At 34.0% G+C, this 119,964-nt stretch overlaps 2 protein-coding genes, 2 long non-coding RNA genes and 1 other non-coding gene across 5 annotated transcripts in view; 2 read left to right on the forward strand and 3 right to left on the reverse strand.

Moving 5' to 3' along the window:
• Nucleotides 1-10,548: 10,548 nt before the first annotated feature.
• On the forward strand, nt 10,549-12,300 carry LOC127860894 (uncharacterized). Its single transcript, XR_008039962.1, has 2 exons — nt 10,549-10,607; nt 11,174-12,300. It is a non-coding gene; the product is annotated as an uncharacterized LOC127860894 (long non-coding RNA).
• Nucleotides 12,301-17,823: 5,523 nt separating this feature from the next.
• On the reverse strand, nt 17,824-86,390 carry LOC127860254 (nephrin-like). Its single transcript, XM_052398190.1, has 12 exons — nt 86,243-86,390; nt 57,477-57,848; nt 56,968-57,285; nt 56,559-56,837; nt 55,687-55,968; nt 51,751-52,074; nt 51,103-51,414; nt 50,702-50,833; nt 50,544-50,597; nt 50,362-50,398; nt 18,029-18,087; nt 17,824-17,902 (listed from the first exon to the last, which is right to left on the reverse strand). The coding sequence occupies exons 1-12, from the start codon at nt 86,316-86,318 to the stop codon at nt 17,886-17,888; spliced, it is 2,262 nt and encodes a 753-aa protein (XP_052254150.1). The 5' UTR covers nt 86,319-86,390; the 3' UTR covers nt 17,824-17,885.
• Nucleotides 35,639-48,024, reverse strand: LOC127860255 (uncharacterized). The gene is made up of 2 exons (XR_008039650.1): nt 47,744-48,024; nt 35,639-36,054 (listed from the first exon to the last, which is right to left on the reverse strand). It is a non-coding gene; the product is annotated as an uncharacterized LOC127860255 (long non-coding RNA).
• Nucleotides 81,994-82,075, reverse strand: Trnas-aga (transfer RNA serine (anticodon AGA)). The gene has a single exon. It is a non-coding gene; the product is annotated as a tRNA-Ser (tRNA).
• Nucleotides 86,391-89,249: 2,859 nt separating the features above from the next.
• Nucleotides 89,250-119,964, forward strand: part of LOC127859628 (uncharacterized) — a 90,879-nt gene continuing 60,164 nt past the window's right edge. Inside the window, exons 1-3 of the mRNA XM_052397132.1 lie at nt 89,250-89,368; nt 97,839-97,900; nt 102,591-102,887. Coding sequence (XP_052253092.1) covers nt 89,334-89,368; nt 97,839-97,900; nt 102,591-102,887 — 394 coding nt within the window. The 5' untranslated portion in view covers nt 89,250-89,333. The remainder of the gene's footprint in view (nt 89,369-97,838; nt 97,901-102,590; nt 102,888-119,964) is intronic.

A 119,964-nucleotide genomic window follows, 5' to 3' on the forward strand; every position in this document is an offset into this window, starting at 1 on the left:
TGCGGCAGGTTCTTTGGGTTTTGGAGCAATTTGCAGCATTGGTTTTACGGCTCATGGCCATTTAACTTGCAATCAGAGGGAATTACTTTTAAAGAGTTATTTCCAATTGTCTTGGCCTTAGAAATATGGGGTCCCATCCTTCGAAACAAGTGCATCATACTTCATACAGACAATTCAGCTGTCAAACATATAATCAATAAACAAACATCGCGTGTCCCAACAGTAATGTCTCTTGTTAGAAGATTAGTACTTTCTTGTATGAAGAATAATATTTTGTTTAAATCTGAACACGTCCCAGGGGTAAATAATGTTTTACCGGACTTGCTTACTCGTCTACAGGTAGCCAAGTTCCTCACGCTAGCGCCCGAAATGGACAGAGAGCCAACACTCATACCGGAAGATCTGATTTCAATCCACTAAACTGTAGTGTGCTCTCATAACTAAATAAGTCCTTAGCACCATCAACTTTTACTTCCTATAAGAATGCGTGGAGGCACTATCAGTCATTCCACCAGCTTCATTATAACAGCCATGTCTTGCTGCCAGTCCCAACCGAAAGGCTGGCCCAATTTATTTCATCCTTGAATCTTAGGAATCTTAAAGCTTCATCTATCACATCTATTGTGTCGGGTATAGCCTATGTCCACAAAATACGCAACCTCCCTGACCCAGCTGACTCTTTCCTAATTAAAAAGCTACTATATGGCCTTCATAGAGGCTCCTGTGAAGATAAACGCTGTCCGTTTAATCTAAATGAACTTCAGCTGGTGATTTCCTGTTTACCCGAAATTTGCGAAAGCCGCTACTATATAGTCCTTTACTTTGCTTTGATTTTAGTTTCATTTTTTGGTTTGTTTCGCGCAGGAGAAGTTTCGCTGTCTAACACTGGTTTGAACAACGTCTTACATAAAGAGGGTTTACAGTTAAACCATGATGGGGGAAAAGTATCTTCTGTAACAATCAAAACAAGGGCCTTTAAACATTCCGCAGGACGTGCGGTAACAATTCCCCTGTGCAGGCAACAACCTCAAGTTATTTGTCCCGTTAGAGCTTTAGTAAAGTATCTAAGCAAGTCAACAGGTCATCAAGGTCCTCTATTCCACCACCCTGACGGTACTCCAGTCACGACAGTAGAATTCCGTTCCATTTTAAGGAAATCAGTTAAAGCAGCACACTTGGACTGCAACAAGTACACCTGTCATTCACTCAGGATAGGAGGCGCCACGCACGCTCATCTTTCAAATATGCCGCACTCTCAAATTCGTCAACTAGGTCGTTGGCGCTCCAACGCGTACAAAAAATACATAAGAGTTAAACCTTTGGCCGTCTAAGGCATTGCTCCTTGCTCCCAGACATTCTGTCCAAGACATATGGTGTGCCGATACTTGTAAATAGTTTTTCATTAATGCCATACTGTGATGAAGCAGATGGCAAATTCATTTGTTTATGTTCATGTTCTTGTTGGACAAAAGCCCCACTGTGATTGAGCAGGGGTCTACTTTTGTCCCAACAGAAGATTCCTATGCTGTTTATGTTCATGTCCCTGTTGGACAAAAGCCCCACTGTGTTTAAGCAGGGGTCTATTTATGTTCCAACAGGAGTTTCATATATGTTGTTTATGTTCATGTCTTTGTTAGACAAAATCCCCATTGTGATTAAGCAGGGGTCTACTTTTGTTCCTGCAAGAATTTCATATATGCTGTTCATGTTCAAGCCCTCGTTGGACAAAGGTCCCACTGTGTTTAAGCAGGGGTCTACTTTTGTTCCAGTGGGAGTTTCATATGCTGTTATGTTCATGTCCCTGTTGGACAAAAGCCCCACTGTGATTAAGCAGGGGTCTACTTTTGTTCCAACAGGACTTTCATATGCTGTTTATGTTCATTTCCTTGTTGGTCAAAAGCCCCACTGTGATTAAGCAGGGGTCTTATTTTGCTCCAACAAGGATTTAATTTTCTTTCCCTAAACACCGGGTTTTGCACATTGTTGTTAAAGTTGTATAACAGCATTTTAATTATGTTCTATTCACTAAAATCTGCGGTTACTTGCAGCGATTTCAATTTTATATTGTTTTCTGCCGGCTATGTCGCCTCTGTAGCCTCACTGTGTCTAAGCAGAAGTCTGCGACGATTTAGTTGTAATAGCCATGTAAATATCCTTGAAATGTTAATTCCACTGTTTATTTAGTTTTTCACTGTAAGTCATTTCTTATCCGGTAAAAAATGAACGTAAACAATTACGTTATTCTGATAGCCTTTTAGCCATGTATATTTTGTATATAATTATTCATTCTCGTTAAGCACCGTAGTCAATTTAGTCAATTGGTTCTATCAGAGTTTTGATCTGTTTTATCATGCTCTTAAGCTGAATACTTAATGCCACTATGGGTTCCAGCTGGGCGGGCGTGAAACGTCGTTTCACGTTTGGCGGGTTTCTTGCTTGCCCAGCAGGGTAGAAGGGATCTAGTCATAAATCTAATAGATTAATTTAGATGTTTTGTTTAATTTATGACATTTTGCAATAAATGTCTTTTTCACTCAGACTGGTTTTCTGTACTTTCTTCGTTACTCCAACCTTATCCCTTGGTGGTGATAAGTCGCTATTTAAGTGGAAAGGCGATTCATAAATGAAATTTTATGCACACATAAAAGGTTTTATGAATCGAGCTTGGTTATAAGTTATGTAAAGACGCGGGGCGGATTGGAATTGTGCCAATAGGTTGCCACATGTTGCATAGCGCTCAGCCAATCGGGCGCCGGGGTCCGAGTCACGTGACCACGCGCTTAGCGTCCTTTCGCAGACAAAGCAAAGCGCCCTTCTCTCAGTCTTAGAGAACGCTGTAAGCAGAAAGTTGCTAGAGAAAATTATCGTACCTCCATTCCACCCCCGCTTAATACATTTATATATATATATATATAAAAACATTTTTTTTTTTTGCTCATTTATAATACCTTCTATGTGTGTTTTTGACTAATGCCTTTTTACATTGTCATGCATATTGATGCAGTTGTAAATATGCCTTTTATTATGAACCTTCAGGTATGCTCTGTCTTTATATGTAATAAGGCGGGTTTCTTGCTTGCCCAGCAGGGTAGAAGGGATCTAGTCATAAATCTAATAGATTAATTTAGATGTTTTGTTTAATTTATGACATTTTGCAATAAATGTCCTTTTCACTCAGACTGGTTTTCTGTACTTTCTTCGTTACTCCAACCTTATCCCTTGGTGGTGATAAGTCGCTATTTAAGTGGAAAGGCGATTCATAAAAGGTTTATAATTTGTATGTTCAACATAAGTCTAGATAACTTTCATATTGTTAGGAAAATATTGCCACAAATTTAGAAATATTGGCAAATGAAGTTCCTAAGTGTAACAATACTCATTGCGTGTAATAAATGTGTGTCACTTCATTCTAGTGACGTGTGTGTGCTGTCATGATTTCGAGTAATGGTGGTAAAATAATATATGCCTTTGCATTACAATATGTACTTAGTTATTTTTCAATTAACCAAACCGAATGACGTCATATGTGTTTAGCCCGGAGTACGTGTCAAGTATAGGAAATATAATGCATGAAAAGACTCAACGTCGATTTATCAACACAGCTGATGTTTTTTTTTAAAAAAGCAACTGCTGCTTACGCAAATACAGTTGAACCTCATTAACGACACAATACAAGTTCGTTATCCGCTTTGAGATGTTTATGGTAAATTAATGTAAACATTTCGTGCAGTTTTTATTGACAGTAATACAGCGAATCCATGACAGAAAAAACAATGCTAAACTGATGAAAGAGATAGAATACCAGGTCAGTACCACATTTAACAACCTGAACCATTCGCCAATATTGTTGCTCGAAATGTTTCTAAAAAAATAAGTTTTTTTTTTCCTCATAATGCGACACCCATGTCTTTGATATACACTAATTCGATACAAAATGAAAACAATAAAATGAAAAAAAATTAAATGAACACAAAACTATTCCTATTCCAATTATTGAATTATATTTTTATTTTCAATAAGGCATACTACATATTCTTATTTTATGAATTTGTTAAATCTTGGTTAAACCTATTGTAAGTAGTTCTATTGTCCATTTGTTTGCAAATTTTAAGGTCGTATAATGTGTATAGCATTTTTATGTGATTTTAATGACACACACTGTTTTACACTTGAATCACCTATACTTATATACCAGTTTAGTTTTAAACACAAGATGGTGTTGAGGTTATGTATGTATATATACGATATAAACAAATTAATATTTATACCACATGCTTGTTGACTTAAAAGCGAAAGTGGTTTTGATTATTACAATAACAAGTGCACATCTGCCTGTTTATATTATGTTCAACTTATTACAATTAACGTTGTAACACATTCAACATTATTTGAATTTCAAAAACATGTTAGTGATCGAATTATTAACAACACTGTTCATTACCTTAGTACTACAACTTGATCATAAGCACCTTGTCTCGCATTTGAACGTTTTGGCGGGAAGACGAGAGTAAAACATAACAGTACGTGTGACTCGAAATAAACTTTCATAAATTTTCATAACGATTGTGAACAAATAAACAACAGCTCCATGTTCTGATTTCTGGATATGTCAATGCTGCGATAAACGCAATTTGGTTTTGGGCAAGGTTGCGCTATAAATACAAACCGTGATATGCTATCACATAAACAATTCGTCTGCGAAAAAAATAAAATTATTTCATTATATATTTCAAAAGCGATGCTGAGATAATAAGTCTGCAATATAACTGACAAAACGCCTTTATGAGACAAAAGCGTGTACAACCGATTTAACTCTTCTACGTAAGTGATTTTCAAACCTCGGAACTGTCCATTTTCTCGCAAAACTCTCTTTTTTATGTCATAAAGACGATGTCAAGGTACTGTCATAATAAATACGCAGCAACAAAAACGGACTGTGTCCTACCACTTTTGTATTATTTGGTTCGATATGAAAACAAGTGAGTTATCAATAACGTAAGTACATTTCTTGGACGCGACAGGCACATGGCTTTTTTGTCATTTTGCTGCTACTGCATTTACAACTACATGTAACCCGATCATATCAAATAAAGTCCCGTAATTTACCACATAACGAAGCTATACACCAGTCCATATTGGCACGTTAACATTTGACATTTCAATGTAATTCAATAGAAAATCGAACAGAAATGGTCCAAGGATATATTTGTGATCTATCTCCTAATGTGAAGGCATTCATGTTTCCATGAAACGTGCAAAATACAGACAATATTTAAAATATATTCGTTTTTACGTTTCATTGGCTTCATTGTACACATAAGTCGCTGGAATTTACTATCAAAAGGGCAGGTCACTGGTGGAACTGCAACTTTTGAATTGCTTAGAGTTGTTTCCCTTAGTATGCCACGAAGTTTAAAATGAGGTGCGCAACTCAAATGTAGTATTAGTCCCCTTTATGTGTTGATACAAGATGATGCACGAATTGTTGAATCCTGTAATATTGTGATCACTCAACGTCCGTCATCGAAACTTACCAGTGTATGCGCATTTCCAGTTTATTTGTTTCTTCTGCGCATGAGTTTGCATTATGTGATGACCCGGAGTGTGTCCCAGCACTCCTACATAATTTGCTTAGTCGACTCACTAAAGTTCGGACGAACATTGAATTATAACTGCAATAATCTCCTATTAAGTTTTTGATACTATATAATCACTTTTGGTGTAGTCTTGTGGTGTGTGCGCGCGTGTGTGTGTGAGGGGGAGGGGGTGGGTGGTTTGCGGGGGCGGAAAACATTTGTCCGGATATTTCCTAATTCGCCTTCATTGTCACTTCGATGTGGCCACAATTTCTCGCACCGTGCAAGTGCCTTTGTGTCCTTTTTATTCGGTTCTTTGTCTATGCGGAAAAGTTGTTCGATATATCCCTAAAAGCAATCGTGGATATTGAACTTTTGTTTCAATACTCCGTGTATGATTTAAACGTTTATCACAGGTTTAGTTTAATTGTATATATATACACCTGCGGCATTGATGTTAATTGGTTTGCGTGGATTAACAAAGATCGCTACTTAAATCAAAAAGAGTTATGCCTAATGTCTGTGCTTTTTCCCCCAAAGAATTGTAACCGTATGATAAAGTTATACATTGAAATGAGGATGAATGTAGTTTACAATCTTATCGGAGACCCTACTCAGAGAATGTCAACGCCCCACGAAGGCTAGTATTTGTAAAAATACGCTTGGAGATATGTGACGTGTCACTTAATTTATCAAACGCCGTGTCAATCACAAAGCTTGAACCCTCCAGACACCCGTGTAAATCGAAGTTAGCCGTTCGATCAACATCGGTATATGGTCGTTATGCACGCCATGTTTCAACTATTGACTTTACTTTGCACATGCATATTTTACATTATATACGTTTCTAAGAAGGCCTGAATAAATAATTGAAAACTGGAACTAAAACCAAATTAAGCTCCTATATTGATATTTCGCTAATAGTAACGTAATTTAACCTAAATTTTAAACGGATGTCGACAAGTATACTCGTGTTAATTGCAGACACAAAATACGTCTATGTGTCGTATGAGCAGATCTACAAAACATATCAACCCCGGTTTTCCCCTAGTGTGGATTAAATGTTGTATAAAAACATGACATTATTTTCTATGTGAAGCATGGGCTCACGAATCAAGTAATCTTTTAACTTCTATAGAAACTTCCAACATCGTAATGCTTAACATTCAGGTGGTGACATTGTAATTGTGTTGATATTATTTGAAACTATGGAAACCGTTCTTTAGGCCAAACAACGAAAAAAAAGTGTATTTCATTTTGACAAGTTGCGAATAATTATTTTGCCAAGAGTCTTGAAGGTCCGGATACTATATGCTATATATACTTAAAGCAAATGATTAAACATTATCGGAGAAATGTATCAGACTGGCAAAATCATTTGTACAAATCGTGTACTAGTTAATAAGATTTTTTTCCCCGAAAATTCAGATGGGTTAAGGCAGGGAGAGGTAATATTTGTACTTATGTCGGTCTGTCCGCGGGTGGGTCGGTATCAGTTCGTCAGCCGCCGTTTCGCTGATGATGGGCAGACCGAAAAGTTATAAAAAAGCTCCTATTTCAACTAGCGCGTATTATTTTACAATGTAGCGTATAATTTACATACCATCGCTGAATGATTAACAGTAACACGAATTAAGTGGAGTAAATCGGTAGTCAAGTGGTTTTCGATTGCTTGAAAGTAGATGTATGAAGCAATGTGGTCCTAAAGGTAATACTGTGTACTCTTACAGTTAAACAGTTTTCCTCTGGGCCATAACGAAGTATTTGCGTTTGCGTTCATGTGATGAATAGCTTGAATAAGTTTTCAATATTTTTGTGTACACCAATAACTAAAAAGGACGTTAAATATTCGCATTTACTTCTTTTGGATTGACGACATATTCAGTTTCACAACATTTAAAGTCATGCATCGTTTCCGATAAAAGTGTTGTAGAGTTGAAAATAAGCAATTTTGTTCACTTGCTAGTTTTATTATAAAAACAGAAAAAGTTTGTTATTGGACCATTCACCATCCGACACGTTTGTTTACGCGACACTGTGTGAAGTTGTGCGATAGTGTTCAGGAAATTCTGAACGGTCGCTGAACCTTTTTGTAACCGCTTTTATAACTATGAATTTAAACGGATTTAAAATGATCACAACGCTTGGAATTCAAGTGAGTTTATATTCGAATTTTCAACTATCAAAAGATGTTTTAAATGTTGAAACACAGTCGAGTCGGCAATACTGGAAATTCCCTGATAGCGGAACAAAGTAATTTTTAATAATTTATACTATTCGTATCGCTTTCTTCTTAAAAATGGTAATAGCATCGTTTCATACTGTTATCAGAGATTAACAAAGAGTTAACGAGCTATTATTCTGCAACATTACATTAACAATAAATGCTTTAAGGACAGAATCAAGCTTCCAATCGTAAACCTCGATTTGCATTCGCCTAACATGCGTTCTAGACGGCAATAAGATAATTACAACAACAGCAACTTTAAATCGAAAATGATCGGTAAATATAATCAATCTAGATTCAGTAAACTCATTTTTTTCAGTAGAAATGTAGTTGTATATACAAGAAATCGCTTCGAAAACCGCATAATGCCACAGCAGAGCGTTTCAAAATACAAAATAATTGATAAAATACCATTATTATGTTCATGTGTCAACGGTAAAATATTAACAATAATGGGTCATTATTACAACATTTATAATGTTATTTGGAGTTCAACTCTGAACAAATGGCATGCAGTGTACATCACTAGATCTAAATGTACAGTCTTTAACTGAATTGGATTATATCTAATTTCATGAATACATACTTCTGTTCAAGCTAGTTCTTGTTGACAACAATATCGATTCTTTGTTGGAACTAGCCCCTGACGAAGATGGTTGTTCGTGTGAGTCTGTGAAAATACATGTTTATAGCGAACCAACCACTGCGTAACCGGACATCCCATCTATATCACTAAATATTGTGATGATAAATATATGATGGAGTGTTGGTCAACAGTTTCAGCCTAAAGCTAAAATGTTTTGTAGAATGAAACTCTTGTGTAGGATAAACTTGTGCTATTCATTCCTACAAGCTGTAATCCTCAGTTCCTAGTGGACTACTTGTTCGGCTTTTCATTTTCGGTTAATGGTCAAATGCAGGCGATTTATTCGTTAAATGTATCAACATCCTCATTCAGTTGTTCTTGAATTTGAATATATACATGAATTGAATGTTGATATTTCAAATCAATGTATCGTATTAGAATAATAGCCGTAAGTTATCAATCCAATACAGCGTTAAATGAATGCAGGACAAATCGCCGCTCGGTTGTCTTCTGACCTAATCACTTGATTGCATCATATACTAGTGATTCAGTTACGCGAGTGTCTGGGCATTTTTAGACGTACTCGCATTTAATTACAACGTGCTTGCGTGTTGATGATGGATTATTATAATAAAATATGAATACCAGTTTTGGGATATATGGTTCGAATGTAACCGGCGAGACTGCATTTTATATTTCTTTAAACTATCGAATGTACCCGAATAAAGCGATGTTTTAAATTAAGTACATTATTGAATACTTGTCGGATTGAGATCAGTGCCAGTGAATTATTTTTAATATTATATCTTATATTTTTCGAAAGCAATTGACGTAAAATTAAAAGGGAAATTTATTTCATAAATATAGAGAATATTAGGTTAGTGTCTTTGGGTACTTAAATTTATCCGAAGAGTTGAATTCCTCGCCGCGTGAACCTTTTTTTCAACTCGTCGGGAAAAGCACAACAATACACTTGCCTACTTTTATTCACTTCATTTCATTTGGTGTCTATGAGTCGCGCGTATTGGTAAACAGATAGACCATTTATATTACAACTCAAATGAAATTAAAAGCATGCCTGGATCTATTCAAAGAGTTCGATAAATCGTATGTATTAAATTAAGTTAATTCTGAACACTTGAAACTAGGTGCGAATGGCCACAATGTTCGCTGAAATTCTGTAAGCATCTCTTCTATGGTGAATTCATCTCGATATATGCTATTCTGCTTAGATATTAAATTCCAACAAACATCAAAAGAGATTGAGAAACTTGCAGACATTCAACATTGATTGGCGTACGTGTAAAAAATGATCTCAGCTAATGGCCGCACATTTACGTCTTTAAACGAAATAAACATTTTTTTTAAATACATAGGATGTAAACTTTAATCATGATTAAATTGAAATGTTTGATGGCAGGCTCAATATGATTTTACAACTAATGATGCTTATCAAGAAAGCTTTACGCTGTTTGTGTAACGAAATCGGACTGTTTAAACAAGCATGTATGATCCATAAAATGTACTTTAGATAAAAACCTAAAAGCCTTACATCTAGATTACGTCCATGAAAGATAAAGGTACACGTGGTCTTCACACAAAATCAAGCCACTTAGAGGACACATGACATTAATAACGTTTGTGTTCGCGATAGTTTAAGCATGTTTTGCATCCAAAACGAATTGTTAACATACTTAAATACGATGAAAATGAAGACAATTATAGTAATGATTGCTGTGTGTGTCATGTGTTTTGTTTATGATGAGAAGGAAAATGAAGAGCTCATAGATCCAGCTGAGTTGTATTTCCGCCAGAAACTGGAATTTGTGAACGCCCTGGGGTATGAGTCGTACAGCCTTGTAAAGGTGGTGGAGGAGGAGGAGCAAAGTAAACCGGTCCCAGGTCCCAGGTAAAATTCCTACTGGTCTGAACATCATCGAATACTGTTGCTGTGTATATATTACTAATACCTAGAAGACAAAAACATTTCATACTGTTGCTGTTTCTATATTTGTAAAACAGAAAGCAAAACCCGCCCGTTTTATTACACGAAAGTATGTTTAAAAATCGTATTGGAACGATTTTTTTAATTGAACGTTTTTACATGTGCACATGAATTGAATTCTCTCTTTTTATAAATTATCTTTGTTACAGAGATAATCTACGTTAGCAGTTCTATCACTTCATGGATGTCGACATGTAACGAGACTGCGCCATAGTAAGTGTCAATATTTCCGGAGCCTTATTCAATTTTATTGTTTATGGCAGCTATATTGAGGATTTTAATAGTTTATCGTTATGTCAAACGATTGTTATAATCGGATAAACTGTCTCTCAAATATACGCATGCCGAACTGTTTAAGGTAACAACATACTTAGTCCCTATGTAATATAATGTTAAACATTCAATTTAAGTAAAAACAATAAAGTCAATATTTTGCTTGTTGAGACCACCATAACCATACAATGTTCTTAAATAATATTCTAAGCTTAATACATTAAAGAAACAAAAAGGAAATGTCATGCGATATGTAAGAAATAACTTTACACCTATAAAAGTTCACTGTTTTTCTTCACGTTATATGTCCAGCTATTTTTAATTTTATTGTAACATGCCAGTTTCCCATAATAATTTCTAAATGAACATAAATACTCGAGTAAAGAATCAAATAAAAGTTTAATAAACTAAAAACATCATTTCCACTTAACAAAGATGAATTTGTTTATAAAGTGTAGGACTGCACACCTCAATTATTTAGTTAAGTGTAACCTTTACACCCACAGGTTGAGGTGGATGAACTACGCCAACAACGTGATTAGAAAATGATACTTGCCACGTGATTTAAACGGTTTGTTTGGAAACATCCCTGGTCGTTATAAAGCGTAAAAAGGATTGGGAAAAAATGGTTTTACAGTAAACACAGTCGTTAGTACACGCGTTCACACCTAGGCGACCCGGGTTCAATTCCCGTTCCCGAAAGCATGTGGGTTTGGCTGTTGGCAACCATACTGGACTGATGGGGTTTCCTCCGGATACCCCGGCTTCTTCCCAAAGCACAAGGACCAAACCAAAATTGAATAAAAAACAGCTGGAAATTGCAGCTATGATTCGAAATTCGTCCCAAATTTAGTAAGTCAAATTCGTTAATTACGCAGGAGTGTTGGGACAAACGTTTGAGTTTCACATACTGCAGCCTCGGGTACGAAAGGTTCCATGAAACTCCGAAATATACATATAGACACATGAAAACATGTAATTGCGTCTGCGTAACGAGTAACTGATATATTATTATTAGAGACATTTTTAAGTGTCCTTAATAATAAGTTAAGGAATATGTAGATATTTGGAATATGTGGAACTCGCCTCAAGACTTATTGTTTGGTTCACGGGGAAAGATTCGAGATCCAGAAGACATTCCGTTTCAGAGACTACACTAAGTCTTGTATAGCCCGTTATGAAGCACATTGTACACTGCAACTCGGTTTAACGTCTAATTCGAAATGCGAGCAAGTAGCTTTGGGGGATCGGGGGCTCGAACCTGTGAATCCCTGAGTAATGGCGCCAGTTTGTCACTACGCCACAAATCCGCTCTTAAAGAATGTGGTTGACCACGTCGCTACTACGTGAAGCGTAACGCCTGTCAAGGCGACTTGAATCGACTGATCGGCGTGATGCGTGTGACGCTTAAGTCAACTTTGAGTGAAATCATTCAAAACAGCACGGTCGTCATTTTGCATCACAGAAGCGTGTTTTCAAACTTGTATCCAAGCAACCGTTCGAGTCTAGATAATGGGCATTGTTTTAACAATTGATACTGGTAATTAATTGATGAACTTTACATGTATCCGTTCTACTTGACATATACATGCAGAAATATTAAGATGTTAATACACTTCATTTACATGTTTAAGTAGATTGTATATTGCGTATGTATACAAGCCTATCAAATCATCTACAACGAGAGTGACATTGGCACAAAAACAGGCTAGTCAATACAGTTGTTTTTCAGGTAAAAAATGGACATAGTTTCCTTTGACCCTGAATTATGACCTTGACCTTTTATCTAGTAGGCTGATGTTCGTGCTCCCTTTCCGCTGTTAAGGTATATTTCTTATAAAGAACGTCTCTTCTAAAAGATTTTCCAGTTTAGGCGGAAAGTGTCGTCCCAGATGACTGCACATTCTTAAGATATATAAGATTACACTTTACGAACATGCATTACGCGCTGTTTTTACAGAGCGAGGCCCCAATTTATATTTACACCTTATACGAGCACAATATATTTCTTTGCATGAATCGTTTAATGCTGGGGCGTTTTAACGTTGTTGATGAAATATTATAAGCAAGTGAACGTGCACAAATATACGAATTTACAGTGTACGAATTTACAGTGTGCAACATTTCTATTCAATGTTGAAATTAGCATAAATAAATCAAAGCGCTGAAGGCACTGTAGTTGTTCGCTAATGCTTAATCTTAGACGCAACTAATTTGGCAATATTATCTGATAGCTTTTTAAATCGCAAGTTTTAAATGAATCAAATTTATAAAGAGGGTGCCTTGACGCACAGGTCGAGATGTGTATGCACTGTTTATCATAATATTTATGTTATAGAGATAACTTAAACAAAATTACAACACAATGTATTTTTAGACATTCTGAAAGCATTAAAACTATGATGAAAATAGTATAATAAGAACCAGTTAATATGAAATACAATTTGCAATCACCATCATATTAAATGAATAGTGTGGGAATATCGAATACCTATCACACTATGAATATAATTTCATGATGGAAATTCCCTTTTCAAAACTTTTTTGACACCATATACAATTCAAAATAAACAATGAGATCCTTGATAAAAATAAAACATAAATAAATCTGCGAGCAGTACTTTTTACTCACGAATAAGGTAGTCATAAAGACAGCGCTGTTGACCCGTACTGTTGTTTATGCATTACTTGTCATCCTAGTAAAACACACGGTGTCAACCAGTCTCGGACCTTAAAATCGGTATACATGTAAAAACACTAATGTGCTTTTTTGGCGTAGCTGTCTACCCAATTTTTCACCTTAAATGACCTCTACATAAAGTCAGCAGGCAAGAAGTAACACATTCGAATATTTTATAGGCTGATTCGAGAGAAATCCCCCGGAATTTATCTGCATCACTGTGTCTGTGCACATCGTTAAGGTGGGAACACTGTTCAATGTACGCAATTCCGGACTACTCCTGCATGTTAAAACGACACATAGACACAACTTGTGGCCCAGTTACAATTACGCGTTCAAATCCATCTCGCAGAATTTAGAGTCTGCACTCGGTCACTAAATCGTCAGTGGAAGTCACAATTGACTATCGATAAACATAGTTTGCTTTCAAGATGAGAAAAAAACAACACACTTTCGAAATAGTATAGTGTCACATTAAGTGGAAAATCGTTTAATTATCTCACCACAAATGTTTACCGTACTCGGTCAGCAAGTCTGGAAATCGTTTCCTGAACGTCTGGAAAGGATACCATAATTTGCCAGATATCTGTATTAGCTTTTTTGAAGTCAATTTTATATCAAAATGAATTGTGCTAAAATATACCATTTGCAACTCGCAATTAGTTTAAGACCCGCGTCATGCTAAAATGAATCCTATGCCATATTCGCCCATCATAGCTAAAGCCCACCCAGCTTGCGCATGTCTCAATCTGGTCAGGAGATACATAATGAGACCATAAAAAATTGAGCGATTTTATAGCGGACATCATCGCCTCTGACTAGACTATGCAAATGCACAGGCTGGGCTTGAGCTACGCTGGCCGAAACGCCATACGACCCATTTTTATGACGCGATTTTGAAATTGTGATTTGAATATTTCGAAAGAAAACTGCGTGTTATATATTAACACACTATATTTCGATGGTGGAGAAATAAACATATAACAAGCAAATTCGTTGAATTGATATCCCCCGCTAATTTCAAAATTATGACAGACGGACGTACTGACGGACAACGCTAATTCTATATCCTTCCGCCCTTAGCGTGGGGGGGGGGGGGATGTAATGTGTCTAAATGTACAAGAAATTAAGAATGTTTGGTGAACATGGGCCCAACATGTGTGTATCATTAGTATTTTGGAAAAATCAAAAACTTAAAACATAACATTTTATGCATATATTTATTGCTAAATGAAATGCATTTATGTACTAACAAGTTTCATTGAAATGCACGAAAGCAGTTCCACAATATTTTTCTGGACACACAAGTTTTCTGGACAGATGCACAACGCCCAAACAATCTCATCTGCACAGGCAAATTTGAGACGACAATTTACGCACATACATTTAGTACCGTTTTCTCAGAGAAAGGCTAATTTGGATCAACATCCTTAAAGCGAGCATATAGGATTTCGAGGCCAAATCTTAAACTTACATATGAATATAACTTAGGAATGTTAGATAAAATTTGTAAACAATATTTATTACTTTTTAGCAATCAGATATTGCTTACATCAGTAAAATGTGCGAAAAGCAATTTCATTCCGATACAAAAACGTTGTAAAAATTATGGAGTTTTGATCATTTTAAGCCAAATAAATCTTTGCTGAATTACCATTTTGTTTAACTAATAAAATATTAAAAACCAAGAACAACATATTACACATACTACTCCTAAAGAATAAACGGACTGCATGTGAACACCATTCAGTGTAACACGGATATTACATAATATTAGACAGTTAAAAGTACACGTAGATGTGCTTTACCGCTTCTTTTTCATGACACAATTAATGAAATCGTACATACGATGTATGATTAAGACAAATTAAGACTAATGCCACAAAGCAAGTAAATGATAACGGATATAAAGATTCAATGTCTATCGTTCTTTTTGTGTTCATTACTATTACTACTACTACTATTACTACTACTACCACTACCACTACCACTTCTACTACTACTACTACTACTACTACTACTACTACTACTACTACTACTACTACTACTACTACTACTACTACTACTACTACTACTACTACTACTACTACGACTACGACTTCTACTACTACTACTACTACTACTACTACTACTACTACTACTACTACTACTATTACTACTACTACTACTACTACTACTACTACTACTACTACTTCTACTACTACTACTACTACTACTACTACTACTACTACTACTACTACTACTACTACTACTATTACTACTATTACTACTACTACTACTACTACTACTACTACTACTGCTGCTACTACTACTACTACTACTACTACTACTACTTCTACTACTACTACTTCTACTACTACTACTACTGCTACTACTACTACTAATACTTCTATAATATACACACGAGTTATTTGAGTTTTTTGTACTTTGTAATAAGCAATGATTGTTACACCACACATAATATTTAAGCCATGTTGATGAATAAATAACATTAAGTACACTCAAATATTTTTGTTAACAATTTTATAGACAGGATACTGCACTGGATCACACATGATTTAATACGAAAATTGAAGTTCGACTGCATTGCGTGTTTTGGCGTATTGCCCGTCTTAACATAATCGTCACATATTTTGCTTACACATGGTAGACTTATTAATTTCCAATGGTCGTATTTACATACACAGCTTTTCCTGTAAGAAGAAATGCAGTAAATGTAAATAACATGCTGACAACATGTCGATCAAATGCTATTTGTATTCACGCGTGTTCTTTACAATTATCCGAATATAAATACCTGGTATTTCAGTGATGTTGTCATCATCAAGTTTGTTGTGTTGATTGCGGGTTAATACGGAATATTCCGAAGTATGGCTATTAAGAAATACACATATGTTAATTTTCAGACAATACCTAAACAAGATGAAGTAATTACCCAAAAGCGCTCACTTGAGTTCAGGTACCCAGATTGCCACAGACCTGACCTCGTAGGTTTATCCCACTTAAACCATATTAAAAACTGGCTAAATATTGTTGTGAAGACAGTAATATCACATTATTTCACAAAGAATGAGTCATAATGATGCTTCTAGTGCTTATAATGTGTCCGTAGATATGACCTTATTACGTAGAAACACATGACACAGATTAAAACCAGGCTTAAAATTGTTAAGATAAACATTCAGACCGAGTTTAATCAATATTGCATTTACAAATGTTGTCTCGAGGTTGGAAGTATTTTTGACTTTGTGACCCTGTTTGTGTACACATAATTCAAACAAAATTTAGATATTGTAAGGATGAACATCCCGTCCAAATTTTATCAAGATTAATGCAGCTTCTTGAAAAGAAAAAAAGGGTTGGCCTTTTCAATTATTTTATGGAACATATGATCTAGTTTAACTTTAGGCCTAGTTTGTTTGCAACATTCTGATCAATTGTTATAAAGATTGCTTGTAAAGTGGTTATACAGGTTTTCTAAGATTAAACCTAGTTGTTTGACACATGTTATCTAGATGCGAAAATAAATCTTTCATATTACCCAGATAAATATTCTAATAAATATCTCACAGTGCTTTTCCCTAGAACACGTAATACCAATTTCTAGTGGCTTTAAATGTAATAATACATAGAATCTAAGGTACAGAGTCCTTTCTCATTAAAATGGTTTACGTCACTACAGGCAACTGCACCTTTAGTGAAACTGAATGCTTAACTATTCAACATATATTTTGGTATTGTAAATATATCAATCAGTGTAACCACTTTTTGAACTTTCTTGATACGCATTCCTTTATATTTGGTCATGCAAATAAAAGTGGACCTTTAAATTTATTATTTGTTCTTAGAAAAATATTCATTTCTAATTGTAAAATGAACAAAACTAAGCCCACTCTTACAGCAGCAAAATCGTCCATAAAGTGTCATGTACTAATTGAAACTAATGAATTAAATGATTTGCGTAAAAGTAAAGAATAGGATCTGTTGTTACCCGTTTGTCATTGGTTGTGATAAGGGACTTAAGTCAATTCTTATTAATAACATTATTTGTTTATATTGTTATGTAAAAGTTGTTGATTGTATTACGTATGAGATGTATTTCCCTCGAACCACACACATCGATGGACGAGGATATAATATATATTGAACGGAAAAAACAACAACAAAACGTTCTGACTAAGCTTCATTAACATTGGGTCGTAAATATGACTGATATTGTGGCAACAAGGTTTTTCCAAGATTTGACCTTGTGACATAATGTTTGGGTACATGCGAACTTGGTCTCGATAGTATCAAGACAATTATTCTGACCACGTTGCATTACATTAGAACAAAATATGTGGCATATAAAGCAATAACGAGCTAAATTAGCTAAATGCTCGCCGAATAACGCATGACGCAAGACGACGGACGCAATACGTATGGTGATGACAATAGCTTTTCTTTAGCGCTCATGCTCTATTAAGCACTTGAATTTCACTTTAAATAGTTACACTATACGTTACTTAACCATTGAAAGAAGAAAAACAACCATATATTTACCTCAGACTGCAGTCTGAAATTATGAAAGAAGTTATTAAAAGCCTCATAATAATACATTTATACTTAATTATCAACATGATAATGTCCGTCAAATCTAGCAACACATTTGATAATTAAAGACAATATGCAACCCGTGTACCTAAACTTTCATAAGCTTTTCCCAGTTCGTTATAAAAGCTCACGCTGCACTCACTCAGTCTGAAAAATGAAAATAAATTCATCATTATATACGGAATACGTTAGGCGTTGTTTAACGGCCATTTATATATAGCTTCATTATTTGGACATCCGATTTAAAACATGAACTTTTCTTAGAAAAAAAATAAAAAGCCGGACCCTAATCGGTATTCTTTGTTTTATGTATAATGTTCTTACATTTTACGTAGGATAAGTAACGGTGTTTTTACAATACCATATTCCACACCATCCACTCACCATCTATTTTACTTCTTTGATTCATGCTTAAATATTTGGTTTATATACATTTTCAACGTCATCTAATTCTGTATTGTACATATATATGCTACATTTTTATAAGTGGGACAACGGTTAGTTTAAGTTTATGACTCCAGTTCGGGTGCATTTAATTTGAATTGAACACTTGTTTTGATTTACGGATTTAAGTATTTATGAATTCAAATTTGATATTTTTATACGTGTAAATGTCGTGGTATGTTCTAAGTCTTTATACTGCGTGTACCATACTATAGTGGGTTGTACAAGCTTTCAAAACCATTTCTAGAATGTCTATGAGATAACATCCAATTCACGTGTATATGCATATAATATGAATGTTCTTGTGTTATTTTCAACATGTTTCGGAACAAGACCACAATTTCCTATATTTTCAAGAATGGAGGTGCGTGAAGTTGGCTCGCCGTTCGACGTTCGACATTAGCTCAATATTCAAATTACCGAATGTCGAGCTGGCTCGGCATTCCAGCTCGACATTCAGTTCAACATTCGGATATAGTGTTGTACAATAATTTTTGAATGTCGAGCTGACTCGGCATTCCATCTCGACATTCAGTTCGACATTTTGATATAGAGTTGTATGCATATTTTCGAATGCTGAGCTGGCTCGGCATTCCAGCTCGGCATTCAGTTCGACATTCGGAAATAATATTGTACACTTATTTTTGAATGTCGAGCTAGCTCGGCATTCCAGCTCGATATTCAGTTCGACATTTGAATATAGTGTTGTATGCATATTTTCGAATGTTGAGCTGGCTCGGCATTCCAGCTTGAGATTCAGTTCGACATTCGGATATAGTGTTGCATGCTTATTTTTGAATGTTTTGCTGGCTCGGCATTCCAGCTTGACAATCAGTTCGAAATTCGGATATAGTGTTGAATGCATATTTTCGAATGTTGACTTGCCTCGGCATTCCAGCTCGACATTCAGATCGACATTCGGAGATAGTGTTGTATGCTTATTTTCGAATGTTGAGCTGGCTCGGCATTCCAGTTCGTTATTCAGATCGACATTTGGAGATAGTGTTGTATGCTTATTTTCGAATGTTGAGCTGGCTCGGCATTCCAGCTTGTCATTCAGTTCGACATTCGGAGATAGTGTTGTATGCTTATTTTCGAATGTTGAGCTGGCTCGGCATTCCGGCTCGTCATTCAGTTCGACATTTGGAGATAGTGTTGTATGCTTATTTTCGAATGTTGAGCTGGCTCGGCATTCAAGCTTGACATTCAGTTCGACATTCGGATATAGTGTTGTACAATAATTTTGGAATGTCGAGCAGGCTCGGCATTCCAGCTCGAGATTCAGTTCGAAATTCGCATATAGTGTTGTACAATAATTTTTGAATGTCGAGCTGGCTCGGTATTACAGCTCAACATTCTGTTCGACATTCGGATATAGTGTTGTAAAATAATTTTTGAATGTCGAGCTGGCTCGGCATTATAGCTCGACCTTCAGTTCGACATTCGGATATAGTGTTGTACAATAATTTTTCAATGTCGAGCTGGTTTGGAATTCCAGCCCGACATTCAGTTCGACATTCGGATATAGTGTTGTACACATTTTTTTTAAATGTCGAGCTGGCTCGGCATTCCAGCTCAACATTTAGTTCGACATTCGGATATGGTGTTGTACAATAATTTTTGAATGTCGAGCGGGCTCGGCATTCCAGCTCGACATTCAGTTCGTTATTCGGATATAGTGTTGTATGCATATTTTCGAATGTTGAGCTGGCTCGGCATTCCAGCTCGACATTCAGTTCGACATTCGGAAATAATGTTGTACAATTATTTTTGAATGTGGAGCTGGATCGGCATTCCAGCTCGACATTCAGTTCGACATTCGGATATAGTGTTGCATGCATATTTTCGAATATTGAGCTGGCTCGGTATTCCAACTCGACATTCAGTTCGACATTCGGATAAAGTGTTTTATGGTTATTTTCGAATATTTAGCTGGCTCGGTATTTCAGCTCGACATTCAGTTCGACATTCGGATATAGTGTTGTATGCTTATTTTTGAATGTCGAGCTGGCTCGACATTCCAGCTCGTCATTCAGTTCGACATTCGGAGATAATGTTGTACAATTATTTTTGAATGTCGAGCTGGCTCGGCATTCAAGCTCGACTTTCAGTTCGACATTCGGAAATAGTGTTGTATGCTTATAATCGAATGTTGAGCTGGCTCGGCATTTCAGCTTGACATTCACTTCGACATTCATGATAGTGTTTACGCTTATTTTTGAATGTTGAGCTGGCTCGGAATTGCAGCTCGACATTCAGTTCGACATTCGGATAAAGTGTTGTATGTTTATTTTCGAATGTTGAGCTGGCTTGGCATTCCAGCTCGTCATTCAGTTCGATATTCGGAGATTATGTTGTAAATTATTTTTGAATGTCGAGCTGGCTCGGCATTCCAGCTCGACAAACAGTTCGACATTCGGATATAGTGTTGTATGCATATTTTCGAATGTTGAGCTGGGTCGGCATTCCAGCTCGACATTCAGATCGACATTCGGAGATAGTGTTGTATGCTTATTATCGAATGTTGAGCTGACTCGGCATTCCAGCTCGACATTCAGTTCGACATTCGGATATAGTGTTGTATGCTTATTTTCGAATGCTGAGCTGCCTCGGCATTCCAGCTCGACATTCAGTTCGACATTCGGAAAAACATAGTACAATTATTTTGGAATGACGAGCTGGCTCGGCATTCCAGATCGACATTCAGTTCAACATTCGGATATAGTTTTGTATGCATATTTTCGAATGTTGAGCTGGCTTGGAATTTCAGCTCGACATTCAGTTCGACATTCGGATATAGTGTTGTATGCTTATTTTCGAGTGTTGAGCTGGCTCGGAATTCCAGCTCGACATTTAGTTCGACATTCGGATAAAGTGTTGTATGGTTATTTCCGAATGTCTAGCTGGCTCGGCATTCCAGCTCGACATTCATTTCGACAACCGGATATAGTGTTGTATGCTTATTTTCGAATGTTGAGCTGGCTCGGAATTCCAGCTCGTCATTCAGTTCGACATTCGAAGATAATGTTGTACAATTATTTTGTAATGTCGAGCTGGCTCGGCATTCCAGCTCGATATTCAGTTCGACATTCGGATATAGTGTTGTATGCATATTTTCGAATGTGTAGCTGCGTCGGCATTCAAGCTCGACATTCAGATCGACATTCGGAGATATTGTTGTATGCTTATTTTCGAATGTTGAGCTGGCTCGGCATTCCAGCACGACATTCAGTTCGACATTCGGATATAGTGTTGCATGCTTATTTTCGAATGCTGAAATGGCTCGGCATTCCAGCTCGACATTCAGTTCGACATTCGAAAATATATTGTACAGTTATTTTTGAATGACGAGCTGGCTCGGCATTCCAGCTCGACATTCAGTTCGACATTCGGATATAGTGTTGTATGCATATTTTCCAATGTTTAGCTGCACGGAATTACAGCTCGATATTCAGTTCGACATTCGGATATAGTGTTGCATGCTTATTTTCGAATGTTGAGCTGGCTCGGCATTCCAGCTCGAGATTCAGTTCGACATTCGGATATAGTTTGTATGGTTATTTTCGAATGTTTAGCTGGCTCGGTATTCCAGCTCGACATTCAGTTCGACATTCGGAGATTATGTTTTACAATTATTTTTCAATGTGGAGCTGGCTTGGCATTCCAGTTCGGCATTCAGTTCGACATTCGGAGACAGTGTTGTATGCTTATTTTCGAATGTTTAGCTAGCTCGGCATTCCATCTCGACATTCAGTTCGACGTTCGGATATAGTGTTGTATGATTATTTTCGAATGTCGAGCTGGCTCGGCATTCCAGCTCGACAATCAGCTCGATATTCGTAGATAATGTTGTGCAATTATTTTAAATGTCGAGCTAACCGGTGGACGACCGACAGACGGGAGAGGGACAACCGATGGACGACCGACGGACGGACAAGGGACGACCAATTGACTACTGCCAGGCGGACGATGGACGACCAACGGTTGGACAAGGAAAGACCGATGGTCAGACGAGGGACGACCGATGGACGACTGACGGTTGGACGAGTGATGGCCAATAAAAAACGGACGGACGGTCGATGGACGACCTACGGACGACCGACGACGAGGTTCGAACGATGGACAAGGGACGACCGATGAAAGACTGACGGACGGAAAATGGACGCCCGATGGACGACCAACTGTTGAATGAGAGACGATCGATGGAGGGACTAAGGACGACCAAGCCTTTGACGAGGGAGGACCAATGGACGAATGAGGGACGACCAGTGGACGACTGCCGGTTGGACAAGGGACGACCTTTCGACAACGGACCGACGGACGAGGGACGACTGATGGACAAGGGATGAACTATGGACGACCAACGGATGGACGAGAGACGACCGTTGGACGACCGATGCCCGCTCGACATTCAAAAATTATTGTACAACATTATATCCGAATGTCGAACTGAAAGTCGAGCTGGAATGCCGAGCTAGCTCGACATTCGAAAATAAGCATACAACACTATATCCGAATGTAGAACTGAATATCGAGCTGGAATACCGAGCCAGCTAAACATTCGAAAATAACCATACAACACTATATCCGAATATCGAACTGAATGTCGAGCTGGAATGTCGAGCCTGCTCAACATTCGAAAATATGCATACAACACTATATCCGAATGTCGAACTGAATGTCGAGCTGGAATGCCGAGCCAGCTCGACATCAAAAAAATAATTGTACAACATTATTTCCGAATGTCGAACTGAATGTTGAGCTGGAATGCCGAGCCAGCTTAACATTCGAAAATATGCATACAACACCATATCCGAATGTCGAACTGATTGTCGAGCTGGAAAGCCGAGACAGCTCGACATTGAAAAATTATTGTACAACACTATATCCGGATGTTGAACTGAATGTCGAGCTAGAATGACGAGCCAGCTCGACATTCAAAAATTATTGTACAACACTATATCCGAATGTCGAACTGAATGTCGAGCTGGAATGCCGAGCCAGCTCGACATTCAAAAATTATTGTACAACACTACATCCGAATGTCGAACTGAATGTCGAGCTTGAATGCCGAGCCAGCTCGACATTCAAAAATTATTATACAACAGCATATCCGAATGTCGAACTGAATGTCGAGCTGGAATACCGAGCCAGCTAGACATTAAAAAATTATTGTACAATACTATATCCGAATGTCGAACTGAATGTCGAGCTAGAATGCCGAGCCAGCTCGACATTTAAAAATTATTGTAGAACACTATATCCGAATGTCGAACTGAATGTCGAGCTGGAATGCCGAGCCAGCTCGACATTCAAAAATTATTGTACAACACTATATCCGAATGTCGAACTATTATTGTACAACACTATATCCGAATGTCGAACTTAATGTCGAGTTGGAATGTCGAGCTGGCTCGGTAATTTGAATTTTTAGCTAATGTCGAACGTCGAACGGCGAGCCAACTTCACGCACCTAATTGCACCTTAAGAATGGATACAAATTCAGTTCTACGGGTCTTACTGGGGTAATCCAGAAGGGATCGTTGTTCGTGGTCGAACGCCAATCATAAACAAAATATATTGTTAACTATTGTAATATCTGTACAAGCAAACTTTCTCGGAAAAGAAAAATCTGCATACGATTCGGCTTTTGCGTTAAATGAGTCGCCCTCATTACATTGTAAACGATGTTGCAAATAGGCAACATCAAGAACATAACAATCTGTTTCAGGAATAAAAAATGATATCGTCCCCGACCGCCTCGAATGCATAAACATTCACATCTCATCCAGCCAATATAACGTTGATAATGTTTTTCGGAGTTGCGTTAACTATGTTAGGTGAGCAGGTTGCATTTTTTCTCTGCATTTTCTCAATTATCAGAAGCATCTCTTGTGATACGCGCTACATTTGGGTCTTTGTGTTGTTGACTTGTAGTAAAGGTCGGGTCTGTGAAATTCTGTATCGCAATGTTGTAGTCCGATGTTTAAGGTTCAGATAGGGTCTAACTGATTTGCATTTCCTCGATCATCACACTTCCGCGAGTTAGACCACCTGTGCTCTTTTGAGACCTCATCAATGGCCTCATCAATGTTAAGTCAATGACAAAATCACTGCTTAGCCGAGCCCAGCACTGGTTGCTCCTACGAACAACGTAAAAACCATCCTCGATAAACGTCTGGTTGCGTGAGGGATCCTAAGTTAATACGTGTATGAAAAAAACCCAACATAGGAACAATGAACAGTGTTTTTGAGGAAACTATATTTATGGCGCATCCCTGATGATTTTGACAGCCTTCCAATAAGGGTTGATACAACGTTAAAATGGTGGGAAGGTTGTGCTTGATGGCAAGATTGCAAACAAAGTATTAAATTGTCAGAATGCACGATTTTTCCCCAGCAAACATATTGATCAAAGGCAAGAATTTGACTGCCGACTGCCCAGGGTGCACGCTTCCCTGATGCAAAATATGCATAATTCCCTGTCAATTCGGTGTTCCCGACCTGAAGCTGAAGGAGATCTCCCATAAAATATCGATCCTCTTGTCATAATCAAGAAATCTCGGCGAGCCAAACTTTGGCGTTTGACATTACAATCACAACATTTTTAGGCAAACGTAATGAACTTGTGGTCCTTCGTATTGTGTAGGTGGCCATTTTGGAAAACAACAAAAACACACACAAAACAACAACAACCTGGTGTATGCAAACCAAATTCATCAACTGTGAGTGGATAGTTTGATAGTAATGATCAGTAATAGGTTTTGGCGGCCATCTTGAAAAAAACAAACTGCCTGGATGTCCGTTTTCCGATTTCGGTAAACGTTTGATCTGTTATAATGGACCGGCTATCCTGCCAGGATCAGTTAAAGTACCATTTGTAGCAAATTGTTTGGTGATTGTTAGGGTATTTTTTATATAATGACCCGACTAAAAAATAAAAGTTGTGAATATAATATTGTAAAGCTTATCGAATTGTTTCCTGATGTTTATTACACCAACTTTATGACTGCATTGCATATGCGGTTTGAGTTCTTATTCACTTTGGTAGTCGATCTATGTCACTCTATTTCAGGAGAACCTTTTTTTTAATTAATAGTCATTTTGTGGTCAACAGGCACCTCCAACCACATTCTATATGATCACATGTACAGTTTTAAATCAAAACATTTACTCATAACTGAGCTATTTAAGTTTGAAAAATGTTGTGTAAGAAAAGTCACCAAGTTTAGTACAACGCTTTACAATTCCAATTTTATTTCAGTTTCATCATTCAATGTGGTAGGGTTTTACATCAGCAAACATATCATTAATTAAAAAAAACTATATGGCTCGTTTGAATATTCAGGAGTGCAATGTTGCAAGGCTGTTGGTCATTAAGACGTGTAAATTAATGCGTTTTACTTTTCACATTATTATTTTACATTGTACGATTTTGAGAATTTTATTTTTGCAGTGATTTTTTAAAATTGTTATGTTTGATAATTTATTTTGATAATTTCAAATTATATTAATTATTTTATGCTTTCCGGTGGTTTATAGAGAAATATCAGTGAAATAAAAGTGGTATTTCACTGTTTCAAACAGTGAAACATAACAGTGAAAAATATCGTTATTTTTCACTGTTTCAGTTAGATACTGGAACTACTTCCCCAATAACCCCATGGTGAGCCTCAATTGCAATTTTCATTCAAGGGAGACTAGTCTTCTTGAACCTGAAACACACATTTACCTCCCTTAAACATAATTATTTCGTCTGCTGCTTAACTCTTTAACAACAATGGATGAATTGGAAAACAATGAAATAAATCTTCTTTTCTCAAATATCTTTGACTTTGATGACTTTTTTAATGAAATGAATGAACAAGATGATGACAGCGCTTCAAAATCACAAGAAATAATATCAGCAGCACCAACAGCAGAAGCAGCAACATCAGCCCCACATCCACTGGTAACAGCATCAACACAGGAAGAAAAAGAACAAAACCCAACATCAACACCAACAAGGAATTTCAGATCTGTAAGTGTGGATAGCTTTCTGCTTGAAAACGAAAATTTAAATACAAAAAAGAAAACCGACAATGACATCAGACTTTTCAAAACTTTCCTAAAAAGTCACAAAAATGAGGCAAGAAATATTGAAAATATACCTCCTCATGAATTGAACCCTCTGGTCTGCGAGTTTTTGTTGGGTGTGACTAAAAAAGATGGATCAGAGTATGAACCCACATCTTTGAGGGCATTTTTAAGCTCAATCGACAGGCATTTAAGGCACATGAACTACAAGCACTCTTTGATAAATGACCCTGAATTTGCCAAAGTGAGGGAAGTATTAAAAAGTAAACAAAAAGCTCTGAAAAAAGAAGGTTATGGAAATAAACCGCATCAAGCCCAGGCATTAACAAATGAACATATTGAAGCTATGTACGCAGCTAAAACTCTGGGAGAATCAAGCCCAAGAGCTCTATTACACTCACTGTGGCTTATATGTACAACCCATTTTGGGATGAGAACCGGCAAGGAAATTCACACCCTATGCTGGGGTGATGTCAGCCTTGGAATCGATTTTGAAACTGGTGAAGAATTCATCACCTTCGACACTGAGCGTCAGACAAAAACCCGTACTGGTGAAAATCCTAGGGATATAAGGTGATTTTCCTACTTTAATATATTTGTACACAAATCTGAATTGATAATTTTTTATTTATATAAAAACTGGTACTGTTTATAAAATATTTAAATGGAATTTTTCTTTAGTAAAAATAATACAAACATGGAGGATATTTGTTGGTTAAGGTAGAATATCGATTTTATTTCACGAGTGATCATAGAAATTATTATTTTTACGAGTGGCGAAGCCACAATTGAAAATATATATTTTCTATTATCACAAGTGAATTTATAGACCTTTTTTTACAATATAATTCTTATTTGTATTATTAATATACAGTAGACTTCACTTTTGGTGGAATAGTATTTAATTTAAACAAAACATTTAATGCAACACACATTTTAACTATTCATAGGAAAGTCAAGCCACGGGCATATGCAGTTCCCGAACAACCTGACAGAGATCCGGTGCATCTCTACAAGCTATATGCCGACAAACGCCCTGTTGACATGATGACAGAAGACAGCCCCTTCTTCTTAACTCCTGGCAACAAGACACAGCAATGCTGGTTCAGGAAGTCTGCCATGGGAATAAACAAGCTATACAGCATAATGACCGAGATGAAAACAGATGCTGGTATTCAAGAGCCAAGAATCACCCCATACAGGTCAAAACCCCATATTATATACACTACTTTCATAACAAGACGAAAATATATAATAAAAATTACTTACCTCCCATTTATTAAATAGGTGTTGTTTGTCCAATTTACATGCTACAACACTCAAAATTTTAATTCATAAAATCTCCTGTACTCGACTAGTACTATTCCTCTACTTTCCGGTTCCATTACATCCAGTACTTGACAGACCACCATGTATTTATTGAAGTGTTTCAAGAGCACACAAAACAATTACAACTTATATCTTATGTAATATGTCATGTGTACCGTTGAATATTGATTTTGTTTTTACCATAGAAATAAACTTTTTTCAGTGCAAGAAAGCACTTGATTCAGAAGCTGAATGACGAGAATGTTCCTGCTCATCAAATAATACAGATTTCAGGGCACAGAAATATTAACAGCTTAAATAATTACAGCAGTTTGAACAAGAAACAGTCAAAAAATATTTCAAAAATACTTTCTCATTCAAAACAGTCAGTTGAAAAGCACAACCGCACAGCCACTGCCACTGCGTCAGCCACACCTGCATCAAGTGATTTTCCGATGGCCCGAGGATTTTTTGTCAACTCACATTTCCAGGGCAATGTAACATTTAATTTTCACAACTCTGAGTCTTACATGGGCCTTTCCCAGACACAGAACGTAGTCAATCACCAGAGGCAATCTCCATCCCGTACACCGGCGGTAACCGCAGATTCCCCTGTACAGCGACACTACAAGCGAATCCGTCTTATTGCAGAGAGTGACAGTGATTGATATCGAAACCATTTAGCACAAAAACACTGTTGAAATATGTTTGCGTTCCTAGTTTAATCCAGTTATGTGTTATTAATCCAGCAAGTCGTAAAAGTGTTGTTCAACATGGCGAGCACTTTCGTTACTTTGAGATCAGTTGAATACACAAATTACTACGCCAGTATATGCAACACTATTAATTTCATAATAATTTAAATTAAACTATTGTTTGTAATAATATTGAATGTATAAAGTATGAAAAAGATATATGTTAAATAAAACATTGATTTTAATAGTAATACACTTTTTACAGATGTGAACTATTTTCTTGTGTAGTAAGTTCTTTGTGCGTTCTAAAAATTGAGGCACCCCACGGGGAAACCTAATGAGGCAAATTCGGAAAATTAACAAAACTACAAAAATAAGCATAAAATAAAAAGAAAATTTGTTGGTTTCGGTAGCATATCGAATTTAATTCACTCGTGATCATAGAAAAAAATATTTTCACTCGTGGCTACGCCACTCGTGAAAATATAAATTTCTATGATCACTCGTGAATTAAATTCGATATGCTACCGAAACCAACAAATATCCTCTATTTATTAGTTATGTGTTGAATTAGTCTGAGTCCAAATTTCAACAAAATCCATTATTTAATTAGGTAGCTATATAGATTTGAATACTTGATGCGTCAGAAAAGTCTCCAAGTGTAAAAATGTAAAAACTATGAACACATACTAATATCTGGTATAATTGTAATATTGAATTTTAAGCTTCATTAATACCCTGTAAGAGGAAAATATATTATTGTGTGGACATCCTTAAGTAAAACTTTATATTTACTATCCTCGTTTATTTACTGTTGATGGTCACAACTCCCCGCTATTCATGACAACTTCTACTCACAATTGACATAAACTGGAAAATACATTTTGACGGCCGTATATGTAAAGTATGTTTGCTTATAAATATATCATTACGTTTTTTATTTAAAACAGTTTAATGACAGAACAATTAGACAGTTTGCGTAGAACATGAGGTAATTTTCTTTTCAATGTTTTGCAGCATGTTCGTAATCATGTGATTTACATAGAGGGTAATAGGACGACTTCCGCATTTTTTAAACGTTTTATTTACTATTAAAACGGGTTATCTAAATGCAAACGCCATGTGTGTAATTAACATTGTCAGTTCGAGCCCCGGTATTTTAATTATATTACGTACTACGTGTTAGAATAAAATGAAATGGATCTCAGCCGAATTCGTTAGTGCGTTGTGGCTGTGGTAACTCTTACAACGCACACCTATGTTTGGTTTATAAAGGAGTACGACACAGGCTGCAAATCTAAAAAAACGTTATAATTTTCACCTGTTCAAAGTGGTAAAGAACAAAAGTCGCGATCTGCGAATGCATCAAATGCATAACAGTAATTATAGTCTTACTCTGCTAAGTCAGATAGCTCGTCAAAAGTGAATCCTACACATACAACCATGCATGATATTTTGAAAATTGTGGGTTATTTAAATTTAATTCTTAATGCTTAAAATAAACAGATTGAAAGGTATACTGAAAGGTGTACAAAACGTCTCAGTGATTTGATGCGTGGTATAGAAAATGTACACATGGTAGAAGATGGTAGTTACGAGGACCATAACAGTGACGTTAAGAATGACACATCGTTGTTCGGGCCAGCAACAAATTCCATTCAAAAATAGTTTTCTGACACCTTTTAGCAAATAAAGCAGGTTGATTCAGAAATTTAAAGTGGAAAATCTCATTTGCATTTGTTTAATATAGAATGTTTATATACAAATTGAAGTAGTTTTATGTTGACACGTTAAGATATTGGCCTCATGTATTTCATCACATATAGCACATATATGTATTTAATTACATACAACTTAAAGATGACTACATTTTAAATTTGAATACATACAAAAAATGAATAAAAAAGAACGTACGATCGTATGGATAGAAACTTTTTTAATGTTAAAGATTCTAAACATTTTTTTCTGTTTACGCACAGTAGGTTTCGTAAACTTCAAATGGCATATTTTTAATAACTAATTTTAAGCAAACACAATATAGACCAACCTAAAACTACTGGTAAATTTAAACGGTTAACCTTGTACGAACCAGTAATTCATATGTAGAAGTTAGTAGGGTAACGAAATGCTTTTTAACAACATTTTAAAGTAATGGGTTTCCGGTTTAAAGGATGATTTGTATCACACCTCTGTTAGTAGAATCCAAATAAGTAGACCCTTTCAATTTCATGTGTGAATAACAATGACATTATTATTTTTAATTTTTGTTTTTTCGTTGTTAATATTGATGCTAGTTTAAAACGGATTTATTTCTTAATTTAATAGGGATTGTGTGATGCGTAATGACTTGACCAATGAATATTGCGTTTCGCTAACAGGCAGTTTGGAAGGGATATGTTTGTTGACATATAAATTGTGGGTAAAAAAGAAAAACTATTATGATTCGTCTAAAAAGCGGAGAATATATCGAATCTTGTGTTTATTAAATGTAGGTTTTGGTACGTCACTTTTGATCGGTAACAACCATGATTTAGTTGTTTAAATCGAAACAAAAATGGTGTAATCGGTGTTCAATAATCATTAACAATAAACAGTGAGTGCATTTCATAACTTGTGTAGTTATAAACAATATGAATGGGGATTTTTCCAAATGGAATTTGATTGTCAATACCATCATACAACTTGTGTTTCAGATATAGTTCAACGCAAACCAACCATTCAAGAAACCTAGTGGTCACGAGGTGGGTTTGCGGTTAGGGTGGGAAAGGTCCGGGACTAAGTGTAAAATTTGTTTTATGATACTACTGGTCGTGTTTAAAACACGATAAATTTCAAACTGGGTATGATTACTAAATATATTATCAAAATATTTTTATTTGAGAGAAAAAGGCATGCTTAAAGCGAAATGTATGATTAAACGAACTATAAAACAAGACCAATAGATCGAACACTACATGTATCAATACACTAATATTAATCCTTTTATCAGGGTTTCCCATGAAACATATATAAACATAAATCACTAAACTGATCATTTGGGGTTTAGAAATCGAAGTATGACGAAATAAACCATATTATAATGTTACATATTCAACTAATCTATTGTTATAATAGTGTATGTGAATAAATATGGAACCTTATTTCATTATTTTAAGTAAACATGTCATGTGTTGGTTTAGATATTTTTTATATGTGGTTTAGATATTTGTTATATGTGTTGTCATGAATATATTTTTGACCTTGTAAGAAATAAATGATATTTTTATTTCTAAGACAGTAAGAACAAATAAAATGTTGACATCGCATGACCTAAATGGATATGAACGGATACCACTTACTCGCTTAAGGAGAAAGAGCTTTATTGTTTGTGTTGACAGATGTTAATAAATCTGGAACAATTAAGTTAAGGCGCATACGGACTGATTTGTATTTTCAAAAATATAATCTCAGTTGAATTATCCGAAGGGATATTAAAAAAGTATAACTCTCTGATTATACTCCTTTAATTGACGTTTCGGCATAATGCCTTTATCAAAACATTGGAAATTATATGTTAACTACATTTTTACGTCTTTTGACTGCACAATTTAAATAACAAAGAAAAATGTTTTTAAACGTCAAATGACGTTGTACATGATGACGTTATAAATGGCGTTATATAAAATGGCGCCAAAAAAATGTAAAAATTCGCCAAAAATGAAATGCCGTTAAACACTTACATATTGTATCTTAATGCTATGTTAAATGTGTGCTTTATATATTTAATAAATTGATATTTTACAATAAAATAATTATCATCATATGTAATTATAATCTACCTTAACTTTTATCATAAATTAAATAGGGTAAACTTATTTAATGACTCTTATTACTTCAATCCATATCTATGTATAATATTCTAATGATATTTGATTAAATAATCATATATACTTGCTATTCTATATATCATATACACATTATGGACAAGATAAATTGCATAAAGTACTATTATTTTTACATTCATTTATGTTGATGATTAATATAAAATGTTTTTCACATATATTTTTTACAAGATAGTTTCCCGTAGCAGGACATCAAGTTGATTTTTTGTATTAAGTCCATTTGGTGATTGCGTTTGAAACTTCTTTATAAATTCCAATTCTTTAATAAGTCTGTAATAATGGGAACTGTCTCTTATTTGTGTTAACACTGATACACCCATATCCTGCGCTCTGTGGCCAGCACCATTGAAATGTTCTGAGATTGGTTTCTCTCTTCGTAGTCGCACATCAGCCTCGTGTTCTTTGGCACGTTCCTTTAATGATCTGCTTGTCTCTCCGACGTATACCATCTTTTGGCATTTAATACAAAATATACCGTACACCAAGTTATAAATGTTACAGTTCTGTTTTATTGCTTCGTTTGGAATGTCACTTTTCGGGTTGTTATGAAAACCTCTTTTCAACATTTTACAGACTATACAATTAGTCTTACACGATTGTGGTATTAGTTGAAAACGTTTGTTTATTTCTTTGTTTGTTTTTCCATGAACTAAAATGTCAACGATATTCCTATCTCGTCTGTATGCAACTATTGGTACGTCTGGGAATATATTTTTCATTCTGTCTGATTTATATAGTTTGTCTGTATGTTTTCGAATTATTGAGTGGATATTTGGAAGGTTGTTAGAATAAGTTATAGCTAGTGGTACTCTCTTGTTGGCTGTTTTATTTGTTTCTTTCTTCTTAAGTAAGTCTTTCCTATTTAAATTATCAACTCGGGATAGCTCATGGTTTACAATATGTCCAATATGACTCAGACCATCCAACAAATGTGAAGAAAGCAATACCCTATGGATTAGGAATACGTTTAAAAAGAATATGTTCTGACGAAAACAAATACAAACATCGTAAAAAAGAACTAAAACAGAATCTACAAAAAAGAGGATATCCAAATAAATTTGTAAACCATGAGCTATCCCGAGTTGATAATTTAAATAGGAAAGACTTACTTAAGAAGAAAGAAACAAATAAAACAGCCAACAAGAGAGTACCACTAGCTATAACTTATTCTAACAACCTTCCAAATATCCACTCAATAATTCGAAAACATACAGACAAACTATATAAATCAGACAGAATGAAAAATATATTCCCAGACGTACCAATAGTTGCATACAGACGAGATAGGAATATCGGTGACATTTTAGTTCATGGAAAAACAAACAAAGAAATAAACAAACGTTTTCAACTAATACCACAATCGTGTAAGACTAATTGTATAGTCTGTAAAATGTTGAAAAGAGGTTTTCATAACAACCCGAAAAGTGACATTCCAAACGAAGCAATAAAACAGAACTGTAACATTTATAACTTGGTGTACGGTATATTTTGTATTAAATGCCAAAAGATGGTATACGTCGGAGAGACAAGCAGATCATTAAAGGAACGTGCCAAAGAACACGAGGCTGATGTGCGACTACGAAGAGAGAAACCAATCTCAGAACATTTCAATGGTGCTGGCCACAGAGCGCAGGATATGGGTGTATCAGTGTTAACACAAATAAGAGACAGTTCCCATTTTTACAGACTTATTAAAGAATTGGAATTTATAAAGAAGTTTCAAACGCAATCACCAAATGGACTTAATACAAAAAATCAACTTGATGTCCTGCTACGGGAAACTATCTTGTAAAAAATATATGTGAAAAACATTTTATATTAATCATCAACATAAATGAATGTAAAAATAATAGTACTTTATGCAATTTATCTTGTCCATAATGTGTATATGATATATAGAATAGCAAGTATATATGATTATTTAATCAAATATCATTAGAATATTATACATAGATATGGATTGAAGTAATAAGAGTCATTAAATAAGTTTACCCTATTTAATTTATGATAAAAGTTAAGGTAGATTATAATTACATATGATGATGATTATTTTATTGTAAAATATCAATTTATTAAATATATAAAGCACACATTTAACATAGGATTAAGATACAATATGTAAGTGTTTAACGGCATTTCATTTTTGGCGAATTTTTACATTTTTTTGGCGCCATTTTATATAACGCCATTTATAACGTCATCATGTACAACGTCATTTGACGTTTAAAAACATTTTTCTTTGTTATTTAAATTGTGCAGACAAAAGACGTAAAAATGTAGTTAACATATAATTTCCAATGTTTTGATAAAGGCATTATGCCGAAACGTCAATTAAAGGAGTATAATCAGAGAGTTATAATTTTTTAATATCCCTTCGGATAATTCAACTGAGCTTATATGTTTTTTAACTCCGAAAAACAAAATGGAAGATGTGTTGGACTGCAATAGCCAAGAGATGGAAAAATACTTACGTTATGTGTCACATAAAGATTTTATATCAAAGTGTGTAAGACATGGGATTGTACCAGAAGGATTCAAGATCAACTGGAATATTCAGATAGACTGTAGCGATGAAATACTAAACAAGTGTGAAAAAATCAAACAAGATGCGTCGGTGAAACTCATGGAACTCACATTGGTAGCTTGTGAAGAGAAAATTAACAAACTAAGAAGCGATGTATGTGTGGAAGATTTAAACAATGAGGACCATAAACTGTTTTCAAAACGGAAGCTAGCTGAACTTACACAGAAAAAGAATGAAAAATTCTACAAGCTGTTGAACTGTAAGTTAGATTTTTTATCTTCATTGGTAACAATAGACAATTTTCAAGAAAGTTCCATACAAATGGATGGGAACTGTTTCTACAGATGTATTGCAAAAGAAATATATAACAATGACAACAAGCACGAAATAGTTAGACAAAAAATTAATAACCATATGAAGGACTTAAAAGATGTTTACAAAGAATACGTAGATAGAAGTATCACAAAGCATATAGAAAATCATTCATTTAGTGACGGAAGAGTTGAATCGTGGGCAACTGAAGCCGAAATATATGCAGCAGCAACCCTATTTTTAAGTGAAATATGCATATTTGCTGACGACCAAAATATTACAAGTAAACTACTTTTCCAACAACTTAATGGAGTAAAAACAAAACGAAAAATATTCCTAAGATTAAGAATGCAGCATTTCACTTTACTGCATATAAAATTGGACCAAAACAAACATCAATACCTTCCTGAATATGAGAGAATGAATAGGGAAGTTCAAATAGATTGGTTTACAATGGAGTCCTGTTGCAATTTTGAAGAAAGAGGGCATAAAATGAACTATCAAGATAAGAAAAATAGAAAAACGCAAGAGTGTGATACACAAAAACTTAAATCAAACGATAAAAGAACTAAAAACAAGGGTGAAAATAAACCAGCAAAAAAAGACACAATTGAAACAAATAATAATAGTCTTGACACTGTTACAAATCTGTCTTCAAGAAAGTTAACAGAAGCAGAAACAAGTCTATTATCCAAAGGAATATCTTTTGTACCGTCTAAAAAACACGTAGATTTATCTAAGATACACAGTGACCTAGCAGAATGGGAGAGACGGATGCGACTCGCAGAGTATTTCCATAGTGATGAAAATCAAGAAAGGAAAAATGAAAAGGAGGAATATGAGATAAAGAAAGAAAGCCGTTTTACTCCTGAACCTGGTAGAGAAAAGTGGCTAGATGCTTATATAGAAGCAGTTAAAAATGATATTCTAAATGGCATAATAGAAAATGGACAGTCAAATATCACAAGACAAGAAAAACAAGCATTGCACACGTTACTAAATGATTCCAGTATAATAATAAGGCCTGCAGACAAAGGTTCTGGAATAGTGATAACAGACGCAAATGAATATGTAGAAAAACTCCGGAATGAACTTAATGACAGCACATCATATGAAAAAACTAATGGGAATGGACTTGACAATGCAAACAAAAAGGTGAAGCAACTAGCAAATAAACTATTTAAAAACGGCATTATCTCAAAGAAATTACAACAATACTTGATACCAAAATATCCATCAAGAGGGAAACTCAAAGGAAATCCAAAAATACATAAAAAAGGCAACCCGTATAGAACAATCGTAAATGGCATTGGAACAAGTACTGAAAGAATGGCAGAGGTAGCAGAAAAGGAGCTAGAAACCTATGTTATAGAAACACCAAGCTATATAAGAGACACCACAGCATTTTTAAACGCTATAGAGAGGGAAATAACTACACCATTACCAGAAGGAATTATCTTATACTGTTTTGATGTTGTCAAGTTATACCCATCGATTCCAAAGAAAGAGGGCCTAGAGGCGTGCAAACAAGCTTTAAATGAACGCTGTACTAAGACCATCAACACTGAAGCGGTGATTGAAATGATTGAAACTGTTTTAGAAAATAATGTGATCGAATTTTGTGGACAAGAATACAGACAAAAAGAGGGAGTAGCTATTGGATCGAAACTTGGGAGAAATTATGCCTGTTGTTACATGAGAAAATGGGATGAACAATTATCTGAATACAATAAACAACCAATATTTTATAAACGTTTCATAGATGATGGGTTTGGACTATGGACACATGGAATTGACGAACTCATGAAATTTTTCGACTATGCTAACAAAATACATGAAAACATCAAAGTAGAATTAAGATGGAACACAACACAGATAGATTTCTTAGACACAAAAATTCAACTAGAAGATAATAAAATAACAACTGATTTATACTCAAAGCCAACCGATAAACATCAATATGTCCAATATGACTCAGACCATCCAACAAATGTGAAGAAAGCAATACCCTATGGATTAGGAATACGTTTAAAAAGAATATGTTCTGACGAAAACAAATACAAACATCGTAAAAAAGAACTAAAACAGAATCTACAAAAAAGAGGGTATCCAAATAAATTTGTAAACCATGAGCTATCCCGAGTTGATAATTTAAATAGGAAAGACTTACTTAAGAAGAAAGAAACAAATAAAACAGCCAACAAGAGAGTACCACTAGCTATAACTTATTCTAACAACCTTCCAAATATCCACTCAATAATTCGAAAACATACAGACAAACTATATAAATCAGACAGAATGAAAAATATATTCCCAGACGTACCAATAGTTGCATACAGACGAGATAGGAATATCGGTGACATTTTAGTTCATGGAAAAACAAACAAAGAAATAAACAAACGTTTTCAACTAATACCACAATCGTGTAAGACTAATTGTATAGTCTGTAAAATGTTGAAAAGAGGTTTTCATAACAACCCGAAAAGTGACATTCCAAACGAAGCAATAAAACAGAACTGTAACATTTATAACTTGGTGTACGGTATATTTTGTATTAAATGCCAAAAGATGGTATACGTCGGAGAGACAAGCAGATCATTAAAGGAACGTGCCAAAGAACACGAGGCTGATGTGCGACTACGAAGAGAGAAACCAATCTCAGAACATTTCAATGGTGCTGGCCACAGAGCGCAGGATATGGGTGTATCAGTGTTAACACAAATAAGAGACAGTTCCCATTTTTACAGACTTATTAAAGAATTGGAATTTATAAAGAAGTTTCAAACGCAATCACCAAATGGACTTAATACAAAAAATCAACTTGATGTCCTGCTACGGGAAACTATCTTGTAAAAAATATATGTGAAAAACATTTTATATTAATCATCAACATAAATGAATGTAAAAATAATAGTACTTTATGCAATTTATCTTGTCCATAATGTGTATATGATATATAGAATAGCAAGTATATATGATTGTTTAATCAAATATCATTAGAATATTATACATAGATATGGATTGAAGTAATAAGAGTCATTAAATAAGTTTACCCTATTTAATTTATGATAAAAGTTAAGGTAGATTATAATTACATATGATGATGATTATTTTATTGTAAAATATCAATTTATTAAATATATAAAGCACACATTTAACATAGGATTAAGATACAATATGTAAGTGTTTAACGGCATTTCATTTTTGGCGAATTTTTACATTTTTTTGGCGCCATTTTATATAACGCCATTTATAACGTCATCATGTACAACGTCATTTGACGTTTAAAAACATTTTTCTTTGTTATTTAAATTGTGCAGTCAAAAGACGTAAAAATGTAGTTAACATATAATTTCCAATGTTTTGATAAAGGCATTATGCCGAAACGTCAATTAAAGGAGTATAATCAGAGAGTTATAATTTTTTAATATCCCTTCGGATAATTCAACTGAGCTTATATGTTTTTTAACTCCGAAAAACAAAATGGAAGATGTGTTGGACTGCAATAGCCAAGAGATGGAAAAATACTTACGTTATGTGTCACATAAAGATTTTATATCAAAGTGTGTAAGACATGGGATTGTACCAGAAGGATTCAAGATCAACTGGAATATTCAGATAGACTGTAGCGATGAAATACTAAACAAGTGTGAAAAAATCAAACAAGATGCGTCGGTGAAACTCATGGAACTCACATTGGTAGCTTGTGAAGAGAAAATTAACAAACTAAGAAGCGATGTATGTGTGGAAGATTTAAACAATGAGGACCATAAACTGTTTTCAAAACGGAAGCTAGCTGAACTTACACAGAAAAAGAATGAAAAATTCTACAAGCTGTTGAACTGTAAGTTAGATTTTTTATCTTCATTGGTAACAATAGACACTTTTCAAGAAAGTTCCATACAAATGGATGGGAACTGTTTCTACAGATGTATTGCAAAAGAAATATATAACAATGACAACAAGCACGAAATAGTTAGACAAAAAATTAATAACCATATGAAGGACTTAAAAGATGTTTACAAAGAATACGTAGATAGAAGTATCACAAAGCATATAGAAAATCATTCATTTAGTGACGGAAGAGTTGAATCGTGGGCAACTGAAGCCGAAATATATGCAGCAGCAACCCTATTTTTAAGTGAAATATGCATATTTGCTGACGACCAAAATATTACAAGTAAACTACTTTTCCAACCACTTAATGGAGTAAAAACAAAACGAAAAATATTCCTAAGATTAAGAATGCAGCATTTCACTTTACTGCATATAAAATTGGACCAAAACAAACATCAATACCTTCCTGAATATGAGAGAATGAATAGGGAAGTTCAAATAGATTGGTTTACAATGGAGTCCTGTTGCAATTTTGAAGAAAGAGGGCATAAAATGAACTATCAAGATAAGAAAAATAGAAAAACGCAAGAGTGTGATACACAAAAACTTAAATCAAACGATAAAAGAACTAAAAACAAGGGTGAAAATAAACCAGCAAAAAAAGACACAATTGAAACAAATAATAATAGTCTTGACACTGTTACAAATCTGTCTTCAAGAAAGTTAACAGAAGCAGAAACAAGTCTATTATCCAAAGGAATATCTTTTGTACCGTCTAAAAAACACGTAGATTTATCTAAGATACACAGTGACCTAGCAGAATGGGAGAGACGGATGCGACTCGCAGAGTATTTCCATAGTGATAAAAATCAAGAAAGGAAAAATGAAAAGGAGGAATATGAGATAAAGAAAGAAAGCCGTTTTACTCCTGAACCTGGTAGAGAAAAGTGGCTAGATGCTTATATAGAAGCAGTTAAAAATGATATTCTAAATGGCATAAAAGAAAATGGACAGTCAAATATCACAAGACAAGAAAAACAAGCATTGCACACGTTACTAAATGATTCCAGTATAATTATAAGGCCTGCAGACAAAGGTTCTGGAATAGTGATAACAGACGCAAATGAATATGTAGAAAAACTCCGGAATGAACTTAATGACAGCACATCATATGAAAAAACTAATGGGAATGGACTTGACAATGCAAACAAAAAGGTGAAGCAACTAGCAAATAAACTATTTAAAAACGGCATTATCTCAAAGAAATTACAACAATACTTGATACCAAAATATCCATCAAGAGGGAAACTCAAAGGAAATCCAAAAATACATAAAAAAGGCAACCCGTATAGAACAATCGTAAATGGCATTGGAACAAGTACTGAAAGAATGGCAGAGGTAGCAGAAAAGGAGCTAGAAACCTATGTTATAGAAACACCAAGCTATATAAGAGACACCACAGCATTTTTAAACGCTATAGAGAGGGAAATAACTACACCATTACCAGAAGGAATTATCTTATACTGTTTTGATGTTGTCAAGTTATACCCATCGATTCCAAAGAAAGAGGGCCTAGAGGCGTGCAAACAAGCTTTAAATGAACGCTGTACTAAGACCATCAACACTGAAGCGGTGATTGAAATGATTGAAACTGTTTTAGAAAATAATGTGATCGAATTTTGTGGACAAGAATACAGACAAAAAGAGGGAGTAGCTATTGGATCGAAACTTGGGAGAAATTATGCCTGTTGTTACATGAGAAAATGGGTTATACAAATATCTGAATACAATAAACAACAAATATTCTATAAACGTTTCATAGATGATGGGTTTGGACTATGGACACATGGAATTGACGAACTCATGAAATTTTTCGACTATGCTAACAAAATACATGAAAACATCAAAGTAGAATTAAGATGGAACACAACACAGATAGATTTCTTAGACACAAAAATTCAACTAGAAGATAATAAAATAACAACTGATTTATACTCAAAGCCAACCGATAAACATCAATATGTCCAATATGACTCAGACCATCCAACAAATGTGAAGAAAGCAATACCCTATGGATTAGGAATACGTTTAAAAAGAATATGTTCTGACGAAAACAAATACAAACATCGTAAAAAAGAACTAAAACAGAATCTACAAAAAAGAGGATATCCAAATAAATTTGTAAACCATGAGCTATCCCGAGTTGATAATTTAAATAGGAAAGACTTACTTAAGAAGAAAGAAACAAATAAAACAGCCAACAAGAGAGTACCACTAGCTATAACTTATTCTAACAACCTTCCAAATATCCACTCAATAATTCGAAAACATATAGACAAACTATATAAATCAGACAGAATGAAAAATATATTCCCAGACGTACCAATAGTTGCATACAGACGAGATAGGAATATCGGTGACATTTTAGTTCATGGAAAAACAAACAAAGAAATAAACAAACGTTTTCAACTAATACCACAATCGTGTAAGACTAATTGTATAGTCTGTAAAATGTTGAAAAGAGGTTTTCATAACAACCCGAAAAGTGACATTCCAAACGAAGCAATAAAACAGAACTGTAACATTTATAACTTGGTGTACGGTATATTTTGTATTAAATGCCAAAAGATGGTATACGTCGGAGAGACAAGCAGATCATTAAAGGAACGTGCCAAAGAACACGAGGCTGATGTGCGACTACGAAGAGAGAAACCAATCTCAGAACATTTCATTGGTGCTGGCCACAGAGCGCAGGATATGGGTGTATCAGTGTTAACACAAATAAGAGACAGTTCCCATTATTACAGACTTATTAAAGAATTGGAATTTATAAAGAAGTTTCAAACGCAATCACCAAATGGACTTAATACAAAAAATCAACTTGATGTCCTGCTACGGGAAACTATCTTGTAAAAAATATATGTGAAAAACATTTTATATTAATCATCAACATAAATGAATGTAAAAATAATAGTACTTTATGCAATTTATCTTGTCCATAATGTGTATATGATATATAGAATAGCAAGTATATATGATTATTTAATCAAATATCATTAGAATATTATACATAGATATGGATTGAAGTAATAAGAGTCATTAAATAAGTTTACCCTATTTAATTTATGATAAAAGTTAAGGTAGATTATAATTACATATGATGATGATTATTTTATTGTAAAATATCAATTTATTAAATATATAAAGCACACATTTAACATAGGATTAAGATACAATATGTAAGTGTTTAACGGCATTTCATTTTTGGCGAATTTTTACATTTTTTGGCGCCATTTTATATAACGCCATTTATAACGTCATCATGTACAACGTCATTTGACGTTTAAAAACATTTTTCTTTGTTATTTAAATTGTGCAGTCAAAAGACGTAAAAATGTAGTTAACATATAATTTCCAATGTTTTGATAAAGGCATTATGCCGAAACGTCAATTAAAGGAGTATAATCAGAGAGTTATAATTTTTTAATATCCCTTCGGATAATTCAACTGAGCTTATATGTTTTTTAACTCCGAAAAACAAAATGGAAGATGTGTTGGACTGCAATAGCCAAGAGATGGAAAAATACTTACGTTATGTGTCACATAAAGATTTTATATCAAAGTGTGTAAGACATGGGATTGTACCAGAAGGATTCAAGATCAACTGGAATATTCAGATAGACTGTAGCGATGAAATACTAAACAAGTGTGAAAAAATCAAACAAGATGCGTCGGTGAAACTCATGGAACTCACATTGGTAGCTTGTGAAGAGAAAATTAACAAACTAAGAAGCGATGTATGTGTGGAAGATTTAAACAATGAGGACCATAAACTGTTTTCAAAACGGAAGCTAGCTGAACTTACACAGAAAAAGAATGAAAAATTCTACAAGCTGTTGAACTGTAAGTTAGATTTTTTATCTTCATTGGTAACAATAGACACTTTTCAAGAAAGTTCCATACAAATGGATGGGAACTGTTTCTACAGATGTATTGCAAAAGAAATATATAACAATGACAACAAGCACGAAATAGTTAGACAAAAAATTAATAACCATATGAAGGACTTAAAAGATGTTTACAAAGAATACGTAGATAGAAGTATCACAAAGCATATAGAAAATCATTCATTTAGTGACGGAAGAGTTGAATCGTGGGCAACTGAAGCCGAAATATATGCAGCAGCAACCCTATTTTTAAGTGAAATATGCATATTTGCTGACGACCAAAATATTACAAGTAAACTACTTTTCCAACCACTTAATGGAGTAAAAACAAAACGAAAAATATTCCTAAGATTAAGAATGCAGCATTTCACTTTACTGCATATAAAATTGGACCAAAACAAACATCAATACCTTCCTGAATATGAGAGAATGAATAGGGAAGTTCAAATAGATTGGTTTACAATGGAGTCCTGTTGCAATTTTGAAGAAAGAGGGCATAAAATGAACTATCAAGATAAGAAAAATAGAAAAACGCAAGAGTGTGATACACAAAAACTTAAATCAAACGATAAAAGAACTAAAAACAAGGGTGAAAATAAACCAGCAAAAAAAGACACAATTGAAACAAATAATAATAGTCTTGACACTGTTACAAATCTGTCTTCAAGAAAGTTAACAGAAGCAGAAACAAGTCTATTATCCAAAGGAATATCTTTTGTACCGTCTAAAAAACACGTAGATTTATCTAAGATACACAGTGACCTAGCAGAATGGGAGAGACGGATGCGACTCGCAGAGTATTTCCATAGTGATAAAAATCAAGAAAGGAAAAATGAAAAGGAGGAATATGAGATAAAGAAAGAAAGCCGTTTTACTCCTGAACCTGGTAGAGAAAAGTGGCTAGATGCTTATATAGAAGCAGTTAAAAATGATATTCTAAATGGCATAAAAGAAAATGGACAGTCAAATATCACAAGACAAGAAAAACAAGCATTGCACACGTTACTAAATGATTCCAGTATAATTATAAGGCCTGCAGACAAAGGTTCTGGAATAGTGATAACAGACGCAAATGAATATGTAGAAAAACTCCGGAATGAACTTAATGACAGCACATCATATGAAAAAACTAATGGGAATGGACTTGACAATGCAAACAAAAAGGTGAAGCAACTAGCAAATAAACTATTTAAAAACGGCATTATCTCAAAGAAATTACAACAATACTTGATACCAAAATATCCATCAAGAGGGAAACTCAAAGGAAATCCAAAAATACATAAAAAAGGCAACCCGTATAGAACAATCGTAAATGGCATTGGAACAAGTACTGAAAGAATGGCAGAGGTAGCAGAAAAGGAGCTAGAAACCTATGTTATAGAAACACCAAGCTATATAAGAGACACCACAGCATTTTTAAACGCTATAGAGAGGGAAATAACTACACCATTACCAGAAGGAATTATCTTATACTGTTTTGATGTTGTCAAGTTATACCCATCGATTCCAAAGAAAGAGGGCCTAGAGGCGTGCAAACAAGCTTTAAATGAACGCTGTACTAAGACCATCAACACTGAAGCGGTGATTGAAATGATTGAAACTGTTTTAGAAAATAATGTGATCGAATTTTGTGGACAAGAATACAGACAAAAAGAGGGAGTAGCTATTGGATCGAAACTTGGGAGAAATTATGCCTGTTGTTACATGAGAAAATGGGTTATACAAATATCTGAATACAATAAACAACAAATATTCTATAAACGTTTCATAGATGATGGGTTTGGACTATGGACACATGGAATTGACGAACTCATGAAATTTTTCGACTATGCTAACAAAATACATGAAAACATCAAAGTAGAATTAAGATGGAACACAACACAGATAGATTTCTTAGACACAAAAATTCAACTAGAAGATAATAAAATAACAACTGATTTATACTCAAAGCCAACCGATAAACATCAATATGTCCAATATGACTCAGACCATCCAACAAATGTGAAGAAAGCAATACCCTATGGATTAGGAATACGTTTAAAAAGAATATGTTCTGACGAAAACAAATACAAACATCGTAAAAAAGAACTAAAACAGAATCTACAAAAAAGAGGATATCCAAATAAATTTGTAAACCATGAGCTATCCCGAGTTGATAATTTAAATAGGAAAGACTTACTTAAGAAGAAAGAAACAAATAAAACAGCCAACAAGAGAGTACCACTAGCTATAACTTATTCTAACAACCTTCCAAATATCCACTCAATAATTCGAAAACATATAGACAAACTATATAAATCAGACAGAATGAAAAATATATTCCCAGACGTACCAATAGTTGCATACAGACGAGATAGGAATATCGGTGACATTTTAGTTCATGGAAAAACAAACAAAGAAATAAACAAACGTTTTCAACTAATACCACAATCGTGTAAGACTAATTGTATAGTCTGTAAAATGTTGAAAAGAGGTTTTCATAACAACCCGAAAAGTGACATTCCAAACGAAGCAATAAAACAGAACTGTAACATTTATAACTTGGTGTACGGTATATTTTGTATTAAATGCCAAAAGATGGTATACGTCGGAGAGACAAGCAGATCATTAAAGGAACGTGCCAAAGAACACGAGGCTGATGTGCGACTACGAAGAGAGAAACCAATCTCAGAACATTTCATTGGTGCTGGCCACAGAGCGCAGGATATGGGTGTATCAGTGTTAACACAAATAAGAGACAGTTCCCATTATTACAGACTTATTAAAGAATTGGAATTTATAAAGAAGTTTCAAACGCAATCACCAAATGGACTTAATACAAAAAATCAACTTGATGTCCTGCTACGGGAAACTATCTTGTAAAAAATATATGTGAAAAACATTTTATATTAATCATCAACATAAATGAATGTAAAAATAATAGTACTTTATGCAATTTATCTTGTCCATAATGTGTATATGATATATAGAATAGCAAGTATATATGATTATTTAATCAAATATCATTAGAATATTATACATAGATATGGATTGAAGTAATAAGAGTCATTAAATAAGTTTACCCTATTTAATTTATGATAAAAGTTAAGGTAGATTATAATTACATATGATGATGATTATTTTATTGTAAAATATCAATTTATTAAATATATAAAGCACACATTTAACATAGGATTAAGATACAATATGTAAGTGTTTAACGGCATTTCATTTTTGGCGAATTTTTACATTTTTTGGCGCCATTTTATATAACGCCATTTATAACGTCATCATGTACAACGTCATTTGACGTTTAAAAACATTTTTCTTTGTTATTTAAATTGTGCAGTCAAAAGACGTAAAAATGTAGTTAACATATAATTTCCAATGTTTTGATAAAGGCATTATGCCGAAACGTCAATTAAAGGAGTATAATCAGAGAGTTATAATTTTTTAATATCCCTTCGGATAATTCAACTGAGCTTATATGTTTTTTAACTCCGAAAAACAAAATGGAAGATGTGTTGGACTGCAATAGCCAAGAGATGGAAAAATACTTACGTTATGTGTCACATAAAGATTTTATATCAAAGTGTGTAAGACATGGGATTGTACCAGAAGGATTCAAGATCAACTGGAATATTCAGATAGACTGTAGCGATGAAATACTAAACAAGTGTGAAAAAATCAAACAAGATGCGTCGGTGAAACTCATGGAACTCACATTGGTAGCTTGTGAAGAGAAAATTAACAAACTAAGAAGCGATGTATGTGTGGAAGATTTAAACAATGAGGACCATAAACTGTTTTCAAAACGGAAGCTAGCTGAACTTACACAGAAAAAGAATGAAAAATTCTACAAGCTGTTGAACTGTAAGTTAGATTTTTTATCTTCATTGGTAACAATAGACAATTTTCAAGAAAGTTCCATACAAATGGATGGGAACTGTTTCTACAGATGTATTGCAAAAGAAATATATAACAATAACAACAAGCACGAAATAGTTAGACAAAAAATTAATAACCATATGAAGGACTTAAAAGATGTTTACAAAGAATACGTAGATAGAAGTATCACAAAGCATATAGAAAATCATTCATTTAGTGACGGAAGAGTTGAATCGTGGGCAACTGAAGCCGAAATATATGCAGCAGCAACCCTATTTTTAAGTGAAATATGCATATTTGCTGACGACCAAAATATTACAAGTAAACTACTTTTCCAACCACTTAATGGAGTAAAAACAAAACGAAAAATATTCCTAAGATTAAGAATGCAGCATTTCACTTTACTGCATATAAAATTGGACCAAAACAAACATCAATACCTTCCTGAATATGAGAGAATGAATAGGGAAGTTCAAATAGATTGGTTTACAATGGAGTCCTGTTGCAATTTTGAAGAAAGAGGGCATAAAATGAACTATCAAGATAAGAAAAATAGAAAAACGCAAGAGTGTGATACACAAAAACTTAAATCAAACGATAAAAGAACTAAAAACAAGGGTGAAAATAAACCAGCAAAAAAAGACACAATTGAAACAAATAATAATAGTCTTGACACTGTTACAAATCTGTCTTCAAGAAAGTTAACAGAAGCAGAAACAAGTCTATTATCCAAAGGAATATCTTTTGTACCGTCTAAAAAACACGTAGATTTATCTAAGATACACAGTGACCTAGCAGAATGGGAGAGACGGATGCGACTCGCAGAGTATTTCCATAGTGATAAAAATCAAGAAAGGAAAAATGAAAAGGAGGAATATGAGATAAAGAAAGAAAGCCGTTTTACTCCTAAACCTGGTAGAGAAAAGTGGCTAGATGCTTATATAGAAGCAGTTAAAAATGATATTCTAAATGGCATAAAAGAAAATGGACAGTCAAATATCACAAGACAAGAAAAACAAGCATTGCACACGTTACTAAATGATTCCAGTATAATAATAAGGCCTGCAGACAAAGGTTCTGGAATAGTGATAACAGACGCAAATGAATATGTAGAAAAACTCCGGAATGAACTTAATGACAGCACATCATATGAAAAAACTAATGGGAATGGACTTGACAATGCAAACAAAAAGGTGAAGTAACTAGCAAATAAACTATTTAAAAACGGCATTATCTCAAAGAAATTACAACAATACTTGATACCAAAATATCCATCAAGAGGGAAACTCAAAGGAAATCCAAAAATACATAAAAAAGGCAACCCGTATAGAACAATCGTAAATGGCATTGGAACAAGTACTGAAAGAATGGCAGAGGTAGCAGAAAAGGAGCTAGAAACCTATGTTATAGAAACACCAAGCTATATAAGAGACACCACAGCATTTTTAAACGCTATAGAGAGGGAAATAACTACACCATTACCAGAAGGAATTATCTTATACTGTTTTGATGTTGTCAAGTTATACCCATCGATTCCAAAGAAAGAGGGCCTAGAGGCGTGCAAATAAGCTTTAAATGAACGCTGTACTAAGACCATCAACACTGAAGCGGTGATTGAAATGATTGAAACTGTTTTAGAAAATAATGTGATCGAATTTTGTGGACAAGAATACAGACAAAAAGAGGGAGTAGCTATTGGATCGAAACTTGGGAGAAATTATGCCTGTTGTTACATGAGAAAATGGGTTATACAAATATCTGAATACAATAAACAACCAATATTCTATAAACGTTTCATAGATGATGGGTTTGGACTATGGACACATGGAATTGACGAACTCATGAAATTTTTCGACTATGCTAACAAAATACATGAAAACATCAAAGTAGAATTAAGATGGAACACAACACAGATAGATTTCTTAGACACAAAAATTCAACTAGAAGATAATAAAATAACAACTGATTTATACTCAAAGCCAACCGATAAACATCAATATGTCCAATATGACTCAGACCATCCAACAAATGTGAAGAAAGCAATACCCTATGGATTAGGAATACGTTTAAAAAGAATATGTTCTGACGAAAACAAATACAAACATCGTAAAAAAGAACTAAAACAGAATCTACAAAAAAGAGGATATCCAAATAAATTTGTAAACCATGAGCTATCCCGAGTTGATAATTTAAATAGGAAAGACTTACTTAAGAAGAAAGAAACAAATAAAACAGCCAACAAGAGAGTACCACTAGCTATAACTTATTCTAACAACCTTCCAAATATCCACTCAATAATTCGAAAACATACAGACAAACTATATAAATCAGACAGAATGAAAAATATATTCCCAGACGTACCAATAGTTGCATACAGACGAGATAGGAATATCGGTGACATTTTAGTTCATGGAAAAACAAACAAAGAAATAAACAAACATTTTCAACTAATACCACAATCGTGTAAGACTAATTGTATAGTCTGTAAAATGTTGAAAAGAGGTTTTCATAACAACCCGAAAAGTGACATTCCAAACGAAGCAATAAAACAGAACTGTAACATTTATAACTTGGTGTACGGTATATTTTGTATTAAATGCCAAAAGATGGTAAACGTCGGAGAGACAAGCAGATCATTAAAGAAACGTGCCAAAGAACACGAGGCTGATGTGCGACTACGAAGAGAGAAACCAATCTCAGAACATTTCAATGGTGCTGGCCACAGAGCGCAGGATATGAGTGTATCAGTGTTAACACAAATAAGAGACAGTTCCCATTATTACAGACTTATTAAAGAATTGGAATTTATAAAGAAGTTTCAAACGCAATCACCAAATGGACTTAATACAAAAAATCAACTTGATGTCCTGCTACGGGAAACTATCTTGTAAAAAATATATGTGAAAAACATTTTATATTAATCATCAACATAAATGAATGTAAAAATAATAGTTCTTTATGCAATTTATCTTGTCCATAATGTGTATATGATATATAGAATAGCAAGTATATATGATTATTTAATCAAATATCATTAGAATATTATACATAGATATGGATTGAAGTAATAAGAGTCATTAAATAAGTTTACCCTATTTAATTTATGATAAAAGTTAAGGTAGATTATAATTACATATGATGATGATTATTTTATTGTAAAATATCAATTTATTAAATATATAAAGCACATATTTAACATAGCATTAAGATACAATATGTAAGTGTTTAACGTCATTTCATTTTTGGCGAATTTTTACATTTTTTTGGCGCCATTTTATATAACGCCATTTATGACGTCATCATGTACAACGTCATTTGACGTTTAAAAACATTTTTCTTTGTTATTTAAATTGTGCAGTCAAAAGACGTAAAAATGTAGTTAACATATAATTTCCAATGTTTTGATAAAGGCATTATGCCGAAACGTCAATTAAAGGAGTATAATCAGAGAAAAATATAATCAATTGGATTTTATGCTAGAGTTTCATTCAAATGATTGAAAAGCTGTATGTCGATGCAAATGTACATACCCATTCGTGTTTACATTCTGAAGCTCATCGTATACTCCTATAATTACAAAAAATATAGCATGTTCATGAACACGAGTATATATCAGGCACCATACTAATCATAATCGGTGCAAAAGTTTTCAATATTTACCAAATTTGAAACCAACACATTGAAATTCTGATTAATTGTAAAATTAACTTACCATTGTTAATATTAGTTCTTTCCGCTGTATCATATACAACCTTATCCAAAAGATCTGAAATGTGAATATCTTGAACATTAATAAACTAAATTTTGTTTTAAAACTTGGTAAAAAACCATATACACAATTTAAACAGACATATTATGCTATCGCCTCACCGTGTTTAAGAAAGCACTTTATTTTGTATCTCCTAAGAACAACACATAGCACGGTAATGAGAATTCCAACAATGCCAGCAATTATTCCACCAGCAACAGACGCTACATTTGGACTTGAGGACGAAACTGAAACTTGAAGCAAAATAACGAACGTGCATTTAATGGAGCATTTCATAACAGTTCTCCACAGAATGACGCATAATGGTTCTATAATAAAAAATAGCTGTATTTTTTTCAATCAAACTTATTCCCACATGTCTATGATATTTTCCAATGATGATTTTAAATTATTTATTTAAACTTTTTATACCTTGTATACATAGCCTATTTGGAAGATTGTGTTTTACAATTTTGAACAGTACAATTATTGAAAACGCGTGCAATAGTGTTTCATGACATACCCATATGGTTCAATGTAGAAAATGTTATGTGCACTGATGATGTGTTCCCTATTGCATTAAATGCAAACAACTTCATCTCGTATTCAAAACCACTCTGTAAACCATTCACAACAAAGTACATGTTTCCAGTATTTATTGTTGAGTTTTCCTGGATGTAATGTATAGTCCACTTGCTATCGCCGCTCTCACGTATCTGTAACTGAAATGTCTGTGGGAGACCACCATTGTATCCAGATAGCCAAGTTGCATTTGCGGATGTCTTTGTCACGTAATCAACAATGACCATAAAGTCTGTCGGTGGCTGAGGTTTGTCTGAAGATATTGTTTTTTCTTACTTTTTTGTCGTTTGAATAAATGCAATTGAACATATTTAATTCAAAAATATAACTTTCCATATTAATTATGTTCTTAGTTTCTTTAAGCTCTTACAATAATTATATTACATTATGTATTACAATAAGGGCAACATGACATTTTTTATCGATGCTTATATTAGCTTCATACGTGTTATTTCACACTATGTACTTACATAGTGTTGTTTACGTTAACTCAAAAGTAACAACAGAATACCTATTAACGTAATTGCACGTTATCTTAGGCGTAAAACATATTTTTGTACATTAGCCAATTTCTCTACAAACTTGATACCTAATGCATTCAAGAAGAAACGCCATTTCTTGTCAGAGATTCCATTGACTGTCATTTGGTACTCTGTGTAATCATCTTCGCGTACATTAACTATAGTGAGATTGCATTCACCCAGCCTGTTACCAAAGCCACTTGTAGAGAAGCTGACCACTGTTTTATCACGCAAAACAGGTTCACATCCCGAAATAGTACACTTCTGCCATAAAAAGCTTGATTGTTGGAGTGGTGGAAAGGCAAGGGCTGTAAAACTCAAAGTGACATTCGCATCTCGGACGCTTGACACGTTGTAAGAAATATGGACATTTGGTGCTGCTCTTGGTGTACCTATAAAGTAAATGATGTACTGCAGAATACAACTTTTATTCAAACAACTGTCTGTATTTTTGCGCAACCAAGTAAAATAGTGCTTTCGCCAAATGATGTTAATAATAATCATTAGACTCCACAAATATTCTTAAAAACTACTACTGATGCTGCATGCAACAGCATACGGCTACTAAAGTGACCTTTCCCACATATTATTTGTTGTATAATATATATGGAAATTAAGGCTCGCACATTTAAGACCTGAAGTAATTGAACAGTTATTAGCAGCTTTTGTGATGTTTGCATAATAAGCATGGCCTCTGGCGTTGCGTTGTACATAGAACACATACCCTAACTAAAAATGCTGAATGGTCAACACAGGAACTCTTGTAGTGTTATCACAGGTTTATTACGGCCGTTCAAGAAAAAACTGACTCGCCCTATCAACAGACTGGAATTATTCTTTTAACTTGGCTGAAATATCACTTAAAATTTAACACAAAATGTTATCACTTATCTGTAAAAAAACTTGCACAATAGTCAGTTAACAAAAACTGCCACGCATACTGGTGGCTATGTTTACAAAAATTGAACCTTTTTCAAACTTTGCCGAGATATGATTGTCAAAATGCTCTGAACCAAGTCTCATGAAGATGTGATTCACTTCTAGATTGTAAACAAGGTTTCGTATATGGAAAAATGCCCCGCTCCCAGGAATCCATGTTTTTCTGATGTCAGTAGAACAAATGTTCTGACCAAGTTTAATTAAAATAAAACTAAAAATGTGTCTTCTAGAATCTGAACGAGCTATCACTATAGTCATATAGGAACAACTATTCCGCCCCCTGTCGGCAATGTTATAATCAAACAGTTACCATTTTCAGACTTGGACGATATATCATTACATTAATGTTTTAACAAAGTGGCATGGCGATTGGTGCAAAATATGAATTTCTTGATATATCGCCGTTTCGCTAAAGACACATGGAGAATACTGTCCGCGTCCGTGCGCCGTATGAAGCAAAAGACCGGAACCATTTTCATACTTATCCTCGATTTCATTACAAGAACATTTGCGAAAATTTACATGTACATTGGACTTTAAATAGATGTTTTCTTAATTAAAAGTACTGACCCAGTTTGCTACCCCCACGTGAGCTCGCTGAAATATCAGTAAAATATGTTCTGACCATGTAACATGATGATTGGACATTAGAATATGGCTATAGTATGAACACTATTAAAAAAAGCCATATAACGAAAACTGCCCGGCCATGTTTCTCAATAAACTGCATACTCTTTAAAACTCAAGCGAGATATCATTATACAAAATATTTTGACCAAGACTCTTGAAGATTGGACGAAAAAGAGACTTACAGAATGTTTCATAATAGCCATATATAGAAAAGTGACCCTTTCTTTGTCAAACTTGTTTTTCAACGACCCGGAGTCATCTTTAAAGTGATATTATTGGCATCTAACAGTTTATAGGTGTCTATCGCAACCGTTGTTTATTTTTGGTGTTTTCACTTCATATATACTTATATTTGTAAATGCAGCATCAACATACTAAAACAAGATCCCGGAAAGAGAAAAAAAAATTTTGAACCGTACTTTCGTTTGACAACTGATCACGCATGTACAATGTGAACATAAATTTAGTTTTAGTGCAGATTCGTTTATACGACACAAAGACACCATTTTGTTTTACGGATCATTACGGCTTACAGGACTAGGTGGGTCACGTAAGAATATCGAATATAAAATGTATTTTTTATAAACAACTGGTAGCAATATGAGTTGCAGATAATTGGTCAGTAACCACATTTTAACTTACTCATTTGACCTATTAATTCTTTTCAGCTCAATTAAACAGTGAAAAATGCCCATAATATCACTTTAACTTGGTCGATATATTATTTGAAAAAAATGTTTGAAAACAGATGCATGGTGATTTGACCAAACAATTAACTTCCAGAGTATTAACAATGTGTACAGTTTGTCCGTACGACTATAGTGAATATAGTCGTACAGAAAAACTGCACCGCCCCCTGGCGGCTTTGAGCTTCAATGAGCCGGTGCCCTTTTTACCTTGACCAAGATATAATTCAAACACATATTCTGTCTATAAATCACACTGATTGGACAGAAAATATTACTTCTTGTTTGCTAGCAACGTATCTCTCTCACAATATAAGGAAAACCGCCCCCATCACCTGATGACCATATTTTTCAACAGACCAGAACTATTTTCAAAACCGGCTTATGTATTAAAAGAACTAATGCTCCGACCAAGGTACATACGGTGGGACTAAAATGTGCTTTGTTGGTTTAAACAACCGTTTCTTGAATGTAAAACTGCTCACCCCGATTATGTTCTGTTTGCACTATAACGGATCTAATTTTGAACCCGTCCGAGCTGTCCTTTAAAGAAATGTTCTTACCGAGTTTCAAAATCATGGGACCAACATTTAGACTTCTGGAGTATTTCCGAGGTATATATATAGACATAAAAAATCCTGTCACTTCCCCTATCGATTATGTATTTAAAACAAACTTGATCCATGTTTAAACTCAGTCGAGATATCACTAGAACAAATGCTCCAACCAAGTTTCTTTAAAATTGAACCAAACATGTGACTTTAAGTATGTTAAAAAAGCTTAATTATAAACAATAAGGCGTCCTGCCCCGCCCCGTAGATGCCATATTAAAAACAATCTGAACCATTTCAACTGCAACAACATTAGAACTAATGCCCTTAGTTTCATTAAGATTCGAGTCACTTCTGAAGTTTAAATTAGTTTTTTCCTCTGACATATCGACTAGGTTTTTGACCAAACATGAAAGAACTTGGACGAACTATCATATGGAAAAATGTTCTTACCAAGTCTCATAAAGATTTGACAATAAATGTGACTTTTATAGAATAAACAAGGCCGCCCCTGTCGGACATTGGCCACTTTTGAGGTAAGAAAAACTGTATCTTTGATCTAGTGACTAACTTTTTTCCCTTATGTGAACAAGTTTCATACTTGGCAGATATATCATTGGGGCAAACGTTCGGACCAAGATCACGAAGATTGAGCTACAAATTATGAATATAAATATAAGTGTTAACAAGGTAAATGTGGACAAAGAACAATGTGCGACGAAAGACGGACAAACGCGTATACGAAAACTCTCCATGATACATTGTGTCCGATTGTTATAAACATTACCAATCACGCTTGTTTGTAAAAAAAATATTTTCATTATTGCTAAGTGCTCCCAATTTCGTATCTACAATTATGAAAGTATCTAGTTGTTATAATTGATAAACTAAAAATGCATGTTGCAAATATGAGAAATACACAAAAGACTGATTGCTTTGTAAACTTTATGTATGTCTATTGTCTGCCTAAACTGTAATCTTCTCTAGACAATATTTTGTACATGGTCCCGGGAATGCAATGGTCAAGTAGATTTTCACTGTATAAAACACATTAAAAAGTAAAATTTATACAAAAACTATGTAGTAAATGTTCGATTCAATTTATTGCGGAACAGATAAGACCAAGTATTACAAGCCTTAATTGATGTGTCTGCCCAAAAACTGAATATAAGCGTAAAAGAACTACTAAAATACTGACACAATATGTGAATGTCAATGTCCTTTGATAGTCTTCCTGCGTACTGATTACTTCCTGAGCACGTGTATACACCTGCGTCATCACATTTACCATCGATACTATATGACAGCGACTTCGTATCTAATACAGTATGCTTGTTATTTCCGTCCTTGCTTATGACGATAGTTGATCCAGGATTACTATCTAGCAAACATTTTAGAGTCACAGTACTGCTTTCTGTGACATTGAAACTGCTGGATTCTTGATATTGTTCCAGGTAAAATACTATGTTTTCAGCGCCAACTGAAAATTAGGCAAACTAAATAATCGATACACCCAAGATATCAATTCTTTCCAGGACAACACTATCCAGTAAGAGAGAGTTACTGCACTGCTCTTTCTATCATTGCGATCTATCAAGATATAGAATCTGACATTGATAACTTTTATAGTTTTGAGATTTCCGCTGACAAAATATAAGCATACAAACCAACAAAGATAAATAACTCTTTAAATATAGAAACAAGTAATTACTGATATTCATTACACTTTTGTCTTGCAAGGTATATCTACATATGAAGTTTCAGATTGATAGCTCTTAAAGTCTTTGAGATACCCTCAAGACAAAATATGAAATAAAACATTTAAAGCTTTAGATATATGGAGCAGACACAAAGTGAAGGCTCTAACAATTTATCTTCAAATGTGGCCTCGACTAATAGCCAGCTTGCCTGACCCATGCTTTCTGCACATTGCCTTATTGACATTTACGTCTAGCCCATCGTCAAAATTACGTTGATAGCTACCTTGATGTTTGACCTCAACATTGATATACCCATCGTACACTTAATAATGAATTGGGATAACATAACAATTAAAGGTTTGAAACTTACACAAAACATCCAGATGAAAGCTCTTATAATCCGTCTTATTCTGATTCGGTTCATCGGTTGGGTTAAGTTCATTGGTTGCGGTACAATAATAAATAGCATCGTCTTTGCGTTGTACTGAAGGTAGATACAGTTGTTGATTGTGCCATGTTTCATTTGAGCCATTACGAGTCCAAATAAATGTTAATTCAGCTGGATTACCAACCGTGACCGAGCAATTATATGTAAATGCCCTGCCCTTTACAATCTGCTGATCTGTAATTTCTGTCACAGATGGACCGTCTGAAAATACAAAACACTTTACACAGGGCATTATGAATATAAACATGTAGAAGCTATGAGCAAAATGAATCAAACTTAACTAGCAAAATATTATTTCGCGTCATTATATGTACAAATACAGTAAGCTTACATAAAACGTCTATCAATGGCTTCGTTGCTGATTCTATCTTTGCTGAACCTACATTCTCAGCTGAACATTTAATGCGAAGACCATGATCATATCGGGTTAAAACTAATGTCAGGACACTTGATGTACCCGCCGTACTTAGAGAACTGATTGATAGAGATGTTATATTGATATTAGTTGCATTTGTGTCACTGAACTTGAACCATTGGACTCTGGGCGCAGGTTCGCCCGGCGAAGTCTTGCATTCGAACTGTCTGCCTCTTCCTTCTATCACCGATAGATTTCCAAGGTCAGGTGAAAGTGTCACTGAACGGACGGGTACTGAAACACAGAGGCAATGCAGGATAAAGAGCATTCAAAATAAACTCATACTTTAATGTTATTTAGGGTAATCTAATCATTCTATTGCCGTATAGAAAATATACTTTTATATTTCGGAATATCGCGACAAGAAATCGAGCCATACCAATTTAAAGGGATTAATTATAAAAGTAATGCTGAACAAATGTTACCTTGAACATTGAGAATCACAGTCGTACTAAACACGTTTGGAAACGACCCTACTTGATGTGAACACATCCATGTCGAGCCTTGACTGGAAATTCTTTGCACATTGTATATTATTATATTGAATTGGTTATCCGCTGGACATGAGTAACCATACTTACTCACGTTACCATCAAAATATGCACATGTGGATCCCGGAGCATCGTATATAGACAAGTGGGATGCAAAACTAGTTCCATTTTGCTTAAGTTGGTTCCATGCAATTAACTGGTGAACAGTTTTGTTTGTCTGGTATGTACAATTCAGAGTAAGGTTCATCCCTTGTACAATATCCACAGTACCACTGGGAGATATGCTCGGTGTTGAGACATTTTCACCTGAAAAATATCACAAACAAGTTTGGATGTGTTTTGTACAATATGAAATATACCGCTGAAGATATATTTTGTTGCGTAAATATGTCGTTCTCCTGAAATTAAGAGCATGTCAATCTAGGTTTTCTCCGTGAACAACTGGCTGTAAAGCGGACAACAAATGTTTTCATTCAAACAAGATTTTATCGTTTTTATACAAAATTTACCTTTCCATTTTCGGACTTTCGTATATTATGCCGGACAAAATTTTAACATCTGATGTTCTTATGCTAAAGGCAAAAGGTATGTGACCAGATATTGTGTTGTGCCATAGCACATTCAAGTCGAACCGGAGTATGATATGAAAATGGTAAACTAGAACACAAGAAACATTCGTGTTAATGTTCGACAATGAATTATAGTGTAAAGCTTTTGAAAAATGCATGATAAAGCGATACAACATATGAACCATTAGTCAATGCAAAGAACACTCAGTAGGCATAGTAAAATATACATAATAAGATGTCAATGTTAATTTAGGCACATTAATAACTGTAACAATAAAGGTTTAAGCACACATTTTTTATTTCATATATCACGGAAAGTAAGCAACATAGTTATCAATCACTGCTATGTTTTCTTTTTGTGCTATCTTATTTATTTTAATAAAAAATAACTTGCAGCCTATGAGTGTGTGACTAATTGAGCAAAGGTTTAACATAATTTTACAACACATTGTGCTTTTGTAATTTATACCAATAAGTTGTACTCATATGTATAGTAATTTGCACAACGCAGGTTGTAACAATAGCAGTGTATATGTAAAGCTAGGAATAGCTAAGACATTATAATACAAGGAAATTATCATCTCATGAAATATACACCAGTTTTTGCAACAATACATCTGATATTTTTACATATTTTAACAGGCATTTAGAAATTTAGTCATGCTACACTAAAGACAATTGACTTTTAAATTAAATCACACCTAAGCGACCTGCAAGTATATAGTTGCCCGTAGCATATCGCCTTGCCATCACATCATTTAAATATGTGCATATTTATTTTGAAACTCTATCATACATGACAAGGCTCTATACCGTACATGAACATGAGCTTTTAAAATATCCATAATAAGGAATAAACAAAAAAATAATGCGCAAACTGTGAACTTGACAATTCTACCTTTTGATATGATGTTCATTTGCGTCATTTTACTTTGAACTCCCAATAAAATCGAGGCCACTAACTTAAACTGTAAAGCATGCATGCTATTGTTCAGAAATCCCGTAACGCTTCAAATTATAATTGACCAGAATATCAACTTTCACTATCCATGTAAGAAACACGTGAACACTTCAATGTGGGATTTTGAATTCGGCAAAGCTATTGATTGGACAAATAATCCGACCAAGTTATATTATTGAGGAGCTTTTTCTTTCATCTGAACTAGTGCCCTCATTTTTACTCCGCTTGACCTAGATCCAAAAGTCGGCTGAGATATCATTTGTTCAACTGTTCTGACCATGTTTCATGAAGCTTGTGAAATGTAAATGTGGCCTCTAGAGTGTTCAAAAGCTTTTTCTTCATTTTGAAGTAGTTACTGACTTGTTAAAATCACATACCCAGTTTTAACTCAGTTAATATATCACATTGGATACATGCTATGACCGAGTTTCATGAAGCTTATGCAATACATATGGTCCCTTAAACATTTATAGCCTTGTTTCTTTAATTTTACGTAGTTACCTAGCATTTTATTTTATGTGACCCAGTTTCAAACTTAGACAGGGATATCAGGGGTGCAAATGTGATCAATAAGTTTCATAAAGATTGGAAATAAATGTTGCCTCTAGCGAGACATCAAGAAACAGAAGCAAAAGAAGCTTCATAAGAGTCCCATAGGAGCCCTTTGCCCTGTGAATATGGTACCGGTACTGTTTAAAATTGGAAAATCAGCGTGGTTATCAGCCAAATGCATCCCATTCGTCAACACTCAACAGATGTGAAGAGGATGTCAAAACAAAAAAACAACAGTTACATGAATAATTACTGTAAGCAACGTATGTCATGTTTTCTTATACTTGTTTTCAGGTCAAATAAGCATGCCTTTACTTTCAATTGCTTATGCACACATGAGACGTTTTCAGTTTCGTTCAAAAACTTGCATAAGAGATACACGTGTGTATATTAATTGTTAGAGGATTCGATGTGAATCGTTAAAACAGCCTTTAAATACGCTAAATATTGACTAATGACAAAATTTTAGTAAAATCAATTTTAGGATTAACAATGTATGTTGACACTCGCAAAACACACTACAATTCAATAACTTCATATTTCGCATGCAGTGCATATTATAATAATTGTTATAAAAACCAATCGACAACAGGGCTACTAAATACATTAATTTCTCCTAGGTGTTAACGGTAACTGATTTGAATTGGAGTAGAATACAAAAAACCAAAAGTTCGATCTTATAAGGTTCCTTTAAAGAATTTGTTTCTTTGATTTATTATTTTTCAGATTTGGGAAAAATACTCCGATTTGGAATCGAATTGTTTTTAAGTGCCAACTATATACACTGGAGAAAATGTAGAATGAATTTTGTTTAGAAAAATGAATACATTTGATTTTGATTAGTCTAACTCCCAACAAAATTAAAGTTACAAATTACTTTCAATGTTATTCTCTTGTCTAACAGTATACACAAAACAAGACTAGAATAAAACACTTTCATGGAATAATATCAACGACGAGATATGTCACTAGAGTCTACTCTAGATCATCAATATATAATAACAAACCAGTAAAACTATCAAAGAGATTCCAACTTATAAATCCTTCTATTCTTAAGCTGCTTCAATTTTACCATTATAATCATCTTTTCTTAAATTTCATTGTAAGACCAAGAGGATCAGCGCGAGGAGTCGTTAGAAGACAAAACTTCAGGCACCCCACCCTCGAACGATTAGTTTGTTGATTTCAGTTGTCTATTAATGATAAGTCATGAGTGGTCAAAGAATTAATAATATCACAACTTGGTAAGCCATAAGTTAAAATACAGTTTAGTTTTATTTAAAATTTGAATACCTATTAGTTAAATTGTTCAAGGTTAAACTGGATACTTTCACTGAAAAAATAACGCCATCAAATAAAAATAACCACATCATTTTACAGAAAGACTGTGTATATTACCTATAATGTTTACTGTAATTTATCACTGTTGGAAACAGTGCATTACCAGATTTATAACTTTTCGATATAAACCGATTCGAAGCATAAAATAAATAAAATTCTTAAGAATTGTAAATATCCGACCTCACTCTAATCGACTTAGTCCGCCTTTGTCCAAACCATCCACCAGGTCCAAATAAGCATTTACAACGGCGATTGGTGATTGGTTCGTACTGATAAATACTAAAGAGTTAGTTAAAAACACAAACATATTTTGTATTGGTCTAGAACTTTTTGAATCATTTAATCATTTTATGTAGGTGTTTCCTTAAATGCGAATATATGAAGAGGGCGAATAAAGGTATCATAGAGCGCATGACCGTACTATTGTCCAATTATTGAATTGAAATAACATTTGTCAACATCAAGTAGAATAAGTTTAAGATCTACGATTTGAGATAAAACCAGCTTGAAAATGAATTACATATAAACACATGTTAATGCTTGCGTTAAGAACTTAACGGGAGTAGCTTTGCAAATCGAATTACAAATTAAAAGAATTAAAAAAAAAATAAGGCGTTTGTGGTAAATGGTTTTTGTTATTTAAGACAATCGTCTCTGAAATCAAGTAGACGACATGCATGTGACTTATATATTTGGGTGTTTTTTTCAGAGCTATTCTTAAAGGCAATATATCGACTAACATTTAAGGATTTAGAACTGTACTAAAACATTATGATCATCTGTTTTGTTTTGCATATTTTATATCGCCATGGTGGTTTGCATGCAACTCAAAGTTTAATAAATATTAACCGAATAATAAAGGATTCTCAGACCTCCAAGTGGGCAACCGGCAATCTTCCCCCAATTTTTTAAACCATTTAAATATAAAATGTACCCTTATGAACCTTACTATTAATTAATCAAGCCATATTTACTATACGTATAACACATGTTGTACAACAAGTCGAATACAAATAAAAGAAAATACCAACCTCTAGTCGTAGGCCAATTTAACAATAACTCTTAAAACAACGGCAGAAAGAAATGCAAATGCTGATAATAACATGTTTTCTGATGTAAGACGAGAATTATTTTAATTTGAGCTTACTCATTTAAGTTTAAAAGTATTTGAAAAGGCACGAATACATATGTCATAACTATGCTGTAATTATGGATGTTAGATGTTGCATACATTTATTATGCATAGCGTTTTATACATAACTATCAAAAACTGCTTACACTTATAAATATTATGTAGTATATCATTTATGAAAGTAATTGGTCCCGAAATAGTTCACATCGGTCATTAAATATTGCTCACATACACATTATTATTCAGAATAACATAGTTTTAAATAATCCTTAAATGGTACAAATTTTTGTTTTAATATGTAGAAAGTTATGGTTAATTTTTAAACACATTATATAGTAAGTAACATCTTTTCGCATGGTACCTACACAGATCAGGGCATGGCACCAACACAGATCCGGAAGGAATTACTCATCAAAACATTAGAATTTTAAAACACATTTCCTATCATGTATAAGACAGGGAAATCCTTGACTTGAAGAAATAAATAGACTTGCTAACATTTTTTGGATGAATGTCATTCAATTTAATTATTTACCACAATTTCGCATTTGCTATAGTTTAAAATAATTAAAATAGCAAAACAAAACTTAACACATTTTGGCCTCTCGCGTGAATGGAATCCGGATCTTTTCGATGCAAAAGCGTACGATTTACCTCTACATAACAGAGGCATTTTTAATAGTATGGTGAATATGAGAACTATTATCTCTGTAAACTTCTCAGTTTTATATTCTAATGTAACAATGTTGTTAGTCAATTCAAACCTGTTCTATCAATCTGAGTTTAGAAATTTTTACATGTTTTCGGCTTTTAATAACTTATCCAGAAGTTTAACCTTGCGTTATACAATTGATTAGATCTTAACGGAGAGATATTTTACCATTTTGATTTATTGGCTTTTAAAACACAGTAACAGCACATATCACCATATGTCAATTATCTTAGTAAAATCATCATCTGAACAGCATACAGATTAAGTTTGCAAATCCAGATTATTTGCAAACTTATTTTTTTTATTTATTGAACAATTGTAATGAAATTTTGCATATCTGTAGGGGGCATTGAGAACATACATATATTTGGAAAAAAAAGAGTTGAAATGTTTTGGAAAGTAGAGTTTTTTATGATAATGTTGCCATCCCCCGTGGGATCCCAACGGGTTTTTGTCTCCCCCGTTAGTTATTGCAATTCTTCAAAGGGAGGTTTTTCCAGACGGGAGAATTTTTCCTATATTTTACAAAAAATGCAATTTAAATATTATGCTTTGTTTACTGTTTCAATGTTTACAAATACACATGCTTAAGTTATAATTGTAAGATATATGTACTTAAATAAGAAAATAAAGTGTTCGTAGATTTTCTTCTCCCGTGGGGTTTTGACGGGGGCTCCCGCCAAACTCCCATTTCCATTAAACTTCCGCGGGAGGTTTGACGGAAATCCCGTGGGAGGCTTGACGGGAGACCCCGTCAAACTCCCATTTTCAATGAACTCCAATGGGAGTTTGACGGGGGTCTCCCGCCCATTTATAAAGAACACCCGTGAGAACTTCCGTGGGAGTTTGACGGGGGGGGGGGAAATCAGAATTCAATGAACATGTAATACCCATTGCAATATATTCCAAAACTTAAAATAATTTATGTTTTCTTTTTTAGGTGTGAAAATCAATTTATAATGATTGAATTTTCTTAAATCAGTACCAAAATTGATGTTAAATAAAATGTCTTTTTGGTAACAGATAAGACCCACACATCGATATTTCTGTAAAGATGAATTTAAAACGTTCAATGATTTTGAAAGACTCACAGTATGAAGTGACTTGTCTCAAAAATATATTACATTTACCTTTTGATAATCCAAACGTTGCTTTTATCCATTACTGTGATGATAAATACAATTCAGAAAGACAATAACATTGGAGACATACTTATTGTCATTCGGACTTGTATTTCTTTTGTTGTTTATTCCCGAGTAACAGTTTTGGAAGTTTTTTGCTCGAAACTTTGCTTGGAACCCAATTTCTTGCACGACGGTTACATTGCATTCACCTCTGTGTTTGGCTCAGAACGGACTATTGTTATAAAAGCGTCTCATTTATGTCATGATCATTCCAAGCGTTCATCATTGAGGTTACAGAATACTTAACAATCTCTTGCACGACGGTTACATTGCATTTACTGCATTAAAGAAAACCATCTCATACCATGATATCTTATATCAGTCTTAATTCATTATTATAAAATTGATATGTTTTTTTTATGTTAAGAAACTAACATACATACACACGTCGAAGCAATTCCTAACGTCACTAAAAAAAGTATTTTCAATTGTTTAACTTGTGAAGTGCGTGGAATGATTCCATCTGCGTAAATGGGCAATAAATTAGTTCCAAAAAGTTGCATTAAAACTCGCAAGTTTTTGCACGATTTATTGTACATTTAAAAGTCATATTTCTTAATTTAATGCATGCGATCTTAAATATCCAATCAAATATACATTGAATGCGTTTGTTCGGTTTTACCTCTTTTATAGACAAAATGGAAAGCTGAGCCTTTCGCAGAGTTGTATGTGAGAGCAAGGAACGACAACTCTGCGTGGAGATTGCTTGGAACCATGTTCGGTGCAATGTCGTACCTTAGTGTACCGGTTAAGTTTTTACACAAAATGCCTGAATAGGGCAGTGTGTTAGGTTCATTGTTCTGTTACTGTGGTTGTTTGTTTTTTATCATTAAAAACAACCGTGCACTGGTGGCGTTATTATCAGAGAAATGAGGGAGTCTTCTTGAAGCATACTGTACTTGCTACAGTACATTACAACATAACCAATAAAAGCAGTTTCAATTATGGGACACAACACCACTTCTCCAATAGAACCGATGATGTTGAAATACATTTGAGTTATATTTGCAGTTTCAGTTATTAACTGGGGTGGGGTTTCTGATGAGGATATAATATCCCAGACGTTAGTGCCTGTGCTATTTTTTTTCTAAACAAACAGACATTTTACCTCAAGGACTTTGATCACTTTTCATTATTGTGTATAAAATACAAAATATCACACAAAACTGAAACATATTTGATATAACCTTATCAGCAGCATGATAACTTTCTAAATGTAAGAAAAACTTAATTTCAATCATGAACTTGTAATTTCAAGAAAACAGGAAACCAAGAAAAAATGTGAAACACACAAATGCGTAGAATTGTGAAATATGCAAGCCAGAGTTCTCGAGTTACGATTGTTGTGCGCTGCACGTCTATACACCACAACCTATCTTTGTTCGAAGTTTGATGTCATTAGGCCTTAATGCAATTACGTTATGACCCGGAAAAATAAAAAAGCGAGATAAATATAGTAATATAGGGGCTATAGCTATAATTCTTGTACACTTAACTTCTCATCAATGAGATTTATCCATATATGAAGTTTCATGTGTATAGGTGTTATAGTTAAAGAGTTAAAGTCCGGACAAAGACTTGAAGCTGCCTGACCCCCGGCATGACATAGGTAATCCCTTAATATGCCCTTTATTAGACGGACGTATATAAAAGACAAATGGAAAGGATGAACAAACCCAGCAGTAATTAGTTTGATTAGAGACAAATAACAGAGATAGGCAGCTCGCCAAATATCGGCAAACTCTCGCATATCGAGTGGTTTTGGCGGGACAAGTCTAAGCGCGCAACTGTTTGTTGGTTGCAACGGTAGTTAACATGCTTATCAACATTTCTAAAACACGCTTTTGCATTCCAGTTTTTTTTATATGAAACAAATATACTGTCATGTATTATTAAAATGAGAATGTATGCAGTATTATCACTCAATTGTAATATGTCAATTAAAACAAGAGATTGCCAAGCAATATGGTCCCCTATCGGTGAAACTCCACCATTGTCAATTTTTATTTTTTATTTGTTGCCATAGCAACCACAATTCTTAAGGTAGGAACAAAATGAAATGACGTGCATAAGCTCCCTATTGCCATCTATCCATGTTTCAAGTTTCATGAAAAAATATGAAGAACTTTTAAAGTTATTGCAGGATCCAGAAAAGTGAGACTGAATGACAGACAGACAGACAGAGCGAAAACCAGTAGGGGACAATAATGGCAATTTCTCTTTAAGATATAACAGACTACTGCAGTTGACGTCCCCAAAAGCCAGTTACCTTTAAAATAGTGATTTATGTGTGTTACATGAAATTATGTTACATTGTAACTTAAAAACACTTCCATATTGGTAAAGCAGTATGCTAAATATGAAAGCAATATGTAAAGGGACATAGGAAATATTTGGGGTAGTATGCAAACTTTAACATTTGCACGCTAACGCCAACGCAAACGCCGACGCTGGGATGAGTAGGATAGCTCCACTATATATATTTCATATATAATAGTCGAGCTAAAAAATCAAGTTTATCACATTCTTTCAGTTATGATTGCCATTTGCCCTTATTCATGCACCTGCAAATTAGGATAAAAAAGTATGTAGTACATTTCTTATATTATATAGGAATTTCACTAAGCAAATGTGAGCAAAATAAAATAAAACTCGCACTTTAGAGAAAAAAGTTATGATGATTCAAGCACCATTTGTATAGCTTTAATCACTCAAAATATGGAAGGTTTTTTCGAAAGTAAAAATGGCTGAGAGCAAGTATGTGAAAAATGGGGTACATTAAATCTTGTATAATTTGATTGTTTCAAGGAACATCATTATAAAAATATGGGAAGCCATAAAACTCAATCAGCACATACAATCATCCATGGTATATGTTTTCATTTTTAGTCGCTACAACAATGAGGAGTTTGATTGAAAATAAAATTAGCTTAAAACATGCACTTACAAGATGGGTAAACTAAAATCTGGAATAATTTTCTTATGCAACAGAATATCGCTATGAGATTGGACGAATAATAATAAATTAAGTACGATCAGCACTAAAAAAAATTAAGTTATCACATGATGCAATGCAACCTTTTTTAGCTTTGGTCACTCAAAATATGCATTTTTGCAGAAAATCAAAATGGCTTAATTCAAATACCCGGTATCTGAAAAACTGGATAAGTTAAAACTTGCATGATTTTTTTCATTTAAAGAAATATCACAATGTAAATATGGGAAGCCATAAAACTCAATTTGCACTGAAAATAATACAGTTTATGATACAAGCCATAGTATATGTTTTCAGTGTTAGTCAGTACAACTAGGAACAGTTTAGATGGAAGCTAATTTTGGCTTGAAACGTGCACCTGCAAAATGGGGTGTATAATATATTGTGTATTTTCTTAAGCAAAGAAATATCAAAATTAAAATATGGGCAGCCTTTAAACTCAATTGGCACTTTGAATGCCACTATATGTGATGTGATCCATAGTTAATATTTGAAGTTTCATAATAAGTCGCTACAACTATGAAGAGTTTGGATTTTTTAACTGTTCATAGTTGTAGCGGCTTGAACTTCATTTTTTTTTATAAACTTCGGCTTAAAGAATGCACCTGCAAAAGGGGGTAAATACAATCTAGTGTAATTTTCTAATGCAAAGGAATATCACAATGAAAATGTGGGACTAAATAATATACAATTAGAACTTTAAAAAAATATAAGTTATGATATGATGAAATGCACCTTTTTTTAGATTTGGTCATTCAAAATGTTTTTAGCTTTACTTTCCAGGAGTTTTTTACCCCCCCCACAACAATTGCTAGGGAGAGGGGGGGGCTATATAGTAGTATTTAGTATATTTTGTCAGGACCATAACTATGTCATTCATTTCGAGATTTGATATGTGGTCCATATTTCTTGTTTGGATTACACTAATTTTAATAGTGTTTCCTAATTGGTCAGCCATACAAATTATGAATCCTATAATGACAAACCGTGTCAAATGTGTTATTTTCTATTGATGTAAAGTAATTTTATATGTATAATAAATAATAACATTATTAATTTTTATAAGCATTTCCCACGCATTCACTGGGCATGTCTGTCACAGTTGTTTATGTGTTGGGTATGGCAAAATATATTAACTTGATATCTATAAATATATCTAAATGTTATTTATACAGTCTGACTTTAAACTTAAAAAAATATTTGCAAAATATAAGTAAGTACTGTCGTGAAATATTATCCATAACTTCAAAGGGCACCAAAAGGTCTTTAAAAAATCTGAGAAAAAACAAAAACAAACAAGAGCTGTGTTTGTCAGAAACACAATGCTCCCTATTGCGCCGCTTTGAAGCCATATATTTGACCTTTGACCTTGATGGATGACCTTGACCTTTCACCACTCAAAATGTGCAGCTCCATGAGATACACATGCATGCCAAATATCAAGTTGCTATCTTCAATATTGCAAAAGTTATGGCAAAATCTTAAAGTTTGGGCAAACAAACCTATCCACAGAACAACCAACAGACAGGGCAAAAACAATATTTCCCCCCCCATATAGTGGTGGGGGACCTAAACAGATATACGGCGTTTATTGTGGTTGGAGTTGCTGAAAAGTAAAGAGTTCAATGAATGAGATCAAATATAGCGAATGTCTTTTTCGGTGCAGTTCTTAGCTACATCACATGCAGCACAAGCTGTTACGCGGAGTTTTTGCGGCTTATATAACATTATTACATATTGCTGGTCATAAATCTATAATACAAAACAGGAAACTAAAAGAATAATGGAAGTGAAATTAAAACATATAAGTCAACCAGCCACACCCGAAGTATCCGTACATATTTATACGCGTGTTCTTCGAACAAACCTGTTTTAGTGGTTTTTTGGGCATTTCTATTTGATTCGATTATTTACAACATCGTGAATCATCGTGCACATGCTTAATACATTAGTCAATATGGTGGAATAATTCTTGTTAAATTTATAAAAAATAATATTTATCATGGTATTGTTGGAAACACAAAAAGATTCTTTTATTGACATACCATAATTATATCGCTCAAATCAGCCAATGGAATAAATGAGGTGTCTTTATTCGAGTCTCGCCGCGGGATATTTTTTTATTTGAATTTTATTGAACATTTACAAAGGTCAGGTATGTTGAAAAGCTGGCTTAGACAGCAACACATAAAAAGTACAATTGAAACATGTAACTGTTAAGCGGGTGCTTATTATAGCACAAAACAAAACCTGCAGATTTAATTGGCTCTGGAGATAATCTGTGTATTGAGGTAGGTGTTGTCCCCCAAAAGCTCATCTTATCAATTTATTTATAAACTGCAGTGTGATTGCTCTTAGAATGAAATGAAGCAAAATGTCAATGTCACAAAACAATGTTACTCTTAGTTGCAACTGGGCAGACATGTGGTCAATTACTCGAAAAAGTAATCAATTAAATTAATGATTTTAACTTATTTTTCAAATATGATTAATGGTTTTTGTTCATTGATTAATTATTAATTGGTAATCTCAACCAAAGTGATCAAATTGTTTATTAATGGAATTTTTCATGCATTTAATAATATTTGGGCTTCTAGACCCTTTATCAACCACTGTTTACCGTAGGTTTCCTCGTATAGCGCGCAGTGTTTTACCTCCAAAATTCAAATTAAAAAGCTGGTGCGCGCTATACATTGATATAACGCTATCCTGGCTGCTAAATTGGTAAAAATATGTTTGTTATCGTAAATAATCAAAATGGCCGCCATTTTTTTCTCCAGAAAACTACCACCCTATTATCGTACAGACTGAGAGACCATTGTCGAAACAATAAGAAGTCGCTACTGGTAGATATGAACGCGGTAGAAAAAAATTTGGTCAAAAATAAATTAGTTTGAATAAACTTGCGGATTTCTTTGTTTTTGTTTTTATACTTCTATATTGATGAATTCCGATGGGGACTGTTGTCGACATTCCGGAGAGTAGGCAAGGGTAGGTGCGAACGAGGTCTTTCTTGCGGGGAACGGTAGGTGTGAAAGGGGGTCATTTTGCACTTCGTAATTAATTGGCAGATGTAATTGAGTAATATGTGCCACGATTTGTTAAGACGCTAATTGACATTTAATTAAGACACTAATTGACACTTGAGAACGTGAAAATATGCAATATGCAATATTGAACGTTCAACAATGGTGTTTCAAAAATTCGTTAAAAATAACAAAAATATAGTGCTACGCCCGCATACCTCAACAACTGTATCCCTGTCTCCCATGCGACATTCAAATTTAATGCCCATGCTTTCCCCGAGAAAAAAATCACACGATGTACACTAACTCTTATTTTCTCACGTTTTTCACGAAATGCACGTGGACTGTTAATCTTTTTCTAGAAAATTGCAAAATTGTCAGAAAAGTATAGTGCTATGCAACCCATGCTCCTAATCATAATGACGCTACCTATTTTGAATGCTTAATTAAGTTCTGTGGCATCTTATCTGAATCCAAACTGTTTGCAAAGGCCTTCAAAATTTGGTTCCAGCACTGAAAGAGTTAACTACATGATAAGTTGGCAACTATCTGATGTTGTTCATGTGTCATGTGTCTTCATGAACTGAAATTGAATCTGCTTTTTGGTCAAAAGTAATCATAAAAGTAATCATTAAATAATAATGAGTCATGACCTCTTGCACATAGCAGTAATCTATATTATTATTATTAAAGTAATACAAAAGCTATAATTAATGATCAATCCATGATTAATGGAAAAAGGAATCAATTAATAATCATGATGATAACAGATTTACAATTATGAATACCCCATGTCTGCAACTGGCAACTTAGCAACTTATTGAAAATATAACCCCATTTCTCAGGTAAAAGTGTTATCAACTAATCAAGTAATTATGAAATGTTATTTGTACTAAATACTTCAGGTAAAAATGAAAGTTAGATTTAAAATTTAACATTTGCACTACAATAGATAGCAACTTGGGCTTCAGTGATGTGAAACACAAAGAAACTTTTATCTGAAAGCATGTGCAATACCCTTTATGTTTTGAAACATATTTTGCATGAAATGCAGTACCCCAGATAAGCTGCGTATCTGCGTCTTTCACCCTAATAAATTGTTTAAAAACGTAAAGAAATACAATATTATGCGTATTGAAAACGCAACCAACTTTACTTTTACGCAAATTTGTCAAATTTAATGTGTATGGTACAATAGCTTCAACCGAAAATGCTTTACTCATTTTCGGTATTTTCTCTTTATAATTATTATTGTAACGCGGTGACGGTTTCATTCAGCAAGCGCCTGGATGATGGAGCAGGACAACAGTCAAAGTTATTCAAATGTTCTGCGGACAAGATTTCATATTTAATTATAGCGTCTGACCGAATTATTTACGACGACATTCATGCGTTTTCAATCTGACTTAACTTGCCGCTCATTGTCCATGTATTTGTAAAGCATCTGAACTTTCAATTTCTATTACGATTCAAAATAAAAATGTCTAAGAGAGGTAGAAAGACGTCTGCAATTGTTGCGCCAAAAAATCAGTCGATATGTTTGACAGTTACAAAGATGTCAGTTAACGTCAGTTTTTTTTTTAAAGTTTAAAGTTTATATTATGGACAGTTTCAAGGATTAAGGATGTTATGAAACTTAAGTTTATTAAAGTTAATTATGATAGTTTACAGTTTAATTGAATCAATACAAGTGTGCAGCAACAGAAGTAAAACAGAATGATTTTAATGTATGTATTTTTATAACTCATTTCACCCCATTTCAAGAATGAAATCACCCTATTTATGTGTGAGCTAAGCTCACAAATAATGCAATCACAATTTCGCAAATCAGTATGGATCAGTATGGGCTTAGGTACGGCAGGAACCGTAACCTGTGACTGCCTGTCGGGATAACTCCAGTAAAATTTAGCAGACGATAATGCTTCTGCTTTAATCACTGCATCTACCTGTTCTCACTGTCACAGTACATAAAGTGTATTGAACAACTTGTTGCAAGACAACGTTGGCCAGTCTAGAGCTTATCCTTGAAATCTGTACATATTGGCTGCTTTCAGGGAAAACGGGGCTTAAAGAATGTCAAATAAGATAAGCCTGTGCACACTGATTAGCTGTTTTGGCAAAAACACACATCTCGACCTGCGTTTTAAGACACACTCTTTATAAATTTGAATGGGTTGTGATCATTTCAAACTTGCGATATAAAAAGCGGAATTTTCATGAAATTGGGAAAATAAATTCATTAGCCTTTTTTTTTCCACACAAAAGTCCACTGATTATGGAAATACTAAATTTGATATAACTCTTTATTATCTTTCAAATTAAAAAAACAAAATCATATAATACTTTGTTAGATGTAATTGAATAAAATTGGGATAAAATTAGACACTTCTTTAATTTTTTTTACTTTTTTTGGACATTGGGAATTTTTTGCCACTTTTTGGGAAAAAAGTATACTTTTTGGGATTGGGAACATAGCCGAATTTCGGCTATAAAATCGGGCCAAAAAAAACCTGCTTAAATTTTAAGCTATAACATTATTTTGAAAACTGAGTTGCGTCTAAGATTATACAACAGCGAAACAATTCAGTGCCGTCGGCGCTTTGAATTTCAAAATCAATGGGTGAAAACTCGATTTCCAAAATAATCATCTGGGGCACTGGAAATGTACAACTCTCTTATCTTCAAATAATTAATGAGAAAATTAGAGCTTCCCTTGACATACTTATTTTTTTGTATTTTCATCACACCCTAGGGTGAATTAAAAAGAGACAAAACAAAAACAATTTCCAGGCCTTATTCTGTCTATTTTGGGAAAAAGTACCTAGCAAAATTGGGATTTTTGAGTCGCGAAATCTTCCAAATTGGGAATAATTTTCATCGACAAAAGCATTATTTGGGCAGGGAGTTTTCCAGTCATTTTGGATAAAATTCATATAAATTATAGTTATATATTTTGTAGGTTGTTTACAAAATAAAATTGAGATATAGAGTCTAATAATCATAAGTCATAAGACACTTCTTTTTAAAAAAAAAAATAAATATTTTTTTGTGTGTTTTTTTTAATTGGGAATTACTTTATGAGAATTTGGAAAAAATATGCATACTTTGCATTGGGAATGGGTCCAATAGGCAGAAAAAGGCATGATTTCTGATAGAATATTGGAAATAGTGTCATATTGGAAATAGTGTCACACAGCATTTTGAGTGAATGTTCAAAAGAAAATGTAAATACATTTAAAATGCTTTATTGATGGATGATGATGAAAAATGTAATGATATATATAACAAGTGCTTATGAAATACTGGGAACAAATTAAAATGAATGTTGTCAGATTGAAATCTCATTGTGGTTTTTCCAGAGACTATTTATCATCTATGATGTGAGGACACGTGAGCATTCAGAAGCCCTTATATCAATTGTAAGTCTGTCACATTGAATCTTAAATTACGTGTCTGAATATTGAATTGTGTAAAAGGTCCCTTTTTTGGGCTGGACTAAATGACAGCCAACTTATGACATTAAAAACAAGTTTTACTGTAAAGTGTAACATGAGCAGTATAACAATTGGCCCATTGTCACCCCATATGCACAAATATTTTTTTGGTACTTTTTCAATCACTTTTTGACCCTAGCATTATAACTCTTGGGTAAACTCATAACAAAAATATAATACTTGTATACATAATAAGTAAGGATTTGTAGAAAACAAACAAACTAGGAAGATTGCCAGTAGTATTACACACAAATAAAACTATGTATCTTAAACTGTTAATAGAACAGAACAGAAAACTGTAAATATTGTCTTTGTGAAATTAATCTGCAGATTTATTAGCCCATCATTCTCAATAATTAAATCAAATACAACTGATAGATTTACCATGCCAACACATTGTTTTAAACAATTATTATAAAACTTGTTTTCCTCAATATTTTTTTAATTATTTCCTATTCATTTAAAATTAATAAAAAAAACTCAAATCTCAATATAGTATGACCTGGAGATAATTAGATATTTGTACAGAGTTTGTCTTTCAGCTTATCAGTTGCTGTGTAACTGATTGTTATCTAACAAACCTTGGATGACTGTGCTCTCTAGGGGTCTAAGGTGACACAATCAGATAAGACGGGATGCATGTATTTAAGAGGGCACAAGGCACTATTTGGATTTTTTTTTATTAATAAATGGCATTAAATAACAAGAGCTGTCAGAGGACAGCGCGCTCGACTATTCGAGTGCTTGACAGTATAACGTAAGCCATCATGGGGAAATTGTTCATATTCAATAATTTATTAGACGATCTTTCAAAAATAAAAAAAGGAAAAAAAAAAAAATTTTTTTTTTGGGGGGGGGGTAGGGGGGGGCGGGGTGAGAGGGGGTGTGGTAATTTCTTAGATGATGTTTGAAAAAAAAAATTTGGGGGGGTGTGTGTGGTAATTTATTAGATGTTTAAAAAAAAATAATTTTTGGGTAGGGGGCTGGTGGGTAAGGGGGGGGGGGGTGGGGGTGTGAGGGGGTATAATGTGGGGTGTGGTAATTTATTAGACGATGTTTAAAAAAAAAAAATTTGGGGGTGGGGGTGTGGGGGTGAGAGGGGGGTATAATGTGGGGTGTGGTAATTTATTAGATGATGTTTAAAAAAAATTATTTTTTTTTTGGGGGGGGGGTTGAGGTTGGGGGGGGGGGTTGAGGTTGGGGAGAGGGAGGGATTCTGGAAGGGGCGTGGGGTATTGTTTGGGTGGAATTCATTGTGGTATTCAGGTAAGTGTTGTTGTGTCAAAGTAATAATAAAATGTGATCATAAATAAAGAAGTTATGGCAATTTAAGCAAAAGGTTCAATTATCTAAGTGTAAAATGGGCCATAATTATGTCAAAATGCTTGATACAGTGGTCGGCTCTTATTTTTATAGGTTGGGGTCATGTTGGTAAACAAGTATGCAACATATAAAAGCAATATGTCAAAGGATATAGGAAATATTTGGGGTAGTACGCAAACTTAAACATAGATTTATCAATAATATGCATATTTTAAGTATAAAAGGGGCAATAATTATAACAAAATGCTTGATATAGTTGTCTGCTCTTGTTTATAGGTTGGGGTGATGTTGGTAAACAAGTATGCAAAATATAAAAGCAATATGTCAAGGGACAATGAAAATAAATGGGGTAGTACGAAAACTTTAACATTTGCTGCATATTCTAACTGGAAAAGGGGCCATAATTATGACAAAATGCTTGATAGAGTTGTCTGCTCTTGTTTATAGGTTGGTGTCATGTTGGTTAACAAGTATGCAAAATATGAAAGCAATATGTCAAGGAAGAAAGAAAATATTTGGAGTAGTACGAAAACTTTAACATATGCACGCAGACGCTAACGCAGACGCCGGGGTGAGTAGGATAGCTCCACTATATATATTTCATATATTTAAAAGTCGAGCTAAAAATGGAAACAAGTGCAAGAATGTTCTCTATTTTTAACTGACTAACAGCTCAGAGATTATGGGCATTCAATAATGATGATATAATATTGTTAATAAAAAACAACATTTATCAAAGAGAAACTTAACACATAAAATTGTCTATTTGGTATCCAAAAAATCTGTTTTTGCTGAAATTGTGATGTACACACCATCAATTTATTTTGTTACGTAATATCCAATATTTCTACGAATTCACTGATGGTATTGACAAAACTTACATGTAACTGAATTAAAAACAAGCGCTGTCTCCATAGGATTACATATACCCCCGAAAAACGCTTTGATAGTTTAAAGTTATATTATACCGCTAAATAACAGAACACATTTTCGAAACCTAAATGCTTACTCTAACTTCAAGGTCATTGCTACATGGATCAAGATTTGTGTGTGTCTGGAAAGGTCTTCTCTATTGAGGTTATACTATGAAACCTAAACGCAGATTTCAAAACCTAAATGCTGACCCTAACTTCAAGGTCATGGCCACAGGGATCAAAATGTGTGTGCTTATAGAAAGGCCTTGTCCATATACACATGCATACCAAATATGACGGTTACATCTGAAGCGACATAGACGTTATGAGCATTTTTGGAAACATAAATGCAGATTTTGATACCTAAACGCAGACCCTAAGTTCAAGGTCAAGGTCAATGAGGTCGAAATGATGCCAACCATCCGGGGCATAAAAAATACCAAAAACTATTGCATGACTCATTGAATATATGGCAACAAAAATGACTTTTTAAATTGAAAATATCTCATAAATAGTAAATGTGATGTTATTTTATCATTATTCAATAAATGACATAAAATAAACAAGACACAATGAGAAATGCGCAAAAAAGGAACATGTAACTGAGTCCTATCTAATGGCTGGAAGGTCATAATGGATATAACATGATTTTAAGTGTCTTAATTACCATGACATTGAACATTCACATAATTTTGAAGTCAGCTGTAACAATAAGAACAAAATTAAATAAAGATAAGGACTTAACAAACAAAACTCAATTTACAAAATGAATTTTTCAAAATACCTTCCCCAGAAAATATATTCCATCTAAACAGTAATAATGTAATTATTTAATAAACAGTGATTTTAGATTTTTAAGTCTGTACCTTTAAACCATAGTCCCTCTAAGTTTCTTAGCTGTTTTAGAAAATAAATAAAATATTGTGGAACACATCACCCGAAGTTTTTTTAAGCAAAAATATTGGGAGATATTCAGCCCCATTCCCCACCTTTTAGAGTATATATCTTTCCCCAAAGCAAGGCAAACATTTCCCACTGTGGTGTTTAAATAGGTTTTTGTTGTCATTAATGTACACTCTTACTCGTTATTATATGATATTTAACTCTTAGACATAGCTAAATCTTTCAGTCAATACAATTTATTAAAGGCAATAGTTAATTGTTCTTATCTTGCAGTGTTTTATACTAAACATAACTAATGCTTTTTATATTGCTTATTTTCAAAACAAAAACAAACTCTTTTTATGGGTACACACTTATTTTTATAAACAGGCTTTATATTATTTTGTCAATTATTTCCAATAAATTATTGCAAATAAAACTGAATATACGTGTGTGTCTGGTTGCTTTTCATCTCCCAAAACAGTACAGTAGACATTTAGTTTTAACACAGTTCAATTGGTAGTATGTGAGCAAGTCCACTTTTATTTGAAAATTACTCACCACTGTGTAGCATGTAGCGCTTCATCTAGTAAGAAGATTTTTTAAGTGCTCTTAATATAAATACATATAATGTTTTAGTTGTAATTCATTTTGATCAGGCCCATAGCCAGGGTTTTGAAAAGGGGGGTGCGAATTTTCCCATTAACGATAGTTAATTGAGCAACAAAGTGGCGAAGGGGTTAGGTGCGGGAGAGGCTGCCACATCTTGCAATCAGGGGGGGGGTGGTTTGGAGGTCCACCCCCTAAACAATTTTTAAAATGATACTTAAAATCCAGCATTCTGGTGACTTTTTATCTGTCTTTAGAGACTGAAGTTATAGAGCATTTTATATGAACTTTCACTTTCATTGACCTTTCATTGTGAATGCACCCAACGCAAACCCCCCTCGGCTATGGGTATGATGATCAGCACACATTCAAACAATACAACATAGTTAAAATAATAAATATAAATTATAATTATAATTATAATGCGAAAAAGTTTCCACCGTAGATTTTCATTTACAAGTAATTGGTCGCCTGATAATAAAGGGCAATTTGGTGCAGTCACACCAGCGACCAGTATTCGATTCCCATTCTGGGACGTTTTCCAGACGTTTCCCCCAAGACGTTTCCTCCCCCCATTTTAGTTTTAGTGCAGCCGTTTCCCACCCCCAATAAATTTATACTTATGAAGTCTTTAACTAACATTATCTATGAAGCAGCCTGTTTTTTTGTGGTTTTATAATTCATTTTTCGTTTGTTAAACTGTGTAAGGAATGTATGTAAATCACTAGTAAGTGCATGTTGGTGTACTAGTGGCATGAATGAAATATTCTCAAAATCTTACTTAATATCTTATACATGTTGCTCATTTGGGAGGACAAATGCAAACAAGATTAGAATAATGTGTAATCCAGACCCATTTTGAATACACAATTAACACCTCATCTCAGTTTGAGTAAACCTGTGCAAGGTTTGTTGTTTTTAAACCAATTAAATAGGGTAAATCGGTGAATTGAAAAACTTTTTTCCTTGTTACAGTTAAATATGATAAATAAATAAACTATGTTACTGTCAACAATTTTATTTTGTTCATGCATTCATATGTTTATAATCAAATTATTGGATGTCACTGATATTTTAATTTGTAATAATAACTAATTAAGACTAATTAAAACAGAATTGTACTTTCCTTGCACAATATTTCATTATTAATAGTATATTTAGCAAATGTAATCAAAACTTTATCATACTTTACTAATTTAACTCACTGATATTAATAATATATTCAAGAAAATGTAAAAAAAATATTTAATGAATTTGTGTAATTTAATGAAAAAGTAATAACTTTACGAATTAACAAAAATTGTTTTAAATGCAAAAATATGAAATATATCAGTTTTAAAGAACACAATATCAATAAACCTAGATTTTTGTGAACTATTTTTATTCGAAATTAGCATACACAAGCTGACATTTAATCTCAAAATGAACATACCAAACTCAAAATGAAGCAAAATGATAAACTTTTATAAATTTTATGATATGAGAGTGAAAAAAGAGGATTTTGACTTTTGACTTGACAACAGCTTTTATTCTTGTCATGAAGATATATGAAAGATTCCTTTGTATTAACAAATGAAAAAGATGTCGAAAGTGTAACATATCTTTTAAAACCACCCCTGTTAAATACAACAGATGCATCTCTATGACTACCATATATAATACTATTAATTAAGTAAATTCAAATCAATTCATTTATAATAATTAATACAGTGAGTGATAAACTATTTAAACATGTTTTTGTATGATTATGTGCTAAATTGCTAATCTCATCTTATGAATGATTATCCCTCTTTAAAGATGTCACTTAATCTCATCAGTGGTCATTAATTAAAGGGCCTGTATATTGCATCAAATGTACCAATTATACCATAGCTGTTATCTTGTATAATACACTTGCTAATCTAATCAACTCTTGTATATTGCACTATAAGTGCTTGATATTTTGTATAATGTTAGGTGTGTTTTGTTACTTTAATATTAGCGAAAACATTAAAATGCTGTCACATTTTTATGGCAACAGATTAAATCATTTTTTTTTTAAATTGGATGGTAAATAGTAATAGTCAATAGTAAATATTCTGCATAACTAAACATATTAGTGTCCAACTTTTTATTATACTGTATGATAATCTTGAAGACAGACTAAATCAATATGTAAAAAAGTCGATGGAAGATAATTATGTATGAAGGGATATATAGACATCAAAATGGAATATGAATATTATAAATTATATCCAATTCACAAACTCCGAAAATGTCTATCACTGTGATATGTATGTATAATATTATATTATTGCAGTTAATTCTAATAACAGAATGAATCAGTGCAAAATGTTTTTAGTATAAATAGGTATAATTGAATTAGTAAAGTTTGTACCAAAATGAATTCATTAATCCAATAATTATAATTGTTTACTTTGTAACATATTATTCCACTTAAAATGATCATCAAAGAACATTAAAGGTGTGCTTTTACCCAATTCATTAATACAATAATAGTTTAATTTGTAACAAACTATTGCACTTAAAATGACCATCAAAGAACATCAAAGCTGTGCTTTTACTCAATTTTTCAATGATCTCAATTAATTAAAGAAAAATTTCAGGCACTTATAACAACAATTATAATTAAATCTATTTAATTGGAAAATGGTCATGGGGGTGAAACGTCTAGGGAGAAAACGTCTGGGGAGGAAACCTCTTAATTTTTGACACGTCAAATATAGTGACGATTAAGATTAAAAATAGTGAAACGTATTAATAGGAACTTAAGGTCGCCGTGGTGTAATGGATATGGTGTCCGCCTAGCGACCGGGAGGTCACGGGTTCGATCCCGACCGCGGAAGCGTTCTTTAGATCTCCCCCAAAGACACCAAGTACTGGTTCTAGGCCCAGGAAACGGACTCGAGAGCGTGTATATCGGAAGCCTTAGGCTTTCGATGCAATCGAGCTAAAATAAATAGGTTTAAACTAATAGGAACTTGTTTCTACATGGCTGTCAACTTTAATTGTTATGTTAATCCTCTTTTGATTACAGATTTTATGCAGTTTCCAGCACCCCCATATCATGTAAAACTGTCAATGCCGCCCAAACAACGAGTACCTGCTTTCGAACCCTTCAGTGTATATCATTAAAAATTAATTCACCCCATGATTTGACCATGGTCACGTGACTTTTTACAGCAGCCGATTTGTGTAAATTGTCAAGCAAAATTGAGAACGAGAATAAGACCATGTTTTTATAAGTTGTTATAATGAAAATCATTACATATGTAAAAAGCATTAAGGAATACTACGATTTTTACGTGTTTTATGATTAATATATTAATTCGACATATGTTTATGCATTTTCATTGATTTGCCGCTACGTGCAAGTCGACATAAACAAATTACATATACAGGCAAGTTACCATTACCGGATCAGTAGTGTTATACAGTTGTTCTGGTGAAAAGCAATAACTGTTTTGAGACTTCTTTTACACCAGTTAGATTAAATATTACCTTTGCTTACTGTTTTAGCGCAATTTTTAAGCGCAGGCAAAATGTATTTGTGATACCTTTTTTTCGCGTCAGAATTCATGCATTAACGGATCAGTTGTAGCCATAACAGATCACGTGATCAAAACCATAGACAGGAGGGCACCTAACACGCTAATTGAACTCTTGAAACACGAACTGTGTCGTTTATAATCACCAAGTAACATTGCCAGTTATAAATTATATTCATTGTTTTTGTTATTAATTGTTTTCTATATGTTATATTGTATCTACACTTTAGGCATGACGTTCTTGAGTGTATTATCTGCTGAAAATCCTAAATAGATCGAAAAGATATGGGCATGTTATTAACCATGTAAATTGTTTGAATCATATCTAATCATCGATATTGAACATGGAGCATAAATAAAACATTCAGATTGAGATCATTTATTGAAAGAATCAACAGGATTTGCATATATTTTAATATATTATATTATCAATACGCATATTATCACGCTTGATCCGTTATTGCCCTAATTTTTCATTTCAATTAAGGTGTTGCAAAATCTTAAGGCAACGCACCTCTAATGGACACATATCCAAATATAACTTAATTAATTATTTTCCTAATCAGCATCATTTCACTGAACTACATGCAAATTTGTAGGTAGGCTTTCCATGCTTTTTTAAAAAAATATACCGATTTTTTCAAAACCACCCTCACGCTCGGCTTTTGTCCAGTTTATTTTCACCCCTTGGGTGTATAAAAGTTCCATAATTCATTCAAATTTCCAAATATGGGCATGCAGTTGCTGTGTTCAGATGCAGTAAAGTTGTTTAAAGTTTAAACAAGATGAAATAAGTATTATTTTACAGACATTTATTTTTTACAAATTTTAATCTGTGGAATAGCGCCATGAAATGTAAGTGATTTCAGCCAAGTAAAAATTCGGTCGGTTTAAAACAAAGTGTCATAAAAGTTCAAAATAGTATCATTTAAGTTTTATTTTAAACTTAGTTTTTATAGAAACACTATATACAGCAAAAATACAAAAAAATAGACAGATATACCGTTTACTTTTTGAAATAAAAATAAAAATTCAACATGCATCATTCGTATTTTCAGCAGTAAATTAATCAATTTAGCCATAACGTTGTTTAAATTTTAAAAATGATGGATGTGCATACAATTTTCAACATATTTAACAATAAGCATAGCCTATGTGCTGTTTTAAATCAAATTACGTTAGAAAAGAAATAAAACGGCAAAAAGTATGCGATGTCGGCAGGAATCGAACCTGCGCGGGAAGATCCCAAAAGATTTCTAGTCCATCGCCTTAACCACTCGGCCACGACAACTCCACATCAGTGTTATCTTAAATAAGATATCCATAAGTAAACAGGTAAAAAGGCTCGCTCGATCTTTGAAGAAATCGCGAAATCGTATTTTTCAGATGATAATTGGATCAAAGTCAATATTTAAAGTGAAAATAATGTATTCTAAATAAATAAGTTAAACATATATTAAAATTCGAAGATTGAAAAGAATAAAATGCATCTCTCGGAAATAAGCGATCATTGAAGATCGGCAATGATCGTAAAATAAATCGCGGGAAATCATTAGAGGCGCGCTACCTTAAACACAAATCAAAACTGAAATGGACTTTTGCAGGCAGAAAGACTATTAAATGGCCTTTAAATTAATGTGTAAACCTCTTACTTTCCAACAGAGTTATAGCATGTGGCCGCAAATAATGTTCAACCTCGATTTGGAAATGAGAAGGAAGTCAACAAAGTCGTATATACATGTCAGCAAAACATACCAAAATGTTTGACAAAGAGTAGCTCAAATAACGATTCAATCAATGAGTTTTGAAGAACAGGCCTTGAAGATGCTGTGTGCAAAGAATCATATAAAAATGTCAACTATTTATCTCTTTACGCAGGCTTGAACATCACAGTGATCCGCTATGGGTAATGATCCGGTAATGGTAACTTGACTTGACATAAAAAAAGGTGACGAAGTGCGTGTGCGCGCATGCGTATGAAATGTAAACAAATGAAGGGTTCGAAAAAAGGTGAGGTTCGAGAAAAGGTACTTAAACGATAGATCTAATTGTTTTTTGTGGTGACAATACAATATAGGTGGGGCTTAAAAGGTACTCTGGTTGACCCACATGGCACAAGACCATGTCAACTTTAAAATATGTTTTTCAGTGAGTCAGAGATTAATGCATAGAATTAAGCTCTTAATATTTAAAATTCTTCCCACCTTTTGAGTCTAAACTGCAGGAGCTCCAGGTCCACACATTGTCATAAGCACGATAATGCATATTCATCATCACACACTGTCATGTAATTATTCAGGTGAGGAAGGAACTAAGAAATATAATACATGTACACAATTGTTCACAACCTGTGGCTTTTCAACCCTAAAAAATGCAGGAGAGGTAAACCTGGTGTGAAAAGTTGATGTTCAAGAAATTAAAAATAATCTACAGTACACTTGATTAACCACACAGACTAGGGCTAGATTGCACTTTACCGGTACGCAGTTGTTTACCACTATTGACAAAGCGGTTGTTTGGGGCGGTAGCCCCCGATATTAAGGAAATATATAGGCTAAAAAGGATTATTAGGTTTTAGGATTATCAGTTAGGTTTTGCGGGTTAGGGTTCGCTTTTCCGTTCTTTTTTTACGTACCGGTAAAGTGCAATTGCCCCCAGAATAGATCCACAGGCAGCAGTATCATAAATTTGCCCCCCGGAACTTACCCCAGGGGTTCCAGATTGTTAAAAGTACACAACACTGTATTATGTGAATTGGGAATAAGACATCAAACTGGGAATGGGCATAATTTTGATGATTTTCTCAAACAAAACTATTCATTTCATGATCTGAATTTATTTCTGTACTATTTTATATATACTTCAAGCTTAATAAGCAATTTTCTATGACTTTTTCATTAACAATGTTTTTTTTTAAATAATTTTAACTATATTTTTAAACTGTGTACATGCGCCGCATGGACACAGTCTCATTGTATTAGGATTTTTAAAAAATCAGTAAAAAATCCAGTTTTTTAGTAAAATCAATTTAAATTATGTTATTATATATGCACGTTTATATTTTAATTATAATTTGTAAAACTCAATGAATACAACTTGTAAAGCTGCGTATTATGCACTGTTGAAAAAACACAATTTATTCCCAAATTGATGTCTTATTCCAACTTCACATAATACTGTGTTACACGTATTGTGTCCGGTTTGACTTTTTAACAACAAATACTGACAAAAATACCCCTCGTATAAGTATAAGGGGGGGGGGGTAGGGTCCGGGGGGGGGGAAGCAAATTTATGATACTGCTGCCTGTGACTAGATCTACAATACTGTAATGACACTTAATTGCACTAAAGTATGTGAATAATTTCATGATTGTTCAATTAATGGATTTTTTTTTAAACATTTGACCAACAAAATGTTTATTTTAGTAATAATTATACATAAAATACAAAAAAAATAATCGATTATACAAGCGGATTATTGCCATTCAATCCAAAGTGTTTCCTGTAATTTACAGTGTAATTGTCAGTGTTATGTGTGGATATTTATGAACTATGACAACATGTTCGTCCACAGACATGATGAATTTTAACATGAATCTTGGACAAACATTTGTCAGAGCAGCACGTACTGGTAGTTGCATGAGGATGGTGCAACGATCTTGTAAAAAATCAATCTGGTTGTCACATATTTTCGTGACCTTAAAATAGTCAATATATTGCAAGCCAATGATTTGACTAGATAAACAGATTTTAACATAAACTTGTCGATGTTAATTACAGAAGGCATATGGATACCATATAGCATTAGCTCAAAAATATTGTTGAACAACAATGTAATTTTATATGGACAAATTTTTGTTTTATTTCTGGTTTGACGGCCATGAAATGAGTCAATAAACATAATATTGTATATTATATAGAAGATTATTATTGAAAATCAATTATTTGAAAAAAGATAATAGGCAAACTAAATAACTTAAACACAGTAGCGCTAGGCAGCAAAAATTGAATATAGGAAGCTGGCAAATGTCTAAAAGTGATATTGTATTTTATTGATTACACTGATGTTTACTGTATTTTGAATTGAACATACATATATGATTGCTCAAAAAGGTGTTTTATTTGTATTTTAGTTATATGGGAGGCCCCATCAAACTCCCACTGGAGTTCTTTGTAAAGGGGCGGGGGGCCCTCGTCAAACTCCCATTGGGATTCATTGAAAATCGGGGTTTGACGGAGTCCCCCGTCAAACCTCCCACAGGGGACCCGTCAAACCTCCCACGGAAGTTTAATGGAAATGGGAGTTAGGCGGGGCCCCCGTCAAAATCCCACGGGAGAAGAAAATCTACAAACACTTTATTTTCTTATTTAAGTACATATTTCTTACAATTATGACTTAAGCATGTGTATTTGTAAACATTGAAACAGTAAACAAAGCATAATATTTAAATTACATTTTTTGTAAAATATAGGAAAAAAAATCCCGTCTGGAAAAAACACCCGTGGGAGAATTGCAATTCTTAACGGGGGAGCCAAAACTCCGTTGGGATCCCACGGGAGATGGCAACTTTATCATCAAATAACTTTACTTTCCAAAAACATTTTAACTCTTTTTTTTTCAATTATATGTATGTACTCAATGCCCCCCTACAAATATGCAAAATTTCATTACAATTGTTCAATAAATAAAAAAAATAAGTTTGCAAATAATCTGGATTTGCAAACTTAATCTCGATACTGTTAATAGATGAGTAATTAATAACTTAAATACACATAATTAGTGATGTGATTGAAATAATTAAACGAAACGAATCATATTAAATGACTTCCTGATTTGTTTTGGATTTAAAAGAAATTATCAGATAGTGTACCTTTAAGAATGTATGTGATAAGAAATTAATCTTCCCTATTGAATTTGCTTTGTCTAACCGTCAGTTTTGGACAGTTTCAACATAACACATGTGCAGTTGAGTAAAGATGTAGTTTGAGGCATACCCCACATTATAGAGAATACAGGTCCTTATTAAGTAAACCACAATTTGCACTTTCAATGCCTAATTTATGTGTTAAGTGTAAACTGCACTACTGTGCATTTATATTGTATTTAAGGACACATTATTCTAAAATATCACTTGAAGAAACAATGCATTTATTTGATAAAGTGTATACAATTCTCCAGAACATATTTTGGTACGTTTGGTTCATCGCGAAATCAGTGCATACTTCCTGTGAAATTATTTCGATTTATAAAATGTTGTAAACTTAAATCAAGCGCCAATGAAACATGCATTGACTACAACTTATGTTTTTTAGGTTTCAGATAACACAATATGAGAATAGACTCCTACGTAAGCATTGTACGAAGGGGACAACGTTCAGCCAATTAAGTCACTTAGTCGCTTGCGTTAAGTTTCGTTTGTGTTAAGGCCCTTAAGAACAAATAAAGTGTAAGACTTACCGTTGATTACGGTGAACGCAAAAATGTGTATGAACATAAACGAAGTCCTCTCTTTCATTCTTTGTTTGCGATGCATTTCACGTTATATTTTTAGAGAACAATATTACTTTTCATACTGTGATGAATTCTCATACTGAGGGAAACTAAAACAGGTACGGAGCTGCATCTTAAAATACTTCCTTATGTGAATGGTATTCAGGATGGTCCCAATTCGTTACGGCTTAGTCGCTGACGGCCCAGTCGATCCAAATGAAGGCTGGTTATTGACGTTTCTAAATCATGTAATTAAAATGCAAAGTTTAAATGTGTGTGTTTATTTTCAGTCGTTAATCGCTTATCCACCGATTGGAATGTTTGTATTGAAGAGTACTTCATATTTATGGCATCAATGTTTAATCTGCGTTTATACAGTTTATATATCAATACATACTTTAGTACATTTATCATTTCCTATGCATTTGTAAACACGTATATATGCGTTTATTTGCAGAATATTCATGGATTTTACATAAATGTCCACATATATACAAACTGCACACAGGTCTTCATAAATATAGATTATACTAGATCAGATCATTTTTATGCGTCCTCACATGACATATTATGTTGTTTTTTTAAATAATTTCATAAGGACACGCGTTTCTTTCCACTTTCCAAGCACTCTTTTAACATTTTTATTTAAATTGCATTATTAATAGCAAACAGGCAAATATCGGTAGCATGTGTGTTTGCGTGTGTATGTTTGCGTGTGTTTTTCGTATGTGCGTGGGTGTGTGTGTGCGCGTGCGCGCGCAGGTGTGCGTGTGTGTGTGTAAAGATGTGTGTGTTGAAAATTGCATGTTTCCGCGCATCAGGCTGCATAACGTGTTGACATATGGGTAGCTTATTCCCCGACATGGCACTGTATCATTTGTTAAGTAAAAAAGCGTGTTAAGTTCCCTGCTCTAGAGTATTGAAATAAAATTCAAATAAATAAATATACGAACGAGCTTTGTTCGTATGTGTATAATCCTTGCTAAAGTAGTTTTATAACAGTCCACACTATCACAAATACTATTCTCTAAGACTGGCACATGTTCTTTAAACCCTGTCTGTTTGCATCTTTCTTGACAGCCCGATTTCGTACAGCCACCGAGTCACTATGCGCGAAAAAAGGCACATTAACTGGTGTTTATGAAAACGTGTTCGTATCTAGAGTTCCGGTATTACATAGTGAGGCTAACACTGTTAAGTCCTTCAGGTATAATGATCACATTTCGTTGGCATATGTCAAAGTATTGACGCAAATGCATTAAACGACATAAGGTTTTATTTTATCATAAAGCGTCTAATAGACGTTTTACCAGCTCTGTTACTAGGCCCTGGATTGTGCGTAGGAGAATATATACCAGGGTCAATTAGTTTTACGAAGGTTGTTTTCAAGGACCAGATAGGTCCTTTCGAAGCTTCTTTTACAGCGCAAGTGACGCAATAGTTGGTATACTATATGTTTCCGTACACGAGTAATGTTTTCATAAAATACTACAATATTTATACAAAAATGAGTCTGCGAACAAACTAACATTTTATTTCGCTTATCTTGCTTGCCAACCAAAACGCGCTAATCAACCAGCCCACCCACCTGGTGTGTCAATTGGACCCAAGTCGCCGAGATAAGAACTGTACCACAAATAATACATAATGATTAATCATTTTAAATGATGAAGAATAACTTTCATCACAACAAAACACCAATGTCATTGTGGTGAAAGAAGCAATTCAGATCATAAAACTATAAATGTCCAGTTATTTATCACAAGCAATGTTATGGTTGTACATTAATCGATGACGATAATAGAACTACCAGTCTGACACTCAAACTTTCGACCTGTCGCGTTGAAGGTAAGCTCTCAACCTTATGAGCTAACCAGGCTTCTAGCAAAGATGATTACGGTAAGTTCGTAACCAACGTAAAGGAAACATTAAACTTTAGAGACATAGTAGAAATCAGGAGAGGAACTCTTATTTACCCGCGTTTTTTTATTTCAGGTAAATTACTAATGACCTATACAATACAGGACAAAAACGAACAGCACGACACAAACTTATTAAGACAACAAAACGAACTTAGAACTTGTTGTTCATGTTTGTAATTTGAATGTTAAATTGAATGATAGTTTGTCAAACAATGAAACGATACATATGATGACAATTTTAAGATAACTATAAAGGAAACGAAGCTAAAATTTCGGCCAATATGGTTGTGTCAAATATGCTTATTGATGACGGAAAAATGCAAGAAAAAAGGCACCAAACTGATATAGAACCGCAAATTGTCACGTTAAAAATCAATATTCTCTGACCACGTGCTCTGATAAGGATAACAAGCTAGTGTAAAGCTTTTCACTTTTTTTATCGGCATATTTGTTCCGCCATTGTTATGGTGGTGAAATTATATAGTACAAGGTAAAGATTATGCATTACCATTTTTTTTCATTACAGGTAAAGTATCATGAAATGTTTTCTCTTTAAATTAATCATTAAATATAGTGTTATTATGCGAAAAGTACATGATTGATTAAAATGAAAATGTGAATTACATTTTGGCTTTAATTTTTAAATGAGTTGGATTGTCAATCCTTTTAAATATATATCAGTCCGTCTGTATATCTGTCAGCAAATATATCAGATGTGGTGATTTTTCGAAGATTTTAACTAAAATTACTTCACCTTGCAATCTTAAATTTCTAAGTTCTATGTCGACATAAATGACCTGACTTGGAAAAAAAGCGCTTATTTGATCACGAACTTATGCGGCCATCGACAAGGTGATTTATCTCAAAACTATTAACGCTATAGGAACACACTATGTCATGGTTATATGGTATACTAATGTTGATAGATTTATTTCCGTATTCCAGATTAACAACTTTGATTTAAAATGCATAGATTTACGGCCTACGCTAGTAAATATAATCCATAGAAACCTATATGGATCGGCTATGGCCACTGTACATATCTCGTATATAAGAGCGTAAGGAAGCGCCCGATACCATAGGGCTTAATATTTTAACTCCACATTGCGTTATTACCCATCTGTTGTTTCAAATATATGAAGAGTTATTTGGATATTCGACGTAAAACCAGGTACACAGTGATTGATATTAAACGGTTCCTTTTCTATCGTTGTTTGAATGTTTAGGGACATTAATCTGTCATGTCATTGGTCACGTTTTTCTTAGCAAACAATGTTTAAGGATAGACTTTGTGCGATTGCATGCATCTTGAGTATTCAACTTTAGTAACTAAATGTGTACGCATGTTCTAGCAATAATTTTGGCAATAATTGATTTAAAAATAAATAATAAAATTAATATAAGAATATAATTAAGAAATAAACATCACAACAATATTTAATAGTCAATTATTTATAATAAATCTGGCTGACAAAGTAAATATTATTATTTAATATTTAACTTTTTCAAGCGGATTACAAATATCAGGGATCGTGCGAGGTTCAACATTAGTGATGAGTAACAACATTTTTGTCTCAGATTTCTATTTTTGTACAAAATACTTTAAAAGATAAATAATGCGTGGTATTTGATTAATATATTTTATGTTATAAAAAAATTAAACGAGCATCGGTAATAATAGGTTACGTTGCAACAATCTAATCATTGTTTAGTCCTCCTATATATATATATATTACTTGTATTGTTAGTTGATAGACTCGTATTTGTTTAATGTACTTATGCGGATTATGGTCGGTAGCTGGCGTATTTTGATAGTTTTACTCTTGTGTAATCGGCACTGAACGTTTGGTCAGATCGGAGCCGACCTAGCATTTCTACGAGTTCGAGAAGTGTTTTCTTGTAGTTTATGTTGGCAAGTAGCCGTTTTAGTCATTTTTTGTCACGAGGCAACCTTTCCAAACAAAATGGTACATAGTTTACGAAAATCGACCGCCATTTAGGCAATTAATGACTTAAAAATGTTGATTGAGGTGATTTTCCTGTGTCAAGAGATACCTACCTTGTATATATATATATTATATCAGATTGTTTTTGTCAAAATGACTTGGCCACGCGCCAAATACCTTTGGACCTGACTGGAAGATGATCTCTTCGTCGTCGTCCCGCATTTTCCCCCAATGGCCAAACCGGTCAAGGGATTGATGTTGAAGATGATGATGATGAGTGTACTTGGAATTATGGGATTTTTTTTCACATTGAACTTGTCACAATTAAAAAATGCGAAAAAAACATTGATAACATTGCTTAAAATTCCACATGTTTAACCATGACAACATATGTGAATATACGCAATATCATTTAGAAAAAAAGATACTGATTAGCCGCCGTATACACATCAACCGTACACAAGAGGTAAAGGACAATATACTGAGCGTACATCTGATTGTCTTGTTATATGCCCAACCGAACTCATGCATAATGTGGTATTGCGCTGGAATCACATTTTTTAAGAACTCATGTTTTCTGTCCTAGGTTTTAAAAACGAAACAATGTTGGAATGCAATCCCTTAACATTTTCTGTACAATGTCCATGCATTTCACAGTCGAAATAGTAATTATTATTTTGGAAGATTAAATTTTTCTGGACTTGAGTTGAAACTTTACTGAATATTATGTTTCTGGTGACCATATATCTGGGGGATATTTTTTTCAATAAATATCCTTGTAATGTCATTAAAATGTATGATTGAGATGTGTTTCATTATGGAAATAATTTGCACAAAGAAATTGAATATTAAAACTTGTAAACAGTTGTTAACATGAAAATGGACAGTATTTCGATTGATTTGTTCTCCATTTTGAAACAATACAATAAACATTTGAATCTTAAACGTTCATTGGCTCTCAGTTTCAGTCTAGAACTGTCAACTATTTATGGGATTAATGTAGCTATTAAGAAGATCAAAGTCACGGTTAAACAATGAAACGTAGATTTGTTTGGATTTACAGAAGAGTTCGTCTCCTGATTCTGCACCATTTAAGTCCATTTAAAGTAATGTGTCGTATTATTGAAACACTTTAAATAATATAATATTGAGATGTGTTTTGATCAAGACTCAAAATGACATTAATCGATACTTAATTCTTTTCAGAGCCAAACACAATTGTGAATATAATGTAACAGTCGTGCAATAGATTGAGAACAGAGATAAAGTTTTTTAATTGCTAGTGTCGTATTGCATTGCTTGCCCAAAACTGGTGATCTGTTTATCTGTGGGGAGCGATAGGCTTTAGCGGTTATTATAGCGTTTAAATAAAATCACGATTCAAATCGGAACAGAACAGGACACTACTTTAAAGCAACGAGATATGCTTGCAACGACCATCTATTTAGACTTTGGTAGGCTAATTTGATGTTTTGTTAACCAATCTTTGAGGCAGATTACTTGCCAAAATGAAGTGTTTCGAAATATCAATTGTATCAGGATTATCTGTATTTGTTAAAATCGTATCAAGTTTACGTCGTTGTTTCTCTTTCATAATTACATATTTTTGTTAATAAGGTTTCCCGTCATCTGTCTTGTGTAGCAGTTTAATTGTTAATGAGAACTGATTTTTATACTTAATGAATACTTTCTTAAAAGCTACGTTTCTAAATGTTGTCGTAACATTTAGGGTGTTGGTGACGTATTAATGAATGTATGTACAGGACAATGCAATCGCTGTATCAATATTTATCATTGTTGAAAATACACTAGCACAAGTGTTCAATTGGAATTGGTATCAATTGACAACGGATAATTATATCAATGTTATTAAGTGTAAGTGCATAAAATAAGACAATAAGTAAGCTTTAATATACCAACTTGCTATCGCTCTTCTTTAATACCCAGTTAGTACACCGCTAACGCATGACATGAGTCGCGCTCTGAAAGACTGGGCTTAATGCGATTGTGTAAAGTGTTGCGGACGTCACATGCTTATTTGTGTCGAATTTGTCCGCCTAGAATGCATTTTTGTTAAGAAGAGAATACTGTTGAACGGAAAATCGGTCTTCCATAAAAGAGAAAATAGTCATCCCTGATAAGCCTATGTGAACTTCACATGCTAATCTGTGATAATTTAAATTTCGCACATGCATTAAGCCCGGTATATCTAGAGCGCGGTGAGAATGTTCATGAACAACTCTCAAAATGGCAAAGAATGTTGTTTCGATCGAATATGTTATATTACATGTTGGTAGGTTGCAGTTGCTATTTTAATGCTCCCCCAAAATTTATTTTGTCGCCGCTTCGTCTGTCCGTCCGTGTGTTCGTGCGTCTGTGTGTCCGTGTGTCCGTCCGTGCACAATTTTTGTCCGGGCTATTTCTCAGCAACTAATGACCGGAACTCAATGAAACTTTATGTGAAGCTTCACTACCAAAAGGAGATGTGCATATTATCAGCGGGTTCTGGTCGGATGATTTTTCACAGAGTTATGGCCCTTTGAAATTTTCAATTAACTGTACATAAAGTGCAATTCTTGTCTGAGCTATTTCTCAGCAACTGATGACCGGAATTCAATGAAACTTCATGGGAAGCTTCACTACCAAGAGGAGATGTGCATATTATCATCGGGTTTTGGTCGGATGATTTTTCACAGAGTTATGGCCCTTTGAAATTTTTCTATAAAAAATTGTTGTCCCCCAACTACTGTGCCCTCAAGACGTTTCCTCTCATCTGAATATATAGTGCAATATTGTGACAAAAAACCTTTGGGGAGCATCACCTGTCTTCGACGGTTTCTTGTTTAATATGCTACACATGTTTGTTCACTGTATCAAATCTAACAATTCAACTCAGGATCAATTTCTTCCTGCAGGACTCGACGAGCTAGACGGCATAAACTGTTTGTTTCGGGGATCGTGAGTTAAAATCTTTTACCAGCCACGCAACATTCCTAGAGATTCAAACAATTAGTTATATGGCCCTTCTAACATTACCCTGCCTCCTGCCAGGTTTCTATTTTCTATTTTGCATTACATATTTCGAACCTACAACAAACTGCTCGTAAACGCATTATGTTGTCCTTCAACTCTGAGTAGTCTGGTTAGTCGGGCCTTCATGCTTATACACCTGGAGACTTTTCTACCGAAACACTTTTCAAACTTCAATATCTATGTTATGAGTTAAGATTTTGATATATAATTGAAATATGATAATTTGACTATATTCTGATCAATCTCACGATAAAATCATTCATCCGTGACGAGTGGACGCTTTATAAAGTGGGGTATAATTTAGTTTCGTCTTTTTGTCGTGGAAATGGTGAAACAAAAAAGTATTACACATTTATTTCAATTTCATCATTTAGGGTGGATTCCTACACCTGAAAAACCATGAAATTAGTATTTTTTATGTATAAGCTGAATATTCAGAAGCGCAACCGCGCACATTAGTAAATTGCATGCTACCTTCCCCACGTGATAAAGCGTCAGATCGTCACGGATGAATGATTTTATCGTTAGCTTGCACGGAATGTTATCAAATGATCACATCTACAATTTTGAATGAAGATCTTTGATAATAAGAGAGATATTAAAGTTTAAATAGTGTTGAAAAGTCTCATATACATTTGCAGATGACCTGCAATATGCCAAAATGCGCAGTTGCGCTCTTAAATATTCATATGAGCCATACATTTTTAAAAACTAGTTTTATGTTATCCTGTTGTAAGAACCTACCTAAAATGATGAAATTGAAATAAATTTAGAATCATATTGCGTTTTACCGTCCACGTGCACACAGATGAAACCATCATACCCCACGTGCAAAAGCGTCAGATAATCAGGGATACATGATTTTATCGTGAGCTTGCCCAGAATGTAGTGAAATGATCACACGTAATTGTTTTTAATGAATATCTTAAATAATAACTGAAATAATAAAGTTTAAAAAGAGTTGCGTTAGAAACGTCCCTAAGTGAATATTGATATTTAAAAAACCCACAACGACTATTAGACAAAACAGATAGACTATTGCTGTTATTTTACATTAACACCTGTACAAATCGTTTATCAAAATTTACTTGTCTATATATAAGCATGTCAAACCTTATATTAAAAATGCGTCGATACATTGTTCTATTGACAAATTTGGTAACACAATCATGACAGTACATGGAATAATCGCGGAGTATTACACATACAGATTGCTCAATACATTGTAAAAATACAGTTTGCATTTTTGACGATGCTGCGAAGCAGGTCGTCTAAGTTATCATACCATGAAAAAATTCTTCACAATGGCGACCTATGTAAAAGACCGAGCCAGTCCGATTGAGATAGCTCAGCTATAAATAGGACAGCATATTCTGGGAAAAGATTTAATAATAGTTTGAAAACGTTAATTTTAAATCAGTTATATTCAATCCATTATATAGCAATGAAACAACTATGCATTTTCTGTATTGTATTTGACATTTGTCGTGATTCAGTAAATAAATTGCGAATTAAAACGCGATCATAAGTGTAAAGAAAACGGAATATTTCGAACCTGCCATGTGTAAACGTTGTAGCGACTATGGTATATAAAAAGCATAATAGCCGTGTGCCATCTGTGAAACTCGCTCTTATGTGTGCTTCCTCATTTTGAATATTTAATAAACTTTTCAAACCGAATTTACAGAACCACATCAGTGCACATACTATGTTTGATAATTCATTGGTTTGTTGGATATTGTTTGCTGTTTTAAACACATATTAGGTCATATCGCGGAGATTTAGTTAACCTTACCATGTGTTCATGGGCGAACTCACGTATTCAAGTGCTCTTACGACTATGTGCTCATACCTACTTTCGGGCATCATCATGCAATTATTGCCGTACTTAACGAACAAACATGCCTAAGCTTATTGAATTAGAGTAAAAACAATAATCAAAAGAGAAAAATTATATGTTCATGCACATGGGCATGTGAAATCACGTCCGTACACATAGCATCATTAACTTAGGAAATAAAACAACGAACTATAAAGTTTGGTATGATATACATGTGAAATTAAAGAACATGGTGTAATTAAAGAGCATGTCAAGTTTTGAATTTATATGCTGAAACGTAATGTTATAACCCACAATAACCCACACACGTTTTACTGTAACATAACGGTTTTTTAAGATAAGTGGTACAGAAAATACACGTCGGATATCTTTTAAAAGATAGTTCTTGTTATATTTGATCGAGAATGTAACCCGCCTCCCAGTTTCGCTGAATGGATCAAGTTTCCCACGGGTACTACTTCCCCGTACCCCCAATTTATTTTTCGTACCGAACATTTTTCGTACCCAATTTGTTTCGTACACAAATTTTTGCTCGTAACCAAATTTTTTTTCGTACCCATTATTTTTCCTTCCCAATTTTTTTTTCGTAACCAAATCATTTTTCGTACCCAATTTTTTTTTGGCATAATTTTTGTACCCAAAATTTTCGTACCCATTTGTTGTCCTACCCATAATGTTCGTACCCACATACACATTTGTGGTGATGAAGATAAACTTGAATAGATGCTTTTATATCAATCTTCTTCAAAAGCATCGTCACACCAGTACTGTCAGTACTTTGATTAATTATTGAATGCATTTGTAAGCTTTCGGGTAACGAAAAGAAAACCGAAGCGTAATATCTGCTTTAACCGTTCTTGAGAACAAAGTTGTGCACATGTCTGATGAAATACTTCTGATTTAAGTTGTTCACTATCATTGTTAAACGTAACAATAGCCTGGGTCATTCCGCTAAAAATATTCAAAACAAAATTTGAACGCAGACCAATTAGTCACTATAGGTTTAATTTACTGAACGTAGTGTACATATCGTTGTTGTACTCGCTAGTGTTTTATGGTTAAATTAAGCTTGTAAACTACTTAAATGTATTTAAAGATTGAATGCCTAATTGTTAGCGTGAAACTGTTGTATTTTGCGTGGGCAATACAACCGTATATTCTCTTCATCTTTTCATGCATTGTACTTTAATACCAAAATACGAATATTTAACCGCATTTTAACATTCAATCAATAATACTGTAACGATTGTGTTTTAAAGGGGCCTTTTCACAGATTTTGGCATTTTTTTTAACTTATTCATTAAATGCTTTATATTGATAAATGTAAACATTGGATCGTAAAAGCTCCAGTAAAAAATCAAGAAAAAAAAAATAAAAAAAGTAAAAGAACATTGCCCGGAGCAGGTTTCGAACCAGTGACCCCTGGAACCTGCCAGAGTCCTGAAGTAAAAACGCTTTAGCCTACAGAGCTATTCCGCCGAGTACACATGCATGACGTATTTTATACCTTATATAAGCAATCTTCGTAGTTTTACAAAATTTAACGACAAAAACAGAACTCTCCAAATTATTCAATCGTTTCGCGTTGCAACGCTTTATAATTTTTAGGTTTTAAAATCGTCAAAAGATGCATATAATGGCTATATTAGAGCATGGTTAATGTTCAGTATTACTGTTTCCTCACAAATATCATAACTTAAACGAAAACTTACGAATCTGAAACAACTTTTGTCAATTTTGTCAATTTACCAAAGCGTGAAAAGATCCCTTTAATACAATTTACATTTGTCTTTTATAACTTATGTTTATAATTCAAGCTTAATTTTGGAATATTGTTAACAAAAAATTGCCAGCAATGTTTAGCAATATAATTAAAGAGCCTGCATTTAAGCGCCCCCCCACAAAAAAAAAAGAAAAAAAAAGAAAAACAAAACAAAACAACAACAACAAACAACAAAAAACAACAAAATCGTCCGTAGATTTCCCGACGAACGTTTCTTTATAATACTATTTTATGCATGGTAAGGTATTAAGTGGCTTGCATTATATTGATGGTTTTTATACCGTTTTTCGAAAAATAAAACGTTACAAATATTGGATCACGAAGCAAGTAATTATTGGTGGTCTTCTACCTTGCGCGTTTTAATGATGCCGCTGGCTTTAAAATGTGTCCCGCCCTGGGGTTCACATTTATATAGAGTTATAATGCACAAATACTTTAACAACTTTTGGTCCATTGATAGTTGGTGCCACATAACATTGGTCACAGTATTTATATAGAGGTTTATAAATATCATCTTTACAAATCGTCTTCTTTGAAACCGTAAGGGAAAGGGGTTTAATATTTAAGGTATATTACAGGCAATCATATGGAAGTCGTCTACAAATGCTATTCAATTCATTCCCCTGGGGTCAACACTTGAATAACAATTAAAAGACTTTTCTGAAACCTCAAAGAACACAACTTTGATATTTAGTAAGTGACATTATATTTTGGTTCATTACAAAGATTTTCCCAATAATTCCACCAGGTTTAAAAATGGTCTCACCCCATTACACAGGTGAGCGATCAAGTTCCTGGCCGTAATGTTACTATTTTATTTCAACCTCACGGCATCCAGTTGGGTTTTTCAAATTCATTTAACGATGCGATACATGTATGGCATTGGCGTCAGGTTACCGTGAACGCCATGTTCTTTTCTTAAAATCTATGGCCAATTCTTACCTTTTTTTCAATAATATTGCAGTTGGGATACACTGATAGAGGCCAGCTTCATATGTTTAATATGGTATTAAGATGTTTTATTTTGTGTTCGTTTCAGTTGTACCATGGACTCAACGTTGCTCAAACTGGTAACGGTGTTTGCTGTATTTAATATCAAAGGTAAATTATAAACATAACCACCGTATGCATGATTGATTTATTTAAACTTTAACATTCGCCACTGCTGAATTGTTTTATGACAAACATTACTTATAATGTTATAATTGATTTACATAGTTATTTTGCTTGCCTTTGGGCGTCGTAGTCTTTTGTCTTTCATCAGCCTTTCCTTGTAAACTCGGAAAAAGCAGCATTTACTGCCCAATCTTCTTGAAACTTGTGCATACCATTACAATATTTTTCAATCATATCCCTGTCAGGTTGGACACTAGTGACGTCGGGTCACAACTAAAGTCACGATGTCAAATCAAAGAAAACCCTTGTGAAGATTTGAAAAACATATTTTTCCGGTCTTATGAATGTTGGTCAGAAAAAGTGTGCCAATGTTGCTCGAACGGGGTCTTATGGGGTCAAAAAGAAGCTCACTTGCTCAAATTGTGACTGTCAGTACTTTGATTCAATATTGAATGCATTTGTCAGCTTTCGGGTAACAAAAAGGAAACCGAAGCGTAATATCTGCTTGTACCGTTCTTGAGAACACAGTTCATTTTGCAAACATTTGGCGACAATTTAAGTGTACATATTTTCGGACAGTACTTTTGGAATCGAACCGTAATATAACATGTCCTGCACAATAATGTGATCATATATTAAGGGCAAGCAGGGGTCCGAGCGAGCAGAGAGGTACCATGAGGTGCTGGACCATGTTGTTTATGCTAAGCTGGAAACTGATTTAAAACAATTAATATATTCAGAATCATCTTTGTCTTTTTTGTTGTGGACAACATCCTTTTCCTTAAATAATTATAAAATGTGTATTCCATGTACATTAAACATTTGATAATGGCTGCAAAAAAATATACAAGTTTTGATAAACAAACAAAGTATATATAAACAATTATTAATATTTAAATAAAGAGTAATATATAAGTATAAATAAAGATAATATTTAAATTGTAAACCTACTCATCATGGCGAAGCTTAAATTCCAGCGTGTCTCCACATAATGAACTAAATTACGTTCTTGTCCAGGTATGTTCAAATCAATCTGATTATATTATATAAGGGCATCTTCCGCGGAATTACAATGAAAGAAACCCACTATTGTTGTTTTTTCTTTACATTCTATTTATGAAAACATACATTTTAAAGTCATACAAGCAAACAAAGCGATTTGAGAATTAAAGCTCTCTTACAAATGTAAGTGAAAGAAATATAGTTTCGGAGTATTATGTTGTGGAGAGAAGAAAGAGACAGGTGGTCTGGATTCAGTTGATTATATTAAATGTATTATATTTAAAACAAGATTGGCGCGTTCATAAGGCTATATTTTCTAAGAATGTGCTCCATCGTTGATAAAACAATTCGTATGTGTGTTTTAAGTGTGATAATACGAATCTAGAAATTGTCAATTAGAACGTTCATAATTTCCTCGCCGTGACAGATATTCTATATGCTGACCTTATGCTGAACTCAACAGTCGACACTGCCGATATCTTTTTCCCTTCATTACAAACGCCGTTTACAATATATAAACCTAAAGATCTCATCGAGGCGTTTTGATATACATACAAAGTGATAATTGACAATGACAAATTGGCGATATGTAATGCTTATATGTTGAATTACATACTAAGGTTGTGTCCCCTATTTTGGCAATCACAAATCGGCGATATGTAATGCTTATATGTTGAATACCATACTAATGGAAGGCGGCTTTTGTTCGGCTTCTTTCATAGACTTATAGTCTAGATTTAGTAGAATACATTAACGAGTCCATATAAGGCACAGGTATTGACAACAGATGTAACAGATGTAATCTCGACATAAATAAATCACATTGCAAGGTCAAAATCGACTCTTATCTTTTACAGTATGTTATTTTCCATAATTTAAATGAACAAACTAATTTGACTTAACCACCTGAATCTATTCTTGACCTTTTGTTGATCACATTTTTATTGACAATGTAAAACAGTGGCGTGGGTGAACCTTTTTCTTAACCAACAAGTGCGGTAACATTCTTCAGTATTCTGCTTCATTAATCTCAACAGAAAATTCGGTCTTAATTTTAAACGAAACATATAGAAATACGAAGATGGAGATCATAATAAATTACGATAACGTGTGAAAAACTTTGAAAACTTCGAAAAATTGCTGCGACAATACTATTGATACATATACATACAATATCGCACGTCAACTTATGTCATTCTGTGACACCACAATCCAATCCAAAATTGTTACAATTAGAACCTTTATGGTAACATTAAAACATAAATAATAATATAAAGGAAATCCGACGACGTAAACGTGCAAACAACAAAACCAAGGCTACACATTTCGAATGATATTCACACACGTATCGTCAACAACGTAATCTTTTTTAAGGACCTTGTCATATCTGCGAAAACTTAACCTTGTTAAAGGATATACTTTTTCACGATCTATTTACCATCAACTATAAGCCTAAAAACTCTATCGGAACCTGTACGAATGGCTACTTATCTCTCGGCATTCAAAGCAAATTAAACAAAGATAAATAAAATATCCACATTCATTACTACGATGATGGGTGGACGCTTATCATTCCTCATGCACGTTTTCGAATGCAATGGTGTAACTTCAATGAACATTTCTAGGCAAGAATCAAATTAAAAAATCCATACTGTTCATGTAGAGAGATTGAAGGTACATATCACTTTTTTGTTTATTTGCTCAACTTATAATAAAAACAGAGCTATCATATATCACAACTTGTCCATGTTCAAATCAATAACTGTTCAATTACTTCTCTTAGCTCGTCAAAGACGGATCATAAGAAGACAATTAATGGTTATCCATATATATTTAGTCTTGCATCAGAGAGAGTCTAAGACTTCAACATTACACCATCTCATTAAAACACCTTATCCTGCTAACAATTTCCCTCCTTGCAATTGTTTCTTTCTGATCGAAACTTTCTTTAATATCGAAAACTTAACAACTTTTATCTCTTTATAAATACTTTGAGCATATTACACATTACTAATGATGAATGTAAACTAAATGTATTTTTTTCGCTATCATCATGCTTTTGTTACACTTGTTGTATATTATATCCTATATCATTTATCCATATATATATTAGTGTTTTGACATGTATGTACATTGTAGTTTCATTCATATTTGTAAACACCATAATAGCAGAACTTCCAAGAGTTAGAAAAGAGAAATAGCATATGTCTCGAGAGTTTTTTTTTAATTCTGTGAAACAAAGTATACAAGAACAGTCCCTAATGTTAAAGTCAGCCGAGTTGATGTCGGTATATTTTCCCATGTTTGTTATGTGTCGCAAAAAAAGTGATTCTGAGTCAAAATGTTGTGGTATTTATGTCAGATGTGCAATCAATTTGGTCAAAATCGGTCAAGAAAGGCTCAAACTCAGTACAAAGATAGGGCTTTTCAATTTATGTCCATGGACAGAAATGATCTAAATTTAAACGAGCGCGGGTCACATGTAAACCCACGTGACCATTGTATCATTGTATATGGCGTACCATTTGTCTCGAAAGTAAACAAAACCTACTATGTAAAAAGAGAAATGTACTTCGTCGTACAATCTGTACGTCAAAGTACAAAAACTGTACTTCGACGTACAATTATGAAATACACTTCGAAGTATATATTTGTACTGCTTGTAAAATTTGTACTTCGACGTACATGTTTGTACTTCGACGTACAAATGTTCTGACAGCCAATCAAAACACTCGTCTCTTGAACCGCTTTTTCTTCAGATTTATTCATAATAAATGTTTAAAATCTATTTTTTAATTGACGACAAATGAATACATATATCATGATTGAAAACAAAACCCAAAGAAGTTTCAAGTATTTAATGCATTGAAATAGACTATATACCAATTTGAAGATGATTCAAGGCAACCTTTTTTTAAAATTAAAATTATCAAGCATATTGTGAGTATTTATTGACCATGCGGGGTGGAGTATCACGGTCCAGCGCATTACTGTGAAAGAAATTCCCCAACTGTAACCAAACAGTTACTAAACGATTACGGGATTAAAAATGCATAATAACATCCCTGGTTTGGTCGTATTTTGTGATAACCATTATTTGCATAAGTCAGAGGTTAATTTCGCCACGCTAGGTCAATAAATACGCACAATATCTTTGAGTTAGCGGTCGAAAGTCGCATAATTTGGTAAACATAATAATAATAATAATAATGTTCAATAAATACACACAATATCTATGTGCTAGCGGTCGATAGTCGCATAATTTGGAATAAATAATAATAATAATGATGATATTAATACTACTACTACTACTTCTAATAATAATTATTATTTTGAATGAAGAATACCTCTTAAAGCAACAGATGTAAGGCGTCGTCTGATTGGCTAACACTCGAGGGTCGGTAAATTTTTTTTACCTTGTAGGTCTGGTTGACTTTTGACCGAAATGGTACGCCATACTCCAACATCATCACAATCAGCTCGTAAACGACAACATTTTTGGAAATCACGTGAAATTGTCAGTTTTCAGATACATGTTTGCTCCTTTGGGGATAGTGCTCTATGGACCATGGCACTGTTTCAAAAATAATAAAAAAACAATTGAAATACTTGAAAACTGGTTGAACTGTTGCCTTAAGACTAAACTTAAGATATGCTTTGGTTTATTTTGCAGTTATTCAAGCACTTCAATTGACACCCAACGGCTCAGTTACAGTTCTATGTGGTATGTCTCAACAGCTTATTTGTACATCATCAAAGGGAGTCACCTGGAGTAAAGGACAAACTATTTTAAAAACTTGCAATTTAGCTGGTGTTTGCCCTTCTCCTTCACTGGATCATTACACTTTTAGTCACAATGGATCAAGTTTCATAATGACATTCAATCCAGTAAAGTGGACTGATAATGGTATGACATTCAGTTGTATTGATACAGACGGCGTAGGATCATCTTTACAGATGAAAGTAAAAGGTAGATATACATTTGACACTCATTATTTAAGACAATCTTTAACAAAAATATTGTGAGTTTTTTTTAATTGCGTGTTTTGTGCCCATAACGATTTATTAAAACAAGATGTCGTCCTTGACAAGAAAACAAGAATGATCACCGGTTGAACCCGGGACTTTGAATTGTTCGCGGATACGGGCAAATCTGCGGAAATAACATCCCATGGGTCACTTTTGAAATGAATGTGAATCCAAGCAGAGAACTTTGAATGGAGGTATGGATCTATATCGGAATGCAAACGTTGGTAAACCTCTGACAAATCATCCATGTTTTACCTTATTTGTAAGCGTCACTACTCACATTCAATATATAGTGTTTGGTTGATCAGCGAATCGTATTATTTGTTCCATCACAATTTTCAAAACTTACAAAAAACATTAGCATCCAAAGACTCAACGTAAAACAAGCGGCTGCCGTCATAACTATTCTTCAATATTGTATTGTAATTTTCGTATCGAAAATAGTTTCGTAAATTCTGCCACTGCTGGTCTAGTACAACATATACTACAATTTGTTAAGAGCACATTGCTGCATCTAAGACCAGTTTGGCCAACGGTTGTAAGACGCTTAAAGCTATTGGTTTTGTTTAAACACATTATTTAGTATTTTATTCAGTTTGAACAACTCATTTTAGGTTAAATTTAATAAGATAAGCAACGTAACTGAATTTGTCATATGGTTTTCCACTTAACATAAAGTTGCCTGAATAATTCTTCGGGGAAAACAATGACGAATGAAAAAATCTGAGATGTATATTTTGGTCTTAAATTACGTCTGTAAGTCAACTAATGAAAAGATAAAACGTAATCTTGAATTTTGAAATGTCAATTTTTGACAGTTTTATACCAAAAATGTCAGATTTTGATGTGTAAATGTACGTTTTCTTATTTCATATAGTGTACAGTGTTAGATTTGTTAGATATCAGTTTCGAAATTGTGCAATGGAAGTAGACGACCATTCTTCAAAAATGAAAAATCCCTACATTTATGAAATAAAAACATTATGGTTTCAATAAGTGTATGCTATAAACACCATGATTGCGTGTCTATCTGTCTTTCTCAGTCTATAGACCAAAATGTGTCCGGAAATGTCCTCATACCCTGTTAATAATACACATGTGTAGGCATTGTTCATCGTGATATTAAATTCTACAGTTGCACTTTTGTTTGATGCTACTTAAACAATGCGAAGGGTATGCAGCTCAGGCTATTGTAATGCTGTGTCAAGTTCCTAGTGTGCGTCATCAACGTTTCGCTCATTACCTTTGTAGGTCACATATTTTATATAATCTTGATACAATTTGGTTTTCATGTTTATCTGGACAAGTTTGAATCTGGGTTACCTGCGTCAAAACATGATTACCAGGTAATATCTTAGAAATAACTTGTTATCAATTTATATGAATATAAATGAATTGATCATGAGTAAAGTTGGTCAACTTGTTTTTTGATACTTTATAGGCGTATTATTTCTTACCTTGGCCAAGTGCTCGAAAAATAGAGGTCAGCATGAAAAATCTTTAATAAACATTTCTACTACTGTAGAGGCTACATGTAGGACCAAGTCTTGACAAAACTGTATCATAATAAAAAAAACTAATCTAAATGTTAATATTGATATTGTTTAGACATGTTCTAGACTGATTGTGAATCTGGGATATGTGCGTTTAAATACTAGTTCACCAAGTTACATCTAAGACAAATATTGTAACTTCATTAAATACCATAAAAATGATTAAATATTTTTTAACTTTTATCCGAATGGTTGTCTTGGCAATTATGAGCTGAGTTTAAATCCAGATTAATGTGTGTCGAAAATGAGGACAGCAGGTCACATCTAAGTCATAAATTTAGCTTTGATACACCATTTGTTATCCCCGCCATAGGCGGAGGGATATTGTTTTGGCGTTTTCCGTCTGTCCATCAGTCTTTCCGTCCGTCCGTTCGGCACTTTTGTGTCAATAGCCATATCTTGCAAGTGCTTTGGCGGATTTCATTGAAACTTGGTATGAGTATATGGATAAGAGAATGATGCACCCCAAATGGCATTGTACACCATCTGTTAATAACGGAGTTATGGCCCGTTGTATATTAAAGAAAATGCTTTTTAATATAAGCTTAGAGCTTTATTTCCATTAACACATGAGCCAGAGCCATGAAACGTACCATAGTTGTTCTAAATCAATCTGGGGATGCTTCACATTCACCACCTATAATCCTAGGGTCTAAGGTCATGGCCCTTTGTATCTTGATACAATGCTTTTTAATTTAAGCTTAGAGCTTTATCTCCATCAACACATGAGCCAGAGCCATGAAACTTGCCATAGTTGTTCTCAATATAGTTGTTCTCAATCATCTGGGGATGCTTAACATTCAACACCCATAATCCTAGGGGCTAAGGTCAAGGTCACACATTAAGGTCAAAACTCACAAATTTTATGAATTATTCATTATTTAGTCATTCCTTTACTATGCATCAAGGGATTCTGTAATAACTGTCCACAATTGCTCTCCATTATCTAGCTGAGTGTCAAATATAAGATCCAGGTTGCTAAGGTCATGGTCAAAGTCACACACAAAGGTCAAACTCACACGTTTTGATTATATATGCCGTATTTGGTAATGATTCTACCATACTAAAATGGATTCTGAAAATGTCCTGATGTTATTTTTCTCAATAATCAGGCAGTGCAAGGCCTATGAGTTTTTGACCAAAGTCATGGTCACACATCAAATGTCACACATTTGTAGAAATATGTATTATTTAGCCATTTGTTTACTATGCATCAGTTAATTCTGTAATTAGCTTCCATAATTCTTCTCGATCTTCTTCCTTGCTATGTGTCATATGTAAGATTTATGTCTAGGGTTAAGATCAAGGTTTATGTATAGGGTTAAGGTCAACGTCACACAATATATTTCATGTAAGGTCATATGATTCACATCAGGGGTCAAGGTTACACAAATGCTTCATATAAGGTCGTACGCTAAACCCCTAAACTGACAAGCATTATTTCCAGAATTATGTATACATCTTTGTACTTAGAAAGTACATGTTAGAGATTTTGCGCATCACCAAGGGAGGGCATATATTCGCTGACTTGTCTGTTCTTCACGTATACCTTTTGTTGTACTTCTACACCTATCCATAAACAAAATTTATTTGGCGGGGGATATCAATTCAACAAATTTGCTTGTAAATATTGAATTAATGATTGGCTGAAAAAAATCCCCTTTGCCATACATGTTATGCATAATTATCAAGGTTACTCGCGTGAATCATGAGTGTGATACTATTATTCGAGGTTCGATTATTTTCATGCTCCCTTTGAAATAAGACGGCAATAACAGTGCCATTGTATATGTGTATGTCTGTGGCAAAAGTCCTGTCTCAGCCATAAGTTTGTCTTATATTGACTGGTTTTGTAATAACAACACATATGTTAAACATCATAAACCGACGATGTTGCGAGTAGCTGTTGTCTCGCTCTCTCATAGGTCAAGGTAACACTTTCTGGTTTAAGATCAAATTGGCAATTAAGCAGCTTGGCAATTCTTGTATTAGCTATAACTTTGCTATATATATTTTTTTAAACAATTTGGCAGAAAACAAAACCAGCATATGACGATATGTTAAGTTTAACAACCGTTTGCCTAACTCAAAGCCCATTTTAAAATCCATTCATAAAAGTCAATTTGGTCATCATACCGCTTGCAAATTTCTGTCTGAGCAATGTGTTTGTTTACAGTTATTATTTTAAAATATCTTGGCACAAATGCGATTCATCATATGAGGACGTTTCGCGTGTTATAATCTTCTGTCCGCCTCAGAGATCAAGGTAACCATTTTATAGCCTTTAAAAAGCCTTTCCGGACTGAAACAGTTTTATAAATCATGCTTTTGTAACTTACAACTAATGAAAACCATGAAGACACAGCATTTCGTTTAGATTTTAAATATGAACACTTGCCAAATTTAGCCCCATACAGGTTATTTTGAAAATATAGTAGTTTCGAGACAAAAGAGGAATGTGAGTGTGGGGGCCTGCTGTGTGGACCATATTTTTGTTTAAATATGTCTATCCATTCGTTTTCAAACTTAATTCGTAAATTCTATCAGGTCAATTCTTTAAAAAGATGTGTCGATGAACTCAGTGAGCGCTTCAGGGTCATAACGGCTCTCTTGTTGAGCTCACCTGAGCACTATCGGCGTATTGGAAGTTGTTATGATTTCCTTTTGTCCGTCATTTTTCGTGCGTCGTCTTTCGTTCCTTTGTCAACATAAACATTGGTAATACTATATTTGATTTTGATAATATATGTAAGTAAAAGTAAGGTCCCTTATCACCACGCACCCTACGCAAATAAACACATACAGTATTTACAGTTCCCATGAACCAGTAAGTGTTGTATTACAATTTATAATATGTTTTTATTCTCTCATCGTACGGCGTACCTTAACCTTAAATAATCATTAAAATGATTTCGCGAGGGGACCTTCACCCTAAAATATCTTAACTGTTTTGATAAGTTAAAGTTCAGAAGAATAAAACATATTTAATGTCTAGAAACATTATTGTGACAAACGTTTGATAATGTTTAAAGATGTTTATCACTCATGTTATTATCTGCAAAAATATACAATTTGAGTTATTCAATTTCATCTTAGTTTTGGATAATCGATTCTTCATGAAACGTTGTTAGAACTTTTGTTCTAATTCTGTCTAAGGTGAATTTAAAAATCATACCGGTTCGTCGGTAATCATGGCCGCTAGAGAGGTGGTTCAGTTGTCCGTATATGGCTATTGTGAAAACGTGTTAACACTCTTGAGGTTATAATATTTTTCCAATCTTTATGACACTTGATCAGACTATTAGTTTAACAATATCTCTTATGTGTTCGAAAATAGTTTCGGTCCGTTGATTAAACATGGCGGTGTGCTATTTAGTTCAAACATATTGCATTAGACACATACATGCATTTGTTTAGAGTATATATTGAGTTGCACATGAGTTATTGCAATGGCACTCTGCACAAACATATTTCAGCAGCGCTTCATGTTAATTTCATTTTGATAATTTACAACGCATTTATCGTCATACACATCAACACTGCGTTCAACAGGTCGTCTAGACTTGAAAAACTTGCATTCACCCATCACGACCGCATGGTAGACTGCGACATAACTGGTAGACACAACACCTTCCTTGAAATTGTAAGTGTACTTGAGTCACCTATGTTCATATCGTCTATCTGATGCGTGCTGATGAAAAAGTAATGTTTAGATGTAATTGAGGTATTAACAATCAAAATCAATGAAGTTAATCCTTGTCAGTTTATATATGAATTATACAATAAATTTTACCAGCCAATAATCAATCATCGGTTTAGGATCAAAGTCTGCTTCATCTGGTGACTACTTGGCTTGCCTTCTTTTGAGACCTCAACAGTGCTGAAACAAGCGTCTTAAAGCAATCCGTGGCTCTCCTGTGTGATTTTATATTTTAAGTTCAGTAGCAGCGGATGGTTTTTATAATCTTAGCTCCACCAATAACGGTGTTTTTGTCAAGAACAGAAGAAGTAGAATTGTCATTTGTCTTAATATCGCCACTCTTGGAAAAACTCAAGACACCAAGTCACAAGTTATCCCAAACCCGACCGAACTTCCAGCTCTCACAGAAAGTATCTTTCGGGACATTTGTCTACCTGTCCGTCCTCTTTGTTACTACAGAGTCTGGTGAGGTCGGCCGTTTTCCGCAGAGCACCAAACGTTCGTAATAACTAAAGTACATGTCGGCGTTCAGGGAGGGAGGGATGGAGGGAGGGAGGGAGGGAGGTAGGGAGGAGGGAGGGAGGGAGTGACTTGTTTACCACTTAAGAGGCCAAAACATGTAAGAAAATTGTGTTACCCTTTAAGAGGCCTTGTGTCAAACTCAATCTAGAAATAACTCAATATACAACAAATTTGTATTCGGATAACTTTTATTAAAAAAGAAGGCCACAATGTAACGTCTTAGAAAACCTTTTTAAAAATCTAGAAAAAATCATTTATGACTTAAGTTTGATAAACATTATTCAGAATGCTAACCTTCACTATAGTATAACTGAGTTTGACAAGGTGCATTCAAAAAAAAGTCAACATGTCAAATCGTAAATAAAATCTGAGAAAACTCGTTCCCACTGTAGAGGTCTCATTTTGCAAAAACTCTTGATAAACCTATGTCAATATGTTAAGCTCGACAATATAGAGAATAATAGGTTGGTTTCGTGGATGGAGAATTGTTATCTGGCAAGTCGGAGGAATTTATCGGGTGAGCCGAAGGCGAATCCGATAAGATCCTCCGACGAGCCAGATAACCATTCTCCATCCACGTCACCAACCTATTATTATATTTATCTTGTCACATTTACAACATTCGTTGAAATGTTTCTAAAATATCTAGTTTTCGAGTATTTTGTGTTTAAATATTTAATATGGGAAAAAGCACGCGCGGACAAAAACATTGTCACGTCACGTCATGCAAAGCGCTTAGTATTGATTCCATTTTGTTAAACAACACAGAAATCGAGTTAATCGTTATTAATTCAATATACAAAGGCGAAATATGCTGATTAAATAGAAAAAGTTTAAACAAACAGTTCTTTACAGGTATTTTATATTTTTTAATAGAGAAAAAGTATATTTTATTTATAGCAAATAGTAAAGGCATGCGCATGCGCGGAGAGCTACTGACGGATATTCGAGGTCACGTGGTCAACTAGCCTAATATCTTTTGGGATATTAGGTTACCTGGTTATCGGGCTGATTTTACGGCATGTGGCAGGATAAATATATTAATAGTGCCTCCAAACATTTGGTAACTAATAAATTCAACTAGGTCATATCTTAGAAAAAGCGTGAAAACACTCTAGATTCCAAATTGGGTGAACCTAAAATGTGTCACGACACATTATCTAACAAAACTTGTTACAACTCTCAATTCACATGTATACCTCTAAATCGATAAAACTTGATTAGGATGAAAATATTAATAAATCTATGAGGACCATGTTTGAATCTCGGTCAAGTTAGGCCAAAAACGAGAAAGTCTCAAGAAAATTGTATGAGGATCTTTACATTTACAATAGGAAGGCGATGGTTGAATCTGGGTCAATTGTTGTAAAAGCAAGATTATTGGTCTCGGGTTCAGCAAGTGGTGACTATAAACTCTTGTGAGTGCTGAAGGGTCATCATTGCTTTCTTGTTTATTATGCAACTTCTTAAGATCGTATAAAACATGTACACTGTCCGTCTGTTAGTCTTTTTGAAGCTTCTTGTTTCAGCCCTAACTCAGACGTATATTGATGGATTTTTACTAACTTGGAAATCCCAATAAGACGACCTGTTGTGTGTTAACCCGTCTCCCTGCTTGAAAGGTCATGGTCACACTTAGACTTCAATGTTCAGATTTGGTTATAATACACGAATATTCAGTCATACCTGTGCCACCTATTAATGCATATAAAATAACGAGGCACACATTGTCACCATTACAAGCTAATGTGTCACAGGAACACCCGTCCTCTTCCTAAAATGTCAAGGTAACGCTAAGCAAAATAAATTGTATCAGCCATAACATAAGTTTTGTGTTGATTTTGAAATGACGTTGAGATATATTAACTATAATCTAATGGCGTGTTCTGTGTTATACCCATCATTCTGCCTCAAAGGTAAATGTCATTCTTGAATCAAGGTCAATTTCAGAACTCTTTAGACAAGGTTCGCACAAACATTTAAATGTGCTAGAAAATGAAGCTTTTCCGTTCAAAGTGTGAGAAAACGATATGGAGTGCTAGCTGAAAATGCTTATTCCTTAGCCATAACATTTAAAAATGCTTATAAAGTGCTGGAAGTCGGTTTTAAATTGCTTGAAAATTGAAAATGAAAAAGTATATGACATCATCAAGATCTATATAATTCAAGGTAATTTGTTACGAGGGATTATAAGAACAAATCGTGTATGAAACGAAACTGGCTGTTAATTAAAATTGATTACAACATCCGTTTTTATATGTATTGCCAGTTTTGAAACCGTAGTTTTTTTTTCTGGACGTGTGTTAACGCCCGGAAGCAAATTATATTTCTCGCTGTATGTAAAACTATACCCCAAAATATACCTATTGATTACATTTATCCATGGGTCATCTGGGCGGAAAAACAACAACAATTGATCATCAAAAAGATGCTTAACTTTATTACGAATCAATAGAAACGCACGTAGTTTTTTTGTGATTAACAGCAATAGTTACTTGATTCTTTCGTTTTTTTCCATTTAAGCAGGTCTTATTAATCTCGGATCAAATACTCCAATATTTAAAATAAACGAATTATTCCACACAATACATGTTCTCTGCACAACAAAAACTGAAGATACAAAACATAATGGTTATACCATTTATCTTCGATGTACTGAAGTTTCATGATAATGTTTGATATTGTTAAACATTGTGTGCTTCATTTGAACGAGTTGTGTGCATGTTTGTAAACGTCTGAGGTACTTAATTAAATAATTGCATTATTACATCGATTTTTTAATATTTTAAAAAGATGTTAGTATCTGTCATAATTAAGTTTAGTAGTGCAAATATAGTTTTAAAACCAATTGGCGACCACTGAATATTTCCGGGATTGGCAATGCTTTATCTGTACATTAAAAACAAATTTAAAATTGCAGAAACCATATTTGCCAGAATCCAGCTAACCGCATCATATTTTATCGTACACCGATGCCCTGACGATGCCATATCCCATGTTTATTTATATAAATGGTCATGTCGAAGGTTTATTGTCAGTATTGTGCTTATGATGTACGCAGTGGATATCTTAAACGTGCTAAACATTGGTCCAATAATGTAAGTATAAACCCAGAACATATATATTAATACTTTTAACTGAAATGAGTTATTCATTTGTCAAATCAAATATATATCTAATGTTTGCTGGGCAAATCAAGTTGTTAAAGAAAATAGTGCTTAAATGTCTCTTACTGACCTTTAAAAAGCTTACTTGGCACAAACGATAAACATCATAAGACGATCTTTTGCTTTTTACAAAATTGTTCTTACCTCCAAAGTCCTTGTCAATGTATTAGGTCAAGCATTTCATTAGGTAATAAAACAGCTTGTCCAAACAGGAAGTATGTCATTAATCATACAATTTTAAAATTACGTACCACAAAGGACCACCATTAAGAGATATCGTGCCATGTGTAAAGCTATATCCCCTGATAAAATTTCCCTGACACAATGTTCAACGTGAGCATATGTTTGGGCATAGCATTTCTGTGATATATGTAATTTTATAGTGTCAGCTCTTGTCTTCAATATCAAGGCCCAGTTAGAATCATGTCCAAGTGTGTCAAAAAACTAGGTAACTAGGTTTAATATTAGAAAAAAATTTAACACTCTACATGCCCCATGTTTACTCAGTATTGATGGAAACTGGCCATAATGTTTATCTTGTTTATCTAATCTATGGTTATCTTGAAAATATATAGCCGTGTTTCAAATTTGGCATAGTTCTTCAAATATAAGGAATCCGATATTAACACTCAAGAAGTCACATGTAAAACTAAATATCGCTGAAACATGGTGAGAATTGTATCTCGCAAATAGTACGAACATTGTGTCAAGTGCGGTAAAACGCTAGGGTTACAAGTCGCAATCGGGAATCCTCGGACAATTCCGCCATAAGGGCGATCGTCTCTTGGGTGTATTTGGTGTTAGGATATGTCTAACGCCTCTAGGCGGAAGACAATCTCTTCATGACGGTTACATTACATTCACCTCAGGCTCTGTGTTGGGCTCAGAACGGACTATCGTTATGAAAGCGTCTCATTCATGTCATGTTCATTCCAAGCGTTCATCATTGAGGTTACAGTATACTAAACAATCTCTTGCACGACGGTTACATTGCATTCACTGCATTAAAGAAATCCATCTCATACCATGATATCTTATATCAGTCTTAGTTCATTATGATAAAATTGATATGGTGTTTTGATGTTAAGAAACCAACATACATACACACGTCGAAGCAATTCCTAACGTCACTCAATAAAAATTATGTTCAATTGTTTACATTTGTGAAGTGCGTGGAATGATTCCATCTGCATAAATGGGGCAATAAAATAGTTCCAAAGAGTTGCATTAAAACTCGCAAGTTATTGCACGATTTATCGTACATTTAAAAGTCATATTTCTTAATTTAATTCATGCGATCTTAAATATCCAATCAAATATACATTGAATGCGTTTGTTCGGTTTTACCTATTTTATAGGCAAAATGGCAAGCTGAGCATTTCGCAGAGTTGTATGTTAGAGCAAGAAACGACAACTCTGCGTGGAGATTGGGCGGAAGATATTACACCGAAAATAAAGTTCGGGTTAAACATCACTATGTTTGCACTAAATTAAACGATAATATAGATATATAAGGACCAATATTTCTAAGAAGTAATATAATAGAATATTTATTAATGTTATTGTTTAAAATTAGATGTCATTGCATACAAAATATTCAAATGTTAATAAAATGTTAAGAAAGCCAATTAGTTGTTTATTGAAGTGAAAACAACAACTTTATTCAAACTTAAAAGAACCAGTATTTCCTAAATTATATTAATTGCACTTACATTGGTGTTTTTCGGCAGGGCGACTTTGAGATTTAATCAATATGTTTATGTTCTATATCATAAACAATAATTTTAAATCACCAACAACGGAAATGTATTCATTAAATAAAAGTATAGTAGAATGATACTTTATGTAAGTCCTACAGCTAGTGAATCGACAAAGTCCAACTAAATTTTCACCAAAAACCGTCGGTAGTGTAAAATCGTTCGGTTTCTATATCTCCGGTGCAATCTCCACGCAGAGTTGTCTTTCCTTTCTCTCACATAATAGGTTACAGTATACTAAATAAACGTTTCATGTAGTGATGTACTCTCTAAAAAAATATCGAAGGCATGTTGTACACTTTAAACTGGTGTTCTGGCTTTATCTTTTGGAGAAAGTAGTAGGGAATGAGTATGTGCTCACTACTAAATCCCTGAAATATGATAAACTTAGAGACTAAAGGAAAACATTGCACCGAAAAAAGGTTACATTCCACTATAAAACGGCCGGAAAAAAGTTGCAAAAACAGTCGATTTTGACTTTTGACAAGTTCTTTCTTGGTTCGTACATTACATATCTTTTTATTGCCCATATCGGCTTAGAATGGCCTTTAAGAAAAGGTATTGGTATGGGGGTCTCTATGTGCAAAATGTTGCATTTATTTTCGCTTAAAGATGTCGCTTTTACATTGAATTATATAGGGAAACTATTTAGTATATTGTGACCATAAAAAATATTTGCAATTGTTATACATCGGCTATCTCCGGACTCCTCCGCAGGATTGATTTTAACAATCGGGAATTCTCTGCCAATTCCGCCATAAGGGCGATCGTCTCGCGGGTGTATTTGGTGGAAGGATATGTCTAGGTCACATAGCCCCCAACCGGAACTCCTGTTTGCAGGGTTACATGCAGTCAGCTTGATACACATTGTTCAGTGCATGCTGCCTAGGATTTGTAAAAAACATTGCAAAAATGGTACGTTTTGGTATCAATTTGAAGGTATATTTGTAAGCAATAAGAAAACTAGCCATTTTTGTGCTCTACTTTTTCTGTTGATGGTTCCCAGCTTTGAAAGTAGGTCATACTATTTGAGCCCAAAATGGTCGCCTCCACATGTGTCAAAAACTGGTGTGCCTATTCTAAGGTAAATATTTTAAGTTGCAACACACAGAATTTGATGACATGCATTAAAATTGATATCAAACTTAAACTATTTTATATGTAATATAGAAGGAAATTAATTGCGCATGCGTAACCTCTAACGATTCTTAGCGGAAGATATTACACCAAAAATATAGTTCGGGTTACACACCACTATGTTTGCACTAAATAAAACGATAACATAGATATAAAAGGACCTATATCTATGGTAGCAGACCACAGTAGATACACACTCTCTCGGAGCCGCGGACGCCTTCTTGATCTCCACCACGCTCAATTCAGAAAACAACGAACCTGCAATCATAAAAACACATTCACTGCACACAAGTAGTCTGAAACTTATATTTAAGATAAAAAAAGCATATGGAACCTGTACAGGTGATACTAATGACAAAAATGAAAGAATGACAAGGCCGCAAAAAGGAGCTTCAAAATCAACTGTTTACCATGTACGAAAGTGGCTGGGTACGAAAGAAACGTAATGACAGCCTGCTTTTGGAATGATATTTTTACACGCAAACTATAGCACAACCCATCAAACCATGAATAAATACCAGGTATCCAGGTCGTTTTCCGCGCAATAACTCACAGCGTGACCCTTCTAGCGACTCCAGCTTAAAAAGAACCCAAAATACAATATGCCTACCGCAGTTGCCCTTCCTGCCTAACAAAGAACACAACAACAACAAGAGGTCATGACCCCATAGTTTCGCATTTTGAAATGGTCATTTTCTTAGGATTTAATGCAATTTGGGGGTACAATAAGACCTATTAACCTCAATTTGACATTTAAACCAACCCTTTCCCAATATTTCACTTTTTGACCGGGGCCATTTCGCATATTTCTGCTTCCTACCGTGTACTGCTACCATAAAGACACCAATTATTCTTTTTCATTTCTGCAAAAGCATCTTTTGCTAGTATTTTAGACTATTCCTGACAAAAACACACTGTTTTCACTCAACTGTACTGCAAAAAAGACTGTCTTTCTTCATATCAAACACTTAACCCAAAGTGCACACTTTACTTCTATTTCACCGAGAATTCATGCATTCAGAGTTCTGAGTGAGAGACTCTTTAAATGGTTCCTGAAACCTTTTAGACACCTTTCAAACCGTTTTCCTTTTTATAAACACTCTACTCATGCTTATATACATCTTACCATCATTTACCAATTAAGGACACCAATTACTATTTTTCATAACTGTTAAAGCATCTTTTTCTAGTATTTTAGACAATTCTTAAAAAACAGACTGTTTTCAATCGACTGTTTTGCAAAAAAAGACTGTCTTTCTTCACACCAAACACTTAACCCAAAGTGACACTTTACTCCTATTACACTGATAATTCATGATTTCAGAGTTCTAAGAGAGACACACTTAAAATGTCTCCTGGAACCTTTTTGAAACCGTGTAAACACTCTGCTCATGCTTATATACATCTGATTTGCACAGCCGATACCTTTCCCAACATGTCTGGACCTATTTTTTGAGAACAATAGTTGATCTTTCAGCCTGCGGAGTGCCCTTGTCCTTGATTTTTGTCTATTTTCCTCATTTCTTACATTAATACAACTGTTTAAGCATACATAAGACACTGAGAACATGAGAAACCCTCAAATAACATGTAACGGTAAGAGTAACGTGATAAAATAATAACAAACTGGATGTCGGACAGCGAAATCACTGTAAGAGCTTTTTGCGGATTCCAGCTGAAAATAGCCATTTTTTAATATTTGAATTACCTCCCTTTTTCAGATCAGTTATTTACATCCAAATTATGAAATCTAAGCTCATCAAAGCCCATTTCCACACTGCAAGTGAGTGTAAAAGCTTAAAAAAATACATTTCACAGGTAGGCTGTGTAATTTATTTTTGTCATTAACCACTTAAGGTAGCAGACCACAGTAGGTCTACACACACTCTCTCGGAGCCGTGGACGCCTTCTTGATCTCTACTAGGCTCAATTCAGAAAACAACGAACCTGCAATCATAAAAACACATTCACTGCGCACAAGTAGTCTGAAACTTACATTTAAGATAAAAAAGAGCATATAGAACCTGTACAGATTATACTAATGACAAAATGAAAGTACTTATCCGATGTTTGACGGAAAGGGCCGAGAATGTGCGATTGGTCACCATCATTATGATAATCTGCGAGGGGTACCGAATGCATCTATGTATAGAATGGTCGAAGTAGAGTATTCTCCCATTCGGGTAGATATCGCTCACTTCCGGACTGTTAAAAGTAAACAGGCAAAAAGTAAACCATGGGAAAATTCTATTGTTGTATGCCTGAATGACGAAATTTTTGGGGACAAGTTGGCAGATATGTCAAGCCTGTAACGCTGCACACATTGGCAAAAAAGCATGCCAAAGAAACCGCATGATTAGAGCTATAAGCAGGCGAGATTGGAAGCCAACCTGGTAGGTATCATTAGGTTTCTTATGTGTCGATGTACATAAATATCGTATTTGTAGGAGTAGTTCACCATGTACATGGCAAGCAGTATTATTATAAACATTTTGTTTTGTACTAATCGGTTAATAAAATAATAAAATTCGATTTAATGTGGCCTAATGTGTTGACATTTTACACCACGATTTGCTAATCTTAAACTTGAATGATTAATTTGAGGGTTGTTGGCTCTTTCGGCCCAAGCTCTTTCGGCCCCGGTTTTTTCAGGCTCTTTCGGCCCCAATTTCAGGCTCTTTCTGCCCAGGTACCAGGCTTTTTCGGCCCCATTTTTTATTTGAATTAATCGTTGCAAATATGTTGTTTATATTACTTTACTTACGCTTTACGATTAACACAAAGAAAAATCATTTAGCACAGCATGATAAAGATCTAGTCCGTTAAATAGATGATATCAAAATGATTAATAATACCAATTAAAACTATCTTTGAACTTGTTTATGCTTGTGAAACTGTAAAAACCTGAATATACTTCATATTTATAACAATAATATCGGAGAAGTAACTAGTACCTCAAGCATAGTTGACTGCGCGACATCTTCTAAGTTTAGGCTGATGTCAGGCGTTGTAGGGCGGTTGCGGCCGTCATTGCAGATGAAGGTAAGAACAATATCCCCCCTATTTGCACTAAAATATTCTGTCGCGGATATGCCTACAAAGTGTTTGCAAAATTCGTCATAAATTTTCAACATAACCTAATTGATTAATAACTAACTTGACCATGTTAAACAGATGTTGTTTTCTTTAATTACTCCGAGCCCGTCAATCATTATCAAATGAAGCCATTGTCTAGCACACTCGCACCTATGCCCGGTTTAATGATCTTTATCAGGTTATTACATACATGTGTAGTGTGTATTCTCAGTTCTCATTTGAAAGCAGTTTTACAATGTTTCGCGAGAGAATTTTAACTTTTATTGTTAGTATTTGAATAAACACTTACCTGTATTGCAGGTGCAATGCTGCCATTTGTCGCAAACGTCACTTGTGATGCAATGCTGCAGCGAGCGAACGGCATTCTTACACACTAAACACGTACTTGTCCTCCTCCATCACATATTCACAATCACCAACACAAACACTTAAAAATTTATTTACGATTAACACAAGTAACATCCAGAATCATACCAAATTTCACAGTACAATTATAGAACTAGTAACCAAAGTATAACATAGACAGCAAAATGACTTATGATACCAATTAACACAATAATATAGCAATTTTATACGTTTTTGCAATAATTTCGTTAAGAATTGCTAAATAACCGACAAAAAACAACAATGGAACATACCAAACAAATACTCATCATTTACACCTTTAATCAAACGCAATATTTAACAAACAAACTGACAATCGATGCAATTAAAAGCCGGTACAATTTAACAATTAAAACAATTACATAAATTGGTAACAGTTTGTAAAACAATAATGGTTTTCAATTAATTTCATTTAATCATCAATAATGAAAAGCAATACAAAGGAACAAACCGACAACACAATAAATATCATTTTTAACACCTTTATTCAATCATACACCTTAGTTAATATGTGTAATAAAATATGGGGCCGAATGAGCCTGGTCGATTTGGGGCCGAATAAGCTTTGGGCCGAAAAAGCCTGAAATTTCGAACTGGGCCGAAAGAGCTTGGGGCCGAAAGAGCCTGCTACCAATTTGAGCAGATTGTCATTGAATATCTATGTTACCAGACCACACCAATGCAAATACCAACAAACAGCTCCTCTATTCTGTGAATGCCTGAACTTGTATTCTAATGAACTTAAATGACATTTATAATGAAAACAGAAAACGTTTTCTTATTAATACATTATATAGCTTTTTTTTCAATCTATATTGCTTGGTACACTTACAGTGGATTGAACACTATTCCGGGTCGTTTCGCCCTAATTACCGTTCGCACCTGAGTCGTTTTCCCTAATTCCCGTTCGCCCTCGGTCGTTTCGCCCTAAATCCAGGGTCGATTCGCCCTAGTTTGTATACATACAGCAATTTATCTTTAGCTAGTCACAAGCTGAATGGGATATAAAAAAGTATTATATAACTTAGTATCTATTACTATTTATTTTGTCTTTTGTTTCAGGTATGTCGTTGTCGAAATGAGGCATTACAATGCTAGAGACGATTTGAAATAAAACAAACTACAAAGTTATTTATATTTCATATATCTGGATAACTTTAAAGTGATAACAAGAAGGAATACACGCGTCTCAATAAAACATTCAATACATTGTAGTAGCACACACACACAATCAGTTTTGTATATTGGCTAATATTTCTCGCACACATTGTACTAAATGACGAAACTTTTATTTTACTTAAGTTTTTTTTAGCTTTGCTTATTTTAATTTCCATAACATTTTCACTAGTTTATTTCATGTAAGAGAATTTAAAACAACACAAAACAACTGAGCACAAACTTCTCTATTTAATTTCATCCACAACCTTCTGTCCCCACGGCAATCAGACCTGTATCACAGGTCCGATGTTGCCATCTGTCACATAATTCACATGTGATGGCATGTTGGCGAGGTGTGACTATCTTGATCACACGAACTACACAATGCGTCTGCCATAAGAACATGTCGATATATAAATTCATGAATTACGATGCCATAGCCAAAGTGCTTTTTATATACACTTTCGAATAATATAATCTTGAGATCAAAAGATGCAAACTGGCTTAAAGTTTATAAAAACAATATAGCGCTTTTATAATATCT

Source organism: Dreissena polymorpha, chromosome 15, assembly GCF_020536995.1.
Source record: "Dreissena polymorpha isolate Duluth1 chromosome 15, UMN_Dpol_1.0, whole genome shotgun sequence".
Classification (NCBI taxonomy): Eukaryota; Metazoa; Mollusca; class Bivalvia; order Myida; family Dreissenidae; genus Dreissena; species Dreissena polymorpha.

What these genes read in the sequence shown, in the direction of transcription:
- LOC127860254 (XM_052398190.1), bottom strand. Translation starts at nt 86,318, where the DNA reads ATGCATCGCAAACAAAGAATGAAAGAGAGGACTTCGTTTATGTTCATA. An exon ending in GCCATTGATAGACGTTTTAT is followed by an intron (nt 56,838 to 56,967) that starts GTAAGCTTACTG and finishes TTGTATTTTCAG; the next exon opens with ACGGTCCATCTGTGACAGAA. An exon ending in AAAGTGCTTTCTTAAACACG is followed by an intron (nt 50,598 to 50,701) that starts GTGAGGCGATAG and finishes TTCACATTTCAG; the next exon opens with ATCTTTTGGATAAGGTTGTA.